Source organism: Camelus dromedarius, chromosome 10 (genome assembly GCF_036321535.1).
Source record: "Camelus dromedarius isolate mCamDro1 chromosome 10, mCamDro1.pat, whole genome shotgun sequence".
NCBI lineage: Eukaryota > Metazoa > Chordata > Mammalia > Artiodactyla > Camelidae > Camelus > Camelus dromedarius.
The window spans coordinates 38,073,260-38,178,804 of NC_087445.1; the positions used below are offsets into that span (position 1 = coordinate 38,073,260).

Sequence of the window (105,545 nt, forward strand, 5' to 3'; positions counted from 1 at the left end):
ATTGTAAATCGACTATACTTCAATAAAAATAAGAATTAAGAAAAAATCATATCCCTTGACTCCAGTTCTCTTATAACTCCACCACAGACAGTCAGCTTAGATTCAGTTTAAAGAAGTCAAACAATCCAATTAGAAAATAGGAAAACAGCTATTCTAACACTATTTGCTGAATAATCATTTCCCTCCACAGATTTGAGATGCATCACTTGCTACAGTAAAAATATGCATAAATTCAGCTCTATTAATGAGCTTTTTTTTTTTAATAAAGGAAATGTTGGGGAGAGGGGAGGTAATTAGGTTTATTCATTTATTTATCTATATTTATTTGTTTGTTTATTTAATCGAGGTACTGGGGATTGAACCCAGGACCTAGTGTGTATTAAGCATATTCTCCATGAGATACACCCTCCCTCCTTAGTGAATTTTCTATTCTGTTTCATTGGTATGACCATTATACTGTTTTAGTTATGGAGGATTTTTGATATATTTACTCAAATATTCTTTATTATTACTGATCTTTTGTCTGCTTTTCCTAGAATTTATTAGAAGTATTTGGTCTAGGCAAAAATCTATTAAATAGGAACAAAAATCATTAAGCGTAAAGCAAAAGATTGGTAAATTGGACTCCAGTAAATTAGAAAATTCTGTTCATCCTAAGACACCTTTAAGAGAGTAAAAAGGCAAACCACAAGATATTTGCAACACTTATATCTGAATATAAAAGGAACACGTATAAAAGAAAAGATACGTGTTGATGAAAAGATAGCCCACCAACATAAAAATGGGCAAAAGACTTGTCAGTTCACAAAAGAGGATGTCAAAATGGCAATAAACATATCAATATATACTCATTAGCCTTCAGGGAAATTCACATTAAAACCACAGTGACAATCTAACAATATACCTAAAAGCAGTCCTCAGTACAGAGCATTGGTATGAATGTAGAGCAAGCAGAGCTCTCACCTATTGCTGGTCGGAGTGAAAGCTGTTTATATCCACTTTACAAATATGTATGGCAGTGTGTTCTTTTTTTCTTTCAGTCTTATTGAGATATAATTGGCATACACCACTGGGTAAGTTTAAGATGCACAGTATGATGATATGACTTACATACATCATGAAATGATGACCACAATAAGTTTAGTGAACATCCATCATCTCATATAGATACAAAAGATAAGAAGATGGAAAAAAAGGTTTATGTTTGTAATGAGAACTCTTAGAATTTACTCTCTTAACAACTTTTACATATAACATACAGCAGCGTTAATTATATTTATCATGTTGTACATTACATCTCTAGTACTTATTTATTTTATAATTGGAAGTTTGTATCTTTTGACCACCTTCGTTCAATTCCACTCCCCTCCACAGTAATCACAAATCTGATCTCTTTTTCTATCAGTTTGTTTATTTTTTGAAGTATAATTGACCTATAACACATATTATATTAGTTCCTGTTACACAACATAGAGATTTGATATTTCTGTACATTACAAAATGTCACCAGGGCAGTGTCTTCTAAAGTTGAACATCTTATATCTATGACCCATAATTCACTCCTGACTATGTACCAAACAGAAATATACACCAAAAGACATATACAAAGATGTTCATACCAGCACTATTCATAGTATCCTCAAATTAGAAGAATCCAAATGTCTACCAACAATAGAAAAATTGTGGTATATTCAAATAGTAGCATATTATGTAGCAATGAAAATGGATACACTACTGTTATTTTAAAACATGAATGGATCTCAAAGTAAAATGTTGAGTGAAAGAAGCCAAAGGGAAAGCTTATATATTGAATAATTATAAAATGTTCAGAACCAAGTAAAACTATGTTATCAGAAGTGAGGATAGTGGTTGCCTTTGGGCAATTAGAAGGGTCATGGCCGGTATTTTGGGGATAAGGTTTATGTTCTTAATCTTGGTGGTTGTTACACGGATATTTATTTTGCTATAATCCATGAAGCTGTATGCTTGTGATTTGTGCACTGTTATATTTCAATTAAAATGTATTTAGAAGAAGATGATTGACTTTCTTCCAAGGATCCACTTGGTGCATGAAAAAAACACATCTGTGAGCTGCCACCAGTAGAAGCACTCATTGCTCACTGGAGCCCTTTCTACTTGTCTTCCCCAGCAGGACTCTCACTTTCAACAATCTTTCACTCTCACTTTCTCACAATCTCCTATCAGGATTCAGGCCCCAGACCCTGGCTCCCCTCAAATTGGGGCACAGAATTTTGGTTCTTTAAGTTGTCTTAAAGAACCAAAGGATAAGAAATACACAAAGATCTGATGACACAGACACTCCCACTAAGACTCTAACTCCAAAGTCATTGTTTTCTTATTTTTTCAGCAAGGATATCACTCCCTAGCAGCTTGACACAATGTTCCTCTCATTTTTGTTGCAGAATATGCCACGGGTATTACGGTATTGCCTTCTGTATACCATTCCTTGAAAAATGAGAACTTTCCAACCTTAAAATTTTCCAGCAGGAAGGAGGCCTGCCCTGCCTCCTCCCCACCTGGGGGCCCTTGGATTCCTCTCTGATCGTCAGTGGCGGGGCTGGTTTCAGTTGGAGCCAGAAGTAGTTCTCAGGTTGTCATTGAGTTCAGCTCTCCTGGATTAAGGCTGGCTCTTCTTCTGGACCTGCTGCTTCATCACTTAACCTTATAGAGAATTTATTCCTGGGTAATCTAAACCAATTTGTGAGTTTTTTGTTTTGTTTTGACCAGAAGTGGTACATGAAAAACCACAATGCCTAGACAGCAACACTTACTTTCAGAGACCTCCTGAGCTCACAGCCAGCATCAGATAGCATCACTGCTCGAGCTGCATTTCTAGGATTTGCAGACTCAGAATGGATAGAAAGCAATAGTTGGGTTTAGGGGTGTGGCAGTGATCCTAACTGCCTCAGAAGAGATCCCATAGTTTGGGGATAACCTCTTAGTCTGTCTTTGGTGGACTGGAGAGTGAGAATAGAGGAAGCAGTTCTGACATTCACCTCCTTCCTGTTCATACCCTGCAGGGGTTCACAGCTGGCCTCTGTGCTGATTGATCCGTGACCATGTGCTACCGGTTGTTAAATATTTTTGCTATTCACCCTCCACCCTCCATCCCCTGTGAAGGCTTTGGTTCTCCTTTCTTTCTTTTGGCTACAAAGTTTAGTTTCAGTGGTTGTAATTTGAGCCAGCCAGTGATGGTTTCTCAATCACATTATGTTTACCGAAAATTAGGATGTGCCTTCCTGATGGTGGTTATTTTTATTTTGAAGTTCTGTTGGGACTTTCTACTCTTCTGTACAGTGTCTCTCTCCCTCTCTTTTTTTAATGGCCATTAAACCAGGGGGATGATTCAGCCAAGTGTTCTATAGCTGCCCTCTTAACTAGGAAGGGCTTAGAAGCAGCTTTCAGAACCAAACCCTGAAAGTTGTATCTATTTTGTTTGTTTGTTTGACTTTTCTAGAAGTTAGTATGCTAATAACGCTCACTGCTTATCCATATTGTAAGTAATGTAACAATTTATTGGATTATTTACATTTTGAATTAAGAAACATTAGCTCTTGGAGAACCAAATACTGGAATATATAGTCTCCCTGAGCGTGTGACCTAGAGCGGTGGGTTGTAACGGGGGTTACCTGACTGCTTAAGCCACTTACTTGGACTTTCATTCTTCTTTGAGTAGAATCCAGATTCCTCTCCAAGGCACCCAGTCCTGTATGATCCTTCGCCTGCCCTCCCGCCCACATCATCTGATAGGGTCCTTCTCTTTTCTCGCGGTGTTTCAGCTGTCCCCCAAGCACGCTAAGCTCATTCCCACCTTAGGACATTTGTATTTACTGCTCCTGTGTCAGAGTGCTTGTCCCCAGCTCTTTGCCTACCCAGCTCCCCCTTATTCTTCAGGTTTCAGGTCAAATATCCCTCTTGCAGAGAGGTCTTCCCTGACCACCTCATCTATAGTATCCTTCCCAAGAAACCCTACATTTCATCATCCTATTTTTTTTTCTTTTTCTAGCATTTTTCAAAATCTGTAATTTTCTTAGTTACTAACCTTCTCATTGACCATCACCCCCTCACTAGACCCTAGGCTCCACGAGGGCAGGGAGACAACTTGGTTCCCCACTGTACCCTGTTTGTGGCATACCATCTGCACATGCTGGGCCCTCAGTAAATATGAAATGAAGTGAATGGATGAACTCAAAGACATACCACTATTCTTTTGGAAACTGAATGGCAGGAATTAAGAGGAAGATAGGGCATACAACGCATGTTTGAACATAAAATATCTTTAAGCAGATTATTGTGGTAATACTAGTGCATGTGGCAGGAAACAGTTACATCAGGCCACTATGAGAAATAGATACCTAACCCACAGAGTCTCATTAAACATGCGGACAAGAATAATTCATCGTGGGCTTCTACCTGTTAATGTCTCATCTCGCCAGGGTTCTGTTTTATACGTGCTACTGTTGCTTTACTTTTCATCAGCTTGGAAACAGATTTAAGTGAATTGCTAATACTTCCCTGGCTTAGAAAACAAAAAAGAAAATCCAATTTATTCACTTATTTATAGTTAGAAGTAGAAAATTCTGGAGCTTATGGGCACTGTTGACAGAGGTACTAGTAAAACATTTTCACAAATCTTAAAATTAGGGACTTTTTGAAAAAAATCTTAAAATATTAAAAAAATAAATAAATAGCTTTTGAACTGGATGCATTCATATAGATCATTTGGTTTAACCCTGTTTTACTAGAAGACCAAATGGTAAAATGGAAAGAGATATTGGGTGCATAGACTAACACGTAAGAGCCTGTGTGACCTTCAGCAAATCATATAATCTTTCCTCAGCTCAAAGACATACTTCTCAAAGAAGAATCAAGTTTATAGACTGTTAGTGATTAGATGAAATAACTCACAGTGTCTAGCACATCAAAGGGCCCCGATAGATGGTAGTGATCAACATTATCTACGGATGAGAAAACTAAGAAATGAAAAACAGTGAGGTAAAATTATACTAATATTAAAACTGGTATTATAGAATAGTGTTCCCTAGCTGGTGGGTCTCAAACATGGCTGCCCCTAGAATCACCTGAGGAGATTTAGAGAATCCTGATGCTGAGGTCCCACCCTACATCAACAAGATCAGAATCTCTGCAGTTGGAACCTAGGAATCAAAGTTTTCCCCAAACCTCCAGATATTCCCATGTGTGACCATGTTTGTTGCATTTATTAAAAGCACAAATTTCCAGACTTGGTACCAAACCCATTGTATTAATTTGCTAAATTGCCATGACAAAGTACCACTACTGGATGGCTTAAATGGCAGAAATTAATTTTCTCACAGTAGTGGAGGCCAGAAGTCCCAAATCAAAGTGTCATGCCAGCAGGTTTGGTTCCTTCTGAGAGCTCTGAGGGAAGGATCGACTCTGGGCTATCTTTGGCTTGTCAATGGCTATCATCTCTGTCTTTGCATCATCTTCCCTCTTTGCAAGTCTCTTGTAATTTTCCCTTTTTACAAGGACACCAGTCATACTGGATTAGGGGTCACCCTAGCGACCCCCTTTTAACTTGATTACCTCTGTAAAGACCCTACCTCCAAATAAGGTAACATTCTGAGGGACTCAGGGATTAGAACTTCAACGCATGAATTTTAGGGGCACAGCTCAATCCATAACACCCATTAAATCAGAATCTCCAGGGGAAAGGCCTGAGAAACCTAATATTTAGCAAGTACCTCAGAAAAGTCTGGGAACACGATCTAGGGCAGAAGAAAAAAAATGAAAGTGCTAGCAGGGGCCAGGCAGGCAAAGGACTGAAGCTGTCTGGTAGGAGCTCCAGAAAAGCATAAACTGAGAGCCAGCAGATGCTGTCATTCAGGAATGAGGGGCCCAGGGTGCGGATCCTAACTGTTTTTTCTTGTTTTCTTTTTTTCAAGATGCTGAAAACTTCTATTTTTATTTAAAAGTTTTCCATAAGTGAAGTGTTCTGCAAGACAAACAAAATAAATCTATAAGCCTGATTCAGACAATACTTTACATACCTTTGGGTTAGAAAAACATTGGGTTTTTCATACTGGGCTCAAAAGCCATTGCTGGCTACTGCACAGTGCCCCGAGGAGGGCCAGAGGGTGATAGGGGGAGGGAGAGAAAGAGAAGGGTCGGTTTGGCTCAGTTATTACATGATGACTGCTGCAGGTGAGTCCCTTATTTAGTTAGTTAGCTAGTTAGTTAATTAATTAATTAGATCAGCCAGTCAACAGTTACTTTTGGAGAGTTTTCTAGCTGTTAGCAACTGAACTATGCTTTAAGTCATGACTATGATTTCCAGTTTCTCCCTGAGGGCTGCTCTTTTCTTTGGCCTACTGTGAATTAGGGGATACAGTTTGCTTACTCTTACTGTTGCCGGTGGATCCAACCTGTGTTCCAGGTTCTTGTCCCGTCCCAGAAATAATTCAGAGACAAGACTTAGAGATTAAAAAAAGTAAAATGAAGATTTATTAAAGGATGGATAGTACACTCTCAAGGGGAGAGCAGGCAGGCTCAGTTGAGCGGCTGCCCTGAGTTTCTTTAGAAAGTTAGTTATGTAGGGTGTAAAAATGAACGGGCAGAATATTCATTGAGGAGGGAAGGGCTTGGGTTTTATTTCCTGATTATCATCCCAACTCCACCTTTCCAAAGGGAGGAGGGATTTTTGTCCTTATTTAGTCTGGATCACAAGTGTCATGGCATCAGTGCATGATGGGTACTTCTGATCTGAAAGGCTAATTTTATTGAAATGAGGGCATAATAAGCAAAAGGTTACATTTGGACACTGGAAATTCCTGCCTTTTCTGACCTTTCTTTGTTGGTCTCCAGGCCAAAAGGTGTGGCCCCTTATCAGCCCAAAGATTCCTGCTTTTCTTTCTCCGCCCAGGGATCCCTGGTGCTTACGTGATGTGTGTTTCCCTGCATTTGGGTTGTGCCCCTCCTTTCTGGCCAATTCCTGCTATTTGGTCTGTGTCCCCCTTTCTCTGCTCATTTCTAGCTATCTGCCTGCTCTAACATTACTACTCTAAGAACTCCTACGGTTTTAGCCTGGTGGCTTGTGTCCCCTTTTTGCTGTTGTTCCTGGAGCTATTAGAAATTCATTCTTTTAAAAATAATTTTTTTTCTGCCAGTACAATGAGATTTTGAACAGATGGTGAATAAGTACATATTCTCATTCCAACTTCTTTGAAAAAATATTATTATGAAATATAAAGACTAATGTAATGACGTACACCAGAGCAATCTGATACATAAAATGCTTGCAGTACACTTGATGTTTTCGTGTTTCCCTACCCTGAGAAGGATCCACCACTATTCTGAATTCATGTTCTATCATTTCCGTGTACTTCTTTATAATTTTCTCATATATCTATGTAACCCTAAACTTTACACACATGCACACACATACACACACGTGTGTGCATATAGCTTATACACACACATGTATGTATGCGTATGATATATATTTTTGCCTGGTTTCATGCTTTATAGAAATAGTGTAATATTGCACACATCTTTCTATAACTTACTGTTTTTACTCTGGTTCATTCATTTTCACTGCTTTTAGAGTATTCCATTTTATGGGAGTATCACAATTTATTAACTAAAACTTTTATCAACCTAGTGAACTTGTTTAACCTAATGATATTTTTTGCTTTAAATCCTACTTTGCATTAGTACTATAGCTACAGAAGCTTTTATTTTGGTTAGTGTTACCTACTTTTCAGTTCTTTTACTCTCAGTTTTTCTATGTTCTTATGTTTTAGGTCTTTCTCTTATATATAGGATAGGACTAGATTTTTTATTTTCCGGTCTCACAATCTCAGTCTTTTAACTGGTAAATTGAATGTGTGTGTGTGTGTGTGTGTGTGTGTGTGTGTGTGTGTGTGTGTGTGTGTGTGTGTGTGTGTGTGTGTGTGTGTGTGTGTGTGTGTGTGTGACTACCGATGTATCAAAATTTATTTCTTAAGTTATCTTTAGCTTCCTCATCCTATTTCTATATTCCCTGACAGGCCCTGGGTGAGGTTGCTTTGTAAGGTTCTTGTTCGCGGGGAGGGGTGGGAGGGGGTGGAGTTCTTACGCGTCTGGCCCAGCTGTGCAGCTCAGTTTCTGGCTCGCCGCCGCCATCTTGGATTGAGGCGTCCTGCGCAGAGCTTCTGCACATGCGCCCTCCGAGCGGAAGTGTCTGCGCAGCCATTTTGAACTAGGAGCTCCGTCTGAAGTGCTGAGCGCAAGGCCTCCGGATGCGGACTCCTGTGAGCAAGCGAAAGAGGAAGCACAGAGGAAAAGGAAAACAAAAAAAGAGGTTAGACTTTATTTTATTATTCAAAATGGGCCTTGCCGGTGACACTTTCTTCTGAATTTATTTGTTTTAAATTTGACTTTTAGTTCCTTCTGTTTTGAGTTTTATGCGCTCATTTCTTCTTCTTCTTTAGTGAATAACCTTAATTATTTTTTCAAACCATCAGATATGCCGAGAAAATATATTATTTTGCTACTGAGAATGTGATTCATGAAACTGTAGCATCCATATCACTCGAGCGCTTGTTAGAAATGCAGAATCTCAGGCCTCCCCGGAAACTGCTGAGTCATAATCTGCATTTGAACAAGGCCCTGCATTGGTTTATGTGCACAATAGTGTGAGAAACACTAGTTAATGAGGAAATATCTTCTGTATTTAGCAAATACTAACATTTTGCCATAATTGCTTCAGTACTCCTTTTTTCTTTTCATGTTTAAAAGTAAAATGCAGCAAGGAAAATGCTTATTTTCTAAATGGTATGGATCTCTTAAAAATAAGGACATTTCTGCATGTTTGCAGTATTATCAAACTTAACAACATTACCTATAATTCCGTAATATCACTTAGTACTCGGTTAGTATTAAAATTTCTCCCAAGTATTTCCAAAATGGCTTTCACAGTTACTTAGTGTGTGCTAGGATCCAATCTTGGTCTGTACTAGCTTTTGGTCCTTGTGTTTTATGTCTGTTAAGCTTCTTTGGATCTAGAGTATTCCCCTCCTCCCTCCCACACACACCTTTTGTTTTTATGACGTTTTCTAATTAAACACAGGTGAGTTGTCTTGTAGACTGTCCTCAGTTCTGGATTTGTTTGACAGCTTCCTTGTAGTCGTGTTTAACTTGTTCTTCTAGTCCCTGTGTTTCCTGTAAACTAGAAGCGAGAGATAAAGCCTTGGCTAGATGTAGGTTAAGCATTTTTGACGAGAATACATCATAGACAATGTCGTTTATTTCCCACTGCATCACGTCAAGATGCACATAATGTCTCATTACATTTAGCAGTGATGAGAATATTCATAACTGGGTTCAGATGGCGTAAACCTAATGCCTTCACCATAATGTTTAGTTTTTCCTCTTGTGACTCGCAAGTAACCTGTGGGTGATACTTTATTATTTTGCAAATATTCCACTCCTCATCAACTTTTCACCTATTGGTTTTAGGTAATCCTTGCTGAACTCTTTTTTTAGTTTGTTAAGGGCTAAAAAATGGTGACTTTCTAATTATTTATTTCTTTTACATGTATTAGCTGGAATTCCTTGATAAGGAAGAGTTTCTTTTTGATTAGAACTGCTAGGTTACTCTTTTTAATTTAATTTAATTTAATATTATTTTTTAAATGGAGGTACTGGGGATTGAATGCAGGAACTCGTGCATGCTAAGCACACGCTCTACCACTGAGCTATTACCCTCCCTTCCTGTTAGGTTACTCTCTTTTTTAAAAACTATATATATATGTATATATATATATATATACTCAAATACTTATATAGATATATTTTTTAATTGAAGTATAGCTAGTTTACAATGTGACAATTTCTGGTGTACAGCATAATGCTTCAGTCATACATGAACATACATATATTCGTTTGCATAATCTTTTTCACCATAAATTACAAGATACTGAATATAGTTCCCTATGCTATGCAGTATTAACTTGTTTATCTATTTTATATATAGTAGTTAGTATCTGCAAATCTCAAAACTCCCAGTTTATCCCTTCTCACACCCTTTACCACCTGGTAACCATAAGTCTGATTTTTATGTCTGTGAGTCTGTTTTTGTTTTGTAAATAAGTTCTTTTGTCCTTTTTTTTTTTAGATTCCATATATAAGTGATATCATATGGTGTTTTTCTTTCTCTTTCTGGCTTACTTCACTTAGAATGACATTCTCCACGTCCATCCATGTTGCTGCAAATGGCGTTTTATTATTTTTTTGTGGCTGAGTAGTATTCCATTGTACAAATATACCACAACTTCTTTATCCAGTCATCTGTCGATGGACATTTAGGTTGTTTCCATGTCTTAGCTGTTGTAAATAGTGCTGTTGTGAACATTGAGGTGCATGTGTCTTTTTGAATTAAGGTTCCCTCTGAATATATGCCTAGGAGTGGGATTGCTGGATCATATAAGTCTGTTTTTAGTTTTTTGAGGACGCTCCGTGCTGTTTTCAGTAAGGGCTGCACCAAACTGCATTCCCACCAACAGTGTAGGAGGTTTCCCTTTTCTCTGCACCCTTTCCAGCATTTATCATTTGTGGACTTTTGAGTGATGGTCACTCTGACTGGTGTGAGGTGATACGTCATTGTAGTTTTGATTTGCATTTCTCTGGTATTTAGCAATATTGAGCATTTTTTTCATGTGCCTATTAGCCGTTTGTATGTCTTCATTGGAAAATTGCTTATTTTGATCTTTTGCCCATTTTTGAATTGGGTTTTTTGTTTGTTTTATTAAGTTGTATGAGCTGTTAATACATTCTGGAAATTAAGCCCTTGTCAGTCTCATCTTTTGCAAATGTTTTCTCCCATTCTGTAGGTTGTCTTTTTGTTTTGCTTATGGTTTCCTTTGCTGTGCAAAAGGTTGTAAGTTTAATTAGGTCTCATTTGTTTATTTTTGCTTTTATTTCTATTGCCTGGGTAGACTACCCTAGGAGAACATTGCTGAGATTTATGTCAGATAATGTTTTGCCTATGTTTTCTTCCAAGAGGTTTATAGTGTCTTGTCTTACGTTTAAGTCTTTAAGCCATTTTGAGTTTATTTTTGTGTGTGGTGTAAGGGGATGTTCTAACTTCATTGATTAACATGTGGCCCTCCAGTTTTCCCAAAACCTGTTAGGTTGCTCTTAATTGCAGTTCTTACTTAAAAGATGGTATAAAAGTTGATTTCCTGTTAACCCTGACAATCTTAATATGCATACTTAACAAAATCTAAGTTAATCCATGTATCTAGTCTCATCCCACCAATTCAAGGACCTTGGAATTTGTCTTACACATTTTTGTCAGGGTTTTAATTCTATCTTCTTTTGTTTTCCCCCCAAATTAGACTTCATTATTACTGATTTGTATAGTCAATCTCTGTTTGTTTATATTTACCAGGATCTTAGCGTATTTCTTTATCTCCTCCCTCCTATTTCTTTGTATCTTCCGTGATCATTTTCCATCTTCAGGAATGTCTTTTAACATTTCTCTAGTGAAAGTCTTTTTGGTGGTAAGCAATCTTAGTCTTTGTCTTTCTGAAAAGGAAAAGAGTTTCACTGAGTATGTGATTGTAGGTTGACCATTGTTGTCCTTCCCTCTCCTGGGCCGTTCTGAATTGCTGGTCTCCGGTGTGTCACCAGATTCTGTGACTTCCTTTTGTAGGGTCCCTGTTTTCTGCATCCCATGCAGCCTCCTTTGTTGTTCTTAAAACTTTATTTTGCTGAAGCACATTCTACAGTGGCACATGAGGTGAATTTTTGGAGCCCTTGCATGTATACAAGTGTCTTTATATTCACACTTAATTTGTAATTTGATACAGAATTGGGCAGGCATTGTTTCTTAAACATTTTGAAGTAATGTTGCTATGGAGAATCAGATATCCTTTTGATGCCCGTCCTTTGTGACCTGTTTTTCCTCTCTGAAGGTGGTAAGATTCTTTAATCTACTTTGTTCCTTTAAATTTTTATTATGATATGCTGAGGTGTGAGTCTTTTTTTGTTTAAATTGGGAAGTTGGTGAGCTCTTTCAAGCTGGAGACTTAAGTTCCTCTATTCTGGATTTTTTTTGACTTGGATATTAGTTCTTTGACAGTTTTATTCCTTCCATTTTATCTGTTTCCTTTTTCTAGAACTCCTATTTGTCATTTGATAGATATCTTTGATTTCTTATCTTCTTTTCTTTTATTTCCATTTTTTTATCTTTTATACAAGACATTCTGGGAGATTTACTTAATTTTTACTATCTAACTCCTCTATTGAATTTTAAATTTGTTTGGTCATCCTCTGCATTTTCAAAGAAATTTTAAAAAATTCTTGATTCCTTTTTAATAGCACCCTGTTTAGTTTTATGGATGAAATGTCTTTGTCTCATTGAAAATAATGACAGTTTAAAAAAATATTTTATTCTACTCCTTGTATTATACTTGTTTCTAGGTTCCTTGTTTTTGATTTGGGCCTCTGTTTTTCCTACTTGAAGCTTTCAACAAATGTCTAAATATCCTTGATTCATAGCAAACAAAACATCCTGTGAAGGGAAATTGAGAATTTGCTTTGGCTGCCATTGTTTTTGAATTACCATCTCTCTTTCAACTTTAAAAAAAAAGGAGGGAAAAAATCCAGGCAACCTTGCCTTTTTAATAAGATGACTATGCTTTCTATGGGTGAATGTAAATTTAAGCATATTTTTGAGGGGGATTTTTAATAGTATTGACTAATAGGAGGTATATATCTTTGTCTTAAGTTTTATGAGGGCCAACATTTTGCCTGTACACACTTTCATGAGATTAGATTATGAGTTAGGGTTGGGTTCCAGTTCTTGGGTTTTGCTGTGTGATCATTGGTATATCACTTACCTTCTCTGAACCTCAGTTTCTTCATGTGTAAGATGAAATTAATTTTTCTCACTGGGTCATTATGAGGATCAGATGTGATTGTCTTCACCCATAAATTTTCAAACATTTCTTAAATCCCTCCATTCCACAAAGTTCTGCAAGCATGACACTTGTTCTTCCAGACGTTATTCTTTCATAAAAGACCACCTTTTGGCTGAGGATTGGCAGACAGCTGCCACATTTTAATTTCTTGTGATTTCCTGGTTTATATTTCTCTAACCTGGTCTAGGAATGAAGGAATTCTTTCAATTGTTTGAATCTGGTTGAGAATCCGGAAGCCATATTCTATTTTATTCAGACTTTGGATGAAGTTGCTGTCACAAACTTGATGTCAGAAAAATGACTCTAGTCCATTAAGCACCTTGGGTGGATAAGACAAGTGGCCACTGCAAGTATAAAGGAAATGCAAATCCAAGAGTGACTAAGGCTAAAAGTAATCCCCTTCAGAACTGGGTCAAGTAGTTTATTTAGGGCTTGAGTGGTGAATCAGCCTGTGGAAGCTTGGACTTTCAGGTTGGGGGAGTTGCAAGGTATTTTGGGGAGTGGGTGTGTGTGGCTTGGTGGGAGGAGTGATTCATCCTTCTAGAAGAGTCTCTGCATCTCGTCTCTTTTCTCTCTTGTGCTTTCTCCATCTTCCTCTCACATTTTCTTAAGCTCTCACACTCTCTAAAACTGTCTTTTGCTGTTTTGCTCTTTCTCGTAGATCTGCTTTGACTCCTGTTTCTTCCTGGCACATCCTTTAAAGGTCAAGAGCAAGGCTTTTGCCTGAGATCTGACAGGGTCGGGGTGGGAAGAAGACTGGTGGTCCCCTGGCTACGACTGGTGGAGCTTGATCTGCACCCTTTTTTTAACTTTTCTATGCATTTCATTCTTTATCCTGTCCTTTATTTGGAACCCAGTGATGGTCACCGAGAAACTTCACTGGGGATCTAGATGCTGTGGTCATCTCCTGTCAGTCCTCATTTCCTCCTCCTCCTGCTTTAGTCTGCGTTTTGAGGACCACTAGGCCTTTGGAAACATTTCTGTGTAAAAGAACAGGGAGCTTGACTGGTCCTCTATCTGTAAGGGGCACAGAACCACACACACAAAAATGGATATGAAGGGAAGTATAAGTGAGGAAGTTTAGTTTTCATTCTCAAGAGGATCATGGATGGCATTAAGGGGTAACTAGCTTTAAAATATGCATAGCTTTATGCATATTTTCTTGAAAAAAAACCCACAGTCATGACAAGCCATAACAACTAAAATAAAGACTAGTGATTAAGCACAGGTTTCCAAGATAGTGATCCAAGGAAGACATAGTACAGAGAGAAGGAAGAATAAATTTGTATGTTTATTGAGCCTTATGCTATCTGGAAAGCTATAGCAATGTTAAAATCATAAATGATTCCAAGTTCTTTGGATAAATACAGCTGGATAAGAACAAATGTGTAACATCAGTAAAGTAGATTGTGCTTCTGTGGGTGAAGAGATGTTGTAAGCCATAACTCAGTTCACTTACGACTTTTATTAGGCACACACCAGGGACAAAGCCCTGCTCTAGGAATTGGAGGGAGCCGCAGAATAAATAAATCAGGAAATAAAGACGTCCTGTTATTTTATATGTATCACGTTTGCTCAGATGATAAAATGCTTGTGTTGTATTATGTTCTCACTGGTTTTGTTCCTGCTGGCGCTGTGGGGTGAAACTTCTTACTCTCACTATAGGGCCTGTGCATCTGTCCTAAGAAAGGGACTGGGGAATAGAGGCTGGATCTATCAGGAGGCCGGAACTCAGGGCTCTCAGAACTCCAAGGCACAAAAACATTGTCTAACTGGGTGTACCTCTGGTTTTTGTTGTTTGATTGTTGCTGAGCCTGTAGTAAGGTCTCCTTTTGAAAGTCTGTGCTTGTTTCACCGGTGCTTCTGAAGACACAAAGAAGGGTCTTCGATCGTTGTGAGCAGTGGTTCTCAAAGCTTGGCGGTCTCTGGACCAGCAGCATCAGCATCTACCTGGGAGCTCATTAGTAATGTGAATTCCTAGGCCCTACACGCACTTGCTTGATTAGGAACTCTGGGTTGTCCTGAGGTGCTGGGTGTCTTAAGCCTTCCGGGGGATTCTGAGGCTGGCTGGCTCCCTGAGAGCAACTACTCCTGAGAACTGAAGGGGAACAGCGCCCCCTGGAGGCCATGCGGTCAGAGCAACCATGGAAAAGGAGGTTAATCCAGGGGAAAGAGGGATGAAAGGCCCAGGTTTCCAAGCCCAGCTGTCCCTTCCCACACAGTTTTCTACCAGTCAGCCAAGAAGAGGTAATATGGGTGAATTCTGAAAAAAAATTTACTGTTTTATTTACTTTTTCCAGTTCTGGTTTTATCACTTCCCTATTCAAAAACCTTCAGTGCTTCTCCGTTACACAGTCTCCTCAGCCTGTTTCTCAGGCTCTCCCTCATGTCTCCCCACATAGAAAGTTGTTGTTTCCTTTCCTCTGTGCTCTTGTAGCTCTGGACTCTCATAAGGTGTCCATTTACAACTCTGTCTCCTCTGTAGGCTGAGCTCCTTGAGGCCAAGGACCCATTCTGTTCCCTTTTATTGCCAGCATTTAGCACAGTGCCTGGGCCACAATAGGTGGTTGGAAAATGGTTTCAAAATGAATAAATGGATGAATATACCTCAGGGTCTAGTTATGTAGACATAGTTGCTGTTTCTGGAACTTCCTGTCTTCTTCCTGAGGTCCCTTTCAATGTGAAGTCTCTCCCACATGCATCTTTAGCTTCTTAAAATCTCACTCATCGTTTAAGATTCACTCAGAGTGGCTGCTGAGTGACCATGCCGGAGTGAATGGTAGGCTGTGGAGTGTGCACTTAGTTAGGCAGGATCGTCACCTTGCAAGTTTACTAAGTCATACTGCTCCTAAAGCAGAGTGCATCCACAATAAAAATAGCACAAATAAGAATAATAACATTAATTTATAACACTTATGGGTTGTATTAATTGGATTTTTATTGTGTGCCAAACCTTGCAGTAAGCCTTTTACATATAGTTTTATTTAATTCTTAAATTAGCCTATGAGGAAAGTGTTAATATCTGTAGAATAATGAGGAAATAGAGGCACAGAAGGGTTAAATAATTTGCCCAAGGACATATAGCTAGAAATATCAAAGCAGAGATTGAAACCTGCGTCTGGTCAACTCCAAAGCCAATACTCTTAACTTGAAGCTAAATAGATCATGGACAAAGTATAGAGATGTTAGAGAACTTGGTGATACAGAATCACTACTATAAACAGGCCGGCAAAGAACTTGAACTCAGGTACCAGTCAATGAATAAATTGGTATTTATTGAGCACCCACTATGAGACAGGCATTGTTCTAGGAACAACAGGATGTAGGGGATGAATAAGACAGGCAAGATCCCTGCTCTCAGGGAATTTGCTTTCTAGTGGGAGGACCTCTTTGAAGAGATAACATTCGAGTAAGCCCTAGATGGCTAAGAGTAGCCATATGAAGATTTGGGAAAGTCTGTTCCAGGTAAAAAGAAGGAAGTGCAAAGGCCTTGTGGCTAAGAAACTGATGGAGGAACCTGCAGCCACAAACTGCTAAGGGGAATTGACCCTGGGGCAACTTTTCTGGGCACAGGTCCTGTAAGAGTAGGAACTAAACTGAGGTGGTGAGTGGCCTAGAATGTGAAGGTAACACAGGCTAGTTACCCTATCTGGGAAAGAAGACAGAAGCAGACCCTGTTATAGCTCTGAATCTTTTAGCGTGTGCCACTCACTATTCCCAGGACCTGAAAATGAATCAGATTTGTAGATGACTGGGGCAAATGCAAACATCATCATTAAATAACATTATCGACACCAATTAAAAGAAAGCCAATAAAATGCGTAACACAGTCTAGGAAGGGCTTTCTTTTCAGAGGCACTGTATTGACTGGGTTCTGCCTGCCAGATGTCTGACTACTTTGTTACTTTTTCAAAATAATTTGGTAAGAACCAAGCCACATTCTCACTAATGGTCCAGTGGCAGAATCCAATTCCCATGGACTATCGGATACATCAACAATCAGGAGTGAGGCCCAAGTGAGAGTGAATCTTTTGGTGAGGACACACAGTTTAAAAGTAGTGATAAAACAGACTAAAAGTCAGTCTACTTTTTATTATCTCTGTGCTCTGACAGTTAAATACAAGGTCAGGGATAAAATACACCTTCCTACTGGGGCAGACCATTCCCACAGCAGCCCCCCTGCCAAGTTTCCTATTCCAAAAGGAGTTCATGATGCCTTTTTGCTCCTTCTCTTTGGCCTCACACTTGACATCTTCCATATGGTCTCTTCTGGGTCTGGCTTCCCTTGTAAGTGATTGTTGCCTTGCTATGGCTGTTCTGAGGAGCTCCCTCCATTGTTTGGGGGCCCCCAGTATTTCTCTTCACAAAAAGACTTCTCCACATTGTACAATTACCTGCTTTTGCCTAAAATGGTAACTTCCCTCAGAGTACCCTAAGCAAGAAGGCCTCTGGGACTTGCAGAGCTGTTCGGCTCTCTTGGCCATAGCTCTAGCAGTGAGTGGCCACAGCTGGTCCCTGCAGTACATCTTCCAGGACTCCTGCATCCATATCCCTTTGTGGAGCATGTCCACATCTGTTTATGCACAAACATTTAAGGAGCATCTCCCATAGGCCACGTGCTGTCTGTACACTGGAGCGAGAGCTGTCAACCAAACAGACATGGCCCCTGCCCACAGAGAAAATTGTTAAACAAATAAGTGAAAAAAAAAATTTCAGGTGGTGATAAATGCAGTGAGAAAAATAAAAGAGTTTGATGTGATAGAGAGCAACTGAGGGCAGCACCACTAAGACTAGGCAGGTGGGGAAAGCCTCCCAGAAGTTACTTGACTGGAAACCTGAGTGCCGAAAACAGATAGACTGATAGACAGACAAACAGACCAAACAGTTTTGAAAAGATCTGGTGAAGAACATTACTGGCAGGGGAAAACACGAGGGCAAAGTTGTTGAGCTGTGAGTAACTTGGTGTTTGATGTACTTAGGGCCGAGAGAGGGGAAGGGAAGTAGTGGGTGGGTCCAACAGACAAAGGCCATGGTGAGGAACTTAAATTTTGTTCTAAGGACAAAGCAGAGCCATTGAGCAGGTGAGTGACCCAATATTGTTTACGTATATATGAGTTGTATTACTTATCTCAATTAGTACTCTCAACAGATAGTGAGAAAATTAGTGCTTAAGACAAAGGAAGATACTGAAAAGATATGTGGTGGGTCCAAAGGTTGCCTAACAAAGGCTGAACACAGCCTGAAACCTGGCCCTTCAAACTCCAGGTCCTCTGGGTACTAGCTCGGTGCAAAGTAAGATTAATGGCAAGGATAAGAGTATTTTATTTGCACACATTCTAAGTATACAATAAAGGAATTGGGGAATGGAGGTATCCTGGAGAGGTATATTTTTTTGTGGACTTATATGCAGCAGGAGATCAGCTAGCTCTGGAAAATTTCTAGAGGACAGAGGAATTGGTTTTAGCAGAGCTTGGACTCAGGATTTTCAGTTCTGTAGGGTTAAGGGATCATAGTGATACTATAATAGCTTAATCTTTCTTTTTCTCCTTATTATCAATAGTTTAATAATATACTCTGTGCTAGACACTGTTCTGAATGCTTTACAAACACACACACACAGATATAAACACACCCACACAAACACACATCAGTCTTTGAATAAACATTACAGGCTGGGAAATAGGCACGGACAAAATTTTTGAGATACTGATAAGCTTGATAAATAGAAAGAGGTCAGTGTGCTAAGAGCAGTGATGCTTTCTCTCTTCACAGCAAGCCAATAAGGAGGTTATTGTCATTATTCCAGTGTTGCTGATGAGGAAACTAGGCATGAAGAGGTTAATAATGTGCCCAAGATCAAACAATGACTAAGTGGCAAGAACCGTAGAGCTCACACTTTTTAACCCCATAACACGCTGCTATTTATAGAATGGACAGTATGGACAGGAGCTCTACACAAATTATTCATGACCCAGCCCTGAAGAATGGCCGTCAGTAGTTTCCTTATGTGGTAGATAACCGAACTTCAGAGAGTATAAATTTTCCCAAGGTCACCCAGTGAACTTGGATTCAAATCCAGTAATGCCTAATGCTTAAATTCACACTCTTTGCTTTACATTCCGCTGCCTCTTGGACTTTCCAAGGAAGACCCCTCTCTTAAACTGGACCGAATAGCAGGCCTCTCTAATCAGAAGTGCAATGCTCAAACCTGGAGTCAACAGCATTTCAGGTGTTTTTGTTATTAGTCCATTGAGATGCTTGGATTGAAAAAAAGTAGCTCTGGAGTCTTGCTGAGAGGAGAGTATAATATTTAAGGGATAGGACCCTCCCAGAAATCATGAGCAAGAATGCGGCTTCAAAGCCTAAAGCCATAGCTTCTCCCACAAGGAAGAGCTGGATAAAGTGACATCCTCTAGGGAACTAGGATGGTGCATGAAAGAACCCACTGCAACAGACCTGCTGGCCAGTCTTATCTTTTTCATATTTTCTCAATGCCTGACCTGTTCAATACTTAGTACCTTTCATATCTCCCAAGAACCAGGCGTATGGTGACTTCGTTTTTTGGCCCAGAGAATTCCATAATCTCATGTATATGAATTCTTTAGCTCTTATTTCTCCGAGTATTTTTCATATTCCTCATTTGTCTTAAATATTTCTTATGATTGTTTTCTACCAGTTGAATCTTTACAAATATATTATTAAATGTAATTGTGTATGTGTTTGATGTTGAAGGGACTATTCATAATGACTGTTGTGTGCTCATGTTGGATTTCTGCTGCATCATTTAATAATCATGACATTTGTGCAGGTAGAGCCTTATGAAATACAAAGTTTAGTGCCAAGATAATTAACATTTTAGACAATAAGGTTAAGATATAATAGACCTATTGAAATCTTAGTTAAATTGGTATCTATATTTAATCTTGCTAAAAATTCACTTAAAGTTTCTACTGCCTTTTTTTCTAGGGCTTTCTAGTCTTATGAAAAGAACTAAATTGGATCTTTAAAATGGTCTATTTCATTGAATCTATGTAGTCAACAGGTGGTGTTGCCATGAATAAATTGTAACAAAAACTAAAAAATTTATGAGCATTATCTATAAGCCTATGATTATGAGGGTCTTTGAGGTTAAACAAAGAATTTATGTCCACAGGGCTCAATTCATAAGGTTTTACTATTTCTGTAGATTATTGCTTTAATTAATATTCAAGGGTAACCCTGCCAAGTGCAGCCAGGAAGTGAGGGGAGTTAATGGCCCCTAAAGCAATCCTCAGCCAATGGAGGACGAGAGCCAGTGAATAAATGCTCCCGCCTTCCATCATTCAGGTGGAAAATTCTACTTTTAAGGAGGTATCAGAACAGCTAGTCCATGGCAGGGGTATATAGCTCAGTGGTAGAGTGCCTGCTTAGTATGCACGAGGTCCTGGGTTCAATCCCCAGTACCTCCATTTAAATAAAACAAACAAGCAAACCTAACTACCCAACGCCCCCCCCAAAAGCCCCGAAAAATACCTACTCCAGGGGCTAGCAGTCAGGAAGTACCCTGTCATTGGTTGCTTTAATTAACATTACTGTAGAGATGGTTCAAAATGTCAGAATCCTTTTAGTTAAGACTAGGCAAACTCTTATTACACTCATGCAATAAGTAATAGTAATTTAGAAGTGGTATAGATGTTAGAAATTTAGAGGGGGGTTAGATATGCAGGAGAACGAGGGAGAAGTTGGGAGTGGGACTTTTTATTTATGAAGAAACCATTAAAAATCTTAAAAAAAAAATCTTTCCCATGGAAATAACAGGTCACTGTGCTACTTCATGTCCACTAAAGGAAGAACCAGAGGACTTGAGGCCAAATGGTTTGTCAACAATTATGCTTAAATCAGAAATACCTCAAAGACACTTATAGGTCCTTTTTATGTTTAAAGGGAGATACAAAGGGTGTTTTTGGGTTTTTTTTAGGGAGAGAGTGGGTAGCTAGATTTATTTATTTATTTTAACGGAGGTCCTATGAATTGAACCCAGGACCTCATGAATGCCACTGAGCTGTACCCTCCCTCTGCCCCAACTAGGTGTTTTTCATAAGGTATTCTATATCCTTCAGAATAACTCTAGAGGACACATACAATCATGACATTGTTGATGAGGACTACAGGGATCAGAGAAATAACTTGCCCACACTGTGTCAGTTGTGCAGATGGATGGAATCCAGTCGGTCAGTTGAACTTTACACCCCAAGAGTTACCTTCCCTCTTTTCTTTTTCCTAAGTTTTTTACCCATTTCCCCACCGTGAGACTTGAAACCACCTTCATAGGCACTGTTACAGGTTGTGATTCATAACTTGCCACAAAGACCACTTGGCATATGTTTTAATAACCCAAGGCTATTGCTTTACATAACTTGGTGCAGGATATTGGGACCTTAATAGATGATAAGTAGAGCATCCTGTAATGGATCCAGGAAAGAACAGTGCAGGAGTCACTAGGATGGACCGCAAAGTGCAGTTACCACCGTTGGCCACCAGATGGCAGACACACTCAGGGCAGCGCGGCAAGGAGGCTGCAGGTGCGCTGAGGGCTTGGCTGCAGGTGAGGCTCCCCAGAGGCCTGACAGCCAAAAGTGGAGTGGTTTGTTAACAGCGTTCTGAGGAGGGAGGGCTAGTTGTTTAGGCAAAATATAATTCAGAAAGGCTGAAAATAGAATTCTCTGGTGAGTTTCAAGCAGACTCCGTTTGGTTCTGATGGAGGGTTTTTGCCAGAAAAAATGAAATCTGGAAGAGTGCTTGCCTCTGTATGTGTCTCTGTGTGCGTGTGTGTCTTTTGGAGGTGGGGAGGGGGATCATTGGAAGGCATAGTTTCAAAGAAACAAGATCAAAACAAGATCTCTAGTAGAACAACTTAACTAGAGAACAGGCTGGATATAATCACCAGTCAGGGTCCAGAAGAAATGATTGGTATTTTACGGTGAATTATTTAATGTGAACTTATATTGTGATGAGGTTCTAGAAGGGGGTTCTTATTTTATTTTATTTTTTAAGTGCCATGGACCCATTGGACAGGCTGGTGAAATTTATAAATCCTGTATTAGATAATACTTTACAAAAATGGCCTCAACCACATTTCAGATCTCATCCATTTCCAGTTCTTTCTCATAAAGAGGTGGAGTCTGTGTGCTCTCCCCATGAACCTAGGTGGGCCTTCCTGACTGCCTCACCTAACAGAGTACAGTGGAAGTGACATGTGTGACTTTTGAATATAAGTGATAAAAGGTGGTACAGCTTCTCTCTGGCTGTCTCTGTCTTGGGGTCCTGAGCTGCCATGTAAGAAGTCGGGCTACCTTGAAGTGCCATGTTAGAGGGACCACATGGAAAGACACGTTGCTTTGTCTTGGGAGTGGCAAATTATGCTCAGAGACTGAGATTGTCTTTGTCAGTAGTTTATTTAACACAGGCTTACTGCAGAAATTTCACAAGCCACTAGTATACAGTGTTAATGTCTCTTAATAAGCCAATGAAGAAATAACATACCTCAAACCAATGATAGATTAATTACACTATTGTTCCAGGCACGGGGAGATGACAGTCCAAATTAAGTTGTGGTGTACCTCTATAAAAATTTGGTTTCTGGGGAGAGAAGGCTTAACTAGATGGGAGCTGACTTTCAGCTGCCAGCACAAGACCACAATCCCTTGTTGCTGGAGCACGTTGCTAGGGAACCACAGCACCGGTATTGGGCAGACTGGGCTGCTTCCAGGTACCGTTGCCCGCCTCATGCCATCTCGAATGAGTGCTCAAGACAGGAAAAAATGTCCCTTCTCTTCCTGAGATTGCTGTACAGCTTAACACCACTGCCCACCAAGAGCAGCCTGGCCACAGCAGGAGCAAATGGAGAACTAGATCAACAAGTAAAAGTCTGTAATTTTGCCCAAATCAAACTCTGCAATATTCCTCACAAACTCTCAGTGTTTATAGGCTAAATGTCCCCTTGCCATAGTTGCTTCTCCCCATGTTCTTATCCATAAGCCCCCAAGGGGCTCCTCAGCAGCTGTGCTCATCAAGGACAACTGATGTGATGTGATGTGATGATCCTGACACAACTGACTTCATTCTTGTATCAAAACAACATCTAAAAACAGTCTTTGTCATAAACAAGTGGATTAAAACAAGTTCGCTTAAGTCATAAACAAGTGGATTTGAAATCATATCAAACCTATACCCAACACGTAGAGACAGCTGCTGGAGGAGCCCCACCTGTTCTTGTCCCCAGCTGTTCATGTCTTCCCAGTGTAGGAGCTAGACTCGTAAACGGATGGTTCCAGCCCAGCCACTGTTTGACTGTAATTCCATAAGAAACCCCGAGGGAAACTGGCCTAGTGGATCCCAGAACCATGCGAGAGAGAACAGTAAAAATGATTGTTGTTTTAAGATACAAAGTTTTGTGGTGATTTGTTACAGAGCAATAGGTAACACAAACAGTCTCCATTTCAGAATAATGTTTCCAAATGTTGAAATAGCATATAGAGGATTACGAAGGCATGTTGAAAGATTAAAAACCCAGTGTATGATAATACATGTGCTTTTTTTATTAATGTATTAAATGAGATCTAGTGTTGGATATAATGACCACTATAATTTCAGTGTTGATGAGTGTAAATGATGTTGGAGTGGCCTATGCAAAAAAAGTTTTTTGTTTGGGTAACAAAAATATGATATAAAAATATTTGATACTTTTTTGGTAAAGTCACAGGTGCTTCTAATACTGTTCTGATGTGCATTTTTTAATTGAAGTATAGTCAGTTTATGTGTCAGTTTCTGGTGTACACCATAATATTTCAGTCATACATACACATATTCATTTTCATATTCTTTTTCATTATAGATTACTACAGGATATTGAATATAGTTCCCTGGGCAATACAGTAGAAGCATGTTGTTTATTTTATATATCGTAGTTAGTATCTGCAAATCTCAAACTTCCAGTTTATCCCTTCCCACCCCCTTTCCCCACGGCAACTATAAGTTTGTTTTCTATTGGCTTGATGCTTTTATTCATTATGAAAGGAAAAGCTAAATTTCAGTTACAGATGAGTGAAAAGAGAAAAATAAAGGTACAATTTTTTTCTCATCCAAGTTGATGGACTGCTTCTCTCTACCCGCCCCCCCCCAACTGAGAACTATAGAAAGTTGGTTCTTGCAAGATATCTTAAGAATTATAAACCAATCCTTTCTTTTCCATATAGTAGGAGGGAAAGGTGTGACATTACTCTGATGACAAGTTGAGATTATAATGGAGTGATCATAATTGAGGCATACAAAAATGGAGTTGTGTGGCCATTGAGGACCAGGTCTCAGACTTACCTCTGCACCACTGAGAACTCGAACTTTCTGTGAATTATACCTAACCCAGGGACACCAACTGTTTCTAAAGCCCCATCTACTAGCTGCAACCTTGAGTCTCAGTGTTGTTCTCCTTGTAACTATGCAACCATTTTGGACCCCAGCCAATCCTTACTTAACAAGTATCCTTATTTCTTGCGGGTTCCAGTTTTAATTCTTGATAAACAACTCATGTAACTAAATGTAACCTTGCAGTTTTTGCCTTTATAGACCTCCCCCACTTTGTAGTCCAGTGGAACACAATTTGAGTGCTTCTTGAATCTGTGTTCCTTGAGCTGTAGTCCTAATAATCCCCAAATAAACAACTTTTTATTTCAGTCAGGTCTCCATTTCTCAGGTTTTGGTTAACAAATCCTTGCTCAAGATTTTCTTTTCTGAAACCACTCCTCTGCTCCTTTTCTCTAGAGTTGTTTGTCTTCTATTTTCCCTTTCATGGATCTGTCTGCATCCCTTTTTCTATGGCCTTTTCTTTTTTCATGGCCCTTCCTAGCCAGGAAATTAAATGGAGAGCTTTAAAACCAGAGCTGTGTGTATACTACTTCCTCAGTCTTGCTCATAATTCCAGAATTCATTTATTGGAACTCAGTGTTCTCCCTTACATGGTGTGATTTATCATATGAACTCTCCGTTTAGATTAAACAGATCATGCATCTATGTACATCCCTACTCCCCACCCCCATAATGCACTGCACACTCTTACATTTACCTAAATTAGCGTCTTCTCAGCATGTGGTCTTAAGTACTACTTGTAGCAGAATCACTGGGCCCACGCCTAACCTGAAGACTACCTGGAGGCAGGTCTCAGGAACTTGAATTTTAACCTGCTCCCCTGGGTTTAATGGCCCTGTGAGTTTGAGAGCCCCAGATCTGAGCTCCATTCTCTAAAGGTCCGTACAAGTTCCACCTTCTCAGTGTAGCCTCCTCTACCCACCACAGCCCCACCCACCTCCAACATTCCCATTTTTGATATTGCTGTTATCTTATCCTGCCCTGCCTTCTTGATGGAAAGAGCAGAGAGGGAGAAAGAAGAGGACCAGGTGGTGAGCACTTATACACTAGACACTCTGCAAGATTTGATGAAGTAAATGTTACTGACCTTGTTTTACAAATAAGAAAATTAAAGTTCAGGAAGTTGTGACTGGTTCAAGGTCACACAGTTACTAAATGGCGGAAATATAAACTTACAGCCTTGATTTTTTTTTTTTTTTCAGTTCCGAAGCCTCTGTTTTTCTTTTGACACAGAACTTAATTCAACTAAGCCTCAAGGTTGAAGCATAAGCCACTTTTCATATGCTAAGCCCCATTGTCTGTTCCTTTTCCCACAATAGCCTGAACTTTCCTTTGAGCCTTTACAGATTTCTTTCTCATTTTATGCCAACCCCCATTCATTGTCTGTTTTTCTAAAAGTTCTACTCTGGTCTCTTTTCTTTTCCCACTCTTCATACTGACCTCAATTTTTTGACCTATATGCTGGACATTCAAATCTGTCTCCAGCCCAGATTTCCCTCTTGGGCTTCAGACCCATATGTTTTATGCCTGTTGCCGTAGATACTAAAATTCTGCAAGCTGGACTCTATTCCTTGGCCCTGCTCAGACCTTCTACAGACCATCTCAGTCACTGTGGCAGATTTGGAGGGAGGGTTCTTTTAACATCTCCTCTAGCCTCTATTTAGTGGACCTCCCCACTGCAGAAGCCAGAACACTCCTTCCATTTTACCTCTAAACTTTTCAGATCCCAGGGCTCAGTCTTACACTTACACCTTAGGTGGTTTCATTCAGTTCAAAGACATTGAGTGGCATATAATTGATGATGAATCCTGAATTTCTCTACCAGACCTCTCCCTTAAGATTTGTATGTTCGACCTCATACCAGCAGTCTCCATATGGGCATCTAATTGGCATCTCAAACTTTGTATGTCCAGAAGAGAACATTGAGATCCCTGCTGTCTGCAGTGCTCACCTTCTGCACTGTAGGTGACACTCCTCTATCCCCTTCACATCTCTGCTTGGAAATGCCTTGCTCTACCCATCCCATCTAAAATAGAGCATGCACCATCCCTTGAACCTACCTAATTTTATTCCTGTAGTATTTGCTTGACAGAAATTAGGTTATTGTTTGTTGTCTGATTCTCCCACTGTAATGTAAGATTTCTTAGAGCAAGAATTTGTTCACTGCTGTATCTCTGGTACCTAAAAGGGTTCCTGCACATAGGAGTGCAAGAAGTATTTTTTATTCTTAGATGCCCACTGCCACTATCTCAGTATAGACCCTTATTACCTCTCACTTGGCTTGCTGCAAAAGCCTAATGCCCTCCTAGCCTCCAGTTCCAATTATTTTCCAAACTGAAGCCACCGTGACCTTCCTAAAATTCAAAACTGTTCATCCACTGCCCTTCTTAGACTTGTCAGGAGATTCTGTATAAGTCTGGACCCTGGACCTCAAGCATCAGAAACTCAGCTTGCTCAGGCAAAAACAAAATTCTGGGGCACAAGAATCTAAGAAAGTTGTTCGGTAACTAAAGTGTGGGATGCAGCTGGACTTCAAGAACAAAGGGAATGGGGGACTGAAGTGCTCCCTCCTCACCATCTCTCAGTGATGTTTCTCTGTTATCAACTTCATTCTCTTTCTTTGCACACTGGTGTTTTTCACAAACATAAAACACAGCGACTCACAAGTTCTGGGTTTTCCACCCTGTTTTGCAGATAGTGACTCTCCCTCTTTTTAGTCAAGTTTAGTTTAAAAATTCCAGATCAGCACTTAACTGGCCCGTTTTGTGTGATACACCTTGTCCAGAGACAGTCCTCAGTGTTCAACGGGTGGGGTAAGATACAGGCATTTTCTATGAAATCCCTTTGGTTGGAGTGTGGGGATGAGGCCCAGTTTGCAGAAAAGGGTGGATTGGTGCTAGACAGACACACAGTAGGCTGTCATAATTCCTCGTTGTCTTTAGAGAAAAGGCAAACTCTTGGCATGCTCTAAGATCCTGCCACTTCTAGCCCCACCTACTTTTCCAGCTTACCATGAGTCTTTTTTTCCCCAGCTTTACTGAGGTATTATTGACATAGAACATAGGTAAGTTTAAATGGACAATGTGATGATTAGATTCATATATGTGATGCAAAGTGATTACTATAATAAGGTTAATTAACATCTCCATCCCTTCATATAATTATAATTTTTTTGTGTATGTGGTATTAACATTTAAGCTCTACTCTCTTAATACAGGATTGTAAACTGACTATAACTCCATTAAAAAAAAAACTTTCAAGTGTACAATACAGTATTGATAATTTTAGTTGCCATGCTGTGCATTTGATCCTCATATCTTATTTATCTCATAGCTGGGAATCAGCATGGGTCTTGATTTCTCAGTCTGGGTACCAGGCATTCTGAGATCTGCTTGTGCCTCAAAGGCTGCAGCATATGTTGATCACTCTACTTGGAATCCGTGTTAATTAGATTCTCCAGAGAAACAACCAATAGGACATATATGTAAATACAGAGAGATTTAAGGAACTGGTTCATACAGTTATGGGTACTGGCAAGTCCCAAATCTGGCAGGTTGGAGACTTAAGGGAGAATTACAATCTGAGGTCTCCTTCCTTGGGGGAGGTTTATGTTTTTTCCATTAAGGCCTTCAACTGTTTGGATGAGGCCCTCGCATATTAGGGAGGCTAATCTGTTTTACTCAAAGTCTACTGATTTAAATATCATTTTCACCTAAAAAACATCTTCACAGAAACACCTAGAATGATGTTGGGCCAGATCTGGTTGCTGTGGCCTAGACAAGTTGACACATAAAATTAACTATCACAGAATGTTTTCCCTCCAGACTTCCAGCTCTTCTGGCTGATTGCTGTCTTTCAGATTTCAGCTTGGTCATACCTCCTTTGAGAGCCTTTTGTGACCAGCATTGGGGTGTGGACCACCCTTTTGAACCCTATATGTCACCCTGTATTTATTAATGTGACAGACTTACTACATTATATTACAGTGCCAATTTTTGTGGTTTCTTCCCACGCACTGGAAGTAACTGCATGAACATTGAAATTATTCACTGTTGGATCCTTATCACTTTCATTCTACCTGATATGTAGGAATTGCTAAATAAATAGTTGTTGAATTAATGAGTCCTACGTGCTTCAAATTTCTACCCTTGTTGACTACATCTTCTCTTTCTTCTTTTTCTGTAATTAGAACTCTTACTTGTCCTGGCCATTGCACTTTTGCCCCAGGGCTCTGAATTTTACAGTGTGCCAGTTTTTAAATGAGTGTGCAATTAATTCAACAACACATGCATGTAGTATCACTAAGTTTAACACCTAGTTAGCAAGAATAATTAGTTAAAATAGGAAACTACCAGATGGTAAGTATTATCAGTAACACCCATATGTGAGCCAAGACATGAATTCCAAAGTTAATCTGAGAGCTTATTTTATGTCTGCCCTGGCACCAAAACTGATAGTTACAATGCGACTGGAAATTCCATTCTACGCAATAATTTCTAATGGCAGATCTTTTAACTTTATTCAGTAAGTGTGGGGATGAGAAGACATAAAATATGCTCACACCAAGAAGTTATGGGAAGGCTAGAGTATGGACCTGCCTTTCTGTATGTGTCCTGCTAGTTGGAGCATTAGGATTTGAGGTTCAGCAAAACAGGTTTACAGAATTATTGGAGGTCATCCGCAGAGATCAAGGAAATATGCAGATAGGAGAAATGTGTCCAAGCAGGTATAGCTACCTCTAGTATCTTCACTTACAGGGTTTGCAGCCATACAGGTCAGTCACCGGGAGAGAGAATGTGAACTACTCTGGACATACAGTTGGTGCTATGTTGACCCTAGGTCTCCCCAAAGATGTAGGTGTTTTACCATGTCTCTTAATGTACATCGGCCTGGAGTTTTAGCCGTAAAGGTGTTAACACATGAAGTTCTTCACTGCAGAAAATTAAAAACTGAAAGATGACTCCCTGTTGATAAAGCTCGCAATACTCAATGTCTCAGACTTTTCTCTGTCATTATATAACTGAATATTTCTATCCAGAGTCCTTAATTGGACTCCAAGGTGCTTACGAAGCTCAAAGTTCATGTTCACTTGAAAAGAATGTATATTCTTCTTTTTTTTTTTTTTTAACATTTTTTAATTGAGTTATAGTTATTTTACAAAGAATGTGTCTTCTTTTTTGGGGGGATGTAATGTCCTGAAAATATCAATGAAGTCTAACTGTTCTATTGTGTCATTTAGTATCTCCATTGCTTTATTGATTTTCTGTCTGAAAGATCTATCCAGTGATGTTAGTGGAGTGTTAAAGTCTACTATTACTGTATTCCCATCAGTTTCTCCCTTTGTCTGTTAGTATTTGTTCTATATATTTAGGTGCTCCTATATTGGGTGCATATATGTTAATGAGTATATCAAAGTTCATTTATCAACCATTCCATTGACTGCTGTTTCTTTGCTCCTGGGGTTCCTTAAAAGACCCTAAGTCACATTTCTTAGAGACTTGAAACATACGCTGAGGAGTCAGGGTTGTACCATCCCAAAGGCTCAGCTTCTTGCTCACCCATGTGGTTCTCTCCAGGGCTAGCATTTATGGAGGAGTGAAGATCACATGCACATCACTTGAATATCCCCCCTGCCACCTGTCAGCTATTGGGGGGGTCTCAGACTATCATCAGTACAGTGGGGAAAACAGCAATGGCCACCTCAGTTATAAAAAATGTGTTTCAATAATAAATAAGTAAATAAAATGTGTGCTCTCAGAAGATCGTGTAACTGAGTGCTGGGAGGCAAAATGTTAACATCCCTCCTTGGCTAATAAATACATTTTGAGTCTCTTCTCTGCTACGTTCTCCAGACACAGACACCCTCAATTTATCTGTTGCAGACTTTTCTTTTAAATGAATTAAGAGGCATTAACCACTGAGGTTTCTATTTCAGTTGTGGAAAGAAAATATAATCAAGAAAGTCAATCTGGTATTCAGAGGACTGAGGGAGGTTCTTAGATTTATTAGCCCTTCAGTCTGATGTCTTATAAATAGATTAAAATCAGGCTAATCTGGTATCACTCTGCCTTTAGGTGTGAGGGATAGGAAAAAAAATAGACTTGTTAGTTGAAGAAATCTTGAATGAATAGGGGCATGAGTGGGAGGTGTAAAAATGAAAGGATGCGGGTGCATGTCTGTCGGCCATCTGTGTGTTTCAAGGGAAATTATGACTGAGAAATCATTAGAATGAAAGGAAGACAATATGACACTGAGATGCCACTCTTGAAATCATATCCCATGTAAAGCAAGTATTGGATGTGTCAACCTTGGGGGAGGGGAGGTGCCACAGCATCCCTTGCATGATAAAGTGTTTCTGTTTCCCTTGGCTGCTATAACGAATCACCATGTTGAAAAAACACAAATTAATTATCTTACCATTCTAGAGGTCACAAGTCTAAAATGTTTCCACAGGGCTGCATTCCTTCTCGAGGTTCTAGAGGGGAATCTTTCCTTGGCTTTTCCACCTTCTAGAGGTCCCCCACATCCTTTGGCTTATGACCCCTCTCCTCCATCTTCAGAGCCAGCAGCAAAGCATCTTCACATCTCTCTCTGACCTCTGTGTCCACTGTCACATCTTCCCTGACTGTTTTACCTGCTTCCCTCTCATAAAGACCCTTGTGATTAGTACCACAGGCCCACATGGGTAAACCAAGATAATCTCCTAATCTCAAAATCTGTGATTTAAGCACATCTGCAAAATAATTTTTGCTCTGTTAAGTAACATAATCATGGTTTCCAGGTATTAGAATGTGGACTTCTTTGGGAGGCCATTACTCACCATACCACATCAAAGATGTGAAAGTTATTTTTGTTCCCATGGTGATTTTGAGGTAAAATTTAACATGCAGGTAAACTGCTTCAGCAAAGAAAACTGTCATGGTTTGCCTTCGCTTTCAATTTCGTGGACAGTACAGAGCTAAGTGAGCACTGATCATATAACCAGAGCCTATCTCATGAGTTGTATTCAGCACTGAGTCTTGTTTTTAAGGTAAGAAAACATCAGCAAAGAGGTGTTAGTTAATGTCGAGTCACATACAGGCATACATTGTTTTATTGCACTTTGCATTATTGTGCTTCACAGTATTGTGGTTTTTTTTTTTTTTTTAAACAAATTGAAGGTTTGTGACAACCCTGTGCTGGGCAAGTCTGTCAGTGCCATTTTTCCAACAACATTTGCTCACTTCGTATCTCTGCATCACATTTTGGTAATTCTTGCAATATTTCAAAATTCTTCATTATTATTACATTTGTTGTGGTGATCTGTGATCAGTGATCTTTGAAATTACTACTGCGATTGTTTTGGGGCACCAAAAATCGCAACCATTTAAGACAGGTGAACTTAACTGACAGGTGTTGTGTGTGTTCTGACTGTTCCACTGATCAGCTGTTCTCTTGTTCCCCCATCTCTCTCATTCTCCTTGATCCTCCCTATTCCCTGAAAAACAACAATCTTGAAATTAGGCCAATTAATAACCATACACTGGCCTCTAAGTGTTCAAGTGAAAGGAAAAGTTGCATGTCTCTGTGTCTCTCACTTTAGATCAAAAGCTGGAAATGATTAAGCTCAGTGAGGAAAGCATGTCAAAAGCTGAGATAGGCTGAAAGCTGGGCTTCTTGCAGCAGTTAGACAAGTTGTAAATGCAAAGGAAAAGTTCTTGAAGGAAATTAAAAGTGCTATTCCAGTGAACACACGAATGACAGTGAAGTGAAGCCTCTTTATTGCGGATACAGAGGAAGTTTGGTGAGGATAGAAGATCGCGTCACTCACATCATTCCCTTAAGCCAAAGCCTAATCCAGAGCAAGGCCCTGACTCTCTTCAATCCTTTGAAGGCTGAGAGAGGTGAGAAAGCTGTAGAAGCAGAGTGTGGAGCTAGCAGAGGTTGGTTCACAAGATGTAAGGAAAGAATTCATCTTCTTAACATAAAAGTGCAAGGTGAAGCAGCAAGTGCTGATGTAGAAGCTGCAGCAAGTTATCCAGAAGGTCTAGCTCAGATAATTAATGAAGGTGGCTTCACTGAACAACAGATTTTCAATGTAGATGAAACAGCCTTATACTGAAAGAAGATGCCATCTAGTACTTTCATAGCAAGAGAGAAGTCATTGCCTGGTTTCAAAGTTTCAAAGGACAGGCTGACTCTCATGTTAGAGACTAGTGCAGCTGGTGACTTGAAACCAATGCTTACCATTCTGAAAATCCTAAGGCCCCTAAGAATTATGCTGAATCTGTTCTACGTGTGCTCTATGAATGAAACAGCAAAGTCTGGTCAACAGCATATCTGTTTACAACATGGTTAATTTAGTATTTTAAGCCCATTACAGAGACCTAGTGCTCAATAAAAGATTCCTTTCAAAATAGCATTACTGCTCATTGACAGTGTACCTTTTCACCCACGAGCTCTGATGGAGATGTACAGTGAGATTAATATTATTTTCATGCCTGCTAACAGAGCATCCATTCTTTCAGCCCATGGTCAAGGAATAATTTCAACTTTCAAGTCTTCTTAAATATATTTCATAAGGCTATATGTAGCTGCCATAGATAGTGATTCCTCTGATGGGTCTGGGAAAAGTCAATTGAAAATCTTCTGGAAAGTATTCATCATTCTAGATGCCATGAAGAACATCTGTGATTCATGGAAAGACGTAAAAATAACACCATCAACAGAAGTTTGGAAGAACTTGATTCCAACCCTCAGGGATGACTTTGAGGGACTGAAGACTTTAGTGGAGAACGTAATTGCAGATGTGATGGAAATAGCAAGAGACCTAGAATTAGAAGTGGAGCCTGAAGATGTAACTGAATTGCTGCAACCTCATGATAAAACTTTAATGGGTCAGTTGCTTATGGATGAGCTAAGTAAAGTGGTTTCTTGAGATGGAAACTACTCTTGGTGAAGATGCTGTGAATATTGTTGAAATGACAACAAAGTATTTAGAATATTGTATAAACTTAATTGACAAAGCGGTGGCAGTTTAAGAAAACTGACTCCAATTTTGAAATAAGTTCTGTTGTGGATAAAATACTGTCAAATAGCATTGTATGCTACGGAGAAATCATTTGTGAAAAGAAGAGTCAGTCTATGTGGCAAGCTTCACTGCTTCCTTTTTTTAAGAAATTGCCACAGTTACCCCAGCCTTCAGCAACTACCACTCTGATCAGTCAGCAGTCATCAGCACTGAGGCAAGACTCTTCACCAGCCAAAAGATTTTGACTTGCTGAAGGCTCAGATGGTGGTTAGCATTTTTTGGCAATAAAGTATTTTTAAATTAAGGCACATACATTGGTTTTTTTTTTTTAGGCAAAATGTTATTGTGTACTTACTAGACCACAATATAGTGTAAACATAACTTTTATATGCATTTGGAAATCAGAAAATTCACATGACTCTCTTTATTGCAATATTTGCTTTAGTAGTAGTCTGGAACAAAACCCATACTATCTCTGAGGTATGCCTATAATGTTAGAATTTGAAGGAATCTGAGAGATCATATGATCCAATCCTTTTCATCTTATACATGAGAAGAATAAAATGCAGAGAGACCAAAGTGACTTACCAAGGTTATCAGCTAATTAGTGACACAATACTAGCTCTGGCTTCCTTGTTCTCTTCTCACTGTACTTAGATTGTGAATTAAGCTTGAGAAGCCCTCTGGAGTTAGTCACTGATTATCTACTCTTGTCACTTTTTTTCTCCATGATATTGGGTAAATAACATTAGTTACCTTTAAAAAAACAAGAAAAAAGTAAAATCTCCGTGAAGTTCACCGATCTGAAATAACCACTGTTTACCAGTGTGGCTGACACTCAAAGGGACAGAATAATGGCAAATGGATTTAAATCTCAGGATGAAGAAACTTTTTTCTCAGTAGATTCACAAATATGGGCTAACGAATATAGATAAAATGAATGTGGAGGAAAATGTCTAGTTTCCTTGGGCTTTTATTTTTTTAATGATGTTTTTCTTCCAAATTTATATAAAAGCATTTATTGAAGGCCCACTGTGTATAAGATGTTGTCATAGGTACTGAGAAAAAATAATAAAAGGTTTTATTGAGATTTATTATTCACTGTTTTAATTTATCAAACTCCTGAAAATACAGAGAAAAACAACTTTAAATTTTAAAACACAATAATCTTGAAGTTGCAAAAGTAGGGCATTGAATGAGAATATTCATTCAATATGGCACATTAAAAAATGTTAAATGCAGTTCAGAGTATATTCATTACCCTTTAAAATTCCTTGTGGATGGGAACCCATTTCCTTGCTTCAGCTGAATTGCTTAATCTGCCAAAACCAGATTAGCCAAAGCACTAAGGCATAGTTAAACTATGGAAATACAGAATTTTGACAAATCCTAACACAGATGGGAAAAGTAAGTGCCAACCCTCACACCTGCCTGAGCCCTTGCCATTTGGGTTTGTAGTTCTTACACGCCTGGTTTGCTGATTCATGGGTTGTTTTTCCTACAATATTTGTTAAATCAGTTTCTCCCATACCATAAATCACCCAGAAAGAGCAAGGCAGTTTGTTTTGGAAACCAAATGAACACTCTTAGGTCACTTGGTATCTTGTGATGCAATTCATTTGTAACTGTATTTTGGAGTGTGGAAATATTTAGGAAAATTAGTCAACTATAGATAACATGAATAATTTGACTCAGTCACATTTTTACTTCTTTGTAGCTTTGAAATCACAGGAAGGGGAAGTAAGCAGAAAGAGGAGAAGAGAAAGATGATGTTGGAAAGGATGTTTCTGAGATGAGTTGGGGGTCGTTGGTATGAAGTTGGGTACCTTCAAAGCCAAAATCGGTTTCAGACCATACTCCTACAACCTACAGGTCTCAGGCTTTTACAGAGGGCTGATTGATAGTAGCTGATGTCTTTGGATCACCAGCTCAGGCTTTAAGACTGATCAGTCAAGCAATTTGGTTATAGGCCATTGCCTCAGAAATTGCACAAAGGTTGATGGCAGCAGTAAGCATAGTAAATTTCATGAGCTGTCACGATTTCCTTAAAGCACTTGTCTAGGTTCTCTGTGCAGCCTTTAACTGAATACCATTGAATTCCACCTGAGGGAAACAAGAAGGTCACAGTAGAAGAATCCGTTGGGAAGTGAAACCTACCTGGTCTCAGATGCTTCAGATAACTAACAAGTTTTAAAAAAAAAAAGACAAAGGAAAACAAAGCAGAAACTCTGGGTCTATCACGATCCAATCATCTTGCTTTTAAGAACTCCCACCCGAAGTTATTCTAGTTGGGTACATTGCAATACAAAAGCTTTGAGTTTGAAAGCTATTTTGTTTCACAATTTCAGTTGATAAAAGCCATGCAATTGCCAATGACTTATGTGGAAATTTCTGAAATGTTAGCTGTTTGGAAGCTTCCTAATAATCATCCCCTAGTTTTACACTGGTCCCTAGTTATTCAAAGGACTGAATCCACAGAAGGGTCATTTAGATGTGTATAAGCTTCTCAGGAATGGAGGTGTGTCCTTGACCTCATTTAATTTCCCCCAGTTACTAGAAGTAATGCATGTTCACTGTAGAAAATGTGAAAAATACACAAAAGTGCAAAGTAAGTGACAATAATGTCCTATCATCTCCAGCTTCAGTTGTATGGAGGAGAACACAGAGGAGCAGCACTAAAGGCAGCAAAACCTGTGATGGTTGGAAACTTGAGAAAACAGTAGTCTTTCAACTGGGGACATTTTTGTTGGCTATCTATCCACCTTCAGGAAGAGAAGAACTATCACCCAGCGCTAGTATCTCATGGCTCCAGGGAGTCTTGGCCTGTTTCCTCTTCAATAAGGAAGGGGCTCTGGATTGGCACAGGTGAGTCAGAGGGAACTTGGGACTCAGAGGGTGGACTGAGGCTACACAGGTTGAACAAAGCTCAAGTGACTCTCTTAAAATCAAAAAGCTCAGCAGATATGATGCTAAATTCTCTTCCTCTCTCCCAAGTGACTTTGATTTCCTCTGGTTTTTTTTCTCCCCTTCTAATTCCATAGAGAAATTTAGAGTTTTGCTTTGTGGATTTTTGTACATAAGTGGCATACGGTACATACTGTTTTGCAACTGACTTTTTTTCTGCTCAGCAGTGTTTTAGAGATTTTTTTTCTTGTTAACAAAAGGATCTGGTTCATTCTGAGTATTGCATAGCAATCTGTGGACTGAATATATCATAATTTAACTTAACTATAGACAAACATTTAGGCCATTTCTGTTTCTTTCCTATTAAACATAATGCTCAGTGATAACCTTCATACATGCCTTTTTTTGTTAGATGTAAGTACTTCTCTGTGGTAGATACCAAGAAATAAATTGCTTTATAGAAGACTGCTCATTTAAAATTTTAACCAAATTCACAAATTGTCTTAAACAAAGCTAAACCAATCTAAACTGTCATTAGAAAATGCATGAGTTCCCATTTCCCCATACTGTCACTAACCTTTGGTATTATGAAACTCATAATTTTTAGCGATCTGATGGGTTAAAAATATTATTTCTGTAATTCACATTTCTTTGATATTTATTGTTGGTTTCAGCAGCTTTTTATGTTTTTAGGTTAAGTCATTTATATCTCTTCTGAAAATTGCTTTTATATTTCCTTTAACAATTTTCTTTTGATTATTGGTCTTTCAAAAAATTGTTTTTTTTGTAAGTTCTTTGTTTATTCTGGTTAGATATTAATGCTTTTTCTGTTATTTATTTTCCAACTATTTTCACCCAGTTTATTCCTTTTTTTTAAAATGTTAGGATTATCATTCATTTTGTAAACTTTAAAATGTTGATATATTCAGTCTTTTATTTTCTTTATGACTTCGCTTTTTGGATGTTAAGGAGGCCTCCTCTCCTTCAAGCTTAACATATGTCCTTTAGTTTTTCATCTAATGTTTACATTATTTGGATTTTTATGTTTCTCTCTTTGATACATTGGGCAAAGCTGACTTTCTGGGCATGAAACTTGTGTAATTGCACAGAGCCTTGCACGTAGAAGGGCCCAGCAAATTATGTATTAATCTTTTGTGAGGATGTAAATGGTGTGAATGAGGCCATATATAGCTTTCTTAGGAGATGTGTGCTCTGGAGTTAAAGTACTCACATTTGAGTATTGACTACAACACTCCTTAACTATGTAACATCATGCAGATTTCTTAATCTTTCTATGCCTCAGATTCCTCATCTTTAAAATGGTGGTAGTGACAAGATCCAGCCCACCCCATTGTTTTGTTGGTGTGATGTAATCCAGGTAAAGCCCTGGATTAGTACAGCATCTAGCATGTAGTAAATGCTCAGTGAATGTTTGCTCTTACATAAGTATTTTTCCTGTGCTCATTTTAATTAAATGTTTTTGAAGTGTCACGACTTACCTTTAAAATGGACCTCTGTTATACAATACTGACCAGCTTTTGTTCTGCAGGTTCCAAAATCTAAAAGACATCCATGGAAGGGGATCGAGAGGTTGCATGATCTACAGATCAAACCTCCAACACCTCCAAGTACAGGAGAGAAAAAATATGGGGAAAATAGAGATGGACACCAGAGAGGGGAAAAAAGACAAAGAGAGAAAGAGAAATCTAAAAATAAAGCAGTGATTTTTGACTTTAAAAAGTAAGTAATATTTCATAAATTGATGCTAAAAATTCACATGAATTTAAAATATTTTTATTTTGAGAATGTAATGAGGGGAATTTCATAACATATGCTACATTAAAGAACTGGAAGCACTCTGAACTGATACTAACTAGAAATGAGGCCAGATGGTCTAAACAACTTAGTTGGTTAAAATGTATTCAGTTCCTCAGAGCCTAATTAAGTCAAACCAGTTATTTAGCCAGAATATTTGATTTCAGCCATATATCCACTATTAGGCCTTCATTTCAATGTCTAAGCAGAACCTTATGTATAGTAGGTTCTCTGTGAGTATTTATTGTTCGATTAATGTTTACGTATTGGTTATCTTCAGTACTCAGGTTCAGTGGCTTAAAAGTGTTTTTTATTTTGGTTATGTAGAAATAGCCCAGAGATTCTTAAACTTAGTCAACATAGATAAAATCGTAAGACATTAACTGGAAGATCACTTTCCATATTTGACTATGCATCAGATTTACTTAGCAGTTCAAATAAAATGAATACAGATTCCCACAGCGCCCATAGAATCTGAGTTGGAATCTGTGGGAGATGAGGCCCAGGAATCTGTATTTTAGATATACAGAAACAGTGGAGGGCATGTGATTTGAGTATAGATGTCTGGACCAGTTTTTGAGAACCATTGGTTCTACTGAATTCAGGAATCACCTTTATAATAACACTTGCAGGAAGCCTTGGCTAGTGATGGAAAGCTCATCACCATTAAAAACAGCTCAGATTGCTAAAGGATTCTTCTAAAATTCAACTGAAATTTTTGTCTTAATTTTCAGAATTTCAGTCTTTTAATGTATGAAAACCATTGCCATGTCATTCCTATTCACTGATTAACTCCAAAGAAGAGTTTACCAAACATTTTGTGCAATGTATTTTATATCTCCCTCCAACATATTGGGGATTAGAAGAGATCACTTTTAATAGAAAATAGTCTGGCTGATGAGGATAATTAACCTCTGTTAACAATTCTCTCCAGCTTCAAACTCATCTAAAGACATTTTGGAAATACCACACTGGTTCTCACACTGAGCATGACAGACTTTCAATCCATAACCAACTATCAACCAACAAATATTTTTTAAAGAACTAAGCGTATGCCAAGGACCCTGCTTAGCAATTTACATGCATTAGCTCAGTCATTTCCCACAATAAACCTTTCAGGCAGGTATTGTAATTGCCCACATTTCACATAAAAGAAAACTGAGGCCTCAAGATTTTAAGTAGCTCTCTCCAGCGGCAGCAACAGGAATTAAAAAAGGTCTGTTGGAATGCAAAGCTCTTGTTTTTAGCAAGCAACCGTGTCACTGGAGCTGCCTGCCTTTGTGTATCCCAAACCTTCTGATGTTGCCCTCTTCTTGCTGGACATTTTGACTCTTCCAATATTCAGGATCAGTCGTCTGCCCAGAGTACTAGGGCTGCTTACTTGTTCAAGTCATACCTGAGTTAGTTTTCCTCCTGGACTCATGATTTCTCAATCTCATAACTTGTGCTTAAGAGATCCACTGCGTGGCTCAGACCTTTGGTGCCAGTGGTCCTCCAAGGTGGAGAGCTTAACATGGTGCCAGATCTTTCTCTGCAGTGGATTGTCTTCCTAGGTGAGATCTGCTCTAGCTTCTTTCTCTTTCTCTCAGATGGTCCCTCTTCTTTCTGATTCTACAGCCAATATTCATAGTCTTCTTAAAACCTTTGCCCTGACTTTCTTTTCTGCAACTGGAGACAGTGCCTTAACTTTTAGGCCTTTTTGCTGACTGTGTTTATTCCATTTCCTGAATACTTATAAATATGTTCATAGATCCCATTTCCTTTCTTCCAGTCATTTTTTGTCTGAAAATTTATTGTTGATTTTTACTAATATAACTAACATATGATCTATTCTGATTTGACAACTAAATTTAAAGTTTCAGTTTACAAGTAAAATGAATAGTTTCCTCACATGATTAATTCTGAAATGTGCTATTCTGTTTCGTGACTTTATTGTGGGGAACATCCAATAAACCATATTTCATAATTAAATGCATATTGTAGATATATATGTAATTATTTAAACATAAATCATGATGATGGTGATCTTCTTAAAATAACTATTCCTTACTTCTTGGGCACTCCTTACTTCAAAATTTCTCTTTATGCTGAATTTTCTTCTTTTATCCTCACATTTTCCCCGTGTGTCCAGCAAAATTAATGCAATCCCTTGCCTGAACCATTTTTTTTTCATAATATCCAAGACACAGAATGTCTTCTCTTGAGATTTTTTTTTTACCTGTCCCTATGCTTTATTCCACATTCTTTACAGGAGAGAAGTTTAAGGTCTTAAAATGCGGCAGAGACCCAACCTTTGCAGTTTGAGTTTCTTGCTGCTCTCTGTTCAAGGGGTAATCAGAACTCAATTGTGCATTGGATCTAGTAAGGGATAGTGTGGGAATCAGAGCGGTCCAGGGGCTAGACCTGGTTTGTCTAACTTCCATAGTGCCTTCAAAAATGGTATTAGTTGTTAACATTTTAAAAATTAGAGTTCTCCCACAAACCTGAATTTCTGTTTTTTCTTGAAGAATCAGAAGATCTGACAGTGTTGGGCTCTCCTCTCTCCATAGCAGCTGGGTACTCGCTGACCTCTTGTTTCACTACTGGATCGCTCCCCCCCATTTATATTGTCTATCCAAACACTAGGCATTTGAGATAGTGGTCCCAGTATTAAGTACCAAAATTCTGTAGGTGTCATTGTTAGAATTTTATTTATCTGGAATGCCTTGTGGATTATTCCAACCTAAGTGTGATCTCTAGACAAACACTTGGAAACTTGTTGAAAATGCAGACTCTCAGGCCCTACCTGTGACCTGCTGAATCACACTCTGCATTTTAACAAGATCCCCAGGTGACTTGTATGTACATTAAATCTTCTGACTCTTAAGAGACCTTGCCCTGTTAACTCCTGGGTTCAGCATAGAGCAGCTGTCATCATTACCATCTTTACCATTGCATTGAGGGAGAATTCCCATGATGGTACTTGAACATGCCTGTTCAGAGATACTACCTTCATGAACATCTACCTAGTCTGAAGGGCCTTAGGAATTCTGTAAAAGGGATTGAAAACTCTGTTATCTCCTGTATGTGACACTTTTATAAATGAAGGAATGTTAAGAGTTGGTGAAGATTAGCACATGTAACAGAAAAAGTGCTAGGAGACCCTTGTCTATGCTTACTTGGTTTAATTAATTCATTTTCTTTGCCGTAAATATTTATAAGGGCTTCCTACCTAATTTGGTTAGTTGCAGCTTAACAATAATAATAACATGTGGGCTACCATCTACCAGCTCGGTTTTACTCATGTATAAAATGGGAAATAATAGCACTTAACTCATAGAGTTGCCATGAGGATTCAGTGCATTAATACAAATGAAATATTTAGACCAGTACCTGGCATATAGTAAGTGCTAAACAAATGTTGGCTCTCATTATTACTTAAGGGTTCATTCAGACCTCATTATAAGCACCTTAAGTACCTTATTTAAGACCACCTTCCACTTCTATTGTGATTCTGCAATTTCTTGAGTAATTTTCCCTCTTTCTGATTTGTATGTTCTTAATGACTTACCACTTAAGAGGCAGACCAAGATAAAAGCAACACTGAAGACAGTCCTTCTCATTCTAAGATTTCTGGCTAAAAAAGAAGATGGAAGGGAAGGCTTATACTACCATTAAATCTTTCCTAGGGAAGTAACAAAGTTATACACTTGTTAACTATTATATAAAAAGGGAAATGACTAAGTAAGTTTCATTTATTTCATTAAGAAAGTATAAATAAATTCATTTTGTCTTTATCAAAAATTCACCATAAAACTTCTCCTTGTTCCAGACCATTTTAAGTTTAGGTCTTCTTATTATCAAATACCATCCCCTCCCTTAATAATATCCCTGAATTGCAAAAAGTGAAGAGAGATAATGTTTCTAGAATAATATCCTGTTAGAAATCCTTTTAACTATTAACCAAAAAATTTATTTATGCTTCTTCATAAATTAATGCTTTCCTTGGAAATAAATTTACAAGGAAAGCATTATATGACAGTTAATAATAGTTAATACTTATTAAAATGAATAGAAATAAGTTGTCAGATTGGCCAAAATATAACATTTCAGTTATGTATGACTTACCTGCCTTCTTCATGAGTGTATTGTGATTTTCTAGGTCTGAACTTCTTTAAAGAATAACAACAAGTAAAATTTCTGACGTAATTAAGTCCGTTGTAACTGAAACTGACAAGAGAGGTCTCTGAACCTGTAGATTCTAAACAGTTTAAACAGTAAAAATTGCCCAAGTAAACAGGAAAATTTTCACCTGAATGCTCTGATCTGTATAGAACTTAATTGCCTTTCCCATGAAATTAACATAATAAGACTAAGTCAGGCAACAATTAAATTAATTAACTGTAAATTTGGCTAAAGTTTTTTTTTTTTTAACTTTTTTTTTTGGTGGCGAGGTAATTAGGTTTGTTTGTTTGTTTTTCTAATGGAGATATTGGGTATTGAACCCAGGACCTTATGCTTGCTAAGCATGCTCTCTACCACTGAGCTATACCCCTTCTCCCTTAGCTAAAGATTTCTATGTTCACTGTGGTACAGATTAATTAGTTCATATATACATAGTCACGTGGACATACTATGTTCTTTATACAAAGTACTTGGTCTTGATATTTTTAAAATTAACCATATAGTCTTTATGGCAGAACTTGGTACATTCAGAAAGCAATTTGATTTTTTAAAATTAATTCAATTTCTGAATTAATATATAGTTCCAAATTTATACATTCTTCGTGAAACAAATTAAAATATAAAAACTATTGAAATCTCTTTTGACCATGTTCCCACCAAACTGAGTGTCTACCTCAAATGTGACCATATTAAATATGTTCAGTATTCTTTTTATTTTGTGCATTTTCATAATACACTTGTAATTTGAGAATGGGTGCAATGTTGCTTTTTGTTTTAGTTTTGCAAAAATAGTATCATACACTACGTATCATTTTCCCCCTTGTATTTCACACAAAAATATGTTTAAAAATCTGTCTATGTCAGTCTTTAAAACTGCTTCATTATTTTTCGTTGCTGTATATTTTTGGTATGGATATGCCGTAGTGTTTTTAGCCATTCCCTGGTTGATGAGCACACAGGCTCTTGGGTTTTTTTGTGTGTGTGTTTATGTGTCTTTTTTTATGACAAACAATGTTGCAGTGTGTATATATGTCCTTGGGCACTGTCGGTGGCACGTTATCATGGACACATGAACACCATGCAGAGAGAAGCAAAGCAGTTCTCTGTCTATTGATTCTTAGAAAAGGATTTATATAGAAAATGCATGGTGCCTCACATATCATCTAAGTTATAACAATGTTAATAATCTTAAGCTATTTAGGTTCCCAGGCTCCAGGTTCCCAGGCTCCTGCAGTAAGCACAGGATGTTACATGATCAAGGACAGATTGTTTTAAAGTTCATCACAAAACTTCATTAAGTAGGCCATCTCTTATCCAGCCGGCTGTGCCTGTCTTAGGTTGTCCTCCTCTGAGGATCTTACCCATCACTGGCTATCCAGCTGTCCATACTGGATACATTAAATAGGCCAGCCAGCTACTTGACATTTCTCACAGCTTGTTTATCAGTTCAGCGCATGGCTTATTCTCTAGAGCCTTTAGGTGGGGGCCTACAGGCACGTATGCAAGTAGTTTCTCTAAGACAGATCCTGAAAACTAGGAATTGCTTGTCACAGGGTATATTTGTGTGGCATTTTAATAGATACTATCAAATTGCCTCTGAAAGTAACTATCAATCTTCCTACCACCAGCAGAATATGAGTAATTTTTCCTTCATACCCTCTTTAATACTGAATCAAAGATTTGCAAAATAATGTTTATTAGTATCTAAAAATCTAAATTAAAATAGCATTTAGCCTATCAAGTTGACAAAGATGAAAAAGTTGATTATTGACAAAGGGTATTCTGAAATACGCACTTTTACTCAAGAGTCAAGAAATGTGAATTAAGGTGTGTATTAGTTCATACATACTATTAGTACATTTACTCATATATACGTTAACGTATTAGTATGTGTATATATTAGTATGTATGCACTATTAGTACATTTACTCGTATGTATATACATATGTATGTATGCACATAAATACTGTATTACACCATATTATATATTTATAGCTTGCTTTTAAAAAACCTTAACTTCATATTTTGAGTAATTTTTTGTCATTAAATATTCCTTAAGAACATATTTTAAAATATTCTGTAATATCCAGTGGTAAGTCAGGCTTTTGATACACATTAATAAAATTATTTTCTAGAAGAGTAACACCAGTTTAGAGCTATAGTGTGGCATATTCATTTTTAAATTCCCAGTGCTTACCTTTACTGCGCCTAGACCATAATGAGTTCTTAGTTAATGCTAATTTTTCTCCCATTCCTCTGAATATTTTCCTTGTGCTCACATATCTTCACTGTAAGTTTGTCTTTGGCCCTGATGAACTACTGTTAGAAAATTATTTCTTTGAATCAAGGTGACATCTGATTAGTCAGTCCACAAACATGTTTATGGAAATAAAAACTCTTAGGTATTAATCAGGAGGATATTTTCCTTGATATATATTATCTATATCTGCTTTCCTTTAATAAGAATTTTTTTTTTTACTCCTTCTAATTGATATCTGTAGGAAATAGATTTTCATGAAAGCAATCAGTACAGAATGTGGGGCCCTGAAAGTGGCCGCTGGGTGTCTTAGAGATTGGGGATGAAAATTTCCATCTGAGATACCCTAGGAAAGGTGACTGGAATACAAAATAATGATACACAAATTAATAGCAGTACATACTGTATGATTCCATTGAGCATATGAAATTTAAGAACAAGCAACATGAATCTACAGTGATTGAAGATGAAATAGTGGTTAACTCTGGGAGTGAGGATGGACTTGAGAAAGTGCCTAAGAAAACTTACTAGGGTGAAATGAAAATGTTCAATATTTGATCTGTGGTAGATATATGTTTATGCAAATGTAAAATGTTATTACACATCTTAGATTTGTGCATTTTTACCAGGTAATACCTTCAGGGTACATATGTTTTCATTCCCCTTTTCATTAGGGATGTCAGTAGGAATTTTTTTTTTTTTTGACTCTTCCTCCCTAACGGTGTATTTATTTATTTATTATTTTTTTAACATTTTTTATTGATTTATAATCATTTACAGTGTGTCAAATTCCAGTGTTTAGCACAATTTTTCAGTCATTCATGGACATTTACACACACATTGTCACATTTTTTTCTCTGTGAGTTATCATAACATTTTGTGTATATTACCCTGTGCTATACAGTGTAATCTTGTTTATCTATTCTACAATTTTGAAATCCCAGTCTATCCCTTCCCACCCTCCACCCCCCTGGCAACCACAAGTCTGTATTCTCTGTCTATGAGTCTATTTCTGTCCTGTATTTACGTTTTGTATTTGTTTGTTTGTTTGTTTTTGTTTTTTAGATTCCACATATGAGCGATCTCATATGGTATTTTTCTTTCTCTTTCTGGCTTACTTCACTTAGAATGACATTCTCCAGGAGCATCCATGTTGCTGCAAATGGCATTATGTTGTCGGTTTTTATGACTGAGTAGTATTCCATTGTATAAATATACCACCTCTTCTTTATCCAGTCACCTGTTGATGGACATTTAGGCTGTTTCCATGTTTTGGCTATTGTAAATAGTGCTGCTGTGAGCATTGGGGTGCAGGTGTCATCCTGAAGTAGGGTTCCAGGATGTGGGATTCCTGGGTCATATGGTAAGTCTATTCCTAGTCTTTTGAGGAATCTCCACACTGTTTTCCATAGTGGCTGCACCAAACTGCATTCCCACCAGCAGTGTAGGAGGGTTCCCCTTTCTCCACAGCCTCTCCAGCATTTGTCATTTGTGGATTTTTGAATGACGGCCATTCTGACTGGTGTGAGGTGATACCTCATTGTAGTTTTGATTTGCATTTCTCTGATAATTAGATACTGAGCATTTTTGCATGTGCCTTTTGATCATTTGTATGTCTTCCTTGGAGAATTGCTTGTTTAGGTCTTCTGCCCATTTTTGGATTGGGTTGTTTATTTTTTTCTTATTGAGTCGTATGAGCTGCTTATATATTCTGGAGATTAAGCCTTTGTTGGTTTCATTTGCAAAAATTTTCTCCCATTCCGTAGGTTGTCTTCTTGTTTTACTTCTGGTTTCCTTTGCTATGCAGAAGCTTGTAAGTTTCATTAGGTCCCATTTGTTTATTCTTGCTTTTATTTCTTCTAGGAGAAAATTTTTAAAATGTATGTCAGATAATGTTTTGCCTATGTTTTCCTCTAGGAGGTTTATTGTATCTTGTCTTATGTTTAAGTCTTTGATCCATTTTGAGTTGATTTTTGTATATGGTGTAAGTGAGTGTTCTAGCTTCATTGTTTTACAGGCTGCTGTCCAGTTTTCCCACCACCATTTGCTGAAGAGACTGTCTTTATTCCATTGTATATTCTTGCCTCCTTTGTCGAAGATTAGTTGACCAAAAGTTTGTGGGTTCATTTCTGGGATCTCTATTCTGTTCCATTGGTCTATATGTCTGTTTTTGTACCAATACCATGCTGTCTTGATGACCGTAGCTCTATAGTATTGTCTGAAGTCTGAGAGAGTTATTCCTCCAGCCTCTTTCTTTCTCTTCAGTAATGCTTTGGCAATTCTAGGTCTTTAATGGTTCCATATAAATTTTATTATGATTTATTCTAGTTCTGTGAAATATGTCCTGGGTAATTGGATAGGGATTGCATTAAATTTGTAGATTGCCTTGGGCAGTGTGACCATTTTAACAATATTGATTCTTCCAATCCAAGAGCATGGAATATCTTTCCATTTTTTAAAGTCTTCTTTAATTTCCTTCATCAATGGTTTATAGTTTTCTGTGTATAATTCTTTCACCTCCTTGGTTAGATTTATTCCCAGATATTTTATTACTTTGGGTGCTGTTTTAAAGGGGATTGTATCTTTACTTTCTTTTTCTATTGATTCATTGTTAGTGTAAAGAAATGCAACTGATTTTTGGACGTTAATTTTGTAACCTGCTACCTTGCTGAATTCTTCAATCAACTCCAGTAGCTTTTGTGTGGACCTTTTAGGGTTTTCTATATATAGTAACATGTCATCAGCTTATAGTGACACTTTTACCTCTTCTTTTCCAATTTGGATCCCTTTTATTTCTTTCTCTTGCCTGATTGCTGTGGCTAGGACTTCCAGGACTATGTTGAATAGGACTGGTGATATTGGGCATCCTTGTCTTGTCCCAGATTTTAGTGGGAAGCTTTTGAGTTTTTCACTGTTGAGTACTATGCTGGGTGTAGGTTTGTCATACATAGCTTTTATTATGTTGAGATATGTTCCCTCTATACCCACTTTGGCGAGAGTTTTTATCATAAATGGGTGTTGAATTTTATCAAATGCTTTTTCTGCATCGATTGAGATGATCATGTGGTTTTTGTCCTTTCTCTTGTTGATGTGATGTATTACATTGATTGATTTGCGTATGTTGAACCAGCCTTGTGTCCCTGGGATGAACCCCACTTGGTCATGATGTATAATCTTTTTTATGTGTTGTTGGATTCTATTTGCTAAAATTTTGGTGAGGATTTTGGCGTCTATGTTCATCAGTGATACTGGCCTATAATTCTCTTTTTTTGTAGTGTCTTTGCCTGGTTTTGGTATCAGGGTGATGGTGGCTTCATAGAATGAGTTTGGGAGTATTCCCTCCTTTTCAATCGTCTGGAAGAGTTTGAGAAGGACTGGTATGAGTTCTTCTTTGTATGTTTGGTAGAATTCTCCGGTGAAGCCGTCTGGTCCTGGATTTTATTTGTAGGGATGTTTTTAATTGCTATTTCTATTTCCTTTCTAGTGATCGGATTGTTCAAGTGTTCAGACTCTTCTTGATTCAGTCTTGGTGGACAGTATGTTTCCAGAAACTTGTCCATCTCCTCTAGGTTATCCAGCTTGGTTCCATAAAGTTTTTCATAATATTCTTGTATGATATTCTGTATTTCTATTTTGTTTGTTGTAATTTCTCCATTTTCCTTTCTTATTTTGCTAATTTGTGCTCTCTCTTTTTTCTTCTTTGTGAGTTTGGCCAGAGGTTTGTCGATTTTATTTACTTTTTCAAAAAACCAGCTTTTGGTTTGGTTGATTTTTTTCTATGGTCTTGTTAATCTCTATTGTATTTAGTTCCTCTCTGATCTTTATTATTTCCTTCCTTCTGCTGCTTTTTGGGGCTTTTTGTTCTTCTTTTTCTAATTCATTCAGGTGGTGGGTTAAATTGTTTATTTGAGATTGTTCTTCTTTTTTGAGGAAGGCCCGTATCACTATAAACTTCCCTCTTAGCACTGCCTTTGCTGTGTCCCATAGGTTTTGAGTGGTTGTGCTTTCATTGTCATTTGTCTCAAGGTATTTTTTAATTTCAGTTTTGATTTCCTCATTGACCCATTGTTTTTTCAATAACATATTGTTTAATCTCCATGCTTTCCTTTTTTTCTCCTTTGTTTCTCTGTTGTTGATTTCCAGTTTCATGGCATTGTGGTCAGTAAAGATGCTTGAGATAATTTCTATCTTCTTAAAATTGTTGAGGTTTCTTTTGTGCCCAAGTACATGATCGATCCTGGAAAATGTTCCATGTGCACTTGAAAAGAATGTATATCCTATTTTTTGGGGGTGTAATGCTCTGAAAATATCCACCAAATCTAGTTTTTCTATTGTATTATTTAATTTCTCTGTTGCCTTGTTTATTTTCTGTCTGGAAGATCTGTCTACTGATGTTAATGCAGTGTTAAAATCTCCAACTATGATTGTATTCCCATCAATATCCCCCTTTATCTCTGTTAGTAATTCTTGTATGTACTTAGGTGCTCCTATATTGGGTGCATACATATTAACGAGTGTAATATCCTCGTCTTGTATCACTCCTTTAATCATTATAAAATGTCCTTCTTTATCTTTCTTTATGGCCTTTGTTTTAAAGTCTATTTTGTCTGAAATCAGTACTGCAACACCTGCTTTTTTTGGCTTTTCCATTTGCATGGAATATCCTTTTCCATCCTTTCACTCTCAATCTATATGTGTCCTTCTCCCTAAAGTGGGTCTCTTGTATGCAGCATATTGAAGGTTCTTGCTTTATTATCCAGTCTGCCACTCTATGTCTTTTGACTGGAGCATTTAGTCCATTAACATTTACAGTAATTAATGATAGATGTGTGTTTATTGCCATTTTGAACTTATCTTTGCAGTTGAATTGGTATATCCTCTTTGTTCCTTTCTTCTTCCTTTTGTGGTTTGGTAATTTTCCTTTGTATTATCATGGATTTTATTTAATTTTTGTGACTCCCTTGTAAGTTTTTGGCTTGTGGTTACCCATTTTTGTAAATCTAGTAGCCCATTACTATAACTGTTTTTATTAAACTGATAATAACATGATCTCAAACCCATCCTACCATTAAAAAAAAATTTTAAAAAGAAAGAAAAAAATATATTCTATATTTCCCTGCCTCCCTCTCCCACTCTCAGTGATTTGTATGTCTTCTTTTATAATTTCGTGTTTACTTTATTTGTAATTCATGAGTTATCACCTTTCCAGTTGTGAGTTTCTCATTTCTTAGCATCCTGCTGCTTTTCTATTTAGAACAGACCTTTCAATATTTCTTTTATCATGGGTTTAGTGTTGCTAAACTCCTGCAGCTTTTTTTCGTCTGTGAAACTCTTTATTTCTCCTTCTATCCTAAAGGATAGCCTTGCTGGATAAAGTATCCTAGGCTGCATCTTTTTTTCATTCAGGGCTTTGAATATATCTTGCCACTCCCTTCTGGCCTGTAGTGTTTGTGTAGAGAAATCAGCTGAGAGCCTTCTAGGGGTTCCCTTGTAACTTACTTTTTGCTTTTCTCTTGCTGCCTTTAGAATCATTTCTTTATCCTTGACTCTGGCCATCTTGATTATGATATGTCTTGGTGTGGGTCTGTTTGGGTTCTTCCTGTTTGGGACCCTCTGAGCTTCCTGTACTTGGATATCTGATTCCTTCTTTAAGTTTGGGAAGTTTTCAATCATGATTTCTTCAAAAACCTTTTCAATCCCCTTTGATCTTTCTTCCCCTCAGTAGGAATATTTTGTAAGCATCTCTTGTATGAATTAGGAATTTACGGAATTGTGTAGAAAGAGTGATATTATTTAATAAATACTGAGTTTCTACTGTATTCCAGACAAAGTGATTTCATTTTTTTTCCCCTAATTCATTCTGGTAGATAAGTGGAAGTTAGGTTGTCAAAGGTGAGACTAAAATAAAAGTAGAGAGAAAGTTAGGAAGGTGTTGCACTAGTTCAGTCAAGAGGTGATAAAGCCTGGAACCAAGGCCGAACGAGAAGGGATGAAAAAGAGGAAACAGATGAGAGAAATGCTAAGGACTAAGTGTTCGTGATCTTAACCCTAATGGTCTTGGGTCAAGGAACAGCTTGCTCCTGACTTTCTCTACTATAGCATTCCACTTAACACATATTGAAAGAATTACCTCTTTCCTTCAATGAAGAAATGCCATCTTGTTGTCTCCAGCTTGTAGTAGGATGCCAGGCACGTAATAGGTACTCAATAAAAATGTTTGCCAAATGAATAGGATATCTTTGGTGGAAGGAAGATCAGAGGAAAGAAAACCAGAGTAGTATGGGGGTAAGAGGCTCTGAGAAGGAGAAGTATCATTGAATGACAAGGATGAGCAGTGAGGTTGGATGGCTCTCCTTGGGCTAGTGTAGACTGAGGTCTCAGGTGGTGGTTAAGGCCTGAGGAGATGAGCAAACTCCCGTTTTTCATAGGGATTGTTTTACTGCCTCTTAAGATAGTTTTCCCCTGGCAGGAAGAAGGAGATAGTAGTTGGTTTCTGGGATGCAGCCTTCTGAATGAAATCCTAAAATCCAAGCTAGCTACAAATCCAGAGCCTTTAAAGTTGGATAGGCTGGAACACATTGGGAGAGCTCTATCCAGGCAAACCAGAACAGGATTGTCTACCTCTCTGGATGGTCACCTCTGTGGTAATACAAAGACAGTTAATGATCTTTCATTCATTTCATCAGCCTGAGCGTTGATTTCCTCATCTCTATAATGTGGTTTTAGTGTTCTGTGGTTCTATTGGTTCAGAACTTGGTAGCTCCATTTTAGTCCTCCAGTTGGTGAACAGAAGGAGGAACTCTGAAACCACAGCTTAGATAAAACCACCTGAGTAGCAGGAAATGACATTTTTTGTTCTTTGAACCTTGATTTCTCACCCACAATAAGAAGAGTGTATATGCACGTATATAGGCTGATGCCTGCCTGTCACCATGGACACACAGACACACACACTGCAGAGTACCACTAGTGGGTCACATTTTAGATGCTCTCCTCTGTTTTCTGTTAGATTTTGTGATGATGAAAAATGTGAGGGTGCATAATTTTAACTTTATGCCCAGGAAGGTAAGAACAGGATTCAAAAGTGCTCTAATACTTATTGTAAGAGGAGTGATTTACCTGTGGAGCCATTGTCATCCTAATCTCTGCTAAGGACTAATGCTGAATCATGTTACTTTGAAGTTAGAAAACATTGCCAGTAGCCTGCTTGGAGATAGAAAATAGTTTCATTCCCAATTGGGGAAATTTAGGAAATTCAGAGAGATTACAAGATTTCCTTAATATGACACATTGAGTAAATGAAGATCTGGGATTAAAAAAACAACCAAGTGTCTGCATTCTTCATGAAGTTGCTTCTAAAAATACAAATAGAGTTCAGACTTCCTTTATGGGTGATGAATGTTACAGTAGAAATAAATATTATAATTTATATACAGTAATAAATAGAATCTATAGCAGTTTGATATTCTAAACCAAACTTTGGATATTGCCATTTATTCATATACTCAATAATTATTAATCTCCTATTATGTATTAGGTACTATACAGTTAAAACAAAAGGAAAAATAAATAATAGCTTGCCTCTCATACAGCTTGTATTCTATTGAAACAGAAAGGAAATCAGAAAGTAAATATACACACATATAAGCGAATGAATTAGATAATATCAAATGATGATAAATGCTGTAAGAAAATAAAACAGGGAAATGTGACAGAGAATGATGATGAACAGGAAACATCTGTCAGAGTCTCAGGAGGTGTTACAGGTTGAGTTGTAGCCTTCCAAAATTTATATAAAATCCTACCTCACATCAAAATGTGACCTTATTTGGAAATACTTTAATTACAGATATAATTAGTTAAAATGACATCTTTAGAGTAATCCCTAATTCAGTATGACAAAAAGGAGAAATCTGGACACAGACACACACACACAAGGAGAACATTACATGAAGATGAAGGCAGAGATTGGTAAAGATGCCTTTACAAGCCAAGGAATGTCAAAGATTGCCAGCAAACCATTGTTACCTAGGGAAGAGGCATAGAACAGATTCTCCATCACAGCTCTCAGAAGGAGCCAGCCTTGTTCACACCTTGGTCTTGGACATCTAGCTTCTAGAACCAGACAATAAATTTCTGTTGTTTAAGCCATCCAGTTTGTGGTAGTTTGTTATGACAACACTTACGGCCTTGTAAGGTGTCAGTAAGAAGGTTGGACATGTATTGTAATTGTAATGGGAAACAAGTAGAAAAAGTTAAAATTATTGAGATGTGATATGATTTGCATTTTGAAAGGATCACTTTAACTGCTTTGTGAAGCCTGGTGGTAGGAGGGTGAGTGCAGAAGCAAGGTGCTTGCTTAGGAGGTGATAGCAGTACCCAAACAAAACATCATGGTGGCTTGGACAAAGGTAGCAGAAAAGAAGGTGGAGCAAAGGGGACAGATTGAGGGTCTATGTTGAAAATGGGGAAGACAGGACTTATACTTCAGTTTATGTGGGAAGAAAGGGAAAATGAGGAATCAAGGTTGATGTATGGGTTTTTTGGCTTGAGCAATTCAGTGTTTTATATTTACTGAGATAGAGAAATCAGAGGAATAACAGATTTGAGTGAAAAACTATGAGTTCTGATTGGGATACATTAAGTTTTAAATATCCTATAAACTTCTAAGTAACGATGTCAAGTCGCAGCTGGCAATGAATCTCAAGCTCAGGAGGGAAGTTAATGCTGGAAATATAAATCTGATGTGTTATTTGAAGCGTATATATGAAATTGAATAGAAGTGCCTTCTGTAAGGTTATACATATAGAAGAGACGTCTTTTTCTGGCAACATGGAAAACTAGAGATTCTGAAATTCATGCCTGCTGCGTGACATCTAAAAATACTCAACAACAATTAAAAAAATCTTTTTGAAATAATCAAATGAGCCCTTAAGAAACTAATGAAAGTTTTCCACAGTTAGGAATAAAGAGGAACAGGAGCACCTGGAGGTAAATGTTGGGGACTGAATATTTTTGTTCTCCCCAAATTTGAATTAAATTGGAAGACTTAGTCCCCAGTATGGCTGTATTTGGAGATGGGGCCTTTAAGGAACTAATTAAGGTAGGTAGTTATAAGGATGGTGTGCTGATCTGATAGAATTACTGCCTTTTTAAGAAGACACTGGAGACCCCCAGCTCTCTCCCCTCCCTCAGCATGAGGACACAGTGAGAAGGTGACTGTCTACAATCCAGGAAGAGGTTCCTCACCAGAAATAAATATGGCAGAGCGTTGGTCTTGGACTTCTAGCCTCCAGAAGCATGAGAAAATAAATCATTGTTTAAGCCACCCAGTCGGTGATATTTAGTTATGGTAGCCTGAGCAGACTGACACAGTAAGTGAACCTTGAATTCTTTGCATATATTGAAGCCACTGGATATGGGTGTCCTAGAGCTTTGGAACACAAGGAATATTGGAGGCAAAGTCTTGGGTCAGTGCAGGACGTAGATTTTCTGGAAACCATCTTATATAAATCCAGAACATAGAAAAGAGCTATGTCCTATGGTGAAGTGTGAGCTAGAAAAGGAAGACTCCCCTCTCAGAAGAAGAGAGCAATATTGGCCATAGTACTGGATGGAGGTTAAAGAAAATAAATGTCTCCTCCCAACAACCTCTTTCATGGATTTGGCTGAATTTGTATCATTTTCATGGTCCTAAGAATTACAGGCTAAGGATTGTATTTTAAAGTAGATACTAGTGTCCTCGGGCACAGAGCGAAACCAACTCAAATTCTTCTTGGAGAACTTTTCCATTTAGGCCTCAAAGAATTCCCACAAAGTTTAAGCAAATTTAAAGCACATGAGAAAACAAGCTACTTGAAACAAGGGTAGCAGAAACAATAAGCAGAACTAGAATTGTAAGATATTCACATTTGGAATTGTTGGATATAGAATATAAAAAAAGTATGTTATTGCTTAACGAAATAAAAGGAGGAAATAAAGTTTGACAAAGAAATGAAATACTACCAAATTGAGCAAGTAGGTTGGAAAAAAGCAAATTGAATTTCCAGGAATAAAGCATATAAGCATTTATTAACAAATATTTAATGTTATGTAACGCATTCTTCTAGTGGTAGGGTTTACTGCAGTGAAAAAAATAAAATAATGACCCACCGTGTAGGTAGGAAAATAAATAAAATTTAAAACATAGTGGAACAGTTAAAGGGCAGATAATTCAAGCTGAAGTAAGATTTAGTAAAATAGAAAATAAATCTAAGGAAGTAACAGAATTCTGCCTAGAAATACAAAGATATGAAAAATGTGACAGATCAAGTGATAGGATAAGTAAGAAGATACAAAAGATAGTGAAGTTACAAAAGGAGATAATAGAATGTGTGAAAACCAATTTTCAAAAGTTAATGGTTGATAATTTGATAAAAGTCATGATTTTTCAGATTTATATTACAGAAGTAAGGTGTTAAATTTAGCCTGAGAGAAAAAACGTTTCATAAACCAAGGAATGACAGTGATACTGACACGTGACCACTGAAAAGTAGGCCACAAAAGTTATGTGGAGTAGTATCTTCAGTGTGTTGAGATAAAATAACCAGAAACCTGGAATATATGTTCAGCAACTATATTTCAAGAATGAAGACTAATTACAGATCTTTCAGTAAAAGAAAAAGGGAGTTTACAAAAAAGAAAGTCCAAAAAAATTTCTAAAAGATGTACTTCAGTAAGAAGGAAAATGATCCTCAAAAATGGGTTGAAATGTAAGACTAAATCGTAAAGATTATGGTAAACAGGAATATATGACCAAAACATTGATTATGTAAAACACTAAAAAGCTTAATGAAGTTAAAATTAAGATAGAGGTAAAATATAGGGCCACAATTATGTAATGAGAAGAAGTAAGGTGACTGCATTTAAAGCACTCCAAAATTTTTATGTTTGTATGTAAGATGGGTAAAAACTAACTTTATATTCTGGTAAGGTAAGTGCCCATTTATAATCTAGTGACTAAGAGAATAGAGGTAAGGTGTATATCTTCCAAACAAATGGAAGGCCAAAAAGGAATGAGAAAAAAATATCTATAGTCAGTTTAAACATAAGAGGGAAATGTGAGGAGAAAGGAGGAAAAAAAAAAAAAAAAGAGAAATAACGGAAACAAGAGGCAGAAAAAATGATAGCTTGAAATAAGATGGAAAAATAAATCCAAATATATCAATAATCACAGTAAATTTAAATGGACTCAATTCGAGAGTTAAAAATCATAGATTGTCAGAATAGCTTTTTAAAAGGACATCTGTGTATTGTTTATAAGATATAAACTTATGACGTAAGGACAAAATAAAGCTAAGATAAAGAGAATAGAAAAGCATATTTCAAGTAAACATACATCAAAAGAAATCTGGTGCATCATCATAATTCCCTAACTAGAGTATTAAGAAAAATGTAATACTAGAGATAAAAGGGATTACTGTGTAATGATACAGTTTTTCAGACGAGTGGCCGTAAATTTGTATGTTTCTAATAACATAACTTCCAAATATAAAAAGTAGATAGATGATAGGTGATAGATAAACTGAACAAACTGAAGGAACAGTAGACAAATATACAATCATAGTGGGAGATTTTAATACCTATATCTCAGTGTTTGGTAAGTCAAGAAGATAGAAATCACTCTAGATTGAGAAAATTTGAAGAACACCATTAACAATCTTGATCTAAAGGACAAATATAGAACTCTGTACTTAATAATTGGAAAATGTATCTCTTACTAAGAACACCTAGATCACTTTAAAAACAAACTACTTCTTAGGCCATAAAATAAATATTGACACATTTCAAAGAATCAGTAACACATAGAACTCATTTTCTTACCAATGCATTTAAAGTGAAAGTCAGAAACAAAAGTTCTAACTTTAAAACATGTATTAAAAAATTTAAAATTAGGCTTCTGAATCTCTCAAGGATCAGGAGGTATGATAATAGAAATTGAACTGGAAGTATATGTATGACTGAGTGAGTATGCTGGACACCAGAAATTGACACAACTTTGTAAGTTGACTACAATTTAAAAAAAACTGAATGGTAATGAAAATGCTACATAACTACAGATATACCTTTGAAACTTTACTTAGGGAAACATATAGCCTTAGTTGTTTATTTTAGAGAAGAAGAAAAACTGGAAATGAGATAAACATTCAATTTAAGAAATGGAGAAGAGAGAAACAATAAATTCCAAGAAAGTAGAAGGAAGAAACTGTAGAGATGAAAGCCAAAAGTAGATAGTGTAGAAGGCAAAGATAGACTGAATGGATGAACAAATGAAACGTTGGTTATTTAAAAGTCCTAGTAAAATTGACAAACCCTTAATAAAAATGTTCAAGAAAAAACAATGCAAAAAAGAGACAATGATTCGATTGACTGGATTTCTTATCAGAAAACCATAAAAGTCCAGAAGATAGTGGAACAATATAATGAAAGTACTAAGAGGAAAAGACTTATCAGTGCTGAATTCTACATCCAGCAAAAGGAAATAAACTTCAGTAATGTAGGCAAATGGAGACTTTCTCAGTAAAGAAGAAGCAAGAGAAGTGTCACCATGATACTTACTCTTAGAAGAAATGCTGAAATTCTAAGTTCTTCATACTGGCAGCAAATGATACCTGGGAGAAACTTGGAACTTCAAGAATAAAGGAAGAACAACAGAAATGACAAATACCTTGGTAAATAGGATAGACTATTTTTCTTAAGTTTTTAAAATACATGTGACAGATAAGGAAAAAGTATAACACTGTCCAGTAGGTTTTCAACATAGTACAAATGGTGACTATAATATAAAGGAGGAAGAGTGAAGGATCCCGTGTGGATGTAAGGCTTTTACATTTTATTTGAGGTGACAAAATATTAGCTCTAAGTAGATTAAGAAAGTATTGTATATTATGAGCACTACAACAACTACTAAAACAATAACACCAAGAGATGTGTCCTCTTGGTAATCAGTAGAACAAATTTAAAATCAGTAAAGATACAGGAGACCTGAAATTCGTTCAAGTGCACATGGAACATTTTTAAAGGTAGATATTATAATTTTCATAAAACAAACCTTAAAATTCTGAAAGGATACAAATCATACAAAGTAGGTTATGTGTTCAGTAGATTTTTGACAAAGGTCAAAAAGTACAGTTTTTTTCCAGAAAATGGTTCTGAAACTATTACATATCCATGCAAAAAATATTCCCCTGAACCCATACTTCACACTTGATACAAAGATTAATTGAAAATGCATCATAGAACTAAATATAAAATACATATACTTTCCAGAAGAAAACATAGGAGAAAATCTTTGTGATTGTGAATTGAAACTTCTTAGACACTAAAAGCATTATCTATTAAGAAAAAAAAAAGCTTGATAAATTGGACTTCAAAACTGAAAACCTTTCTTCTCCAAAAGATAGTTGCAAGAATGAAATGAAAAATTACAGACTAGGGGAAAATATTTGTAATCAGTAATATGGAAAAGGATTTATATTCAGAAAATATATTAAGAAATCTTAAAACTAAATGATAAAAAAAAACAAACCCAAACAGCCCAATTTAAAAAAGTAGGTGGGGGATTTGAACAGACAGTTCACCAAAGAAGATAGACAGATGGCAGATAAGCACATGAAAAGATGCTCATTATTATTAATCATTAAGAAAATGCAAATTGAAATTATTATTAGATACCAGCATACACTATTTGAATGGCTAAACAAAATAAAAAGAAACCTGACAATAACAAGTAATGGCCAGGGTATAGATCACCTGGAATTCTCATTCTTTGCTGGTGGGAATACAAAATGGCAGTGTCTTTGGAAAACAGTTTGGCGGTTTCCTATAATGATAAACATACACTTAACATATGACCTAGCAATCTCACTCTTGTGTATTTACACAAAAAGATGAAATGTATGTTCACACGAAAACCTGTACATGAATGTTTATGACAACTTTATTCATAATTGCCTCACATTGGAAGCAACCCAGATGTCCTTCAGTTGGTGAATGTATAAACAGACTGCAGTACATTCATACAATGGAATACTACTCAACAATAAAAAGTAATATAACACAAACATAAATGGATCTCAGTTGCATTATTCTGAATGCTAGAAGTGATATCCATAAGGCTATATATTCCTTGGTACTATTTAAATGGCATTCTGGACAAGGCAAAGTGATAGTGGTTGCCAGGGGTTGAGGTGAAGGGGAGGGACAATACAAAAAGATAGCCTGAAGAAATTTTGGGGGGTGATCAAATTGTTCTGTGTTTGTTTGTGATAATAGTTACAAGACTAAGCATTTTTGAATTTTAGTGAATACAAATTTTAAAAATAGGAAAAAAAATTCATGAGTGTTGGCAGGAAAAGATACTGGGAATTACAAGAAACAATAAAGAGGGGGATTCTAATTTATTATTTATACTGGGGGATTGATTAGGGAAGCTCTGAAGAAGTGACTTTAAACTGAGCTGTGAAGAAGGAGGAGTTGGCTAGGAGAGTGGTGAGGAAAAGAAGGTTTCAGGCAGAAGGAAATAGCTTCTGGAAGTACTTGACAGGGCGAGTGAGTACTTTGGCTTTTAAGAGCTTAGAGAAAGCCACTGTGGTTGTGGCCCCAGAGCACTAGCACAAGAGTAATGAAAGGTGGATTTAAGAGAGAAGGCATTATGGGCCATTTAAAGATTTTGGCTTCAATCTGAAAACAATGGGGTTTTACTAGCAATTAGGAAAATCTTGTTCAGAGTAAGAATTATGCTTTAAGAATAGGTCTGCCTGCTAGAGAACAAATTGGAGATGAGAGAAAGTAGAAATTGGAAGATCTGTTTGGTAAAGTGATAACCCTAGCATAAAAGAAAAAATGCTCTGGGACACAGTCCCTTCAAGACTAATTCACACCCTCCTTCTGGGAAAATTAGCAGTTCAAATAAATGCTTATGCCAGTTTCTAAAGAATTTTGATGGATTGAAGATTTGTTCTGGGTAACTGGTGACTCATACAATTGACTGTCAGGAATCATTTAGTCAGACTGTTCTTTCTATATCTAATCCATTCTCTGGTAGATATTTTCCTTACCAGAAATAAATATTTTAATTGACCTAAAAAGAGCATTTTTTTTTGCATGCATGTAAGATTGTAATAAAATGTTGACATATGTTTATTAAAAGTAAAGACATTAGCGAAGTTTCTGGGTACAAGATCAATGCCCCAATATTAATTGCCTTCCTGAATACCATCAATAAACTACTAACAAACATAAATTCTAAAAGATGCCATTTACAGTAGCAATTTGGAAATAAATACAACAAAAGATATTATGAAGAAATTATAAAACTTTATTGAAAATGCATTAGTTTCCTAGAACTGCCGTAACAAATTACTTCAAATTGGTAGATTAAAACAACAGAAATTTATTCTCTCATTGTTCTTTATAGCAGAAATCCAAAATCAGGATATTGGCAGGGCTGCACCCTCTCTGAAAGCTTTGAAGGGGTATCCTTCCTTGCCTTTCCCAGCTTCTGGTGGTTCTAGGTGTTCCTTGGCTTGTGGCTGCATAAATCCTATTTCTGCCTCTACCTTCAAATGGCCTTGTCCTCTCTGTCTTATTCCTTCTGTTTCTTATCACACTTGCCATTATATTTAAGGACCACCTGGATAATCCTGGGTGATAGCATCTTGAGATCTTTAATTACATCTGCAGAGACCCTTTTTCTAAATAAGGTCACATTCACAGGTTCCAGGGGTTAAAACATGGACATATATTTTGGGGGCCACCATTCAAAAATAAAGAACCAAATAAATGGAGGGATGTACCATGTTCAAACTAATGAGGACAACTATTATTATGATGTTAAATTTTGCCAGATTCATCTTGCTAAATTATTTCACTGTATACCAATTATATCCCCAAAGGATTTTTCAGTGGAACTTAACTAATTGATTCTAAAAAGGGCAAATAGCTAGGATACTCTTTAAAAAGAACTGGATGAGGAGATGTGACCAACTAGATATAAAGATTTATTTGAAAACTACACTAAAAAAGACCATATGGTATTGGCACCAAGACAAACTGACCAATGAAACAAATTAACCTACACATATATCGAAACCTGTTATATGGCAGATGTGGCATTGCAGATCCGTGGGGAAAGAATGACTTTTTAGGAGCTGTTCCTGGAGCAATACGTTATCCATGCTGAAAAAACTAAAATCAAATCTTTAGCTCATACGATGTCCAAACATCAATTCCAAATGTACAAAGCTCTACATGTAAAAGCCAAAACTTTAACACTGTTTGAAGAAAATATAGAAAATTATGACAACAGAACAGTAAATGATTTATGAAGCAAAAGACAAATACTAAGAATAAAAGATAAAAATGATAAATTTTAGTATGTTCAAATTAAGACTTTTTTGTAAATGAAAAGATACAGAGTAAAAAGATGTGCTGAAAATTTAGGGAAGACACTGGAATACATACAAAAGATCGATATCCAGAATATGTAAAGAATTTCTGAAAAAACTAAGAAAAGAACCAACAAAATATACATATATATTCTTTTATCTGTATATTACTGTATCTATGTTATATCTGTTAGATTATATTCTAATAAAAAATTAAGCAAAATACATGAGCAGGGATCCTAAAGAAGAAATATACTCAATAAGCATATAAAAACATGTTCAATCTCAGTATTAATTGTGGACATGAAAATGAAAACATCAATAAAGTATCACTTTACATTCACAAAATTAGCAAAAATTTGTAAGTTGTGTAAAGTGGTGTTCTGCTGGGCCTGAGAAGCAACAGAAACTATTATTAAACACACACATACATAAATACATACATACACACACATATCTATTTTGGGTGCCCAAAACTGAGTAATCAAGATAAATCATGTGTGTGTGTGTGTGTGTGTGTGTGTGTGTGTGTGTGTGTGTGTGTGTGTGTGTGTGTATAACTGAATTACCATGCTGTACACCAGAGACTAACACAGTATTGTAAATCAACCGTGCTTCAATTAAAAAAATAAGATGTAGTCATAGGACGGAACGCTGGAGAACTATGAAGAAGAGTGAACTACAGCTGCTCACGTAAGCATGAAGGACTGTTTGAGAATTAATATTAAGTGAAGAAAAAAGAATGGCTTAGGTGAATACATTAATGTTTTATAAAGTTGACAAAACCAAAAGACATTTTCCATTTCGTAAATCAGGCAGTGGACAGGGCTGTGATTAAGTAGAGATTAAGTGAAGCCCTCACCTCAGGTGCAAATTTAAAGGGTGCCAAAAACTCAGTAAACAAGATAAATCATATCTTAATGCTATATTAAAAAAAATCAAATCGGCAAACTACAGCCCTCAGGACGGCCATCTGTTTTTTTAAATAAAATTATATTGGGATCAGGGCTGAGATTAGGGTGAGACAAGTGAGGCAGTGTTGTAAAAGTATAGGGTCAGTCTGTCTTTACCTAAAATTATATTTTGCTCATCGTGGGCTATTTTCACATTAATTTTGATTTTTAAAATATTGCATTAAAATATCGTTTATCCTGATCATGAATTTTTGTTGCTCCCTTAGATTTTTGCACCCAAAACAAATACCTCACTTGCCCCACTCTAGTCCTAGTCCTGGTTGTTTTTTTTTATTAAGCTTCGTGTAACTTGCAAAATGTCATTTTATTCTTTTGAATTTACATAGTATTTCAGTATTTTAAAATGAAATAAAAAATAAGATGTAAGCAAAGAGGGCTAGGGAAAGAATTCTGGGGTTTCTCCAAATTTCAGTAATCTGGAATAGATGTTGCAAATTAAAGGGATCAAGAAGGAAAAGCCAGCCAGGTAGGAGGAAAAACAGAAATGTGGCATTTTCCAGGAGTGGGAATATTTGCAAGTCTGTTGGGTCAAGGCAGCTGCTGCTATAAGTAATTAGACAATCACCTGTTAAATATGCACTTTTTCAGTCACCTAGACCTTGCTTTCAGAAATCTTGCCTAATGGTAGTCCAGCTGTGGGAAGAAATCACATTGTGCATTCATGCACATGAAACAAATTATAATGTAAAATTATGAAAAGTTATATATTTTTGAACAATCAAAGGTTTAGATACTGTCTTCAGCATTTTGAATTGTTGACATAGCATGCTGAATTCATTTGAGAGACTCCTATGCTTCTGTCTTAACTTTGCTCACTGGTATATTCCTCTTAAACTTCAAGCCTCAGCTCAAGTGCAGTCTACTCTTAGATGTCTTCCTTGAGGTTAGTTTTTTCTTTTGTTTTTCAGCTGTCATAATTGGCCCCAGAACAGTGTGAGCAAAAAAGTTTTTGAGGCATGGTTTGGACAATAGAAAGGGCCAAACTGAAAGTAAGGAAAATAGACGTTGGATCTCAGATGATTTAAGACAGTGCGGCAAGCTGAAGTCCCCTGGAGAAAGAACTTGTGATTATGTTTGAGCTGGTTAGAGCAGAAAAGCTCAAGAGTATGAATCAAATTTGGCACTTAAAAGAATAAAAGGGAAGAAGGTTATGTATAGGTCAAAGGACTGCATTCAGATGCTGGGCAAGTCAAGGCTCCCTCCCTCCCTCCCTCCATTCCTTTCTTCCCTCCTCCCTCCTTCTCTCCCTCTCTTTCCCTTCAGCATTTATTAAACACCTACTATATGCCAAGGCGGATATAGGGACAGAGACTGCTGAGATTAGTAAGACGATCTGACATGACGACTTAGGAGTGCTGTCATATTTTTTGTTGATTTTAACTTGCGCATTTATTTTCACATTATACCATCTCTGAAATTGGACTGCATCTTACAAGCATATCATAATTTGATAGGGTCTTTATTGTGTCTTTTAACTGAAAGTGACTTAGATACAGTATTTGATAAAATATGGTGGAAGCTTTGTCTGTCTATGTCATAGGAATTAATTGTTGAATGTTAAATGGGAACCACAAGAATTGGCAAACCTTATTTAACAACTGTTTTCTGCCCTGAATGTGTAAGTCTCACAAGGGTGAAAGGCTATTAAGAAAGATGATTAGGTGGTGATGCGGGTGGAGAGGATTAAAATGTGCCAGTTTAATAGTTGTAAAAATACGATCCCAACTTACTTTCTTTCTTTCTCTTCCTCTCTTCCTCTCTCTCTTTCTCTCTTTCTTTCTTTCTTCCTCTCTTCCTCTCTCTCTCTCTCTTTCTCTCTCTCTTTCTTTCTTTCTTTCTTTCTCTCTCTCTCTCTCTTTCTTTCTTTCTTTCTTTCTTTCTTTCTTTCTTTCTTTCTTTCTTTCTTTCTTTCTTTCTTTCTTTCTTTCTCTCTTTCTTTCTTTCTCTCTTTCTCTCTTTCTCTCTTTCTCTCTCTCTTTCTCCCCTTCCTTCCTTCCTTCCTTCCTTCCTTCCTTCCTTCCTTCCTTCCTTCCTTCCTTCCTTCCTTCCTCTCTTTCTCTCTTTTTTCTTTCTCTTATTGCTTTGGTAAGAACATTAAGGACTATAGCAAATACTCCAAATTTGAATGGAAATACGTTTAGGTTTTGCTTAACTATGGTCCTGATTGCCTTTATAAGGAAAAAAAAAGTCTTAATCGTATTAAGAAAAATATGTGTCTTAGAGTTTTCATCAGAAAGTGATAATTTATATCAAATGCTTTTGTTAGATATTTCAAATCAATCAAAAGTATCACGGGTTTTTTTTCCTTTGATATAATAATATAATACATTTTCTGAGAGTGAATAATCTTGCATTACTGAAGTAAACATTGTTATAGTGTATTATAATTTTAGTATGCATTCAATTTTCTGGTGTTTTATTTCTGCTTTTTCCATCTATATAAAGTGAAATTAATCTATGTAGAGAGAGAGTGTGTGTGTGTGTATTTCCTATTCTGGTCAGGTTTGCTATCAACATTATGGAAGTTCTTAAAATAAATTGAGAAGCTTTCTATATTTTTTTAGATGCTGTGAAGTTTCACAGTTATGCCCTGCTTTTTATAAAATGTGTAACTTTAGGCAAGCTGCTTTACTTGTTTTTAAAGTTCTTTTGTAAAAATGAAGTACTTAAGCTTTTCTCTCTTTTGAAATAAATTTTTATAATTTATATTTATTTTATATATATACTTATAATTTATATTTTCTTTTATAAATTTCAAATATATTATCAGATATTTACTGAGAATTTTAAATTAATTAAGTGACTAGTAAGGCGTTAACATCCAAAATATATAAACAGCTCATACAACTCAACATCAAGAAGAAAACCTGATTGAAAATTGGGCAGACTTGAATAGACATTTTTCCAAAGAAGACATACAGATGGCCAACAGGCATGGAGAAAGATGCTTAACGTCATTAATCATCAGAGAAATGCAAATTAAAACAACAATATGATATCACTTCACAACTGTGAGAATGGCCATCATCAAAAAGAACACAAATAACAAATATTGGTGAGGATGTGGAGAAAAGGGAACCCTCATATACTGTTGGTGGGAATGTAAATTGGTATAGCCACTGTAGAAAACGGTATGGAGGTTTCTCAAAAACTAAAGATAGAACTACCATTTGACCCAGCAATTTTACTCCTGGGTATATATCCAAAGAAAACGAAAACAGTAATTCAAAAAGATACATGGACCTCAATGTTCATAGCAGCATTATTTACAATAGCTAATATATGGAAGCACCCTGTCCATCAACAGATAAATGGATATCTGTGTGTGTGTGTGTGTATACATATACATACACAGTGGAATACTACTCAACCATAAAAAGAATGAAATTTTGCCATTTACAACAACATGGATGGACTTAGAGGGTATTATGCTTACTGAAATAAGTCAGATAAAGACAAATATTGGATGACATCACTTATATGTGGAATTTAAAAAGTAAAACAATCTAGTGAATATAACAAAAAGGAAACAGATTCACAGATATAGAGAACAAACTAGTGGTTATCAGTGGGGAGGGAGAAGGGAGAGGGACAAGATGGAGGTAGGGAATTAAGAGATATAAACTGCTATGTACATAACAAACAAGCTACAAGGATGTATTGTATAGCACAGGGAATATAGCCAATATCTTATAATGACTATAAATGGAGTGTAACCTTTAAAATTGTGAACCACTGTATTGTACATCTGAAACATTATATATTAACTATATGTCAATAAAATATTTTTTAATATTTAAAATAAAAACAAAATTTGTGGTAAATTTTGTGTATAAATTTTGCAAGTCTGATTGGTAATTTTGTATATTTTGCTTTTAAAAAATATTTTTGTGTTTAGTCATTCTAGTAGTCTGTATGATTGGTCTTTTTATAATCTAGCCCCTTAGTTAATTTATCAAATATTTTCAAGTTTTTCGATATATGAATGTTTCATATTTATCTCTTTTAAACTCACTCTGTTGGTCTGCTTGATTTATACTCCACAGCTCTTATCTTTTTTTTTTTTTAATCTTTCTTATTGCTTTTTTATTTTTTCCCAAGTTCTGTGAGGATTGCTTAGGGCTTAGATTCTGATTCACTGATTTGTTTGAAACTTGACAACCATGTTTTCTATTTTCTCAGTCTTTTCTGATTTCAGATTTTCTTCTTTTTAATTACTGCTTTGTTCTAGTGTTCAATATGCAAAATCCTCTTCAACTAATATGGGACTATTTAATCTCATTACTCAGATCATCACTCAGATTAATACCTTTTTTGATTTGTGCTGTCTTTTCCTATTTTCAGTTATTTACTGAATTAAAGAGGGAGCTCAGAGTCTGTCCAATATTGGTGGTTGAAGTTCTTTTAGAGCTTATGTGGTTTGAAGTTCCAGACCAACCATGCCTAAGGTTAGCTGGGGCTGCAGCCCCACTCTTTTTCTGGCAGAGTTGCCTTTATTTAGAACTGTGGCAGCCTCTGTTTTTTCCCAGCATGACCGTCCATGTTCAGTTAAGATGTTTGGAAGGACCCAAGCTCTCTGCTCCTTGTGGCTCTGGCTTGCAGTGCACTCCCCAGAGGTAGAGGCTGATTCATGTGTGCCCCTTACAAGGCCTGTTGTGACCTCCAGCCGTTGTTACTACAGTGAAGATTTATTCAGATTTTACTGAAATCTCTTTTTATTTAATTCCCAGACTTCAAAGAAATCTGGGATGATAGTCTTTTCTTTATGATCTTATCTTTATGATATTTATCAAAGAATCCTTCATTTCTTAATTACCAGAATTGCTTTGTTTCCTGTGTATCATATCTACAGGCTTATTTCAATAGGAAACTTGGATGGAATATAGGGTAGTTAAATGTATCCTCAAGTTACCGTTTTTAGCTGAAAGCCATCTCTGCTCTTCTGAAATCTGGGACAGCTACCAAATCAACACCCACATGTACTAGTAATGGCTGGCAGAGTAGGGAACTGGGGGCAGAAGATTTATGCCCTATATTTATTCCATTTCTCAGTCATCACCTACAAGCAGATGTCTTCTACAAGAACATCGGTTTAGTGGCCAAGAGTATCTTGGAAAGAGGAAGCCAAGATATTTTCCATAATGCTTGGTCTTCCAAATGTCTTTGATACCTCAAAGTCACCAGATCAATTAAATGTTCAGTAATGGCCTGCTGTTTTCTGCATTCTGCATTCCCATCTGTTGCTGCTGTTAGGGTCCTTCAAGAACACAGATAGATACCTTTATAACATCTCCATTTTACCCCTTGCAAACCATTTCTTGTTAATAAGATTTACCTTCAGGTGGATGGAAATTCAAATAATTTCTCCCACATGTAAATTTTCTTTTAGATTTAGATTGTCAGCGTTCCATTGCACATGCCCATCAACGAGACTAAGGAATTTTGACAAGCGGTCAAGTTTTAATAGTGACATATAAGTTTCCTGTTAAAATTCTAGAAACACGTACCTAGCTTATCAGTTTATATTTAGGTTTTATTTCCCATATAATTTTTTTCCTCAGGTATTAACTAGATTTCCTCTTATTTTCCACGAACCACTGTGTACTAGGCAGTGCTCAAATTTAGTGGGTAAGAAGCAAAACTTTTGGAAGTTTAGCATTTGGCCAAAGCCTTGAAACTACAGCAAAAAGCTGAATGCCAAGACTTGAGTTATTTGTTGGAGGTACATGTGAGATAGGACACTTGAACAGAACCTGTTAAGGGCCATGATTTAATACAAGTGCTACTCTGGGGACTTAGTGCAGGAATTCCTAGATGAGGTGACATTTAATGTGAGCAGACCCAGTCTTACTCACAGGAAGATTGCTACAGGCTATTTTATTGCTAATACTTATATACAAAATCAGAAGCCTTCTAAATCTGTAGGTGACTAAACAAATTTAACCAGAGTAATAGAGTGCTACTGATGCTACAAGTGGTTATTACCATTCAGTAAACATTTATTGAGTAACTACCATATTCCAGTCACTGTGCCAAATGTGAAATATACCAAGATGCATAAGACCTGCCCATGTAAAAGCTGATCATGTAGGGAAAAGATTATATTAAAAAGAGAAGCTTACAGAATTCTGTGATCCTACCAACTGAGTTTCTTTCATCTAACCCCTTATTGATGTTTTCAAACGTTTTGTTTTAGAAAATTTAAAGCATGTATAAAAATAGAGAAAATGTTGTAATGAACCTGATGTATTCATCACTCAGCTTCAAAAATTATTAATACATGGTCAAGTTCTTTTTATCTATATTCCCTCAACTCTTCCCTAATTGAGATTATTTTGAGGTAAATCCCGAAAGAACATTGTATAATTTCCTCTGTATATATTTCAATATGTATCTAGAAAATAAAGATCTCTTTCTTTGCGTACTCACAATACTAATATCATCACATATAAAGAAATTTGTAATTCATCAATGTCATCACATAGAAGTTCACATTGAACTGATTGCTTGCTCTATTTTTAAAAAGCTTTACTTTTTTTTTGAATCACAGTCCATATAAGGCCCATAATCTGCCAGTAACTGATTGCCTTGAATTCTCTTTTAATCTATGGTGTTTTCTTACTCCCTTTTTTTCTTGAATATTTTTGTTGTTGTTTATCTTATTTTTTACCCACAGCCTGGATTTTGTGGATTGCATCCTCATGGTATGTTTAAAATATATCTTTACTTGCTATATTTCATATAAATTGGCAGTTAGATTAAGAGGCTCGATATGTTTCAGGTTGGAGTTTTTTTTTTTTTTTAAATACTAATTTATAGGTGATGTGTTTTTCCACCACAAGGAAAATAATGTCTTAGTGTCTCTCTTTTTGTGACATTCATCAGCAGTTACAGAATGATGATACTCTAATTCTATCATTTCCTTTTCATTTACTTTTTGGAACATTTCTATAAAGTGAAATTTCCCCTCATCAACTACAAAGAACAAAGACAACCTCAGGATTATGAACCTGACATCATCTCCTTCAAAATATATACCAAAGAGGCAGTGATTACCTAGAATAACTTACAACATCATCTTTGATCAAAACTCTTGCTTGGCCAGAGGTTGATCAAAAGGGGAAGTTGTCAAATTGATCTCATGTTAGCCTTCCTTCATAAGTCGGGTGCCATGGATCCTGGGAAACCACATCAGCAAAATAAAACTTAACTTTTAGTTTTCATATTCTTGTAAACGTTCCATCAGCCCAGAAATCAGACCCCCTGGGTAACCAATTCATGATCACCAAGTAACACAGGTGATAACCTATGCTCCTTTGTACCCCAACCAGTCATATGTTTTTATTCCTTATTTCCCTTTTTCCCTGTTTTTCATCCTATAAAAGCTTCCTTCCTTCTGCCCCACCTAGCAGTTCTCCAAACTATTGAGAGTGGAGACTGCCCACTTCATTAACTTAAAATTTGTATTGCCTAAATTGTCTTTTTTAATCATCTTAACAGCACATATTGGGCATTGAAAAATATTGAATTAATCTATACTGGGTCTTCCTAAATGTGGAACAAGATTCAGCTCTCATAGTCAAGAGCAGTTTTTAAAAAATACAGAGTTTTTGGCTTAAACAGATCTGAATCAGAATTGTTGGGATGTGAAGTCTTAAGAATTTTGTATTAAATCAAAGTCTAAGGATGATTCTAATGCTCAGCTAGGGTTGGGGACCAGTAGTACATAATGAGAAATAGGAAGAGTTCATTTTAACCCACAGGGAAGTAGAAGGCATCCTGTTCCCCAGCATTTGCTTCCTTTCTTTTGACTCTTCTAGAACCATATCCATAAATAAATATTGAAGGCAAAGAGATCATTGACATTGTTGCTATGTATCAGGCCTTCCATTTGAGAATGTTTCTGAGTTCTCGATGTTTGGCAGTCTTGCCAGCACATCCTAACTTAAATAAAATAGCTGCTTCTCCTAGCAGGGCATTGGAATGACTCCAGCTAAGAACTGATCCAGTAACAAACAACTTAATTTATGATGGTATAAAAAGTCTCAGCCTCAGAATATCTATAATTAGGAAGAATCCACTTGAGATTGAGGTGTGCTGGAGAGAATATTCTTCTCTCCTTCCTTTGCACACTGCACACACACCCCCACTTCTTATTTTCATAGATTCTCACAGCCAGAGTAGTCAGTGAGAAATCATTTGGTCTGTCATGTGGGCTTTTAGGCTTTTTGAATGAGTAAAATAGCCTGAAACTCTGATAAACTTATGGAATGAAGATTCCCCAACAGCTCTTAAAAGGTTAGAGGAGCTCAAGGAAAAGAAAATAGAGTCCTTTGTGTAGATGTTCATGGTAATATCCATACTGTGGCATGTTCTTAAACTAAATGGATTCATTAATAGGGGTCTACCTCCATCCCTGCTCCCTGAGTCATCTAGCCTCCCCCTCCTGAATTAGTTCGGGTTGACTTCAGCTATGAGTAACACAAACCCCCACATACTAATTATTTAATTAAGATAGAAATCTATTTCTCTCCCATGCAAAGTTCTGAGGCAGGCAGTCCAAGGCTGGTGTTATGAGGCCACCATTAACAGGAACTCTGACTCTTTTCTGTTGCTTTATTGTCAAAATGGAGCTTTTCTCTCATACGCCAAGTAGGGAGGCCTGAGTTCCAGGAAGCAAGTCCACAATCTGGCCGCAGGAAGAACTAGGGGAGGAGAAGAAAGCACAACTCCTTTTTAAAGAATACAGTGTTGGCCAGCCTGAGCCATGCCTTTTGCAAAGAAAGCTGGGAAACGTCTTCTTTAGCCATGAAATTAGCTAAAATCTGGGGTTCTGTTAATAAGGGATGACTGGAGAAAGGGTAATGGAAGAAAAATCAGTAATCTGAACCCACTTCTTTATAGACAGACTTTGTAACCAGTTTCTTGTGTAGTCTTCAAGAGATTTTCTGTATAAATACTCAAGCATGTGTGTGAGCATATCCTCTCCCTACTTCTTTTTTTTTTAACAACTAGAAACTGACAAGTTACACTTCACTATTTGTTTGTTTTCTGTGTAAAATATGTTCAGGAGATCAATCCATATCTGTCTGTATAGCTTTATCTTATCCCTTTTTAATGGCTACAGAGTTTCCCATTAAGGTGATATACCATAACTGAAATCCCACTAATGTCATTTAATTATGTTTTGGTCTTTTTCTATAATAAATACACTATAATGGCTATCATTCTAAGTTTGCTCACATGTGTAAACAAATCTACATGATATAGTCCTAGGAAAGGTAATACTGGGTCTAAATTTTGATAGCTGTTATCAAATTGCCTCCAAAGAGTTTGTCCCTTATTATACATTCTTGCCTATACAGTGTGCTACAAACCTTCCTCCTCCTTACCCATAAGTGAAACATATTTCTGTGCTATTTTATGTGAAATTATCATTTTTCCTCATTTTAAAAGCCATTTGTATTTTTTTTTCTGTAAACTCTCTTCATGTTATTTGATCATTTTCCATTGCAGTGTAGATTTTTCTTATTGATTTGATATCTTTATGTCTTAAAGAAATTAACTTCTTTCTGTCTAATGTGCTGCAAAGTATCTTCCTTTTACTCTGACTTTTAACTCACTTTATGATATTTTTTTCATGTGGAAATCTTTAATTTGTATGTTTCAAATGTATCAGTAAGCACTTAAATATCCTCTGTTTTTGTTTCTTGCTTAGAAAGGTCTTGGTTTCTCTACTTTTATAAACAAAAATTCTCCCAAATTTTCTTCTAGTACATTTGTAATTTTTTTTTTTTTAGTTTTAATTCTTTTCTGTCTGGAATTTATTTTGTTATAAAAATAAGGAAGGAATCCAGTTTACTTTTTGCCAGATGGTTAACCGTTGTACTGTACTATCAAATGACACCTGTATCATATTTTAAATTCCCATATGTATCTCAGTCTGTTTCTGAGCTCTTTATTCTGCTCCATTGATCTGTCTATTCAGGCACCACTACCAAAATGTTGTAATTGCTTGTTGCTTTGTACTGTCTTTTCATATACAAGGGAATTGTGTTAATTTGCCTTTATTGTTTGTCTTTTTCAGAATTTTTCTAGCTATTTTTAAGCTATTTTTGCATTTTTTCCCAATAAAATTTAGAATTTGCTTGATTAGTGCAAAAAAAGAGTCCTATTGACATGTATGGATAATTTAATAGAAGGCAGTATCTTTATGACATAGTCATTTTCCTGCCAAATAATGTAGCAGTTCAATGATTGTATAACTTTTTTTTGCTGAAGGTAATCATTGACTCTTTTCTCTCCAGGTATATTTTATTAATTATTCCCAAATGCTTTAAGAGCTCTATAAAAATACATCTCAACACTGTTTTCCCTGGAGGCAGTGCTTCATATTACCTGTGAATTGTACTTTTTCTCTGCTTGGGCCCTTGCTCCCATTGGCTCTTGCTGCTTTCCAGGCCTAAAGCACAGCTGTATTTCTGGAACTTTACTTTGCTGCCCTCTGAGGACTTTCCTCTGCTGAGTACCTGTGACATCCCATGTCCCCATATCCTGTGCCTTCCTCTCTCTTGCTTTTGTACCTTGATTTGAAGATGCACGTGCTCCAGTAGCTTCTTGGGAAAGTGCTCCTAAGAGAGGAAGTATTTTGAGATCTCACAGATCTGAAACTTTCAGTATTCTACCCTTAAACATTTGATGTGCATTTATAGTTTGCCTGGGCATGGAATTCTAGGTGGAAGATAATTTTCTTTCAGAATTTTGAAGGCTTTGTTCCATTGCCTATTCAGTGCCATTTTGATTTCTGGACTGTTTTATGCTACACATTTTTTGTTTCTTTATGAAAGTGTCAAAGACTTTTTATTTATTCCTGGTATTTGAAAGTTTCACAGTGATGTGCTGTAGTTCTCATTTTCACTTACCATATCACCCACTTGTTAGGTCTTCCAACCTGGATTCATAAGACCTTCAGTTACAGGAAGTGTTCTAGTACTCTTTCTTTGAAACTTGCTCTATTTTCTCTGTTGTCTCTTTATGGAAGACCTATTAATCAGATGTTGAAGCTCCTGAAATAATCGTCTAATTTTCATGTAATTTATATCCTATTGTTATCTCTCCAACTTTTTAAGTTCTACTTTTTGGTGTGACTCATTTACTCTGTCTCTAAAGGGAGACTTATTAAAATCTGGAAGTCTTGAGTATATGCAGGAAATAAGCCAACAAAAGAGAAGAAACTGAAGATCAGGAAGGAGAAAAGGGAATTTATAGAACACTTTTGTGGCTACAGCTGCTCCAAGTGTTTGCTCAAAACCCTCCAACTCCCACATTTAGCAGTAGTGTCCTTGCTCAAAACCTGCCAACCCCACTCCCCAACTTTTAGCAGGAGTTAACATAAATCTTAAAGTATCCAGAGATAAGAAAGGAAGCTACAGACAAATAAAAAAAACCCAGATGAAACCACCTGGGACCAAGATCGTAGTGAATAGACCTCCAGTAGACCCTGAGTCTTATTATAGGCTGATTTTACTGCATTAGCATGTTAAATAACACACCTCCTGGCAACTATGACCAGACATTAAGGACCAAAAAAGGATAAAAAGGAGGTAGCACCCCACTCCCTCAAAAAAGCCCTGCCCCTTCCCCAGGGCTCCCTTGAGAATCCCCAGGGCAGAGTATGGAAAGACCACAGGCATGCTCTTTTGGTGGGCATCATCAACTTGAGTCTGAGCTTGTGTGGAGTCATCTACCACAACTGTGGTTGAAATCAGAGATGGACCGAGGAAATGTGACCTGAGGCCTCAAAAAATCTCTGGCACAAGTATATGTTCTTCCAGACAATTCTCTCAAGCATTTTCAAATACACAAATAAGGCTATCCAACTATATCTATACCTACATACCTTTGTATACACTGATATTTTTTCCATGGCAAATGTGAAATCATGCTGTTCATGTTATTTGGCAACTTGCTTTTCTCATAGACATGGTTCTAACTTAGAACTTAAGATGCATCTCAATATTTTAAGCCACTGCAGAGCAGTCTGTTGTAAGAGGTACTATAATTTTTAATCCACTGCATTTGTGCTCCTTCACTTATCAATAACAAAATGGCTCTTGCCAAGGTCACCAATAATCTTTATATCTTTAAATCCAATGAGTCCTTGTTTAGTTCTTTTCTTATATGGCCCTCCCTTGCTGTCATCTTCTTTGATGTGTTTCTCTTTGATGTCTGTATTATGATGAATATATTCTTTGCTTCAAGCCACACCTATTTCAGACACGATTTAAAAAGAATTAGCAAATATGATGATAGATTTGAAGTCAAATCGTGATACAAGATAGAAGAAGGTTTTGTTTTTCTCGCCCTTTCTAAAAAGAAAGCATGTTTTTCCAGGATGTTTGCTCCTGAATTTTCTGTAAGCAAGAAAAAATTCTCAGAAATGTTTGACTTGACGTTTGAAGAAGATATCTGCTAATTATAGTTTGTGAGCATGTGCAACAAAATAACACATGTGGATTATAGCATTCCTTATTCTTTGCTGACACTGAGTGAAATACGCTATTATTAGTTGAGAATTATGTGGGCAGGGTATAAATGGGATTTTAACAATTAAGTGAAAAGACATCTTTTTCTCCTTTCAGTGTCAGTACATTTTATGGTATTTCAAAAGCCAGTCTTATTTAATTAAATCATTTCAGGAGACTTAGGAGTATTAATTTTGAGCTTTCATTAACCTGTTTAATTTGGGTTTGGGACTTGGGACTAAGATTACAAAGTATGACATTTATATTAGTTGGAATACACAGAGCATAGGGGTGAAAAACACAGGCTTGGCCATTCTGGGTGTTCGTCAGCTTAGGCTGATACCACAGAATACAGTAAACTTGATGGCTTGAACAATGGATATTTATTTCTCACAGTTCTGGAGGCTGAAAAGTCTGAGATCAGTACGGTTTGTTTTTGGTAGGGGCCATCTTCCTGGGTTGCAGTCACTGACCTTGTTTTAGCCTCACATGACAGGAAGCTGTGATGTCTCTTCTTCTCCTTATAAGGGCATTAATCCCTTCATGGGGGCTCCACCCTCATGACTAAGCTAAATCACCTCCCACAGAGCATACCATTATGCTGGAAGTTATGACTTCAATGTATGAATTTAGGGGTGAGGGAACTCAAAAACATTCAATCCATAATACCGGGATATGTTTTGGCACTTACTACCTGTATAACCTTGGCCATATCACCTGACCTTGAATTTCTCATCTGTGAAGTGATAGTCACATTTCATAATCTCATACAGCTCCTGTGAGGATGAAATGGGATGATGTTTCCAAAAAGTGTTTGCTTAAGTGCTTTCTGTTATGAGCTATTATTAGAACTCTTCTATGACTACAAAGTATCAGTTACTCTTTACAGTTCTTCAGTATGATGGTGATCAGTTGTGTTGGAAGAGGAGGCTCTCGGTTAGACAGTGGAACCTGAATCTATTAATGGTGCCAACAAGGACATCTCTTGGAGAGATGATTCATCAGCACTGAATCCATCTACATTTGCTGGATTCTGATGAAGTTATGAGATGTATTGAGGAATCACAGAATGCTAACTGACAGGTAAGTAGGCCAAGTTCACCCTATTACATTACACTCTAACCCCCACAGGGAACTACAGACATGCTAGAAGCTGGAGGCTTGATGCAAGTGCTTTTAACTTAGAATCGCCCCAAATTGGAGGGAATGGATGGGTTTCAGATGTTCTCATGCAAATAGGCTTTGTCTACAGAGAAGCCCAGAGTGTCCTCAGATTCTCAAAGGGGTCTCTGGTTCAACAAACTATAATTGTCTCTGATCATAAAGAAACTTCTACTGTTTCCAGAGCATCCCCCTTAACTAAATTTCCTACATCTCATACTTTTGAATGAAAAACTTGTGTTTTCCTTCCCTAGGGAAAGATTAAGTTCTGTTGAGAGGTTTTCAAGATCTAAGATTTGATAAATTAATACATTTTTTTGGAGGGTCTTTTTAATTAAGGAACAGAAAAGAGCTATCTGTAAATCAGAAAATAATGAAGGAAAGACAAGCTTTGGTCATTTTCTTTAATTTTAATATTGCAATGTAAACAACATCCCCAGCTCACCAGCCAGTGAGTATAAATGAGATCACTGGAACATGAACAAGACCCGAATTTAGCTTCCTCACATACTATCTTGCCTTTTGTCAGGACCTCAGCTCATCTCCAATTTTTTGGCAATTTCATGGATATCTCACCTGAGCTCAGGAATAAATCTGCACATGTTCCAATTTTGTGTCACCATTGAAGTCCACTGCTGTTAGCCACTATATTTTATTTCTTTAGCACGGCCACTATGGCCAGAATCCTCAGTGGGAATGCTTCTTCCTGGCATTTCTGCTCGACAGCTGCTTTGAGATTCCTGCCAAATGTCACCCTGTGCTGTGCAGAGGTTGAGGACATGCTCTCCTCTCTAAGAAGCAATTTGGCACCTGGTGCTATTGTATATGCAGTGTGTTGTAAAGGTTTCTCATCATAATGCTTTAGCTTTCACTTTTAAGCACGGCTTCTCTACAGGGAGTCCCTGACAGTTGGGGTGGATAGCAGACACTATTTTATCTTTTGTTTCCCCATCACTCTTCTCTGTCCCAGATGACAGTGAAAAACTTCCCTGCCTTCTTGTGGGTGTGTGTATTTGGGATGGGAGGGAAGGGATAAGTCTTTACATACTGAGTGACACCTGCAGCTAAATTCTGTGGGGTTGAGGATTTGAACCTCATTTGGGACTATAATATTTTGAAAAATATTCAAACCTCAAACCTCATTTGAACTTATACTCAGCTTAGATACTTTATTAAAATGTTAATATTGGTAATAATAAAACATCAGTTAGAATGCTTTTGGCTGCAAGTAACAAAATATTAAATTTACAGAGTCTTAAACAGTAATGACACTAATATCGTCTGTTCCACAGTGTGCTCTGAGTGAATGCCTAAGCAAGATTGTCTGTTTTATTTACCAGTGTATCCCTAAAGCCTAGGACACCTAGTAGTAATAAGTGCCCAATAAATATTTTTCTAATGAACAAATGAATGTCTTTGCAATTCTTCTGGCTTTCCCTCACAAGCACAAGATAGCTGTAGCTGCTCTAACCATCATGTTGTCATGTAGCAATGACCAAAGCAAGAATAAAAGATGTTGGAGGATAAAACACTCTATCTACATGCACCTTTTCTAGCAGGTCTTTCCAAGCAGACCTCAGCTGACTATTTTTCAATGCCTAGAAATAGATTACAAGCCCAGCCCTAAACTAATCACTGTAAAAGTGATATGGGATTGTCATAATTGACTTAAGTCAGTCTTGATTCATCTGATGAGGTTGAGCACTTTGCAACCTAAACAAAATGAATAGCTAGAAAGGAGAGAATGTCTCTTGGGTTGCTAACCAATAGTGTCTACCACACTCTTTGCAGTGTTTCCAAACCAAGTTTTTGTATTTGTTCTGTTTCCTCACTTGCAGCACATGTTGGTGATTGGAATAAAATAATCGACCATGTTCTCATTTTTAAGAGTTTTCCATTGGGTAGAAGTGGGCAGAATATCTGGTCTGTTTATTTTTTAAATGAAGAAAAAATCCCAGCAGTCTAGATCTTCATCATGCTTGGAGAGTAGAATATAGCAAGGGCCTCTAAGTTGGCCTCCATGCCTCCATCCAATTCCTGCTCTAATCCATCTGCCTCACAGCCAACAGAGTGATTTTTCAAATTCCAGACATAATAGTTTAATTTTTCTGGCTAAACATTTCTGAGAACTCTCATCACCTCTCATATCTCAACTCCTTAATATCACATACAACAATGCCTTTGACTCATTCTTTCTCTCCAGTGTCATGTTCAGCTCTTTATTCTTACCCTCTTCAGCTTCACTTTGCCATGAAAGGCATTCTCACACATCCATGCCTATTACAATGGAATTCTCTCTTTCTGGAACATCTCCCTCAGTTTGTCTGCCTGGTCATCTCCATTTTAAGAGCTTTCCTTGATAGCTCTTAGGGTCACAGTTGCAAGTATCTGTAAAGTTGTCAGGTGGATGAATGAGGCAAGGCAGGTGTAAGAAAAACAAAGTATTTCTGATCATTGACCTTAGTGTCTTAGAGACAATTGGGAGTTGTGGAGGCTGTGACAAACTGGAGAACATGTGCTAAAGAGGGCATTCATTACTCAGCTTTAGCAAATTGTTGCCATGATGGAACATGGACTGCTATTTCCAATATTCTGACTACTCCAGAGAAGCCAGAAATAAGTATTTTATGTGAAATCTCCCAATTTTATACAGAGAATTTTAATTTTTCAAAATATTGTAGACCAGAACCAAAACCAAGCCAGATAGATTGGGCCACCAGCTTTTCACCTCTGTCTTGGTTACTCCCTCCTCTGAGCAACCATAGTATAGGAAATGCTGAAGGGCAGTTACATGAGTTTCAATTAGATACTTTGATCCTGCTGTCGGTGTAGCATGTAATTCGGTGGAGAGTAGTTATTTGAGAATGACCTGAGCTGTTCCATAAACCTTGGGTACAGGATGTAAGATTTCTTAATTCCTTCCCAGAGTTTGCCGAAGCTGACATTCATACGACATACAATCATTTATCTTCTTAGGGCCTTTATTCTCTTCTCTTCTTGTGGAGACAAACACCCCTAACTTGCCCAACCTACAGTGTGAGACAAGGCCGTGGTGGGGTTCCTGTGATGCCCCCAGTTCCATTCAGAGGCAGGCAGCTCCTCTGGTCCAGTCCCACTCACCCCCTGGGGCATGGCTATGCTTACAAGGATGCGGTATTCAATAAGGAGGCATCCATCTCTGAGGTGCTGTGTGAGAACAGAAAGCGGGTCCTCACTACTGGTGGAACCACACTTCTCTCCTTATGATCTGGGGGAGTCCAGTTCTCCCCAGAGCTAGGCTGCTCCTTTCCTTTAAACTTCGGAGCATTTTCCTTTTCAGATAGTCTAGAGTTTTGCATTTGATTTTGAAAAGCAAAGATCTCTTAAGAAGGAAGAGAAAGCTTTAGCCCTTAAGAGTAGAAACTCAGATCCAACTTTGGAGCCTCTTAAAAAAAATTACACAGTTTAAATGTACTTATTAAGTGATAACACAACACTAGAATATCAATAAATTATGATGCTACATTTGTTTACACAAAAACCTCCCTTACATTGTGTGCTTATACACTTAGCAAGATGCCTGGCACTTAGTAGGTCCCAACAATTGACCAATGAATTGACCTAAGAATACCAGATTTATACTGAGAGAGAAAGTGGTGGAGAATGGGAGGGAGAGAAAGAGTGGAGAGAGGACAGGAGGCAGAGGAATGAATAATTACTGAGTACTGATCATATTTTGGTTCCCTGTGATTACTGCATTTAATTGCAAGAAAAATAATCACATAGGCATTTTCATCCATATTTTATGGGGAAGGAGATGAAGGCTGAGTGAAAGGTTAAGTAATGACCAAGATCACTGAGCTTCTTAGCAGCCGAGCTGGGATGTAGACTGATAGGCCTTTCACTCCAAAGTCCTGCTAATTACTGCACCTGCACCACTCACTGTCTGTCCAAGTAGTCCCAGCTAATCTGGTGATACTCAGTGCTCTGGTGGAAGCTGCATGCATTTTGTGAATTTAAAATAGTGTAAGATTGATCTGTTGTTTGGCCTGTAGTCACCATGGAGTGAAATGCAAGAAGTTAGCCCTGAGAGATGGAGGATTTCCTTAGTGGCCAAACATGATTGAGGCACAGCTTGACTTCTACTGCGTCTCTGTGAGAAGTCCAAATGCCCTCTGTTAACCAGTTCTGTGCGTTCTAATGGCTCTGAATTCAGTTTTCTAAAGGAGAGTAGCCCCTTGATACTCTCTGAAAACCTTTTTCTGACAGGAGGCCTTTTACTAATGCTAGTGTTTTTCACCGGGAGCTCTTAAGAGGACTGAGCACCAGGGAGCTCATGCTGTCCGTGAGAAATTATGCAAGATTATCCCTCTAGTCAAGAAAGAGCCTTGTGTTCCCAGAATGTTCCAGACTGACAAGAGCTCCGGGTGTCCCACACCACTCTGGGGGACAACTTACTCTTTTCTTTTGCACTTTCTTTTCACTGTTTCCTCGATGTCTCTGTGGAAGCTTCCTTTAATTATTGCCTGTGCCAACTAACACAGCTCTGTGTCTGTAAATCTGATTACAGTCACTCCAGTGTTGCTAGGATTTGTTTTCTGTGGTACACAGTTTACAGTGTGAACCTAGATTAAGAGGGAATGAGTTGATCCATTACTGTTGTATTAGTAGAATGTCAATTAAACAGAACACACGCAAGCATCCCAAAAAACAAAGGACTTTTGAACAGAGGCTTTTGAGTTTGCATGGCTAACTTGGGCTAGTTATGAGGAAGGTCAGCCAGAATTAAGAAAAACTGTGAATTACAGTTTAATATACTAGAAAGAACATTTGTTATTGTATAATTTTCCTCTGAGAAATATAATTAATTTGGTCTAATGTATTTTCCAGTCAAGATTACCTAATTCTGCTTTTTTATGCAGAAGCTTATGCATTTTTGGTTGTTAGGATCACTAATTTATACTTTTTTTTAAACTTTTTTTAATTGAGTTATAGTCATTTTACAATGTTGTGTCAAATTCCAGTGTAGAGCACAATTTTTCAGTTAGATGTGAACATACATATTATTCATTGTCACATTTTTTTTTTGTTGTGAGTTACCACAAGATCTTGTATATATTTCCCTGTGACTAATTTATACTTAATACTACAAAATTTTAAAATACAGCATTTCTCTTCAATCAGTCATTGACCTTAAATATGATATGACTTTTTAAAAAAAATCAGAAACTTGTACAAATGTAAATCACAACTCAGCTACGCTGAACTGCTTCAAAACGGAGGAGGATGCACATGAGTAGATCTTCAGATGACAGTAATAGCTACTATTTGTTGTTTGACAGTGCTTTACCAACAGGATAATCCTAAGAGGCAATAATGATTATCCTAACTTTTCAGTTACAGTTTTTGAAGAGGTGAACAACTGGCCCAAAGCCACGCAGCTAGTAAATAACAGAACCAAAACTGAGATGGGCTTTTCACAGACCTTTGCTGCTAATGCCCAGTTTACACTACTTTCATTTCATGCTAAGAGAGATTTCAGAGTTGATCTAGCCCAGTATTTCTCAGACTCCAGTTGAGGAATCTATTCTCTTTAAGGAAAAAAAAAAAAAAAAACTCATGTGGATTCACAGTGGTGACATAAATTATTTTTATTATAACAAGTGCAAATATGTATCACCCATGTTCCTTTTATGCCCATATTTCTTATATAAGCCTGAAGTCAGACTATATTACAAATTAAATACCAAGAAAATTATGAAACCAATAAAATTTAAATTAGTAGCATTAACGTGACAGAAAACGCTTTTCTCTGAAACTAAACTGCCCAGATTAGCTTTAAAAATATTGAAAGGAATCTACTAGTCACTGCTGTAGATTATCAAAGTCTATAGCAATGGGATGTTCATATAAATAAATGTAATGTTCAGAATTATTAATAATTTCAAGGCAGTGAGAAATGCTCAGATGCCAATTTTAATGGAGTCATTTATAACTAAATTATCTTACTTGAATGTAAACATTCTGCTTTTTGGGAAATCTGCGTTAAAGAATATCTGATTGAATTATCATTGGAATGTGAAACTGAAATGTACTCATTATGTGTTGACTATCTTACAAAACTGTTCTTGAATTGTTGCAAACTGGTATGGATGGTACCATAAAAGCAGATTCTCTTGGGTTCAGCAAGTCTAAACTTGCTATGCTACGTAATTGTTCAATACTCTGTCTACTTTCCTCTTTTCGAAGTTTTGTGTACTAGTTAAGGATAGTGTTAGCAGTTATAACAGGTAAATCCTGAATTTTCAGTGACTTAATCCCAATAAAAACTTACTTCTCACTCAGGCCACAGTCTGATCAGGCAGTCTTTCCTCTCAGGGACTAGGTCTTCTATTTTGTGGCTTCATCTGCCTTTAGTTCTCGGTGGCATTTCTTTTCAGCTGGCAGATGGGGAAAGAGAACAAAGGCTGTATGTGCTGGAGGGAGTGGATGGGTGCTTATATGAGCCTGACGTGGAAATGGAAGACATGTAACACCTGCCCAGTCATCTGGCCACACCCATGTGCAAGAGAGACTAAGTAAATGTAGTCCAGCTGCGTGCTAGAAATAGAAAAGGAAACAGTAAACATATAGCAGAATATTTATTATTAAAAAAACATTATTTTTTTTAAAAACCAGAAGTTCTTAGATGAATCAGATTATAAATACAAATACAAAATGGGTCCCCTAACAATGTAGCAGTGACGGATTAAGTGACTATCCTGATGATCTACACATACTTAACACTGTATTTTAGATTATTCCTGAAATGAAAACATGAAGTGTAAAATTGTCTTTGAAAACTCAAAGACCTCTAAGAAGAAATATATGATCTTCAGGGTCCCTGCATCCTAATTTTAAGGACCATCACCCTAAATGAAATCTCCATTCTCGTCTGGCTAGAGTTCTTCCTAATGCCTGTCCATTCACCATTCTTCCTGGCGTTGGGCTTTTGTTTCTGCAGTTTACCTGCCTAGAATGCTCTCTTTTTAGAAATTTATCAACTTCTACTGACCACTTGGCTAATGGCCCCACACCTAGATCTAGGAAGGTTACCCAGCCTTCCTGTTTTCCAGAATCTCTGATTTGGCAGAACTCTTATCTTACACAGAACCAAAAATTTATTTGTATTACTGTTTAGCTTATGAATATATGACTTGTCTCATCAAGTGATTTCCCAACTGGAGTCTGGAGGAGTTTTTCACTCTACAAAGAAATGAGGAAATTCAGGATAGAATTCTGAGTCTTTTTTAAATGTTTAATTAATTAACCTCCAATTTTTCCCTGAGAGTATGTCTTTTCTAATTTTTTAATGTTAAAATGACTTTGCTTTTATAAAATGATGATTTGAGATATATGGAACAAATTCTGTCTTTCTGTTTCTCTGTCTCCCTCTCCCAGTGAAGAGACTGAACTCAGAGAGGTGAAGTAACATTCCTAAGGTTATATTGTAAGTCCAAACTGAAGTGTTTCAGTCGGGATATGGTGGGCAACAAATAACAGGAAACTCAAATGAAACTCAAGTGTCTTAAATAATAAAAAAAAAAAATGTGAAGAAATCCTGAAGAAAGGCTTCTATGCTGAGTTGGTTTATTCAGAGGTTTGCTAATGTCATCAAGGATCCAGATTCTACCTATGTTTCCTGCTCAGCCATCTTTGGTTGAGTGGCTTTGGTTTCAAGGTGGCACTCAGGGTTTTAGATGTCATAAGCAGACATGCCAGTGTTTGATAGCGTGAGAAGAGACAGTCTCTTTCTGTGCTTTGCTTTTGTAAAAGTCAGGAAATCTTTCACAGAGGTTATCAGCACACTTCTCCCTCAACTCATTGACTAAAAATGTCACATGCTGAGACCCAAACCAATCACTGTGGGAAAAGTAATGGGGTAAACATGATTGACCAGGATGTACCACTGAGTTGGTTTAGGGTCACCTTCCCTGAGGAGTAGAAAACAGAACAAAATTGGATTCTGTGAACACAGAAGGAGGGGAGATTGTTAATAAACAATCATTAAGGCCCACTTGCCAGACTGATAGACTGATTCTGAGATCTTCCTACTGGTTGAATGAACAGAGAGAAGTGAAAATACACATGTAGGAGAAAGATGTTTAGAATGTAAATGAAGGCATTGAGAGAAGGAAAATTGGTTTCTCATTCTTTTCTTTAGAACCAACCATCAAATACGTTCATAATTTATGATGATGCACATTTGTATGAACTATATAGAAATTCTTCCTTCAGGCTTCCTTATGGTGCTATAATAAAATAAATATATATAAAGATAAATGAGCTTTATGAAGTTATACACCATAAATATAAGTTTTTATCACAATATTGATTATTACAACTCTACTTATAAAGAGCTGTAGAAATTTCATGAAAAGAAAAATGGAACTCTAGGAGATGCATAGAAGAGCCAAACAGTTGCACAGATTTTTAAAGCAGGATTTTCCCAAAAATATGTCAGTGCAATATAAATATATGAAAAAATGTTCAGTTTTACTAGTAATCAAAGGAATGCAAATTAGCATAAGAAACATTTTCACTTAACAAGCTGGCAATTTTTTTTCCTAAGCTTAGTATTAAAGGTTGGTGAGCATATAAGAAAATAAGCATTCTTATATACTGATGGTGGGATTGTAACTTGCTGTATCCTTTCTGCTTGTCATTTTAAAAAGGTATATCAAAGGATTATTTTCTGTCTTTGCTAGACGTTAGGGTCATTGAGTGCAGGGACTGTATTTGTTCCATTGAATATTCCTGGTATCTAGACCACTGCCTAATCATCCAGTAAATATGTGTCTAATATTCATCGAATGGTCACTAAATATTTGCTGAATTAATAAACAGATGTTTTAAAAAGTAAGCATAGCCTTTAACCTGACATTAACGTTTCTAGGAATATATAATGAAGGAAATGAGAATTATAAACAAAGATGTTTGTTCTACTGTAATCTACAGCTTCAACAAGAAAAAAATGTCAGTGGAGGAATAATGTTTAGCAATAAGGGGTTAGTATTTTAAGTGGTAGCACATTCTGATGATATCATTTAATAAAAAACATTGTGGAAGGTTATTTGGTAACACTCAAGATGTTCATAAATGTGTATTATCAGATCAAGAAAGGTTTAAAAAAATGATCTGTTAAAAACAGTTATGTCTTAAATGCTTAGAGAAAATGCTATAAATATATACAACAAAATGTGAACAGTGATTATTTAACTAGGATGGGAATATAGCTAGTTCTTTTAATTTTTTTTATACTTAACATGTATTGTTTTATAATAAGGAAAAGAATAAATGTCCTTTTGTTAAAGTGAGTGATTTGAAAAAAAAAAACACTGTCTCCATTTGATTACTGCTAATTAGATGTCATTTTATTTTGGTAATGATGACTTGATAAAGACATACTTTATCAACCAAACTAAGCAGAAAGAATTGTTATGTTTTTGTGACAGATTGTGGGATGTGACTTCTGCAGCAGGTTTTTAAATTATATTTTAAATATTACCGAAAAGAGTCACACATTTCTGTGTAAACTGTAGAATCATATTGTTTAGTTATGACCCTCAGAATTTAATCTTGTTTTTGAAGGTAAGTTTCAGCCTTGTATATCTCGTACTCAAGAACAGCAACTTAATGTTTTAAAAAGCTGCCTGCCTGCTTCTCTTTCTTTGCCAGTGCTATTTAAAGAGCAGTTAAGCACACTTATCAATAGGATGTATGAGTCATATCAATAATTATGAGCAACAGCAGTACTTTTCTCAAAAATGTGCAGTATTTTTTCAAAATTGTAAGCAAAATGGCATCTTTATGTAATTGAATGGTTTTAAGGTCTGTTTAGAAGCAGTGGAGTCTTTTGTTATTTGCAGTCTATATATCACTGTAGATGAGAAACAAATCAAGTAACCCATTATCATAAAACATGGCATTTTTAACATGACCCAGTTGAGGCACATATTATTTGGCATAAAATCATTGTCCCTAAGACAAAATTCAAATTCCCTAACATGTTTTATATGGCCTAATTTATCAGCAGCCTCCAGGCAGCTGCCTGGTTTCTCCGAGGTAGATATTTAAATTTTTTCTGCTCTTATCAAGCCTATGCTTTTACCACCTGTCCCTTAATATGTGTCTTCAATACTTTGATCATTCAGAAAGTAGAAAGCATCAGGCAGAAAATGACTGTACTTTGCTCCGTGGAAACTACAAACTTACCTACCTTAGCACCCACCAATCCACTCTTTTTCCTACAGTTAATTCCTCTATTTGTGCTTTGATCTCATCTTTCCCTGCCTTCTCAGGACTATGCTCCACAAATTAGCCCCCTTTCCTATGTCTTCGACTCTGACTTCAACATGGGCATTTCAATAACCTGTTGAGTAGCATATGAATAGAATTAATGCAATGGCAATTCTCCATTCACTAAGCATTTAGTTTGTACCAGGCACGGAGGTTTGAATCTGTTAGCTTATTTCTTTCAGCCTCTTTTTGTGGTTGATACCGTTTTCCATATTATGCAGATGAGGGAACTGAAGCTCAGAAAGGTTACCAGTTAGGACAGTACAACATGTAAGTGGCAGAGTTGGGATTCAGACTAAACTTTTGTCTGATTATAAGATTATATCTTAAGCATTTTGTTATTCTGCCCCTGTTTATCTCTGAAAAACCCTCTCCTGGACCCAACCTCTAGCTGGAAATAGACAAATTTGCTGGAAGACGGGTATTCACCTGCTATCTCCACTTCACTCCTCACACCTCATTCAGCAACTTTGGCATGTGCAGCATCATCAGTTACCTTCTCATTTCTAAAGCCAGAAGGTCTTCTTTTTAAAAAATTTTTCTTTTCTTTACTTTAAATTTTTTAATGGAGGTACAGGGGTTTTAACCCAGGACCTCATGCATGCTCAGTATGTGCTCTACCACTGAGCTATACCCACCCCCCACAGAAGGTCTTCTGAGTCCCCTTCACAACCTGATTTGTAGAAACCTTTGACTCTGTTGACAGCTCTCTCCTTGAAACATTTTCTTTGACAGACTTTCATGAAATATCCATTTTGCTGGGTTTTATCCCTACTTAATCTTTGGGATTGCGAGTTGCTTCTTTTTTTCTCTATCCCTTATGTGTTGAAATTCCACAGAACTGTCTTCTGTTTATTACACATGTAAATGATTTCATTACAAATACTGTCCTAGGGAATCTCATCCACTCCCATGGCTTTACTTCTGTTTGTTGATAAATCCCTCATTTCTATCTGGAACCAAGGTCTCTGTCCTGACCTTTAGACCTGAATATCTGCTGCCTGTTTCACATCTGACTTTATACCTGTCCCACAGACACAAGAGTGGAGTAATGAAGTATTGAGTTTATCCTATCTAGACTCAGACCCAGGCTTGAATCCTGGCACCACCACCTAGAACCGTGTGCTTCTGGGCATTCATCTTTCTGGGCCTCCGTCTCTTCACCTCACCTGCACTTACTGAGTACACACACATAAACACACACACATATAATCTTTCTCTTTTTGAGAAAAACAAGTCTTACACAAATGAAGACGCTACCACACCATTGAAGGTTATTTTTAATGATTATTATGCAGGCCACCTGCCACTCCATCAAGTAAGAAAGTTATGGTATGTTCTGTGTTTTAATATTCCAGTTATGCATCTTTAATATTTGTTATGCATCAAAAACTACAAAGGAGAGATAAAGGAGGAAGGGAGGAAGAGAGGGAGGAAGGATGGTTGAAATTAAAACAAGAAAAGAAAACCTGAATTTACACAAAAATTTACACAAATCACTACTAATTAATATTATTATTTAAAGTAATTAGTGTAAATTATTCACTAAGAGGAACTTGTTGCATTCAAGCAGATTGGTACTCAGTAAACAATCAGAAGTAGTGATTCCCTTAAATCTGGTGATCAGAATCACTGCAGAAAATTTAAAATATATCCATGTGAATTGTCCCCAGATGTACTGAATAGAATCTCTGGGGGTAGGAGCCAAGAATATGTATATTTCAAAGCTCTCAGCAGATTCTGATGATCAGTCTTACTTGGAGACCACTGATGAGCAGGGTTTTAACCTCCAATATCACAAAATAGTCAGTACCTTCTTTAGAACAATTGAAAGCTATTTTTAGTGCTGTCTGATATTTTATGTTTGAATCTTGGATAATTTGAGAGAGGACTCAAAGGACTCATCATTAGTGGCATTGACCTAGATAAAGACGACATTTATCAATCTCCACAGTGAGGGGTGGGGGGGTTGAACCTGAGACTAAGTTCTGCCAGTTGCATGAAAGTGGAAATGAAATATGCAAATTAGAGTGGCCTTTCAAGCAGTGGTTTCTAATGTTTTTTGTTTCATAGGCCCTTTAGACAGCCTAGAGAAGCCTAAAGAGTTCTTTTTGAAATAATATTTTTATATGCATAAAGTAAAATACTTAGAATTACAAAGGAGACCAATTATGACATACTATTATCAAAATATTAAGTGAATAAAAGTTGTGATACAGTGATATAGATACTTATCAACACATTGAACAGCAAGATATAACAGCAGGTTAATGGCAGAATTATGAACATTAAGGTTGCTTGGGGTAAAGGTGGGAGAAATTTCAGGGTAGAGTAATGTCTTAGAATCAGGGCACTAAGTAAGTTTTTTCTGGCTTCTAAGAGTGAATGGACTCTATTCTCATTTGTCTAGACCCTAGAAACTTCTAACTTTGTCCTGATCCTACCCAAAGTCCTAATTCTCAATCATTACTTTGAGGAAAATTATAACTGTATTATGGACATCGCCTTTCTGTGAATTAAGAAGGTAAAGAGCTGGTTCAGTTTACTTGACTTGTAAACCCTGCTGAAAGAAGTGATATTTCCCTTATTGTGCTCCTTGGTACCTAGTTCATTAATCCATCCATCCATTCATCCAACAAACATTTTTTGAGAATCTACTATACTCCAGACACTGCTGGATTATCTAGTAGCTGCTGGCGACTCACAAACTTGCCAGATGTTGAGTAGTTTATATGATCTGTAGTGACAGGCTAGTGGCATTTCAACCTTCAGTCTGACCACATCTGCTTGCTCAGTTAAAACAAGATAGGAATTAGGTTTACACAGCACTGTAAAAGGAGAGTGAGGAACTAGTTAGTTTTTTTGCTCCCTGATTTAAGTTTGTCCTATAACTGCCTGATCTTTTCTGAGACTGTTTGAGTCTGTCTTTGAGCAAATCACTGGCCTGTGATAGTTAGGTCAGTTCAAGGAGAAAATACAAAGTCACTACTAGGAGATTTCCAGAATAAAAAAATTCTGTGATCCCAGTGATTCAGTCTGGCTATCTGCCTTGTTCAAATCATTAGGAAATCTGTTGCACCCTAAATTTCCACTTATTTATGTCTGACTTAGCCTGATCTTTTTACAACTGCATGGCACTTTCAGTATTGAACAGGGTGCTTATCTTGGAGTGGAGTAGAAATTATATCCTTTTTTTAAAAAAAAATAAACATTTGAACCAGGTTCAATCAAAATCAGTTTTTAAATTTAAATAGATTGATAGGAAAATAAATCTTTCTGAAATGGAACACACAAAAAGATGTGAAAGTAAATTTTTCCCTCAGAGAATCTACAATATGTCTATACAGGTTTAGTTATTCTTTCCTTTCAGGCTCATCCTTAGATATTCTCTCAGGTTTTCTGCCTATATTGTCATTGTGAGGATCAAATGAAATGATAAATGAGGCTGGGCCTCGTTAGCACCACTGTTTTATGCAAAAATAAGGCATTGTCAACATCAGCTAATGGTCTAGGATGTCATTTCCTCTAAAAGAGATTAGATGATTTTCCCCACTATATATCTGTTTATTTTTTACTTTTGGGCTCTTTGTTCTTTTTCATATCTATGTGTGACTGTAAACCGTTTGTTAGAACTTTGAATCCTATCTCTCAATTCATCAACTTGTTTTCTTGGTGGTTTCACTAGAGTCAAGACTTCCAGCTTTTCCTGTTTAGTAGTTTACTGGATTTTTATTATTAGTTACCCACATCCCCACAAAGAAGGGACTTCTGATAAATGGAAAGTAATTTCATATCAGAAGGAGATAAATGTAACTGGCATACAAATGAGTAGGTAAGATAAATAACAGTTGGATGGCTGCTTCTGTACCTGCCTATTACCACTATTTTATCCTTGATCTGTTTACAAAGCTACCTCTGTAACTGAGTGAATGGAAGATGGTAATGTGTTCATTTACCATCTGTGTTCTAAATAAGGGGCTCAAATATTGGAGTGGTGAAATGTGGTAGGGTAGGAGTGTGTTGGATGGTTTTCTTGCTGTTCTTCTGAGAAACTTGCTTGGCAATCTCTTTGCTAATCATAATAGTAATAATTTTAAAACTACTATCATTTTGGAGCACTTGCCATGTGCTAGGCATTTTATATCCATTATCTTCTCAACAGCAATGGAAGATAGATGCTATTATTTGCTTTCTATTGCATATATATGTGTGTGTGTGTGTGTGTGTATGTAATAAGCATATAATGTTGATGTAATTAGAATGGATTAGTTATTTGCTTTAGGACTTTGACAGCTCTTTATAGGAATTCTTCACCAGTTTTCAAGCCAGCTCTAAACCCTCATAAAAGTCCTGTGAGACAGGCTGGCAGGCAGTGTCTTTATTTAGGCAGGGCTTGAGCTTGATTCAGTTTTTTGCCTAGCACCTAACTTATTTTTAGAATGCAATACATGGTAATAAAAATAAAATAGTGAACAACAATGCAGTCAAAGTAATACAAATTCACATCTCAGATTGGGTGGGCTCTCGCTGGAGTTTCTTTCAGGATGTCTGAAATATGTCCTTGTCTGACAATGAGAGATGGAATAAAATCACACCAATTTTAGCTTTCTTTTGATTTAAAAATTATTCAAGCTTTCAACAGAATAGGCCAGCAGCCCCTCCATGAGTAAGCCAGAGAATAAGCCAGGCACAGCTGGAGTCTCCACTGCCTACTTCAACCTCGTGGCATGTTGGCCATGGCACAGTGAGCTTGTTCTCCACACTGTACCTCCACACCCCTGGGCGTCTTCTAGCTGTGTCTACAGTCCTCAGGTAGTATTAATCACCACCCCTCTGTTTCCAGACCAAGTTAGGACTTGTTAGCACAAGGGGTGAAGTCAGGGAGTCACTGAAGAAAAATTACTTGTTGGGACCCACACTAGACTTATGGCATCTGCTATGGTGTATTTCTCACATTCTCATGGTCTGGACTTCAGTCTTATGTATAGCTCCACGGATGTGATCTTGCTAGGATCCTAGAATGCCCCAGATATAGGGAGATGGATTTGTGCTTTACCTAGCTCACAACAGACTCCATGTAAAAGCCACCATGTTAGGATATTTATTTAACTAATAATGAGAAATGTAACTGCCAGAAAGAATCTCTGTTAGTGAAATCTATGTGAGGAGGTAAATCTTAATCAGAGTGTTGCTCAGTAAGTACGAAAGCAAGGCAGGGCCGTTAGGATGAATTGAATATTTAAAGGCCCTAGGTCATGTCAGTCTGGGACCAAGACTCTTACGGCCACCAAAATGAGAAACTGGTAAATTATTGAGCCAGAGCATTTCCTCCCTTGGATACTTCCTGCTCTGGAGATGACTGTTGCCTGCTGGAGATTGTTGGATGACATTGGAAATATTTTCCCTGGTCTCTGGCATCTTCCCAGTCCTCTGCACTGATCAGGTACTAGGAGAAAGATTTAAACAACAAACCCCTGTAGCACATAGACATAAATGCCCTTATTCTAATCCTGCGTTCACATTAGAAAGTGATAATATTTCTGAAATAAGATGCCACGTAGTTTTCTTTTATTCATCTAGTGAGAGAATAAAGGTGGTAGATTAAAATAAGACAAAAAAAAATTCTTTGGGTGGGTGGGGTGCAAATCCCTTACAGATATTCCAGTGTTGTTTAATGGCTATATTACGTTGTTAAGAGCTGTTTTAAAAAAAAAGATACTTGGAGCAGGGAGGGTGTAGCTCAAATGGTAGAGCGCATGCTTAGCATGCACAAGGTCCGTCCTTCCTCTAAAACATAAATAAACAAAGAAACCTAACTACCCCCCTAAAATAAGCAAAAATAAATAATAATAAAAAGATACTCAGGAAGTTTAAATCTAATAGTCATAACTTAGTGCACTTAAATGAATAATTTTTGATGATCTCTAATGCTTGATTTACAGAAAATAATGATTAAGATACAGAGAACAAACTAGTGGTTACCAGTGGGGAAAGGGAAATGAGGAGGGACAAGATAGGGTAGGGGGTTAGGAGGTATAAACTACTACATATAAAATAAATAAGCTACAAGGATATATTGTATATCACAGGGGATATAGCCAATATTTTATTAGTAACTTTGAATGGAGAATAATCTAGAAATACTGAGTCACTACATCGTACACTTGAAATTAATATAACATTGTAAATCAACTACTCTTCAATTTTTAAAAATGACAATTAAGAACATTACACAAAAAGCTGAAGAGACACAACTGGTTAGAGGTAGAGGTAAAATCTACACTTGCTTTTCTTAACTTTCAGTCCAAAATTATTTGCACAATTAAGTACAGCTTATTTTTCTCCTATCACCCAGTTGATATGCACCAAATAAGGAAATGGAATTTGGGCTTGAGAGAGAGGCAGAGGGGAAAGGGGTTAATTTTTTTGAGAGTGAGACATTGTTAGGGGCAAGGAGACCTAAGGTGAAGCCCCAGTGGAAGGTCATAGGGTACAGAGAAGACTATAATAGATACCTTCATTTCTGCAATTTTTTTACAACTGGTCAGCAGCTCTCTTGCCAAATTTTGGGTAGCTTTTTGTTCTGTTACTTCAATTGCATTAATTTTGTAATACACAAAACACTTATCATCAAGTACTTGAGGAGAAAATCGGGCCATGGGAAGACGATGACACCAAGACCTGGAGATTCTGGTTAATGGATAACTTAGGAGAATGTAGCAGACTCATTTTGTTTCGTTCTACATTTATTGAGCACCAGTGCTGAGATATGCACTGGGTCTAACCCAAAGGGCACAAAGATGAATAGCACGTGGCCCCTGCCCTCAAGAAGCCACAATCTAATGTTTTTATAATGATTCAATGAGATGTTGTGAACTTGGTGGATGCTGTGATGTGGCACCCTGATCCCTCTTCAGAACGAGGATCTATTCTGTCAGTTGTCAGAAGATAGCACTTAGCTGTCAAACTTCTGCTGTGTTGGAAGAAAACCTCACCTCAGGTCATGACTCTTTCTGGGGCAGCCCTCACCTAGGGACTGATTACCCTGGGAAGTATAAAGACACACTTCACATCCCCCAACTCAGATCTTCACTAGCACCAGAGCTCCCCATAGATCATGGAAATTCAGCCTTTTCCAGTGCCCAATCCCGCTTCCTTCCCTAACCCTCCAGAGGTGTTTATCACAAGAGCACTCCCTAAGCTCCTTCTCAGAGTCTGCACTCACTGATCCTAACCAGTGAAAGTAGGTACCAAGATTGGTCCCCAAGTATAGACACTGAGATGGGATTTTGGAGCTGATCATTATCTCCCAGCTGCCAGTTCGGATGCTGTCACTGGTAGGCGGTATATGCGTAGCCCAGGGAGCTGTGCAATTGTTTCACCAGTGATGACCTATTAGTGGAAAGGGATGTGTTGGTTGGTGCTATGTGTCAAGCATTTGAGAAATGAGAGGGATATAATAATCCTAAGGAAGTAAGTGTGAAGTCTAGAGGCCTCCCTGGAAACATACAAAGAGGCTGTCATATCTTAAATTGGAAGGGAAAGCAGTTCAAATATGAGGACCAGGGCCAGGATTTAATGGTAAGAGCAGTTGAGGTGGGTCTGTTATGCCAAGGTTGTGAAGAGTGAGCTTTTGACAGAAGGGATAGGTATGTATCTGCATTGATGCCCTCCCCCAACAAGAATTTTTAATCTCCAGAACCCTCGGAGCCTGAACAAATGGCCTACTCTGCCTCTCTGTTAAGGGCTAGATACACACACACAGAGACACACACACACACACCCCATGTGTGAATTTAATGCAGAGGCCTCTCTGTATTCATTTGGGATCTCGCCTCCCAATCACCAACTCGGTAACCAGGATTAAATCACAAAATGTATCTGCCAAGGACCTGCTGGGACTACTAAGGGAGAACTGTGCCCCCTATAGTCCAACTTAAAGACTAGCCAACTGAGGAAAATAAGTGTGGGTCTGGATGAGGGTGCCTGATCAAGGTGGGTGAAAGATAAATTTGGATATAAGAGAGTTTATCAGTACGAGAACATTTTCCCATGATACAGGATATAATAATATCCTGGCAAGGACCCAAAAGAGAGGATGTGAGTGTGTTGTAGGATGGCTCCTGGAAACATGGAAAAAGCAATGTTTCATACTAAGTGAGATAGAAACGATGAAATTGCTGTGACAGACAGCTTTACACAATGGAGGAGGAAAGACTGTGTTCAGTGGCTCTTCTCCCTTGCCAATTTTGACAGTAAATGAGGTGTACAGCAACCTCAGCCTATTATTATATTATTATTTATGTATCATTCTGAAGATCTCCAAATCAGTTAAGAAGATGCATATAGGTGTCAAAAACAGTACTCCAAGAATATACCATAGAGACACAGTAGTCCTGACATACTAAGAGATTCCCAGACCACTGAGGGCTCTCTGGACACAGGCAGTTATAGTTCCTAGAATCCTCTCACCCACCTCCACATCCCCAACCAGATCCTTCTGTACCTGTCATAGGTGTGCAGATTTGTGACTCTGGCTTATGAGACCCCATTATGCAGGGCAGCCCTATATAGTTGTACCTGCCCATAAGATGGGGCTCATCAATCCCAAGGACAAAGTGTAACAGGAAGAAAAGGAGGTAGCTGGGTGCCCTTTGTGTGATTATTAGTTTCAAGAGAGAGAGTCTTCTCTGATAACAGGAAGTAAATTTTGCTTAGGAAACAATCTCTGAGCTTTCTCTTTTCTGGCTTCAGTCTATATTATCTATTGATTTGTGGGTTCCAGCATGTCAGCTATTTTACACGAATTCTTTTCTATTTTAAAAGTTAGCAATGTGGATAGTTGGGATACTGCTTGGTGATCCCTTATGTATTGTTCTTTGGGAATGCTGAGCTGAGAATGCTTCCTTTTATATAAGCCAAGTAACCTTAGCCCACATGGAAACTATTCCCTGGTCATTTTTTTTTAATTGAAGTATAGTCAGTTTAGAATGTGTCAGTTTCTGGTGTACAGCATAATGTTAAACATACATATATTCCTTTTCATACTCTTTTTCGTTATAGGTTACTACAAGATATTGAATATATATCTTTGAAGATACTAAATATATCAATTGAATATATCAAAGATATTGAATGTATCTTTCCCTTTGCTGTACAGTAGAAACTTGTATATCTATTTTGTATATAGTAGTTAATATCTGCAAACCTCAAACTCCCATTTTATTCCTTCCCACCCTCTTTCCCCCTGGTAACCATAAGTTTGTTTTTAATGTCTGTGAGTCTGTTTCTGTTTTGTAGATGAGTTCATTAGTGTCATCTTTTTTCTTTTTTTAGATTCCACATATGAGTTCTATCATTTGGTACTTTTCTTTCTCTTTCTGGGTTACTTCACTTAGAATGGTGATCTCCAGGTCCATCCATGTTGCTGCAAATGGCATTATTTTATTCTTTTTTATGGCTGAGTAGTATTCCATCATATCAATATACTACAGTTTCTTTATCTAGTCATCTGTCAGTGGACATTTAGGTTGCTTCCATGTTTTGGCTATTGTAAATAGTGCTACTATGAACATTGAGGTTCATGTATCTTTTCAAGTTAGAGTTCCCTCCTGATTTACCTGGCCATTTGTTTTTAAACTCCATCGCCTTCAATCATGATTTCTCAAGGTAAACATGTTTACCTTGGTTACCATTTTTTTTTTTTTGCTGTATAGCACAGGGAACTATATTCATCATCTTTTAATAATCTATAATGAAAAATAATATGAAAAGGAATATACATATATATAAAACTGAATCACTATGCTGTACACCAGAAATTAACACAACTGAAAATCAGCCATACTTCAATTTAAAAAAAGAAAGAAAAACCAACAGCAATCTTTCGTTATCCTAGGAGTCTTAATCCAGGCGAAGAATGGCTTCAACATCATAGGAATCATCTGTTGTCTTAAGACGATTAAAACTCAGTTTAAAAACACACACACAATTACTATTTATCAGGGACCAATCGGGAGCTGGCACCATACTGATATCACTCTCATCGTGCAGAAACTCAATTCTTCGTGTCGTATTTTCATTTGCCATTCCCTTTGGCTGATCGTACCTGTTTGCAGGAAGCCTGCTTGCTGCAGTTCTTGGACCACAGGTGTTAAGTTGGGGGCAGTCTCTTTGTATTCCAATTTATTCATCTTAATCCAGCTGAATTTACGTTGAAACAGTCTTAGGTATAACTTCTGATCATTGGCTGATAATTGGTAAAACTGAGTTACAATTCCTTTCCCCTGCTCATCAAAGAGCGTTCTGTCATCTTCGTTCTCAAACACAGCATTCAGCACCACCAGGAAACTCTTTAAAGTAGTAAGGATAATTCGGTGGTGCTAGACTTGTTACACCAGGAACATGCCAGACTGACCCCTGCTCCAAAGACATTCTGGGAGTGATTTCATTCTCTAAGCCACTGGCATGTTCCAGAGGACATTCTTGGCTGTGACTCCCATTTCAAAGCATTGGTTGTAGAACTATGAGATTTTGCCTCCCAGTGTGACAGATGTGTTTCAGCTTCTGAAAGGGCAGTCGCTTTGATCTCTTCACAACTGCCTGCCTCACGTATTTCATCACCTTCACCATCTACTCCTGTGAGACTCTCCTGCTTTGCAAGACTGTTTTCTGAAATAGACTGTAATTTACTTCCAAGAGTTATATTTGGTGACAATAACCCTGAGGTGTTATCTGAGAAGGCAGGGGTGAGTGTTGATCTCCCACATTCCCGGGCAGCCTCTTGGTTTTCAGCATCCATTATTTCAGTGTCTTCTACAGTACATTCGGGAGTCCTTGATTCCTTAAGGGAATCACTGGTAAACATGTTTTCCTTTTGAGAACTATTCTCCAGAAGTTGATCCTTGTCCTCCATCTCTGAACAGTTGTCAACCAGGCTCTTAACCACTCTGGCTGAGGAACTCTGTGGACTCTGATTGGTAAATCACTCATTCTCATCTAAAGACCTTTTAGCCTTCATGTATCTTCTGGACAATTTAGATGACAGGCTTCCCAAAGGGACGACTTTGACATTACGATCTCTTGCCTCATCTTGAGTTTTGCTCACCAAGTCACTGTTACTTTTAAAGTGGGGACTGGTCTGCTGTTTTGTGCCCATTTTTGCTGAGTCACTTTGGCCAGGGTTAAATTTATCTTAGATGGTGATGACTTCTCTAGCATTACATCTTCTAAGGCAGTATTGGTTAAATCTACCGTGGAAGACTTTGAACTGAAGCCAGCATGCCCCGGGTTACCTGCAGTGATGTCATCGTCGTCAGCACACATTTCTTCCAGGTGCTGGTTCAAGTTGTATCTTGGTACCATTTTACTACAAACCGAGCAAGTGAGTTTTGCAGGCAGTACATTGTTAAAAAAACGAAATAATAGAGTTAGATTCATTTTTTATTTTAGTTTTGCTGGTTGATAAACTTCTACGAGGTCCTTTTTTGGAGGATTTCCCTATGGACATCGTGAGTATTAGACAAGCTGGGTGTTTCGAAGGGTAAAGCACAGGATATCACTGGGGAAAGAGAGTGATGGTTTGCTTTTACTTCCGTGCCTTGAAATTTAAAAAAGTGGGATTCTGTTGGACCTCATGTTATTCATTTAGTCGATCTTTTCCTCCTCACCACCTCTCTCGCTCCAGGCCCCGCCACCTGCCCTGCTCCCCTGACCCCGCGTGCAGGAGACCCGGGTCAGCCTCCCTGTGCTGGCCTCCCTGCACCTTCTGCCGCCTCCACCTTGGTTACCATTTAAGGAGACATAAGAGAGCTCCCTTATTTTCTTCTTATACTAACTGGCTTTCTGGAAATATTCTCCCAAAAAGTGTTAAATTTTGACTATAATAAAACACTACTGTAACTCTATGAATGGGTTACAAAATAGTCATTCTGCATAATGCAGTGCTGCTTTAATGCAAGATTCAAGACTTAAGCCAGGGGAGCCCTGCTTGCTGTGAAGACTGAAGCCAATGCCCAATCCCATTACGTTGGAATCTGAGCTATCACAGGACTGTGTTATCATCAAGTTTCAATCCATGTTTAGCAATCTGGCCTTAGGTGAACCAATCAGTTTCTCTCTTCTACTCCTTGTGGAAACCATTGATATAGTGGGGAGCAGGAAGACCATGAAAAAGAGAGTAAGAGGAGAACAAAGAGAAAGGGCTTAGCAAATAAGGATAAACACTAGTTTGGGGCTGAAACATTTTGCTCAAATAAAAGATCAAGTAGGGTGATGGAAAGAACTTTAGATTAATTGCTAAAGTTCTGAGGCTCTTAGAGAACCAATGTTATGATCTTGGGTATAGCATTTAATGTTCATTTATCTCAGTTCCTTCATCTGTAAAATGTAAAGTACTCCGCTTGCCTTGCCCACCTTCCTGGCTGATTGTGAACCTCAAATTTATATTTCTGAAGACTTTCCATAAAATATACTGTACTCTAGGAAGGCACTTGGTTTTTGTCACGGGTTTGTGAGCATGTATAAATCCTGCCTCAAATCTATTGGGAAAGATGTTGGATATAAAAGTACATAGAACTGAATTAATATTCATAAGAGATGTCAAAAGTACAGAAGCTTCCTGACAATTTTTCCTGGTTGCAGTCCTGGTGCTGCTATTTTGGCGGTGAGGATGTCCCAGTTGACCAGACTCTATTGGAGGAAATGTGGTTTTGGCAAAGAAGGTAGTTGGTCCAGATAATATCAGTCTGTGATATGCAATAACTTGGGTTTCTTGTTGGTTACCTCCCTGTTGAGTGATACTTCTCTGGAACCACAAGATTTTACAGTTTAGGAAAGACAGTGTCAGCTAAAAAAGAGTTCCTGCTCCCCTTGTTTTATTCTTCTGTGGCAGTATCCACAGTTAGCTGTCCATTGGCAAGACTGACCCTCTTTTCATCCTCTTCTGAATAAATAATTTTTAAATTATTTTTTATTGAAGTATAGTCAGTTTACAGTTAGTTTCAGGTGTACAGCAAAGCAATTCAATTACACATATACATATATGTGTGTGTGTGTGTGTGTATATAAGATTTTTTCCATTGCAGGTCATTATAAGAAATTCGATATAGTTCTCTGTGCTATATAGTAGGTCTTTGTTGGTTATCTATTTTATATCCTCTTTTGAATAAATAAATTTTTGCCCAAGAAAGAATTAAGGTATGGTCCTGGATATGGTCCTTTGAGTTTTCAAATTCAATCAGCAAAAATAATCATATGATCAGATAATAAAAATAGCAGTAATATTTAAGTACTTTCTATAGCTACTGTGCTATTATATGTGTATTATTTCACCTAATTCTAATAGTGAAACTGAGAGGGGGTATTTGTATTTCTGTTTTGAGAAAGCAAGATTTAAGATGAAGCCACATGTACAAGGTTGCATAGTCCTAAGTGGCAGATGCAAGATTCAGATCCAGCTTTATCTCATTTCGAATCCCAGGCCCTTAATCACTTTGTTCTCCTGTCTTCAACTAAGGGCATCCACTCTGAGGAAGGTGTGCTGTATACTGAGGAGGGGAGGATGAATAAAGCAGTATTTCTATGCTTATCAAGTCCCATTTAATGCTTGAATGAGCATTATAAAAGCTATTATAGAGAGGCCCACAAGACTGAAATGAATGATTACTAAAATAGTTTTTCATAGAGATCATAAATTTTTACAATTTGAGGGAAAGTATTCCATTTTTAAGCAATAAAAATGATAACAGAATGTGTGATATATCTTGACTTCAGCCAGGCACCAGACAATATTCCAGACAATATTTCAATGCTATTTAATGCCGTGTTTGTGAGATAGCTAAAATCATCTCCTGAACCATCCAGAGACATCTCATGTTCCACCAGTTGCTCACATCCAATATTTTTGAATATACTGTTCTTCTTAATTGCCTTGAAGTCGAGTGGGTTGATGAATATGGTGAGGGGGAAAAGGGCTTAGGACAGTCACCACTATTTCAAATCCTGGAGGGCTAATATGTGGGTGAATACTAATTTCTTATTTTTTGCTCAAGAAAGTTGAACTAGGACAAATTGTGTGACTCTTTGAAATGCAACTTTCAGTTCAGTGTAATACACAATATGAGCATTGAAGTTAACATAAGAAATTGCTACTGCTCAAAGAACTGAGTTCTCTGCCCATGAAAATTGATAGTGGACCATCTTCTAAGATTGATATAAAAGTAATGGTTTTATTGGGGACTTTGAGTCAAATTTAAGATCCTTTAGAACTTTAAGATCATTTTCAGCCCCATCATTTTCTAAGACTCCATGATGCTCCTAGTAGCTCAAGGATCACTGGACATTTAAGGTCTTATAGCGGATGATCTTTCCCTAGAAAAAGATTTTTCAACCTCAGCACTACTGACATTTTTGACTAGATAATTTTTGTTGTGGGGGCTGTCCTGTGCATTGCAGGATATTTATCAGCATCTCTAGCCTCTACCCACTAGATGCCAGTAACAAACCCCCTGGTAGTGACAACCAAAAAATATCTCCAGATGTTGCCAAGTATCCCCTAGAGAGCAGATCATTCTTGGCTGAAAATCACTGTTCCAGACCCATTTCTCTGCATATCTGCTCTTCTGAGCTAGTAATTGATAAGAAGTTTCTTAGATATTTATATCTTATGCATATTTTAACCATTGCACTTTGTGTATCTAACAGACATCTGCAATATGCCAGATGCTGCATTAAGCACTGTGGCTACAGTGGTAAAAGAGATAGAGCCAGTCCTCACAGAGTTCTCTGCTGCGTGGATGTGGAGGGGAGATGACCCCAGAACTGTACATGGTTTATCATAGTTAACCTGTGTTTCTGTCTGTTTCCACCATTATCTTGTGAGCTTCCTTAGGGTGACAACCACATCTTTTAAAAATATTTTGGTTCCCAGGGCTTAGCTAAATGCCTGGAATACAGTAGGTGCTCAACAAATGTTTGCTGACTGAATGAATGAGAGGGTAGAGGATTGGGTAAGGGTGGGAAGGGGTAACCTACCCAGCACATTAAACCACCACTACAACAAAATCAACCATATTTAGACTGGAGAGGGAAGAAAATTTATTTAGTTTAGTTTTGTTAGGTCTCATGGAACGTTAATATCATTGCATCTTTCCATAGTTTTATCGTATGTTGTTTTTATGAGCATTGGTCCCTTATCCTAACACTTGTAGGAATATTAAAAAATATGAACCAGGCATGGCTCCCTCTTTCTAGCACTTTACCTTAAGGTTAACAAATAAAGATTTGACCTAGAGAAATAATCAAAGCAGGGCTTTTTGTTGTAGCTCATTTGAATTAGGCATTTTGGTATATTTGGCCTAACTGTAACTTTACTGGATTTCGTTACCAATTTCAAGATGGCAGGAGGGGTAAGTAAGGATTGTGAAGATTAATGGTCAAATTGACATCACAATGCTATATGTTTTAAGTCATTACAATATCTCTCCATTGAAGTAACCACATCAATACATCCCATATCTGGAAATGACTATAATTTACATAAAGTAAGTAGTGGCAAATAGAGAAATTCCTTCTGGCACCAAGTGTTAAATGTCGGAGAGTAAGGAGGAGGGTCTAGCTCAGTGGTAGAGTGCATACTTACCGTGCTTGAGGCCGTGGGTTTAATCCCCAGTACCTCCATTAAAAAAAAAGTTAATTAAGTAAATAAATAAGCCTAATTACCACCCCACCCCCAAGTAAATAAAACAAGTAAATAAAAAAAAAATGCTAAATGTCTTTCTTCTAAGTCATAATGGCCGAACCTCAGACCCAGATCTTTGTATTTAGTTTGTAGATAAAAATTAACAAGAGTAGTTAGTTCCACCATGCAACTTATTTTTAAAAAGATCCCTTCCACTTATGATTCTTAGTGTGAGGACAAGAACTATTTCATACTTATTTTTATATCCCATACAACGCACAGCATATTATTTTACTTACAACTTTGAGTAAAGAAACCTGTACTCATCACCTCCTCCTAAACATCTGCTGCGTTTGCTACCCAGCATCCATTCACCTTTTTCTGAACACTGTACCTCAGCTTGTCTAGAACACCACGCCTTCCCCACTCTCAGTTCCTGTGCTATAGGTCCCCACCCTCCAACCTTGAGGGGTGGAGCATGAGAGTCTGGTCAAGGCATCACATCTCACATTGCTCCCTACAGTGATAGTTTCAGGACTGGACATTGGTCCAGTTGGGGCAACTAAGGCAAAGAATTGTTGTTGTTGTTTTCCTGGAAATTTGGGGGAAGGTTGCTTGGTTTTTCCCTCACTTAAATTTAAAGAGTATAAAGTCTAAAGTTGCCACCATCTTGTAGCCATAAGGAGAGAGAGAGCAGAGAATCGAGTCTATGTGAAGGAGGTGGGGGTGGAAGGGAGAGAAAGAAAAACTACTGGGTGCTCTAGATACTGACTTAACTTGCAACCAGGCTGTGCCAGCCATTGAAACCATGGAGTTCTTGGTTATGTGCGACAGTAGTTTCACCTTTGGCTTAAAAAGTTTGAGCTGATTTTCTGCCACTTTGATCTCTTAGTCTTTACTTACACATGCCTCAAACTCAAATTACATTTTCTTTGTTTCACAGCATATTATAGTATTATGTACATTATGGCAATTTTAGTGCTCGGAGGGTAGAAAAATGAGAGGTTCTGAATTGGGGTTTTAGGGTATATAATGTAACATTACTTCAGCTAATATTTACTGAGTCCCTGTTGTGCGCTGTTGCACAAAGAATTCTGAAAACACGAACCATACTTACAAAAGCAATTAGAGAAATTGCTTCTCTTAGATGTTTTTTTCTCCCATTAGGGCTAGAATTTTGTTACAGATATAATTAGTGGCTTTTGCATTTCATATGGAAGAGTCTTCCATAAATGGTAAGTTCCTTCATTCATACCTAATATTAAAAATCATCCCTTTAGAAATATGCAGAGGAAAGAATTTTTGACATTTATAGTTTCCCAAATAAGTTTAATTTTATACATTCAAATAATACTATAAGGATTCCTCAGAATTTTTTTCCCTTAAAAACATCATTAACTTATCATTTAACTTGAGTTTCAATTAGTCTTCAATTTCTATATCCAAAGGGGCACTAATTGTATAGCTTCTCTAAGGATGGTAAAATTTGGCTTTCAGCTAGGGTGGAGCCCAAATTTGACATGGCTTCTGGAAACATGGACTTTATAGGCATGTGATAGCTGTTATAGTATATTGAATATCATGTTGTTAGCTAGGGCCAGCATTTTCCCAACTTTGGAACCACTGTCAGCTCATGTTGCCTTGAACTATGCATTCATATCCGTGAGGAAATCCATCTTTCTCTGTGGTCTCAAGAATTAACACCTAAATAGTATTAAGTCAGTCCTCTGGGTCACAGTCATTGATGTGGCATGATGGATATGTGTAAAACAAACTTTTTTAGTTCAAGGCAGAAAAATTAACAACTAGTTCCCCAAAATATGTGCAATCTTATCATTGATTCTCTGCCCTACTTTGGTTTTTATCAACCTAGAGTCCCAGGATACTTAGGAGGATTATTCAAACAAATTCAGAACTATGTTCCTTATTTCTGACATTTCACAAAGACTAACAGAATTTGTCCAACTTGAGATAGACAGCATGGGCTAAATAAAAGGTTAGATCTGCTTTCGTTTCAAATTATCTTTGCTCAGCATGCTAATACTAGACAGTTTGTGTTGATCGGAAGCTTCGATTAGTAATTAATTTGGTTTTTAATGAAAAACAGGGAAATAATTTATTCAACAAAAATTTTTATTGAGCATTTTATCTTGTCTTCTTGATGGATAAAATGTTTTAAAACTTACATTTTAGCAGGATAAAAAAGGAAATGAGTCCTTGAGAGTAAAGAAGTATGGAGCCAATGAAAGTATATGACCTCTCATCTTACAGGTGAAGAAACCAAGGCCAGAGATGTGGAATGACTTTCTCAAGGCATCACTGGCTAGTTGTTGAACTGGAACAGGAACCTATAGATATTGATTCTGTCTAGTGCTTATCCTTTGATATTATATATAGGGTAATATAATTCATGTTAGGGCAGAAATGTGAACAGAGTAACACCAGGTCATCAGTAGTATCTACTTTGAGTTTGCTGTCCTGGTGGGAATGTGGCATTAGCTAATCTCTGTTAAGGTGGTATGTGATTTTAAGGCCAGCAGTATGAGCGAGCGATGGAGACATCTGCTTACATGGTACTGAAAGCCTTCTAGCCAGGAAAAAATTTCTCCTGCACCAGCCTGGCATAAAACCGGATCCAAGTTGAAGCACAGTCTTCTTGTTTTGACAATTTCCTTTCCTCATTAAAATTCAGGAAAAATATATGCCTTTTTTCCAAATTTCTCCAAATTTAATTGCTGTTCTCCAAAGTAGAGGCAGCTTTTCTTTAGCTTAGTTTTCCCTTCTACAAATTTCTAGGCTGTCTGTTAGCCTTTGTCTTTTCTATGCTTGAACTTTTCTAAGAAAACCCCAAGGGTGCTAATGGTGATGATATATCCTGGTTGTAAGATATGAGTATTTTTTTAAAATACTCAAATCTTTGAAAATTAACATCAATTTTACAAAAGTAAGTAGCTCCTTAAAAATATAGACTTCTTTAAAACAATTTTAAAGAAATCATGTACTTCAGTACTGTTATATGTGTCACTTCAGCTACAGCCTTACGTGTGTTTTATTATATTCATATTACTTGCAATTTGGTATGTAGTATATATGATAATATACTATTCGCCAATCATGCTAGGGAAATGTTACGGTACTACTATGAAAATGATTAATTCCTACTCCTAAAGGTGACAGAGAGAAAGAAGATTAGTATAAGTTGCATATGGGCAAGACAATATCTGCCTCATATATTGTCCCATCCACAAAGCCTAGCAGAGCACCTATCATAATATAGATTACCAATAAGTATTGGCTGAATGAAAAAACAGAAGAAAATGTGTAGAGGCTAGTACTATACTCTTATAAAAATTGGCTAAATGAGGATTGAGCCATGTCTCTGCTGCCATTAAATGCAGAAGTGAGAAACAGACATAACTACTGCTGTACAGATAGTGATTTGGTGGTGGGAGGGAGCAAGGGTGCTCCTTTGATGGGTATGCAAACGTGTGTTCCCACTTAAGAACTACTAAATCAAGACCATTATGATTTGCTATCTATCAAGGCTTCCTACTCAGAACAACACAGTTTTAAAAGGAATGCATTTATCCCATCTCAGATTTTTGGTGTGTGTGTGTTTTTTCCTAAAACATAAAGAGCTTGTCAGAGTTTCCATGGTGAACATGGGGCACCATGGAAACTGATAGATTTAGCTACACGAAAAGAATAAATAAAATAGGCAGGCATTTATTTCACTGTGCAATGACAACTTCTCTCACGGATAGGAGAGGAAAGTGGCTTCTCATTTAACCTGCCTGCCCTTCACTCTCTGTGCCTCTTGAAAATGTGAGTTATTTTCACGAGATCATTTTACTGACTTATGCTAATTGGATTGTTCATCTCCTCAAGGTCCACTATTCCTCCTTTGGTATCTCTTCAAGTTAGATCTGTGTCTCACTGGTAACT

The 105,545-nt window shown here is 37.2% G+C and overlaps 1 long non-coding RNA gene and 2 pseudogenes across 1 annotated transcript; 2 read left to right on the top strand and 1 right to left on the bottom strand.

Moving 5' to 3' along the window:
* The first annotated feature begins 8,228 nt into the window (after positions 1–8,228).
* Positions 8,229–65,672, top strand: LOC116152651 (uncharacterized). The gene is made up of 4 exons (XR_004136209.2): positions 8,229–8,344; positions 36,018–36,243; positions 37,832–38,022; positions 64,758–65,672. It is a non-coding gene; the product is annotated as an uncharacterized LOC116152651 (long non-coding RNA).
* LOC135322330 (tigger transposable element-derived protein 1-like) lies at positions 22,610–33,650 on the top strand (annotated as a pseudogene).
* A 30,250-nt stretch (positions 65,673–95,922) lies between the features above and the next one.
* On the bottom strand, positions 95,923–97,697 carry LOC105106266 (fanconi-associated nuclease 1-like; annotated as a pseudogene).
* Positions 97,698–105,545: the final 7,848 nt, after the last annotated feature.